This window comes from Gordionus sp. m RMFG-2023, chromosome 3 (genome assembly GCF_954871325.1).
Source record: "Gordionus sp. m RMFG-2023 chromosome 3, tfGorSpeb1-WG-v2, whole genome shotgun sequence".
In the NCBI taxonomy this organism is placed as follows: domain Eukaryota; kingdom Metazoa; phylum Nematomorpha; class Gordioida; order Chordodea; family Parachordodidae; genus Gordionus; species Gordionus sp. m RMFG-2023.
In genome coordinates, this window is record NC_088777.1 from 43,347,791 (window position 1) to 43,469,686 (window position 121,896).

The 121,896-nt window shown below is 27.3% G+C and overlaps 13 protein-coding genes across 13 annotated transcripts; 7 read left to right on the plus strand and 6 right to left on the minus strand.

Moving 5' to 3' along the window:
• Positions 1–15,090: 15,090 nt before the first annotated feature.
• LOC135926579 (histone H4) lies at positions 15,091–15,419 on the minus strand. The gene has a single exon (XM_065462507.1). The coding sequence runs from the start codon at positions 15,417–15,419 to the stop codon at positions 15,108–15,110; it is 312 nt and encodes a 103-aa protein (XP_065318579.1). The 3' UTR covers positions 15,091–15,107.
• Positions 15,420–15,806: 387 nt separating this feature from the next.
• LOC135927306 (histone H2B, gonadal-like) lies at positions 15,807–16,253 on the plus strand. Its single transcript, XM_065463273.1, has one exon. The coding sequence runs from the start codon at positions 15,807–15,809 to the stop codon at positions 16,170–16,172; it is 366 nt and encodes a 121-aa protein (XP_065319345.1). The 3' UTR covers positions 16,173–16,253.
• Positions 16,254–17,985: 1,732 nt separating this feature from the next.
• Positions 17,986–18,810, plus strand: LOC135927305 (histone H2A-like). The gene has a single exon (XM_065463272.1). It carries the CDS (start codon positions 17,995–17,997, stop codon positions 18,367–18,369), a length of 375 nt encoding a protein of 124 aa, XP_065319344.1. The 5' UTR covers positions 17,986–17,994; the 3' UTR covers positions 18,370–18,810.
• A 5,957-nt stretch (positions 18,811–24,767) lies between these two features.
• LOC135927304 (NFU1 iron-sulfur cluster scaffold homolog, mitochondrial-like) lies at positions 24,768–27,486 on the minus strand. Its single transcript, XM_065463271.1, has 7 exons — positions 27,384–27,486; positions 27,202–27,337; positions 27,095–27,161; positions 26,942–27,050; positions 26,791–26,897; positions 25,061–25,195; positions 24,768–25,005 (listed from the first exon to the last, which is right to left on the minus strand). The coding sequence occupies exons 1-7, from the start codon at positions 27,436–27,438 to the stop codon at positions 24,946–24,948; spliced, it is 669 nt and encodes a 222-aa protein (XP_065319343.1). The 5' UTR covers positions 27,439–27,486; the 3' UTR covers positions 24,768–24,945.
• Positions 27,487–28,889: 1,403 nt separating this feature from the next.
• LOC135926564 (cytochrome c oxidase subunit 4 isoform 1, mitochondrial-like) lies at positions 28,890–30,487 on the plus strand. The gene is made up of 4 exons (XM_065462485.1): positions 28,890–29,055; positions 29,095–29,214; positions 30,031–30,162; positions 30,218–30,487. The coding sequence occupies exons 1-4, from the start codon at positions 28,914–28,916 to the stop codon at positions 30,352–30,354; spliced, it is 531 nt and encodes a 176-aa protein (XP_065318557.1). The 5' UTR covers positions 28,890–28,913; the 3' UTR covers positions 30,355–30,487.
• A 13,379-nt stretch (positions 30,488–43,866) lies between these two features.
• Positions 43,867–45,384, plus strand: LOC135927003 (uncharacterized). Its single transcript, XM_065462937.1, has 2 exons — positions 43,867–43,944; positions 44,359–45,384. The coding sequence occupies exons 1-2, from the start codon at positions 43,867–43,869 to the stop codon at positions 45,382–45,384; spliced, it is 1,104 nt and encodes a 367-aa protein (XP_065319009.1).
• A 7,347-nt stretch (positions 45,385–52,731) lies between these two features.
• On the minus strand, positions 52,732–75,842 carry LOC135927459 (voltage-dependent calcium channel subunit alpha-2/delta-3-like). The gene is made up of 26 exons (XM_065463450.1): positions 75,733–75,842; positions 75,610–75,691; positions 75,454–75,564; positions 75,351–75,410; positions 75,148–75,307; positions 74,976–75,107; positions 68,936–68,996; positions 67,904–68,054; positions 66,390–66,464; positions 66,223–66,312; positions 65,408–65,518; positions 65,264–65,342; positions 64,955–65,004; positions 64,795–64,878; positions 64,670–64,729; positions 64,221–64,277; positions 64,051–64,131; positions 63,040–63,114; positions 62,693–62,863; positions 58,924–59,245; positions 58,337–58,501; positions 57,782–58,041; positions 57,222–57,431; positions 56,941–57,089; positions 53,936–54,422; positions 52,732–53,634 (listed from the first exon to the last, which is right to left on the minus strand). The coding sequence occupies exons 1-26, from the start codon at positions 75,840–75,842 to the stop codon at positions 52,993–52,995; spliced, it is 4,035 nt and encodes a 1,344-aa protein (XP_065319522.1). The 3' UTR covers positions 52,732–52,992.
• Positions 75,843–83,267: 7,425 nt separating this feature from the next.
• On the plus strand, positions 83,268–97,540 carry LOC135926150 (ethanolamine-phosphate phospho-lyase-like). The gene is made up of 11 exons (XM_065461879.1): positions 83,268–83,364; positions 83,452–83,570; positions 85,627–85,786; positions 85,846–85,920; positions 85,977–86,070; positions 87,183–87,424; positions 88,372–88,469; positions 88,884–89,005; positions 90,505–90,662; positions 91,567–91,656; positions 97,266–97,540. The coding sequence occupies exons 1-11, from the start codon at positions 83,300–83,302 to the stop codon at positions 97,405–97,407; spliced, it is 1,365 nt and encodes a 454-aa protein (XP_065317951.1). The 5' UTR covers positions 83,268–83,299; the 3' UTR covers positions 97,408–97,540.
• A 2,803-nt stretch (positions 97,541–100,343) lies between these two features.
• On the minus strand, positions 100,344–100,921 carry LOC135926153 (histone H4). The gene has a single exon (XM_065461882.1). The coding sequence runs from the start codon at positions 100,839–100,841 to the stop codon at positions 100,530–100,532; it is 312 nt and encodes a 103-aa protein (XP_065317954.1). The 5' UTR covers positions 100,842–100,921; the 3' UTR covers positions 100,344–100,529.
• A 332-nt stretch (positions 100,922–101,253) lies between these two features.
• On the plus strand, positions 101,254–101,680 carry LOC135926152 (histone H2B, gonadal-like). Its single transcript, XM_065461881.1, has one exon. The coding sequence runs from the start codon at positions 101,315–101,317 to the stop codon at positions 101,678–101,680; it is 366 nt and encodes a 121-aa protein (XP_065317953.1). The 5' UTR covers positions 101,254–101,314.
• Positions 101,681–103,499: 1,819 nt separating this feature from the next.
• Positions 103,500–103,897, minus strand: LOC135926151 (histone H2A-like). The gene has a single exon (XM_065461880.1). It carries the CDS (start codon positions 103,878–103,880, stop codon positions 103,500–103,502), a length of 381 nt encoding a protein of 126 aa, XP_065317952.1. The 5' UTR covers positions 103,881–103,897.
• A 7,875-nt stretch (positions 103,898–111,772) lies between these two features.
• On the minus strand, positions 111,773–112,287 carry LOC135927272 (histone H2B, gonadal-like). The gene has a single exon (XM_065463227.1). It carries the CDS (start codon positions 112,224–112,226, stop codon positions 111,861–111,863), a length of 366 nt encoding a protein of 121 aa, XP_065319299.1. The 5' UTR covers positions 112,227–112,287; the 3' UTR covers positions 111,773–111,860.
• A 408-nt stretch (positions 112,288–112,695) lies between these two features.
• Positions 112,696–113,058, plus strand: LOC135926394 (histone H4). Its single transcript, XM_065462260.1, has one exon. The coding sequence runs from the start codon at positions 112,700–112,702 to the stop codon at positions 113,009–113,011; it is 312 nt and encodes a 103-aa protein (XP_065318332.1). The 5' UTR covers positions 112,696–112,699; the 3' UTR covers positions 113,012–113,058.
• The last annotated feature ends 8,838 nt before the right edge of the window (positions 113,059–121,896 follow it).

Below are 121,896 nucleotides of genomic sequence, written 5' to 3' on the forward strand. Positions count from 1 at the left end.
AAGAGAAAAACCTATAACACTTGATATAGTAGATAAGATATCCCAAAAAGATGAAGAATTAATAAGAATTAAAGCTTGTTTAAAAGGAGATATAGAATGGAAAAATGAAGATAAAGCGTTTAAAAAAGTTAAGAGGGAATTAAATATAGAAGACAATTGTTTATTGAGAGGATATAGATTAGTGATACCTAATGAATTAAGAAATGAAACCTTAAATGTAATACATTCAGGTCATCAAGGCATAGAAAGAATGAAAAATAAAGCAAGAGAATATATGTGGTGGCCTAAGATGAATAAGGAAATAGAAGAGTTAACAAGGAGCTGTGAAACCTGTAACATGTGGGCTAATGTTCCAGCAAAGAATAAGGAAGATAAATGGCCAAAGACAGATATTCCATGCGAAAGAATACACGTAGATTTTTTAGAATATGAGAAGAAAAGATTTTTTATCATGGTAGATGCAGGTTCAAAATGGATAGATTGTCAGCAAGTTTCAGGTTTATCAACAAGAGTAGCTTTAGACAAGATAAAGGATTTTGTAGGCAAATATGGTTTGATGAAAACGATAGTATCAGATGGAGGTCCAGCGTTTAAAGGTAGAGCATTTGATAAATTTTGTGATAGGTGGAATATTAGACATTTATTATCACCACCTTATTACCCAAGAAGCAATGGACAAGCTGAACGAATGGTAGCTTTAGTAAAGAGTTGGTTGAAAAAGGCAAAATATGGAGAAGGGCAATGGTGGTTATCATTGTTAGCATACAACAGTACGGAAACAGCAAAGGGAAAGTCACCAGCTGAAATATTTTTAGGAAGAAAGACGAGATCAGAATTAGATTTTTTAAAGGAAAAAGTGATAAGGAGAGAACAACCAGAGAGTGAAAGATTTCCAGTAGGAAGTTTGGTGTGGGTATTGTTGTTTGATGGGCCTATTAAATGGGGGAAGGGGGTAATAAGCAAAAATATAGGAAAGAAAAAAGTAGAAGTAAAGATTGAAGGACAAGAAGGAACCTTTACAAGGCACCTGAAGCAAGTAAGGTGTAGAAGCTTAAGGCCTTAGAGAGAAATGAGAATTATACGAAGAATTAGAAAGGAATAAATTGATGATAGACATAGTAGGAGAATCATAATTTAGAAAGGAATAAATTGATGATAGACATAGTAGAAGAATCATAATTGGGAAAGGAATAACGTGATGATAGATATAGTAGGAGAATCATACGTTGTAGAAAATAAAAGAGATGTTAGACTTAATTAGGAGAGTTATATTTTATAAAGAGTTAGAGAAGAAAGTCGAAGAATATATATAAATATGTGTATAAAGTATTTGATTTAGATGGCCTCCTATGTTAGAGTGGGTAACAAAATAATGAAAATAGAGATCCGAGAGGTTGACGGTTCAGAAGAGTCCAACAGATGGGTAGAAGCTGCTAGGAACGAAGCAAAACAAAGATATGGAGATTGGCTACAAGAGACGCCAACGAGAGGGGTTCACAGGATAGCACCGTACAACACAAGAAGGAGAGTGGAATGTTGGGCTTGTGGGGGAGGACACAAGTTACGATATTGTCCCAGTATAGAGTTGACAATGAATAGTAATGCGAATGCACCAGGGAGGAACAGGGTAACCGCGGCAAACTCGATGGAGTTAAGGGAGAATTAAAGGGGGGAGATGTAGTATTATGTAAATTTAAGATGGTACGAAATTTAACATTTTTATAATTTTGTTATTATGTATATTTAACATTGTACGAAATTTAAGATTTTTATATTTGAATAATAATAGTTTAATATTTATATGTTTATATTTCGAAAATTGGTAATAATTGTACTAGATTTAAGATTTACATATTTGAATAATGAGATTTTAATTTTATATATTTGATTCTTCGAAAATTGTTTAATTTTTTATATATATATATATACATTGTTAATTCAAAAAAAAAACAGTTTTTGGATATATTTAATTCTTCGAAAATTATTTTATTTTTTATTAATCGACGATATTTTGATTATTAATTTGGATTTGATAGAAGTTTAATAAAGAGTAAAAGTAGTGAATTAGTATTAGAAATTATTAATAATTATATATTTATTTATTTATTATTAGTTCCATAGTTATTCAGTCTCTCCCACTAGCCTCAGCAACAAATATCAATCCCATACTTGGTACAGTGACAACAGAAATTGTGAATTGATAATTATCCTATACAATTCAAATAAAATTATATTGCATTATATGTATTAAAAAATTAAATATTATTTATAGCTATGCCATAAAGATTTTTAAACTATATTCCTATTATATTCGTATTTGTTTATATTTGTTATATAGAATGTTTTATTGATTATAAGCTTATTTTCGCTAATTGCTGCTTTATTCGTTGAAAATTATATCATACATTTTTTATAATTTTTTCCTTCTTTATTCTTCCATCAATATTTTAGTTATAATATTCGAATAAAAATATAACTCTCTTATTCTACAATCTATTTATATTATCGAGTAACAGTTTTCCAATAAAAAGATATAAAGCTTGAGGATTATATTTTCGACCTCTAAGTGGAGTTGGACTTGCATTTTTATTAATAACTTCTTTAGTTGTTTTGATAATTTCTAGAGAAGAGTTTGAATACAATTATTCATATCTATCTATAGAAACATAATCAATTTGATTTCTTAAGATTCTAAAGAGGTATGAGAAAATTTGAATTATTGATATGCTATAATGAATCAGGTTAACTATCAGAATTTCTGCATAATTATATTGATAATAATGAGATCTAAATGTATAAGTTTCAATCGTTAGTGCTTTCATAATTTTCCAGCCAAAATTTGACCTCTAAAAATTTGTTTAGCGTGTTACAATTTTTTCATATGACGGTTAACAAAATAAATTGCGGAATTTAAATATACTAATTAAGCACTAAATAATGGCGAAAACCGGATGTTTAGTACTCCTATAGTTTTTGTTTTGGCACGTCGCCATTATTTCTTTTTTTCGCAAATAACTTTTGATTTTTAAATTCGGCTCCAAAACTGATTAAAGCACTAACCTCTACTATCGAAGCACTAAAGAATGATATAAGTTTCATCGTTAGTGCTTTCATAATTTTCCAGCCGAAATTTGACCTCTAAAAATTTCTTTAGCATTTTACAATTTTTCCATATGACAGTTAATTAAATTAATAACGGAATTTAAATACACTAATTAAGCACTAAATAATGGCGAAAACCGAATGTTTAGTACTCCTATAGTTTTTGTTTTGGCACGTCGCCATATTTTTGTTTTTTCGTGAATAACTTTTTATTCTTAAATTCGGCTACAAAACTGATTAAAGCACTAACCTCTACTAACGAAGCACTAAATAATGATATAAGTTTTATCGTTAGTGCTTTCATAATTTTCCAGCCGAAATTTGACCTCTAAAAATTTGTTTAGCGTGTTACAATTTTTTCATATGACGGTTAACAAAATAAATTACGGAATTTAAATATACTAATTAAGCACTAAATAATGGCGAAAACCGGATGTTTAGTACTCCTATAGTTTTTGTTTTGGCACGTCGCCATTATTTGTTTATTTTTGTTTTTTTCGTGAATAACTTTTTATTCTTAAATTCGGCTACGGAACTGATAGAAGCACTAACCTCTACTAACGAAGCACTAAAGAATGATATAAGTTTCATCGTTAGTGCTTCCAAAAGTTCGGCCAACTTCACACCTAAATCGTGACGTCATAGTTTTTATTTTGATAATAACTTTTTATTCTTAAATTCGGCTACGGAACTGATTGAAGCACTAACCTCTACTAACGAAGCACTAAAGAATGATATAAGTTTCATCGTTAGTGCTTTCATAATTTTCCAGCCGAAATTTGACCTCTAAAAATTTCTTTAGCGTGTTACAATTTTTTCATATGACGGTTAACAAAATAAATTACGGAATTTAAATATACTAATTAAGCACTAAATAATGGCGAAAACCAGATGTTTAGTACTCCTATAGTTTTTGTTTTGGCACGTAGCCATTATTTGTTTATTTTTGTTTTTTTCGTGAATAACTTTTTATTCTTAAATTCGGCTACGGAACTGATTGAAGCACTAACCTTTACTAACGAACTAAAGAATAATATAAGTTTCATCGTTAGTGCTTCCAAAAGTTCGGCCAACTTCACGCTTAAATCGCGACGTCATAATTTTTATTTACCTTATAACTTTTTTTTTATATGGCGGTTAAGTAAATTAATAATGGAATATAAATATATTAATTAAGCACTAAATAATGGCGAAAACCGGATGTTAAGTACTACTCTAGTTTTAGTTTTGGCACGTCGCCAATATTTGTTTATTTTTGTTTTTTTCGTGAATAACTTTTTATTCATAAATTCGGCTACAAAATGGATTGAAGCACTAACCTCTACTAACGAAGCACTAAAGAATGATATAAGTTTCATCGTTAGTGCTTCCAATCGACTTTTAAGCGTGAAGTTGGCACAAATTTTTATTTTTGCCTATAAATTTTTTCCCTTAAATTCGGCTACTATACGGATTGAAGCACTAACAAGCACTAACGAAGCACTAAAAAATGACATATGTTTCATCGTTAGTGCTTTTATAATTTTCTAGCCGAAATTTGACCTCTAAAAATTTCTTTTGCGTGTTACAATATTTTCATATGACGGTTAACAAAATAAATTACAGAATTTAAAAATACTAATTAAGCACTAAATAATGGCGAAAACCGGATGTTTAGTACTATTATAGTTTTTGTTTTGGCACGTAGCCATTATTTCTTTTTTTCGCAAATAACTTTTTATTCTTGAATTCGGCTACAAAACTGATTGAAGCACTAACCTCTACTAACGAAGCACTAAAGAATGATATAAGTTTCATCGTTAGTGCTTTCATAATTTTCCAGTCGAAATTTGACCTCTAAAAATTTCCTTAGCGTGTTACAATTTTTTCATATGACGGTTAAAAAAATAAATTACGGAATTTAAATACACTAATTAAGCACTAAATAATGGCGAAAACCGGATGTTTTGTACTATTATAGTTTTTGTTTTGGCAAGTCGCCAATATTTGTTTATTTTTATTTTTTTCGCGAATAACTTTTTTCCTATAAATTCGGCTACTATCCGGATTGAAGCACTAACCTCTACTTATGAAGCAATCGACTTTTAAGCGTGAAGTTGGCACAAATTTTTATTTTTGCTTATAACTTTTTTGCCTTAAATTCGGCTACTAAACGGATTGAAGCACTAACAAGCACTAACGAAGCACTAAAAAATGATATATAATTCATCGTTAGTGCTTCCAATTGTTCGGCCAACTTCACGGACCTCAATTATTTTTGTTATTTTTTAATGTTATTTTTTGTTATTTTTTTATGCGATTTTTTTTTTATGAAAGCTATTGTTTTTATGTTATTTTTTTATGATTGGTTCATTTTCTTATTGGTTAATTTTTTATTTAAGATATTTTTAAATTAATATATCTTTTTTTATTTAAGATATTTTAAAATAATTTTTTCTAAAATTTAAAATTCGTACAATTATTTAAAGGAAGTGAATGGGGGCAAAGGGGGAAGGCTAGGGGTAAGGGGTAAAATTATTAGATTATGTACAATGCGGGTAGGTTTGGGGTTAAATTTTTGATAGATGAAACTTCGCTATTTAAAATTTATTTGGTTGATTCTTTCTATACATTCCCTCTATACAAACTTAATATGATTCCTTCTATATAAACTTAATATGATTCCTTCTATACAAACTTAATATGATTCCTTCTATACAAACTTAATATGAATAATTTTTTCTAAAATTTGTATAAAGAATTTAATTTTTTTTAGTGATAACACTATAATTAAAGGAAGATTCCAAAAATAAATAAAATTTAAGCATAACAATCGAAATAATTTATTCATTAAATTGAAATATACTATTAAAATTTATACAATCATTAATAAAATGAATAAAAACATCAAAACGATTTAATAATCTACAATCATTAATAAAATGAATAAAAACATCAAAACGATTTAATAATCTATATTTTCGAAAATATCTATAAAAAAATTATTTTAAAATATCTTAAATAAAAAAGATATATTAATTTAAAAATATCTTAAATAAAAAATTAACCAATAAGAAAATGAACCAATCATAAAAAAATAACATAAAAACAATCGCATAAAAAAATAACAAAAAATAACATTAAAAAATAACAAAAATAATTGCCCCTGAATACCCTAACCAAATTTTTTGATAAAGTAAAAAATAAAATGAAGGATAAATAAAAAATTTAAAGAATAAAAATTTTTGCTAAGTATTATTTTAAATTTTCCAACCCTCCTCCCCCCACCCCACCCTAATTTCTCTTGTTTTCTTGTTCTTTAATATTATTATTTTTTTAAATTTACTAACCCCCCTAATTTCGATTGTTCATAATTATACTCCTCTTTTTTTTTAAATTTTAAACTTTTTTCCCCTTGTTATAATTTTATCTAACTTTTTATGAGCCATATTAAGCGAAAATAATGGGGGGAGAAATTTATTTATAAAAGAAAATATTTCTTTACATAATTACTAAAAATAAATACTTCCGATTTTTTATAAAATTATTATATAAATATTTCTAAATATAATATTTATGTAATGTGTTATTTGAATAAATATAAATATAATTATTTAAATGAAATTCGTTAAATCGATCACGATTTGGCCGACCCCTTTTCAACAGGGTTTTGAACCATTAAGTATAGAGGTTCGGTTCGTTACGGTTTTTAGTTTAAAATTTTATAAAGGTTTTGTTCCATTTCGTTTTTTTGAAAAAATTTAAATCGGTTCGGTTTATAATTTATAACGGTTCTTTTCGGTTTGTTCCGGTTCTTATAAATTTGATTTAAAAAAAATTTAATAATAAACCATATATATTAATATTAGAGAAAAATATTTTTATAATTTCTTATTTAATTTAACCATGATAATCTAATAGATATTTTTATTAAACTTAGTAAATATAAATTAGACAAATCAATTTTTTTTATTTTATATATAAATAAGATAAACACAAACATGCGCAAATACAATGAGGAATAAAATAACACATAAATATAATGAAATGTATACTATTTATGTTTAGAAAGAGAATTAGAACGGATAACTAAAATTTTTCTAATATTTCTAATCTAGTTCTCTGCCCAGAGAGTATAAACTTAAGGCTAGAAAATGCTCTTTCTACAGATACCTGCGTAGCTGGAACTGTTAGCACAGTTATAGCTAACTTATAAAGTTCTGGCATACTATTCTTTACATTTTCCCAATAATTCAAAAAATTTGTATCTTTTTCTAATCTCTCTATATTATCAAATGACCGAATTATATATTCTCTTTCTATACATTTATTATAATTTTCTCTGCCCTGCTGAGAACCGAAGCTAACTAGCTTTTGCAGGAGCAGGACTATATAATAATTAAAAAATCCTCGGGTCTGAACCCCGAGCACAAACCCCGGGTCTGTGCTCGGGGTTCGTGCTCAGAGCTGGTTTAGTCGATATTTTAGACTCAAACCCTGGGTCTGAGCACTACACAACCAACCAATTAACAACACTAACCAGGAAGTACTTGTTGTCACTTAAATCTGTCATATAATTACAAAAAATAAGTCAATCATCTTCATATTGTCATTAGTGGTCCTAGAAAAACTAGTGACTACTGTTTTTATAAATTTAGTTGGATTTCTTTTTTATTCAAAATAATCCTTGCTTAAAAATGGCTAATACGTACCCCGCCAAAACCTGCCCCAGGTCTTCACAATTAATTAGAATTTAATTTTAAGATATTAAATTACCATAAATTGTGTCAATATTTTTATATATGATAAAATATATATTCCTTTATCATATAGAATTAATATTAAGTTAAACAACGTTTATAAAAAAGTTTTTAGTGAAAATGTAAAATTTTAAAAATTTAAAAATTTAAATTTGCATTTAAAATTTTTCATGAGCAATTTTGTCCGAAATATTTTTGGACCTACTTAAGCACCTTATTAAAATATATATTTGGCTTAAATTTCAAAACTTAAACTTTATTAGTTTTTAAATTATTCGAGAAGGAAATACCTATCCCGGGAACACACTATCCCCGGTCTCTCCTACACAGAATCCGAATTCTTTTAATAATTTATACCATTTAAATGTATATTCATTAATCTATACCATATACATGTAAATTCAAACACTATATGTAACTAATAACTTATTGTCTTAATTTCAGTGGTAATTTCATATTTTATTTTATCCTTTTGTCGAGATTCTTTGGTATTTTTAGTGCTTTTATTATATTTATTTTGGTTAGTTAACTTGTAAAGCATTCGTTAATAATTTCTATTGCAATGTTTTGGAAAAGTTAACGCCTCCGAAGTTCATGTTTTAAATGACCTACTCCATCACCGATCTCTTTATATACATGGATTTAGCTTGTATATTTTCGTTATCGTATTCCTATTTCCATGATAACTATATCCTGGAAATTTTGATGTTTAAAAAATAATTTCACCAGATGTTAATTCCCAATCTTTAAAAGAACAAATATCTGACTAACAATGTAATCTTGTCAGTTTTAAAAATTTTATTAATTTTATGGGGGGAGTATCCGAAACAATGTTTGTGTTATAATATATAGTTTATTTCGGTATCTATAAAATTTCTAACTTAAAGAAGGTGCTGTAATTTTATATTTTATATTTCATATATTAATTTTATTTTAATATCTTCACAAATCATAAATATTCTACATTAATTTTTAGTGTTAATATATGTGGTATTGAGTAAAAAAGTGAAATTGATGCCATTTTTAACGATAATTGTAATTATAGTACTATAATTTATTAGATGCAAAATGAATATATCAAAAATACCGATCTTAAATTTCCCTCGTTTAAATACGATTATAATTTTATCGTTAAAATGAGTTATTTCCACTATTGTTAAAAATATCTGATGTTTTTAAATAAAATTTTGTTTTGAAATAAAAACCTAAAAAAAAATTTAGATATATTTTAATTATCAAACTGTAAAATTTATTGTATACAAATATATTTTTAATTAATTATTTTTTAAATAAAATAATATATATCGATATGTACATCATTAGATTGTAAATTTTAAGGAGATAAATTTCTATATTTTTCTTAAAATCTTTATAAATATTGTTATAATTATTCAAAAATTTAAACTAAATCAAGCATATGAAAAACAACAAAGCTAGGGGTCCAGATGTTATTCCAATAGAAAGCCTTAAAGCACTAGGAGGTGATGGAATACATCTCCTCACAAATCTGAGCAATAAAATACTGGGAAATAAAGAGATCCCTCTAAAATGGAGGCAGAGCTATCTAGTTCTTATCTTCAAAAATAAAGGGGATCCACACAATTGTCAAAATTACAGGAGCATAAAACTAATGTCACACTTCTTAAACTCTACGAAAAAATAATAGGAAAAAAGTTAAGAGACATAATCGATAGTAGAGACTCAGTTTGGCTTTATACCTGGAAGATCAACAACTGATGCTATCCACGCAATTAGGCAAATGAGCGAAAAATACAGGGAAAGAACAAAAAGCTATACATGATCTTTCTAGATCTAGAAAAGGCCTTCGATAGAATCCCAAGAAAACTTATCTGAAGGGCGCTACGCCACAAAAAGGTTCCCGAAAAATATATAAGAATAATACTGGATATGTATACCATACAACAATGGTCCGTAGCACAACTGGTACTTCAACAGGCTTCACAATAGCTGAGGGAGTTCATCAAGGTTCGGCTTTTACACTTCTCTTCATAACAGTAATAGATGTATTAGCACAGTCTATACCACAGACAGTCCCGTGGAATATGACATTTGCCTATGATATTGTGATACTTGCCGAATCTAAGGATGAAATGAAAGAAAGATTAGTGAGCTGGATAAATATCCTAGAAAAGCACGGACTAAAAGTAATTAGAGAAAAGACGGAGTATATGGTGATAGGAGGAGATGAAACAGAGAACATTGATATAAATGAATGGCAGATATCGGTAATTGAAAGCTGCAAATATTTGGGCTCCACTATACAAACAAACGGCACAATAGAGAAAGAGATAAAGAGTAAAATTAATCAAGGGTGGTTAAAGTGAAGATCTTTATCTGGGGTGCTCTTGACAAAAGAATCCCACACAAATTGAAGGGAAAAATTTACAGTTCCATAGTACAACCAACTATTCTATATAGTTCGGAAACATGGCCAACCAAAGAATCAGACAAGAGAAGTCTACAAACTATGGAGATGAGCATGCTGAGGATGATTGCTGGGGTAACAAGAAAGGATAAGGTGCGAAGTACAAGAATACTAGGAAGTTTAACGGTAGTGCCCATTAAGACTAAGATAATGGTAAACAGACTTAGGTGGTATGGGCATACAATGAGAAGGCACTATGAACTACATAGAAAATAAGGGTGAGAGTTTGGAAGTGATGGGTAAACGTAAAAGAGGAAAGCCAAAACTTCAATGGGGCCATAAAGTTAGAGCCAATATGAAGAAGTATAAATTAGATAAACGAGATAGTATGAATAACATAAAGTGGAGAGAGATATTGAAGGAGCTTACCACCAGAAAAGGTGAAAGCTAAAAGAGAGAAAAATATATATATCGATATACATATATGTTAGCGTCAGTGTTTTTATGGCAATGTGTTATTTTATCAACTTTAAAACATTTTTTTGAGCGTGTTCTTTAATATTTAAAATCTGATTTTACCGAAAATGTTGTTTTGAATAATTATCTTATGTATTGGAGACAATTTTGCCATTAACCTTTTGAGTAGTTTATAAATTATATAAAATATTTATGAAAAAACTAATATAAATTCATTTTAAAAGTTAATAGAAAAATGTCTAAAATTAACACGAAAATTGGTTACGACATTTTATTTTCTAAATAGGTCAATATACAAAATTTTGTCGAGATCAGAAATTTGACTATCTCTGTGGAAATGTTTTATCATGATTCGACCGACACTCTGTTTGAATTTAAACTCGGATCGGCTCTGTGCAAGGTTAAGTGCGAAGCAAAATACAATTAAAAAATATCAGAAAATTTTTAAAAAAATTGAAGCGTTCCAGAATTATTTGCTCTCTTAAATTTATTAAAATTTGGCTCATATACCGTATATTTTTGCAGTTGCAGGTCTTTGTTTTAAAATGAAAGAAACAAGATATTATTTAATATATTTTTTAGGATTGATTTATTAAAAAAAATTTTAAGTGGGTTTGGTGTTTAATAAAACTTGTATTTCTCCTCATCTCATATAAACAAGAACCCTTATTTTTGTTACATATTTCTATTTTAACCGCTAACGAGGTCCACGAGCGCTATCATAGCTTAACCTGAACCACGTAGTTCTGTAAAAACCATCAGATACTTATTGAAAGCTTTGGTAGATCTTACCGAATATAGAGGGATTTTTATCTAATAAAATTATATATTTCTGATAATCTACATTTATGCACAGATTTACATTAGCTACATCAGGCCTTTTATTAACCGCGTAGTAATACATTAAGGCAACATCTAAACAATGGTTACGCATTAACATTAGTTAAATGTTATAATTATTATTTTTTTAAATTCAATTTTTTATTAAAATTCATATACAAATATGATAAAATATTATTTCAAAAATTAACATTATAATATAAAGAATATAATAAAAAATGTCATATATAAGTTTTAAGTTATAAAAAAAGATTGATACAAATGTATATTTTTATAAAATGAAAAAACATTTTAAAAAAAAATATCAAGGTGGCAAGGGCGGACCATGATGTTTTAGATATTTGATAATTAGAGCTAATTATAGATACGGCGATATTCTGCTTAAGTTTATAAAATGGAGAAAGGTATGATTTTTTTATTGATTTGGATATTATTTTGAAGAGATCTAATGCCGCTTGTCCAAAAGAGCAGGTTGATGTAGCTGCTATGGGAACAAAGTGGTTGTCACACATTAGGTGTGACTGTGAGTATTTTATATTTTTTAGAGATTCGGCACTGTTAAGGGGATCATGCGAATTATTAGATGTGGCCATGGGATCAATGCAGAATCTTACATTAAAGGTTTTCCCATTAAAAAAATGTATGATTGTTTTGCCCTCAGGGCGTTTTTTATCTAAAAAAGATGTCGGTTCTAAAATACATGGAAAATTGGCTTTATTTAAAAAGAAGCTATTAATGTATTTATTTTATCATGTCGGCTGATTTTTGATATAAATTTATAGTGGAGAGCGTGTCTCCCATATGCGTCTGCTGCCGATTGATTGCATTTAATGCAAATATAATGGTTTAGGAAAGGGACGCCCAAGCTTAAATTGATTGCATAACGAAAAGCGTCGTTATTTAGCTGGTTATTTAAAATGCTGGGATATGTATCTAACCATTCATGGCCAGAGTTGTTGAAATTAAGTGATCTTAGGGGGGATTTATATTGATGAACATCGCTCAAGTTGAGGTAAGCTAAGGAACGAGATACCAATCCTTGATCCCAATCTTTTTGTTTCGTTGAATCTGGTGGGGCTGTGTTTGGTAAGACATCAATGTTCTAAAACGTAAGGCTTCATCTAATAAATTATCTTTATCGATGATAATAATTTCCGAGGTAATATTTTTTACTGATAAGGTTGATGAGATGAAGGAAACAAGGGCTATACTTAATACCGATCTTAGGGCCTAGTCCTTCTGATTTACAAGGGAGAGTTGCTTGAAGCCATGAGTTAGAATAGAGTGTGATGTTTATAACTCTGTCATCATTTGTAGTATCTTTTGTTCGTATTCTATTAAAAGAATTAAAAAGAAGGCACCAGAAGTTTTTAAATAATACTGGATTTGTGGTATTAAAAGGGCGTTTTTGAGAATGTAATATGCTTGATGGATGGGTAATGTTTTTAAGATCGATAGTTTGGGGAATAGTGATTGAAGGTGATTTTTAAAAAATTAAAAACTCTCTCTGCACCCCCCAAATGGGGCTCCTAATATACTGAAATCTTGTAAGGGTGTCCGTCTCAAGTTATCTAATATGGTGTCTGTTGGAGGCGGAGAAGGATAAATTTCGCATTTATTTATATTTAAAGATAAATTAAGTTCATCAAAGTGTTTGTTGATTATATCTAGACAATTATGGATTGAAGAAATGGTAAGCGTGTAGATTGAGTTTGCATGAGAGAGCAATATCACTTATTAAATGTTTAAGGGTATAGCAAAAAAGTAATGGTCCTAATGGGTCACCCTGTTGGAGGCCTTCTGCAGAATTAATAATATAATCATTAAACTTGAGTAAGAAAGGAATGCCATAGCTAAGATGGATGTAATTGTGGTAGTCAGGGAATGTTTCCAAGAAAGTATAGATCACTTTATTCCCATTAATTGAATTAAAGGCATTATGTCTAGTTTTGCTATATAATCTTCAGGTTTAAGGTTGGATAAAACTAGTCGACTGCATTGGATTGCGGCTTCACAGCCCCCTTTTACTCCAAATCCCACTTGGTAAGGAGCCAAGCTTAAGGTTATTGTAGATTTGAGTATATTACAAATAATTTTTGAAATGGTTCGTCGGTAGAAAATTCCAATAGCTATTGGGCGCACTTGATTTTCAGCTTTTTCAAGAGCAATTAGTCGAGCACCAAAGATTATTGGTGCTAGTTTATGTTGTAATTTTCCGTTGATAATAAGATTAAAAATTTTCGTTAAAGAGTTAAGTAGAAATTCGGAACTGTCTAAACCCAAGAGGTCGATAATAAATGAGTGTCGAAGGTAATCCAGTCCTGGAGCAGAATCGTTTGGGAAAGATTTAATAGCGGTTAAGGCTTCTCCGGGTGTGATATTTATCTTTGAATTTATTATAGGCAGTATTTGAGGAGTTTATTTGGAGCTCGGATGTTTTTCATGTATAAATATTATTTTATTTAGATTTATAGGACATTTTTAGAGTTCAGAGTGATCTCAGCATGGAAAATACACGGTCGCAAGGTGTGCTCGTAGCTGGAATACCTAAGACATTTTAGTTAATATTAAAAGTTTGGGAAGATCCAATGCTCTTATTATTCATAAATCGAAGACATCTTTTGTCTCTAAATTATAAGGCGAAAATAATGTCGTATTGTTCCAGATTTTCGTGATGAATTGTTAAATGTATGGTCGATAATATCTAAGAAATGGAATTCTGAGGCAACTTCTGTGGTTACACATTCTTTTAATTTCGTTCGTGTAAGGAAACAAATTAGCCATCATCTTTATCAAGTGTTATTTGCAAGCATATGAAAAGTAGTTTATCAGCCGCAACATTAGTTCTCTTATTATTTGTGTCAGTTTTTAATATTAAAAATCTAAAATGTTTTCATGCAAAAGAAAATTTTTACTTGCAAGAACATATACTGTGTAATTTGTTAAGGATTTTCATTATGTTTTAGTCCTGCTATGATAATAATATAAAAATTTCCTTTTATAATAAAAAAAATTTTATATGAGTTGTGTAGTATTACTCCTTATATAAAAGTTTTGAAAGATAAAATCATTGAAACTCCAAATCATACAGACTTCATAATATTTACGAATGTGTAGTAATTCAAGAGTTAAAAAAATTCTTTATAATCGTTAAAATACTCAAAACATTGGTTTAGAATTAACTATACATATGGTATTTAGAGGTCAAGTCCCCCTTCTACAGATGTGCTAAAAAATTTAAACATTGGGCTGAAAACCATAATAATGTCCAAAATCTATTTTAAAAAACTCTAATTAAAGGATAGTGTTTATTTTTTAAATTCTCGAGAATAAGACCTGTCGTAAACTAAAAATACCTTATGGAGAGACATGGCCAAATATATGTTAACTATCTCCACTTTTAGATAAATGGTGGCTAGACGAGCGAACCATATAATAATCAAGCAAAACCGTTGTAATCTATTAATTTACAAAATTTATACATAAGCAACTTTTAACTTCCTTTAAAATTGGTAGCCCTAAAAAGGGCTGTTGGGTATTATTTGCTTTGTAGCAAGATTCTTTTATCCGCCAAAACCATAAAGAGTTCGTCCTTGTCTTTTCAAGGCATAAACAACGTCCATGGCAGTAACAGTCTTCCTCTTTGCGTGTTCAGTATAAGTAACAGCGTCTCTAATAACATTTTCTAGGAAAACTTTCAATACACCGCGAGTTTCTTCGTAAATGAGCCCAGAAATTCGCTTGACACCACCACGTCTAGCCAATCTTCGGATAGCTGGTTTAGTTATTCCCTGGATATTATCTCTAAGAACTTTTCTATGACGTTTAGCTCCTCCTTTCCCCAAACCTTTTCCACCTTTGCCTCTACCAGTCATTATATTATATTTTTATTTTGAAAAATTTCGAAAAAGCAAAGAATGATAAATAAATAAAAAAATTCAAACTATTTATATTATAATTTATTAATTTGACAAATACTATTGGACATAAATGAATATATATAAAAAAAAGCGCAAAAAGGAAATTTTTACAAAATATTATTGGATGTTTTTATAATACACTATATTTATTTTATTACATTTTAAAATAAACAAAGCAAAAAAAGGAGGGAAATAGTTTTCTTATTTTAATATTGAAAGATTCTTCTTATTGGCTGTTTAATATATACGCATATATTTTTTAAATTTATATAAATAGAAAAATATATCAATTTTATCACTTATATTTTATTCCTTTTTATAATAAATTAAATATACATAATAATGCCACCAAAACCAGCAGGAAAAGCCGTTAAAAAAACACACAAGCCCAAGGTAGCTAAAGGTGATAAGAAAAGGAAGAGATCGAGAAAAGAATCATATGGTATCTACATTTACAAGGTGTTGAAGCAAGTGCACCCCGACACTGGGATATCTAGCAAAGCCATGTCGATAATGAATTCTTTCGTGAACGATTTATTTGAAAGGATTGCAGCAGAATCTTCTCGTTTGACGCATTACAACAAACGTTCAACTATTTCAAGTCGAGAAATCCAGACCGCTGTGAGACTATTATTACCTGGTGAGCTGGCCAAACATGCCGTAAGCGAAGGAACTAAAGCTGTGACGAAATATACTAGTTCAAAATAGATCTATTTTGTGACTACTAATACCCAACAGCCCTTTTTAGGGCTACATATTTTATTGAAGCAAATAGTTTTATGATTCAAATTTTCATATAATGGTTATGATTAATTTTTTAAACGAAAAAAATATTTTTTTATACGAATTAAGATGAGCTTTTCTTCTACGAATCACAATTCCACATAATCTTGTGTGTTTTATCTCCCCTCTGAAATATACTGCCTTCTTGATTTATACTTTCCAGCGTGGATCCATATAAGAAAAAGAACTATTTTAGTTAAGGTTAAATCAATGAACTGTTGAATCGATGTCGTCTTCTAACTAGAAGCGAAATAATTTTTAAATGCGGACATGAGTAGTAAAAGCAAATTCACTTTAAATGGTCTAATCATACTTGATATTTTACACGACAAACAAAAATAATTTTAAAAACGCAAATTGGTTTGCCCTTTTTTTTTTATTTTGTGCCAAAATAAATACTAAATTAGAAGTAAATTTGTTTCATATATTGATATTTAATATAATTTTGGGATATGGGAGGACAAAGTTAGAAATCACACCTCATTTTAAACAAGAACTTATTGCAAACGCTTAAAATTATATAAATATTTTTGAAAATTTATCGCTCACAGCTTAGGCTACAAAATACCCCAATGTTCAAAAAAAATTCAATAATTAGAAAATTGGTAAAAAATATTTGATAGTTATCATTTTCAATATTTGAAGTGATAATTTAAATATAGTTTCATAATGGCATAATTCTGAAAATCATAAAAAATAATTTTTTAGCTTTTTTTTCTTCCTGATTTCAATGAGTAAGTTATAAGATTCGTTTCAACAAAAATTTGACCTGTTCAAAGAAAGCATTTTGCTAAAGAAACTAATAATTTTAAAAAATTACTCATTTTTAACATTTAAAATACATTTTTGGATTGTCGTTTAAAAAAATTGAGAAACGTTAGTTATATTATAAAAAAGTAAGCCCGTGATTTATATCACATCAGACAATTAGAAGTTCAAATGGTTAGAAAAACTCACAATAAAAATGATAATTCAATGAAGGGGATATATTTTTTTTATCCTGAATTGATCAAACTCCCCTACTACGACATAAATATGATATAATATATTTGTCAATTTTATTTAAAATTCATTTTTTTTAAATAAAAATTGTATTTTTTATAAATAATTCATTCTTAAAAAAAATATCTGTACAGCCGATATTTCACTCCGGACCGATTTTATGCAGTATATAAAATATAAACAAGAAACCAAGGTCAATACAAAATAGTTGCTAATTATTTTACTTAAATGGAGGTTCTGCATGACTAAAATATTTATCCGATCCTTCAATATTGGTGTTTGGTGTGGTTTTTATTTTAATTCCAGTCTTCGGTCCGGGTAGAGAGAAAGAAAATAAAAAAATTGCATTTTTGCGATTCAAAATCAAACATAAAATTTGTAATTATAGACATCATACATTTTTCCACCTTTAAAAATTAAAACAAAAACACAAATTTTAAAATATACACATATTATTTAATTTTTGTGCTTTTTTAAAAAATAATCATTTTTGCGCCTTTTAAAATTAAAAACAAACACAGAAACACAAAATGTAAAAATATACACATATATTTTTATTTTTGCGCTTTTTTTAAAAATAATATTTTTTTTTTATAAAGTGAGTTAATAAACTTTAAGTGCGTTTTTATTTAAAATTTCTGATTGGCTATTAAAAAGACACATATTATTTTTATAAATACAAGGAAATTGTTATTTTTTATTATTAAAAATTTTTTTGTAACTTTTAAAATTAAAATAATATAAAATGACTGGCCGAGGAAAAGGTGGAAAAATAAAGAGCAAAGCAAAGACTAGATCAAGCCGAGCTGGACTTCAATTTCCCGTTGGAAGAATTCACAGGTTACTGAGAAAAGGACACTATGCTAAAAGAGTAGGTGCTGGAGCTCCCGTATATCTCGCTGCTGTGATGGAATATTTAGCTGCCGAAGTTTTGGAACTGGCAGGAAATGCAGCAAGAGACAACAAAAAGACGAGGATCATACCTAGACACTTGCAATTAGCTATTAGAAATGACGAAGAATTAAACAAATTGCTATGCGGGGTAACGATAGCTCAAGGAGGAGTATTGCCCAATATTCAAAGTATCTTATTGCCGAAAAAGTCTGAAACTTCCGCTTAAATCTTAAATGATTAAATACCCAACGGCCCTTTTTAGGGCCACCAAAAATTTATGGATGCTAAACTGCTTTAGTGTAATAATTAATATAACGAATAATGTCAAATAAAATTTAATAAAGATTTTTTGAGTATTCTTGATTGACCGGGTTGCAAAATATCATTGATAAATCTGGGAAAAATATTAGTTTAAAAATGTAGCCCTCGCCACTAAATGTATGAAACTTGTGACATGCTGCCAGGCGTAATGGAGATTTTTAGTAACGAAATGGAAATATTTTCATGTTAAAAACTAGCACATTACAGACATTTACATGTAAATGCATTTTTAAGCAAATAATATTAAAAATACTATACATTCTGGCGAGTAATCAATCCCACTCATCCTGAATTTTTCTGTTCTTGTAAATATCATTTTAATCTAATAAAAAAATTCCTTCCTATCCAAAAATATATCAAGAAAAATTAGTAAAAGCTATAATTAGTTCTGAAGAGCGGCGTTACCTTTTTTGAAGGGAAGGAACGCCTCAGAAGTAACGCGTTTCTGTATTTTTTAGTAACGTTACTATAAATTTTTCTTAAAAAATATGAAAAAACATGGCTATATTATTTTATTGATTATGAAACCTTTTGGCTCTTTCGATTTTAGAGAAGGAAGAAAAAAATGCATTTGGGAAATTTCACTCCCACAATAACTATTTATAATCAGGGTTTATAACCAAACCGGAATGAACCGTTATAAAGAAAATATAAAAAGAGCGAACTTTTATAAATATTTTGAACCGGTTTAAAACGGTTTTAAAAAATTAATTATTAACCTAAATTTGAAATTTTAATTTTCCTTGGTGACATTTTTTAAATTGGTGATTTCTTTTCAAATTAAATATTTTCAACATTATTTATCAATTAATACCAAGTTTATTGGTTTTTTTTAAGTACTTAATTTATTAGGCAAATTATTTTATTTATATTATATTTATAGAGAAAAAAGATTTTTTGTATATAATATTTAATTTTTTAAGTAACGAGTAAGCCGTTACTTTTTTGAATAGCCACACGCGTTCCCTTTTTCACAAGGAATCAAGTGACGGTAGAGCGTTCCCTTTTTCAGACGCAACTAGTAATGCGTTTCTTTTTTGATAACGTTTACAACAATAATTAATTTAAAACTTATAAAAAAATAAGTGAAAATCCAAAATTTCAAATAAAATTTGCGAAAAAACATCTAATATTGACACACGTATAGGAAATTCTTACATTATATAAATTTTTAAAAATTTGGGCCTAGCAAATAAAAATATTAAATTTTTTATGTCAAACATGATTTTGATAAATTTTTATTTTAACATCATAATTATTTTGACATCATTTTAGAATTCAATCAATAAAAAATCAAAAATTCCAAAAGTTAACATCCAATGTTAGAAAAGGAGTTTTATTAGGTGAATATTAATACCATTTATGCTTAGGTTATGGCTTGCATAATCTTGTTAGATTGGATAGTAATAAATACCTTTTGTTGAAAAACTTACCAAAAGAATATGAGAAATTATTACTGCTCTTAAATATAAAACTGCAGAGATTAAATTTGAGTTCGGGGCACAGCCTAAGTAAAATTGAATTTACATTAATATGCTAGATATTGATAGCATTGATCTACACCCTGGTACCAGTTTAAAATTGGCATTTCCAATGATGATGATAACGATCATTGCACACATATGAAAATATTAAAATTAAATGTCCCAACCAGATGGCGTAGTAAATTAATTATGGTTGAAAGCATAAAAAAAAATTTGGATAATTTGCTTAAAAAATGGTAATTTTGAAATTAATTTTAAATAAAATATTTTTGAGCCCCCTGAGATTGTAGAGGCTAGTAATGACCCTGGTCTAAGTATGCATAATATTAAATAGTTGTTAGTCTTATAGTATAATTATTTTTGGTGATAAATATTATTATTTTTAAAAAATACGTTTATATATTTGGCGGGAAACATTTTTTTGAAATAACTATAAATATAATTATATGCAATATTTAGAGTTTAGTCGATGTTTATTAATCTGTCTATTTTAATCTAATTCATCCAAAAATGTAATTTCTTTGATAGAGGTCCAGTCCAATTATTTCAAAAAAATAAAGAGATATGAGCCGTTAATAAGGTTTTTGATTGCCATGTTTATTCAATAAATAAAGTGTCAAATTCTGAAACCGCTTTCGATTCAAAAGAATTGTTGCTAATGCTATTATATTTAAATAAAGCACATATAATGGTTGATATTAGCCTATTTTTGACTTTAAACAAGGGACATAACGGAACGTTTCAAGAATGGAACTTTGAATAAATTTATGGAAAGGGAACGCAACGCAACGTATATTCCGGAACCTTACCGAACGGTCCTGAAATTATATATAAATTTCTTATTTATTTTTATAATTAAAAAGATAAATTTTTTTTAATCCATCAAAAATGTCTATATATTACTTTTTATTTTTTAAATCCTTATAAATGGTACACCATGAAATCTTTTTCTTCGATGAAGATTGGAAAACTGTAAAAAAAATGGTGACCTCATTAAAGTCGTTAAAGGAAACAATCTTAATGTCCCAAAAAGAGAGCATTTTTCCAAATGACTTTATAGATCAATGTACCAAATGTAAAATCAAAAAATTAATTTCCTGTTATCACAAGACTTGATCTCTGCTCTCAACAAAAAGGAATAAATGCTAATGAAATAATTACTTTGTTCTGCCTTATATCTAAATCCTAGGTTTAGATCTATTTTGAACGAAGAGGAAAATAATATATTATAAATCAGGAGACATAGGAACATATTAATACTAAGGTTGAAGATTTAAATATACTAAGTGATTTTCAGATAAATCTTCTGAAAAAGGACAAGAATATGATGAATTAGAAATGTTTCTAATGAGCAAAACTTGCAAAAAGGATGCTATTCTATCAACTATAAAAATTTTCGAGCAAATAAAAAATTTGCTAGAATACTGGGAATCCAATAAAATAAAAAATTCTATCCTATATGAATTGGCCCAAAGTGTATTAGCAACTCCAAGTAGCCAGATAAGTATTGAACGTTGTTTTTCGACACTTAAATTTATATTAATACCACAAAACCAATATAAATGATAATCTTTTAGAAAATATATTATTGTTCATTTAATGATTAAATAAAGAATAATTAGAATGTGTAAATTTAAAAAATATATTTAGATATTTTTCTATGGAACGGAACAATTTTTTTTTGACCGCTGGAACGGAACGCAAGAATGCCCTTATCCCGGGTCCCTGCCTTAAACATACACACAAAATTCTTTCTCGCATGCCCACCATCTCGTTTGCCCAAATTTTGATCCTATTGCCTTTATTCATATTTGCCTTGGTCCATACCTCAATCATTTTATTAAATTTATTTTTAAAATTCACCTAGCTTTTCACCGAGGAGATTATCAACCTCGAGATTATTACATGTGTAAAATTCGCATATATTGAGAATAATAACTGATCACTTGCTTAATCTGAGCTTGCAAGCCAACATACTTCGCATATTTCCTGTTTCATCAAACGTTTCTCCATTATGAATTTTATTTGCAGTCATTTTAATTATCCAAAAAGATTATTTTATAAAAAATACTTGAAGGCCTCAAAGGTCCTAATATTTTTTGAAATCTTCCATCGGTCACTTTTTTCCTATTAGGCTCCTGTCCTGACCATTCCATTTCCCAAAAATGTTCCACCAATATTTTTTTAATTACCAATTTTTATTTAACGTCAATTTACATAACTAATTTACCACGAAATTATTGATAAATAATTATTTAAGCATGTTAATTATAAATTTATTAGTAGGATATATTCGATTTTCTTGGGAAAAAAATTACTATTCCAAGTGCTATATGGAGACACATCCTGGTAATTTTTATTCTCTAGCTCCTACAATAAACTGCTTCTCATATAAACCGACTAAATAGTTCTCGTCAAAAAATATTATCTCAGCCTGTTTTTTTAAGTATGACACAACTTTGAAGAAATCGTAAAAAAATTACTTCGCGCATAATTAAATAATTTTCTTCGGCACATGCTTCAAAGGCCATATTAGCCTTTTATGACAGTACAAATGTATACTGGTACTAGATTGGCAATTCATTTTTTAAATGCATTTATAAGTGCTTTTAAATAGAAATCAGTATACTACCATTTTATGGTTTACACGTTGATTAAATGATATTAATATGATATCATATCATATGGATATGCAAACCACATAATAGCTTTATAGTGGGATCTTATGTATGTATACTTTTAATTAATGAATCGCCAATCTAGTAAGTCAACTATAGTATGAGAGGTGAAGGGATTAATTCAAAACACTTGTCATTATTCATAAACAATAAGATAGTTATTTTAATTAGCTAAGTTTCAAAACTTAAGCCTACCTCTTTTGGAAATCTCTCGATTTTCTACTCTCATTTGAAGGTTTGTTAATCTTTTAATTTAATTTTTTTTAAATTTAAATTATACAATGTGCGGCTCTCCTTCTCTTCAACCTTAGCAATCATTTTCCTGTAACAACTTGTTTTATTCAATTTGATTTAAACTGTATTTTTTAGAAGGTATATAATAGAATTAATACGATTTATTTCCGGTTCATATGGTGGATACATAGGTGTAGCCAAGATTTCCAAAGGGAGAAACATAACTCTTGGATTCTCCCCTTCCTCCCTATAAATTTAATTGAAAGTTTTTAGATAAAGATCTGCAAATCATTGCCCAGCCCCGGGTTTCGGGCTGTGTGTATTTAATAATATCGATTAGGGCTGGATCGGGCCTAATATTTTTATGGACCCTGCCGGGTTTTAAATTTTAAATATATCATTACATTTTATCGAATAAATTTTTTAAAATTCTTGCATCAAGGCGCTAATATTTTTTATTTGTAGAATATTTTTTTACAATAAAAAAATGAAATTTTTTTTCTATATTTAAATAAATTCGAGCCAGGCGGACAAATAATTTTTATTATGGGTAGGGCTTTTCGGGACAAATAAAACAAAATTCAAAATTGGGCTGGACAAATTTTTTTATAAAAAATTTCAGGCGGGCTTGAAAAATTAGTCCAGATCACACTAATTTTGGTGCCGCTTTTAAAAGTATCTGCGTGAAAGCTTCTTTTTATAAAATTAAAATAATTTTCTTAATAAAATCTCGTTATTGTAAAGTATCTCCTAAGATAATATTCATAACATATCTTGTATTTTTTTTTGTTAACACTTCATCTTTTTTTAAGGTTAAATTGTATCGGAAAAAATATATTCGATACTAATATAAATAAAAATATATTTACATAACAATATAATACTTATTTCTAAGAGTATCTATGGTATATAAATATAACAACATAAAAATACATATAATATAGTAGAGCTCTGCAGGGCACGGGGTGGCGGTAGCACCCAATAAAATATAGGCAAGGCTCTTGACCAAAATATTATTAATATATATCCTTCCTTTTTTTGCCTGATTAAAAAATATTTACTATTCATTTTCATGTCATAATTTGTAAAAACTAGATAAATATCAATAAATTTTTTTTGCGAAATAATTAAATTTAATGCATAATGTTAAAATAGAGATAAATAAATATTTTGAGTTATAGATTTTACCCTTATTATCTTCTTCTTTTTTTAAATTAGGGCCATGGCTATGAGTTCAATCCTATTTATTTTAAATATCTAATTAAATCTATCGAAATTTAATTCTATAATAGATTATGAACACCTCTCAAGTTATTTTCTTTATGTCAACTTAAATTAATAAAATATGTTTTTTTATAATTGAAAATGTAATGACTTATGTAGACTTAAGTTCAACTAATTCCGCCTAAATATAATATACCAAATGGAAGCTTAAACCTTCCTCTGTTACTCGCGTGAGTTATATATCATAATCATCTATTCAAATCATTTTATATCCTTCATCAGGACTGAGGACTAGGATTATAGGATGGAGTTCATTAAAATATTTTTAAAATATTATACACTATATTATCATAATTTTTTAATCATAAAATTTTAGATTTTTAGTGTTCCCCATAATCTTTATTATTGTTAAAATATTTTCTTTTCTTATATTATTCTATATATGATTCTATGTACCCCGATTTATTTTGACTTAAAAAACTCAAGTTAGCTATCGTTTAAAATCGCTGGAAATATTTTTTGTGCGGTCCTTAAAGTCGCTGAAAATATTTTTTGATACGGTCCTCTTAACCCCAGTTTCTCCTACATAAAATTAATTTTTAGGATTTAGAAATATATTAGGAAAAGAAATTACAATTTCTTGAACAACAACCCTTTTGATTTTACATAACATTTTTTTTAATTTATAATTTTTGCGCACCAAAATTTGTATAAATATAAGAAAAAAATAAGAAAAATTTTCCCTTTTTTTGCTCGGGAAAGTTTCAAGGTTTCGTCAAGATTTCTTTTTGAACTAAATTATTTTCGTATCTATCTTCAGCCTAATAATAAATACGGAAAAGATTTTTTAAAAAAATTAAATTATTTTTTCTCGAATTTTTCGAATTCTTTTTGACTGATGGTTTCTGTTTCATCTTCAATCTATTTAGAAAATATGATGGACATTCTTTAAAAATTGAATAAAAAAAATATGTACTTGTTCCACTGATTTAATATCGGGTACGTAAAATTTTAGCATATTTTCTATACCGTGTTTCAAAGTTACGACAGAGCTAGGACAACCAGTACACGCACCTTGCATTTTTAATTTCACAACACCGTCACTGTAACCCTAATTAATAATAAGGTTTAAACTTAATAATATTACAATCGCTAAGGTCAGTTAGGAGGGTTCCTGGAAGAATTTGGTTTGTAAATATTTAATATTATACTTAAGTATTTAACATGTTCCTGGTGGAACTTTTGATTTTTTAAAAAGTTTCTTTCACTATATAAAGTACAAGTAATTTTATTGGGTTCTTTTTTTAGACTGATATTTTTTTAAAAAAAGTAACCAGCTAGATATTACGGTTTTTAAATGAGCGTTGCGAAATTCGGTTCAATAGTTAGTTGGGGAAGGGGGGAGGTTAATTTGTTTCGGCTTTCATGTTTAAGCCATTTCGGCGAAAACCGCGAGACATAGTGGATAGTTTTTGGGTTAAAAACTCTATATTCACTTTGAGAGTGGAAACAGAAATGACGCTTATTATATTATTCTATCATCAAGATATTGATTATTGTTTGTTAAACGGCTCAATTTGTGCCAATTTTTAAAAATGGCCAACTCAACATTATAGCCAAAAAATTATTGACATTAAGGTATAATTATATTTAAGTCATAAAAAAATTTTTACAAAATGTTTTGAAATTTAAAATTTGGGTTAAAATGTTTAATTTTTAATCTAGAAGTCAGGCTTTGACCTCTGTAGGTCTCTACTCTCAATACAGCCGAAATGTTATTAGAAGCTCTCATGGTGTTTAAATAATGTTTTTTTAAAATAAATTAGTTCCCATTTGCACCCCTCTTCAATCTTTTAAAGACAAAGCTCTAAATGTAATGTTTTCTATAATTATGCTCCTAAAATATATAAATATTTTTTTTTATCTAAATGATTTAAATGAAAGCTCTTTCACTTTAATTGACCCAAATCTGGCTTAAAATTTTAATTAGTTTTTTAAGATCAAAATTTTTATATGAAATATGTAAAAGAACATTTTTTATAAAGTTGAATAAAAATCCCTTAATGCTTTAATCTAATCCCAAAAAAATTTAATTTATCATTTTATTTTAAAGAGAAAATATGATCAGAGCAGGGATTTGGGCAGATTTAAGATCAGATATGTATTGAAACCACATTTTCAGCTGATCATAGATATAAAAATGGTAAAATCAGCCTGATATTATAATGGTGTTGTTAATTGGATCAATTTTTAAAAATGTCCCAATTAAGATTTTAGTGAAAATCTAAGCTTCAAGATTTGGCACATAGAGGATAAATCTTCACCTTTGATTAAAATATCCAGATTTACATAAATATTATTTTGGCTAAAATCTTATTCAGGACATTTTTAAACACCAACTTAAATCACAACACCATCATATATTTTATAAAATAATAATGTGGCTTTATTGATAGAGGGGATACATTTTATTAATCAATAAAATTAAAATAAATTGAAAAAAATAATAATTTTGTGATGCTTAGTTATCATTTTTGGATGACACTAGTATCAGTCAAAATGAAAAATATTGACAAATATTGATATTGTTTGTTAGCCATCTCATTAAAAAAGGTTGCATCTCTTTTTAAAGATAAATAATATCATCATCTTCAATGTGAAAAATGATAACCATGTAAAAAAAAAATTAAATATGCAAAAATTAACTATAAAAATGACATCTCCTCCATCCTCTTGCACTGTTGGTCTAATACGAGAATCAAGAATTTCTTTGATCATTTGAACTGTCTCTGAATCTTCCTCTACTATTTTTTCTTAAAAGAATACGATGAAAAAAAATCTATAGAATGTTAAATACGAGGTTCATTATCTTTAATGTTTTCAATGACTGATAAACCAGAAGAAAAAAAATCCATAATTATTGAATAAATCTCTGGTTTTAAAAGCTGCCACTCATTTTCATCACTCTAAATTAAATTTAAAAAATTGTAAATCTTGCAATAATAATTACCTTATTCACTGTTATAAAATCTGTGGCCAAGAATATACTTTTGACACCTTCCACTTTTAATAAGCTTCTAATAAATTCGTAAATAATTATGTAAATATTAGATATACTTTGCTAAAGGTGATATTTTTGCAGAATCCAATGATTTAAATTCATAAGTACCAGATGCCAAAACTTGGCAACCAGGCAAAAATTTTAAGCTGTTGGGGTTAGGCGTTTCTTGAGTTTGGATAAATAAAGTATTTTCTGTAAAATATAATTTATTTTTAATAATGGATTTAAATATATTGACTTAATATGGTACAACGATTTAGTTTTCGCAAAATTTTATAACTTGCATTCAGCATATTGAATTTATTCGCCTACCAGAATTTTAGTGACATACAGGACAGGTGTTTAAGACATTTATAAAAATTGCATCCCCTATTCATAAGGAAGCAATGCTGTTAAACAAAAATTTAAAAGCAGTTCGCTATCGTCTTGCAAAAATGATAACATCTTGATATCGCTATTTTCTTAAAAAAGTGGTGTGCAATTGGATACTTTACGAAAATAGATAAAGCTACTTTCTACATAAAATAATTAACCATAAAACCTTTGATAACTCTTATCACAAAAAATATTATAGGAGCAAAAAAAATTTATTTTTTTATAATCATATTTTGTACACAGTAAATTTATTTCAAATCAAATATTAAACACTTTTAATAAACTTAAATTTTCAAGCCTGGCCTGCTATTTAAAAATTAATTTTCTTAATTAGCCACTAAATATTTTAAATAAATCAACAAGGATAAAAGAAAATAAATTGAATATCTTAATATATTATATTATATGAAATTTAATCAGAGATAAATAAAATTATATAATTATAAAATTGGATTTATATGTATAAGGTCTATATAAATGTATAAATAATTTATTGAAATATAATATTTATATTGATTATTATTTGAATATCGAATCCTAGTATTTAAAAATTCCTAATATTTACTTAGGAAATTCATATGTTTAAATATACTAGACAAATCTTTAAAATATATGTTTTTTATTTGTTTTGAAACTTATTCAAATTTAAATGTATAGTTGTTATATTAGTTAAAATTTGTATTTATTCCTAATTTTACCTGTTTATATGCTTAAAAAATATATAAATGACAAATATTATATATAAAAAACATATATTGATTTTTAGTAAATAAATTATTTTTTTAATAGTATAATTTCAAAAAATCGGATAATTGCGAAATTCTTAAATATTTTTGTCCCAATCTCCGCAATTAAACAGTCGTACGTAACTGTATCAAAATTATTACCAATATCAATCTCTACGACATTTTAAATTATTTTAAAACAGATTTTTATGATTCAGATATTTAAATAAAAATTTCAAAATTAAGTTGAATAAAATAATTATGATTTTGGATTTAAATATAAAATTATAATATATATTTTAATAATTTTATGTGTATTAATTATAAAATTGAAAGTAGAAAAATAGGGTGCTAAAGTTATTGCTATTTAAAAAAGTAGCGGGGTTCTTTAAAAGCATTGTAAGAAAGTCATTTTGAAACATAATGAAAAGCTTATTATTTCTTAGGATTACTAATACTCTAGATTACTTGAATTTTAATATTACCACTATGGGTATTTTTATATTTTAGTCCACACAACTAAAATCCTAAGTTTCACTGCAATGAAAGTTAGCCTAAACTGCCTAGCTTAGTGAAACAAACAACAAATTAATTACTAACCTTCATTTTGCTTAATATTTTTACAATCATATGTCCAGATTGCATTTATCCTTTCTTTTTCGCCAGCCATGTTACAAAATAGAAATTTGATATTCAAAATATTAAATACAAAATTTTTTTTTGTACCCAAAGCTAGCATGTATGGCAATGCCTTAATTAAGAATCGAGATGTTGTAGGATATGGAAATAATGGAGAACCAGTGTATTTTGGTACTGCTCATTTATTTTTTAAATCTATATTTCCATTAGATATACCCATAACACCTTGCCCTGCTATTAGATTTAAAGAAAATACGCCAGAAGTTCTGAAGCTTAGAGAAAAGGAGATGAAAGATTGGAAAAATTTGAGTATTGAAGAAAAAAAAGAATGTAAGCCTTCTATTAAGACAATTATATTTAAAATATTATTTCAACTGAGTATTAAACCAATCTATTAGAGGCCAAAAATTATATCAAACCTTTATTTTCCTCTTGATATTTAAGGATTTTTTTATATCCATATTTGTGTAATTTATGTTCAATTTTGGTTCTATTAAAAATGAATAATTTTTCTAAAATAAGCTCTAATATAATATAGTGTTTGATTTATTTCAATCTAAAATATGTATCTGCAATAAATTTTTTTGGATTAGATAAAATATGGACTATCAACCTGGTATTATAAAATTTTCTTATCAGATTTGATTTTCTTAATTTACATTTTTTTAAAATTATTAATATTTAAGAAAGTATATTTATGTATGAGTTAAGATTATCACTATATAATTGAAATGGAAATTTATTTGCATAAAAATATTTGTAAAGATTAATAAATAATTTAAAAAAATTTCTAGCAATTTATATTGATCATGAATAGATTAGATAGGATTTTACTTTTTACATGATAGAAAGATGCTATTATATATAAATAATAATTACTACTACTTTATGTTCCTTTATCTAAAGGTTTTTAAATCTGAACCAATCCTAAACCTTTATATATTTTTTTCAAGAAACTTGAACTAAACCTATATCAAAAGGTTTTCACTCTATGTTCATAAAAAAAATTGAAAGGTTTTCACTCTATGTTCATAAAAAAAATTAGGATGGGTCGGACAATTTCTACATAAATAATCAGGTGGTGTCTTAAGTTTTATATTAATATTACTGAATTACATTTATTTATATAATATTTTTGAAAAAAAGTATACAGAAATAGCTTTCGACAAACTTACAGTGAAATGAATGCATATATACCATACTGGAAAAATTATTCTGCTACCACTATATTTATTCTTACTATTTCTATTTGGATGTTTATTTACACTAGTAGATATGGTAATCTTATTTAAATCACAAGAATTATATAATATTGATATTTTGTTAATTATAGTATTTGATAATGTGCCTTCAACATATACAAGAGAATATCAGGAGGGAATGCTGAAACAAATAATTGAGTCAGGCCAGCACCCTATAACTGGCCCTTCCTCTAGATGGGATTTTGAAAATCGCAAATGGAAAAATTAATCTAATTTTTAAAAAAATGCAATCATATATTATATGTTAGCTAATATTGTTTTTAATTTGTAATATTTATGGAAATGCTATTAGTATTACATATTTAATATATACATTTGATTTTACCTCATCGATTATAATATTGTGGTGATTTAAATAAATATTAATTTTAAATATTGATGATCATCATAAACCAAATCAAAAAAATTATTGGTTTTATATTCAGAATCACCAAGACAAAAGTCGTTAAAAATTGGAAAATTACTTTTTATAAGGTATAGTCTATATAATAATAATTATTAGTTATCTCAATCAGGCCTAATTTTTTCCTCCAGGCCCAAAAATTATCAAATCAATCCTGAACATTTTTTTTATTTGTCCCAAAAAGACTGAACCAAAATAATAATTATTGTCCACCTGGTCAAGCTAAAGTGTATTTAAATATAGAAATTAATTTTTTCTCAATATAGTTTTACTCAGAACATAATCAAGTTTTTGATGATTCTACAAACATATAATTGGAGCCATGTTTAGTACTAAAATATTAAAATTTATCAATTTTATTTACTTTTGCAGATCTCTAATATTAACTATGGATAGGCATAATTACTTTAAAAAATGTGATCAATTACAATTACTTACAAAATTTAAAAAAATTGGGGTAGATGTGGAGATTGGTGGGCATGACTAAAATACGTGCCCCCGAAAACTACGCACCCCCTATGAAAGAAGCTTAAATTAAATTATATTAATATAGAATCGTATTTAGCTTCAAAAGATAAGTCAGAAAATTTTTGATTTTAAAAAAAATGGTAACATAGTAAAATTTTTGATTAACTTTAATTTTTTTTTTCTCGTTTTCATTTATTTTTGAATTCTTTGAACCTATTTTTAAATATTTTACAAAATAAAATTTGGCGATTTTTTTTTTAACTTTAGTTTATTTTGTATTTTTTTTACCCATATTTATTGGTAGTATTATATCGATTAACAATAATGAATTTTATTTGTAATTCTTTTGTATATACATTTATATAATTATTTAATTTAACTTCTAATAATATGCAATTTGATTAACCTCGATTATATAATATTACATGTCGGAAAGCTATAATAATATAATATACAAATAACGTCCTTTTAAAATATATAACGTAACCTTTGAAATATATACGATATTAAAATATAACATTTCTTTCCCACAATGTTATGATACCAATCTTTTTATTTACAAAGTTCAAGTTCATCTATTAATTTTTTTCTGTTTTCATCTAACTTTATAATCTTCCCTTACTCAGGATTGTGGGATTCTAGTTCATCGACATCTTTATCTAATTGTTCTAACCATCACTGTTTTATTTTCGCTTGTTATTTTTTATTAACGCCATTCTTGTACATTATATTATAATCATATGCCGATAATTTATAAGCCCAACGTAATAATCTTTGGTTTGTTAATGAGCTTGTTTTATATTCTCTATAAGTTCGGTTTAATTCTTCAAACATTGGTAGAATTATTCTCCACATAATCGTAGTTCACCTAAAGTTTTACGTACCACTACCATTGGAGTACTCCAGGTAACTCTTGTTATTGATGGAAATATTTTCTTTATTATATTCACGTTACCGTTACTCTTGTTGTTGATGGATCTATTATCTTTATTATATTCACTTTACCATTATCATTATATTTATATCTATTGTTAATCATATTGATTTTTAAGTTGTTGGTAACGATAAGTCAATCTATGATCCACGGAAATCCAAATAGGCTCTATCAATCATGATAAGTCAAATTCTATAATCCACGGAAATCCAAATAGGCTGTATCAATCATTTTGATAGTGCCCTTTATCATTATCATAAATTCTATAATCCACGGAAATCTAAATAGGCTGCATCAATCATTTTAATAGTGCCCTTTATCATTATCATAAATTCTATAATCCATGGAAATCTAAATAGGCTGCATCAATCATTTTGATAGTGCCCTTTATCATTATCATAAATTCTATAATCCACGGAAATCTAATTTGGCTGCATCAATCATTTTGATAGTGCCCTTATAAATTCTATAATCCACGGAAATCTAAATTGGCTGCAAAAATCATTTTGATAGTGCCCTTTATCAATATTATTAATTCTATAATCCATAGAAATCTAAATAGCTTGTATCAATCATTTTGATAGTGCCCTTTATCATTATCATAAATTCTATAATCCACGGTTATCATAAATTCTATAACTTTGTTTAAGTTTAACGGTTGGCCTTCGTCTTTAGCATCTGGGTATCGTAAACATAGTTCTCCGGCGATTAATTTATCTTTATAGTTTTTAAATAACTCAAAACGGATTCTGTAGGCCCGCGACTTAATCTAACGAAATCAATTCTAGATGCCAGAACAGTTGTTTTATCTTTATAAATTGTTTTGCAATTTTGTATATATCTGCCCATATTTTCTTTGGGAAGAGTAATTCTTTTTTATATCAGTTAATGTTTATTCCTCCATAAGCTATAAATAATTTTTTCAAAGTGACGTCAGTTTGAAGAATATTTTTTTTTGTGTCTATAGTGGTCAATAGAAAATTTGGAGGATATTTTATGTGTCTATAGTCGTCAATAGCACATTTATCTCATTCATCTTTTATCCATAATTTCTAAACAAATCTATTATTATTTTCTAATTTTTTTTATAAACAGAAATTTTTTTTTATAATTCTATATAACATTTAACTTGACCGAAGACTGAAAACCGCGCGACTTTTTTTTACCTCGTCGCCAAATATTATATCGATTAATGTTTAAAAACAATAATGAATTTTATTTGTAATTCTTGTATATATACATTTATATAATTAACCAATTTAACTTCTAATAATATGCAATTTGATTAACCTAGATAATATAATATTACATGTCGGAAAGTTATAATACTATAATATACAAATAACGTCCTTTTAAAATATATAACGTAACCTTTGAAATATATAATATATTAAAATATAACAGATTGGGTGTTTTATAATTTTTTCGATTTTTTTTTAAAATTTTTTTCTGTAGGTTACATAGAGCGCTTAGGCTTACAAACATATTTCTAGTTCCATTTTTGTGTCCAAAAGCGATTGGATTTAAACCTAATTTCCTAATTCTCCAGGATCAGAGCATATACAGTATCGAGTAGATTGGGTTTAAGTGTCCCTTTATTGCAATTTTATGACCTGATTACTATTTTTGAAGAATTGAATAAACTTTTCTTTCTGAAAAATTTGAGTTATACTAATTATTTTGAAAATTTATTATCGTATATAATTATTGTTTCAAAAAATAACATTGTCTATAGAAGAGGGCTGGGGCTTTATTTGCTATAAAGAATATTTACAAAACCTGCAAATTTCCCATGGAAAAAAGGGATGTAATTTCCTTCCGGTTACTCTAATGTTTACGGAGATTCCTAAGGGTATAATTTCCCCCTCCCCTCCTGCCTAAGACTATGTTACTAAGGCATATAAAATAATTTACTACCTTGTCTATCCTCAATTACCCAGACAATTAAAATACACCGTAATAATTAATTAGTTAAAAAAATATTATCAATTCAAACAAGTCAAATTTATGAATAATTTAAATTTAAAAAAGAAAAGCAAACAATCAATGAATCGAAATGGAAAATTTAAAAAGTACGTAAGTATAAGTGTTATAGCAGAAATAATCATACGAAGTATTCGTATAGGTTGAAATATTTAACTTTACCTATTATATTTTTGGTAGATACTGGAGTTATCATATCATTACTAAATAAGAAAACTTTTGATGTACCCATATATAAATTTGCAAAGAAATAAATCATATACAAATAATAATAATATTGTATTAGGAAAAATAATTTTAGATAAAAAATATGAATTAAATTGTTTTTTTATTGTAAAAGAATATAATTGGTAAATATAATTTAAGACATAATTCAAATAATTTAGAACAAGTAATCCTTAATGTAAATATAATTAATGAAATTGAAGGTATGATTTATTATAAAGTGCAATTCGCTCCGTTATTTACGTCAAAATTAGGAATATTGATAAATTTTAAAGAAAAATAACTTTAAGGAAAATGCAAGAGAATGGTTCTTCAAAGCACGTCCTCTATCGTTCTTGGAAAAATAAAATTGATGAAATTTTAAATAAATTAGTAAAATTAAAAATAATTGAAAAAATAACTATTTCTCATATAGCAGCATTATAGTATCTTTAAAAGGTGACTATTAGAATTTTGGGGATTTCTAAAAAATTGTAAACAACGAATCTTTAACTGAACAATGTCCTTTACCAAAAATTGACAAAATATTAGTAACCATTGGAGATGGAGCACATTTTACAACTAGATTTATCCAGTGCCTACTATCAAATCGAATTGGACGAAGACTTAAAAAGATACGTGGTGATCAGCACCTTAATCGGTATAATCCACTACCTGCTACAAGGACTACCAGGAACAACCGTTTTTGGATGACATAATAGTAAAACATTTTGCATAAGGCATTAACAGTCTAAGAGACAACGAAATGATATTAAATTTTGACAAAAGTAATTTTTTCGTGGAAGGGGCAGAATTTTTAGAGCATAATTAATAAAGAAAGTATAGCGTTGACTACAAAACATTTTGATGCAATAACGAAAGCACCGACTCAAAGTTTCTTTAGTGTTAATTAATTACTATTACAATACATGCAAAAATTTTTCAACAATAGCCTTACCACTACATAAATTATTATATAATGATAAAAACTGGAAATGGAAATTAGAGCAAGATGAACTGAAAAGGTTGCCTAAAAGATACAAACATACAGACCGATATTGGTGATCCAATGATGCCCATCACGTTAGCAACGGACGCTTCAAATTAATCGATGGAATATTATCTCATTCTATCATCGAATAATGATAAAATTATTTGCTTAAACTTCGCGAAAGTTACAGGCGGCTGAAGAAAAAACTATAGTCAGATGGAAAAAGAAGCGTCAATAATTTTTGGACTTTAAAAAAATTTAGATCATTAATATTTAATAAATTTTCAATTATGACTGATCGCACACGAGTTACATAGGTTAATGATGCTTATTACCAAGTGAATGTATGGAAATATTCTAAATACCAATTTAATTTGCTAAATACCCACCAGAATTTATTAAAATGTAATAAGACCCTTATTATTTAATATATTATAATGGAATCACGTGGTTGAGTCCGGCCAACCACCAAGTTAGATTAAGAAAAAAAGATGATCATTCCCGGAATTCGAACCCGCAACAATGTGATCAGTAAGCGAAGCTCTTGCCTACTAGGCCATAGAGGCTTTCCAAAAACCAAGATTTTTCAAATATATATTATAAATATATTTGGTAGTGCCTATCCAAATGAAAAATAAACAAAATTCAAATTTGATAGTGTTATAACCTTGTGTATTTTTTTATATTTTTTTATTGGGATAATTGATTTAATTTTAAAATATTGTTGAAAATATGAAATAATATTTTATTTTTTTTTGTGTTGTAGAAAAATAATAATTAATATTCGGTGTATTATTTTTATAAAGAAAATTATTATTATTCGATTTTATTATTTTATAATAAAGAAAATTATCATTACGATTTTATTATTTTATAAAGAAAATTATCAATATTCGATTTTATTATTTTATAAAGAAAATTATCAATATTCGATTTTATTATTTTATAAAGAAAATTATTAATATTCATTTTGTTTGAAAAATATATAATAAAGAATTATTTTATCTGAATTTAGCATTCGCAACAATTTATATTCGTTAGCAGTCGCAACAATTTCGCAGTTTCTCAGTCAGTTTTTCAGTCGCAACAGATAGGAAGTACCTTAGGTAGTAAGCATCATTAACCAGTTACATACCCAGATTAATCTGATGGTCATTATTTAGCAAGAAACACTTTGATGTTATGAAAAATATTATATACAATAGATAAAACACCTATAAAAACGGGACTGTTTGCGGATAAAGACTTTTTCTTACTTTAATGTTATCTGAGTTTTTGTATATTATATGTAAAAGATATTATTCGTTCTTTATTACCTTTGTAGGAATATTAAAATGAATATTTAAATTATTTGTTTTATTTTAGTTGAATTTTTAAAATTTCGCATTTATTAAGTATACTTATCATATCTATTTAAAATATTAAAAAATCAAACTATTTTGTTTTATTAAAGGTTAATAAAAAAATAGATTTAATATTATTATCCGTAAGAGGGCGTAATACATTGGAAAGATAATTATTTTTTAGAACTTAATTGTTTTTAAATAAAATATTTATATTATTTTTTACCTATCCATAAGTTGAAAAAAAATTAGTTCAAAATTCTAACAAAAAAAATCTAACTAAACTGATTAGTTTTTATTTTAAGAATAATTTTCAAAATAATGATACAATTGAAGAAACCTCCGCGTTTCTTTATCTATTCAATGTTAGCTTTCGGCTGGATTCTCCTATCCATCAAGATTTAACAGCTGATTGATTTTTAAGATCTCTTAATGAGATCAATTTTTGTTTATTAAAATCAACAATGCTTAGATTATTATCATAATATAATCAATATTAATAAAGAAAGATTGATCTCTTAAAAATCCATCAGCTGTTTAATAATGACGGATCGGATTTTACCATGAATCTAATATCAATGTGCTATCTCCGATAGATAATAAAACATTTTTTTCCCACATTTTTTGTGAAAAAATTTAAAGTGTAGAGTAACCTTTTGAAACAAATACCGAATGGCATTCCTTTTCCTCAGAAAGATAACACCGTTACATTATACCACACTATAATATCATTTATTGAATGAACATTTTTTCAAAAATGAAATCCAATTTTATTTGAAAAGTTTTGCAACATGTATAGAATATACATCGTGAATCACAAATACAATTTTTAGCTTATCTAATCTCAATTTCTATTCATTTCTATATATAAACTTTTCATATTTAAAATAAATACGCAAAAATTCATGAGGTAATTGTCGGGATAAGTTATTATATAATGCTGGAATATACTTCCTGTATAATGAATATATAGTTTTTTTTCAATTTACCAAACTCTGAATTTGCTAAATTCCATTATCGATATTATACAAAGTACTTTTTATTTCCATAAAACTCGTGAAACACATATTTAATATTACAAAATTCTCGAAAATTTTTATAAATGATAATATGTAAATTCTGAAAAATTTATTACACACGGTGTTACCTTACCTTTAACCAACATGGCTTCCATTGCCCGCCTCCTAATATTTGAAACAAATTCTAATTTAAATTTATATGTAAAATTATTATGATTCTATTAAAACGAAAAACAGGATAAGAATATAACGTTTAGAAGGGAAGCATATTTACAAATCCGGAATAATTTAGTATAGAATTTCCCCTAATTTCCGTAAATATTTATAAGTATCGTATAATCAGTGTTCCAATGGTTGTAGAATACCTAATATACATTATTTTTGAATTTTGAAACCATTTTTTATTTATATATTAGTTTTCCATTTATTCTTATCCGAAAGATTTTAAGTATGTTTTTTTTAAGCTGATTGGATTAACATATAGAATGAGGAATAAAATAAATTAAACTACATTGTAATCTGAAAAAAATTTAGAAATTATTGGTTTTTTAGATAATGAAAAGTTTGTGTCGTTATTAAACAGTATAAGTCAATTAGATAACAAGAAATTTAACTGATAAGTTCCCAATGAGCTCTATTGAAAGATATCTTAAAATAATTTTTAAAAATAAATGTTCATTTAGAAATTGTGCAAATTATTTAGTGTTAAAATAATTAGAATGTTATTATTTGTGTTTTCATTTAATTGAATAGTTGTTTATATAAATTTGAATGTTACGGAAAATAGTTTTTTTATATATAAAGTTAAATATTTAGAGTTCATGTAAAATTTGAATATGTATATGACGAGATTATATAAATTTTATTAGATAAATATAGAAGAAAAAAATGTAATATCAAGAAGAAGATATTTTTATAAATTTTAGTTGACTTTAATTTTTATTTTGCTTTTTTAATTTTTACTTTTTACTATTTCTTTTTATGTTAATTTATAATTTATTAAATAACAATTAATATTATTTAATAAAATAATTAGTGTTTAATTTTATTTGTTTTCTCTAAATTCTCATATCTAACATTTAGTATACCAAATAATTATAATATTGATACTTTTATTTTCAACTCAAGAAATATACAAAAGTTTATTCAAATAAAATTTAACACGACCCTGATTAAAAATAATAATCATTATATATTACTAATATATTAATCTTAAATAAATTAATATAATAAATCGATTTCATCTTCCCACAATACAATGAGAAGGAAGAAAATTATGTGGAGAATATGAAAAATGTTTGAAAGACCATCCCAACTATGTTAACAGATCGGTTCGATGTCATATCTCGTAAAAGGAGAAAAAGTATTTTGGTGAAAACATTTAGATTAAAGATCTGCAAATCATGGCCCGGCCCGTTATTTTTAAAAAATAATTTCAGCTCTGGGTGGGGCCTAAATTTTTAAATATGATATTATATTTTGTCAAATAAATTGATATATTTACAATAAAAAAAGTATCAAATATTTTTCTATATTTAAATAAATTCAGGTCGGGCCGGTTGAACAGATATTTTGTATTTCATGTCGGGCTTTTCGGGACAAATAAAATTAAATTTCGTTTTAGATAGGGAGCTTAAAAATTTTTTTTAAATATTTCGGGCTGGGTTTGGGAAATTAAGCACTATGCAGATCAGAACTATTGACCGATATAACACCTATGGTGGAAACAGAACCTCTGGAAAAGAGATATCCTTCTTGAATAAGTAAACTCCCAGAAAGATATCAAAGATAAAGAAAGATGTTGCGTTTAAAAATATCAATTATGCATTACTTTTTAAATATAAATTGACTTTATATAAATTTAGTTTCAGCCTTGTATAAAATTAATTGTTTATATTATTATTCTATTTATTATCTTTCAGATTAAAATTAATTGCTAATTGCTTATTTAAAAAATATATATGCTGAGTAGTGAATGAATAAAAGTTAATTGTTGTACAAGTACTTATATTTTAAATATCCCTAATATTCCAGCCGGCCCAAAATTTCAAGAAAATTTGTTTGCCCCTCCCCGATCCCGAACAAATTTTATTTTTAATTATCCCCAAAAGCCCGACTTGAAATAAAAAATTAAGTTTTAAATTCCGCTCGGCTCGAATTTAAACAAATTAATTTATATAATGTAGTTTTACATTTTTACGCTAATCATAATTGAGTTTTTGTTTTTTTACAAACAAATAAAAAATATTGGCCCCTTTTTATTTGCAAAGATTTTGAAATATATCATTGCAAACCCAGTCTGGCCTATATTTTAAAATTTTTTTTAACCCGAACCAGTTCTCCTTTTTAAATATGTCTTAATTCGGGCAGATCTGTATGGGTTTACGTTAAGTTTTATTAGTGTAGAATTTATAAAAAGTATAATATTAAGATAGGCAAAGTTTTAATTAGTTAATATGTCTAAGCATTGTAACATGCAAAAAAATAAATTGATAGGTTAAAAATATGAATAGCATTTAATTTTATATTTTACTCTTATTTCTTCATCCGTGGTCTTCCATTTTTCTCTAATTATCTATTTATATCTCTTTATTAGCTATTAATTTATTTATTTTTCTGTCTTTCTCACCCGTCTATTTTTCGATAAAGATATTTATTGGATTTATCTCAACTCTGTTAAATTCATTCCATCAGTTTTAAATGGTCCTGTAGCTAAGTTCTTCTAGTTTTTCTATCACACAACGTAAATAATTATAACTTGACATTAAAGTTGCATTCTTAAATTTAGTATTGTCCAATGACGTAGAGTGAAGTTTACTATTAGGGAAGCAAATGACTCTTTAATTTTATTTAGCAAACCATACAAAATATTAAAATTTATAAAAGCAGAATTCGTATACTAAAATTGTTTTAAACTTTTTAATATATTTTTTTCAATTGAGATGGATAGGATAATCGATAAATTTTTATTCTTTTTAAATATTTAAATTCCTCGCTTTGAAAATGCGTTTTTGAGGGAAGCCTTGCTTCCCTTGTAATTTTTCTTATAAAATATTTAAATAATATTAATATAATTTCTAGACTATATTTTTTAAAAAAATACAATTCTACTACGTTAAAAAAAACTTAATATAATATTTACTACGTTAAAAAAAATCATGCGGGAGCTTAGAATAAAATCTTTCCATAACGATATATTTTTGGTGAATTTTTTTTATTATGTTATAAAAAAAATAAACATTCCAAATATAAAATTGCTTATTTTTTAAATAAAAAAGAGAAAATCAGTAATATTTTTTTTAAAAAATAAACGTTGGGAAAGCAGATAAAATAAATGCATATTTTTTTTAATAAATAAAAGAGAAAGTATGGATTCGGCAATTGTATGGTCTCTCCATTTAACAAAATATGCAAATCTTTATTCGAAATCGGACATGAACGGTTGTTAGAAACTACTAAATGACAGCTGTAGTCATAAATTAGAATACATTAAAGATTAAAGAGAATATATGGAGATACAAGACTAAGTCGAAATCGAAGGAAAGTTGTTCATTTGCAGAAGTATGGATCCAACGTAAGTGACATTGGCGTACGCAGTGGGGGGGGGGGGTCCCCCCCTCCAAAGCCAAAAAATGCAGATGCCGGATATATTTTTCAAAAATATTATTTATATTTGTAAATATCTATTCGTATCTCATATTAAATATATATTTAATTACATTATAAGTAATTTTATCAATTAATTTCGATTTCAAGTTTTCCGGCGTAATATTTAGTTATTATTTTCAAATTTTTAGTGGCGTTATATTTATCTACCATTTTCAAATTTCTAGTCAAATAATAATTATTTCTGAAACTTCTGGTTTAACAGGGAAAAAGAAATTGCAATCTTGTCCAACGAGATAGAGTCTCTGCCATCAAGCAGTAACAGCTTTTAAGGAGTTAGAAGAGCCAGTTATTTGCTATTACTGAAATATCACAATGGCCTTAAAGAATCAGAAGCAAGAAAATTATTGGATTTAATGCTTATTCCAAATTTTATTTCTCATTGGAATGTATTATTTAATTATACAACTATTTTAAGTATTACTTTTCAAAAACGTGACGTTGAATTGATTAAGAAGATGAGAATAGCGGAGAACATTTTATCAGAACTCAAGGAAATAAGGACTAATGTTGATGAAGAATTTCATATTTTATATTTTATTGTTGAGTCAAAAGCAGAGCTATACGTGTTTAATATTTGTCTCCCTCGACTTTTAGCAAGGCAGGCTCATCGTTAAAACATTAATATAGGATCAGTAGAAAAGTATATCTTAGATACAGATACATTTATAACCCAAATAAATGAATTTTTAATTCATCATGCAGCAATTAATCTGCAAATATTATTTCCCAAAAGCCTTTCCAATCTTTTTCAGATGGTGATAGAAAAAAAATTATTTGTTAGATTTTTATTATGAAGATGTTAAAGTATCTTATGATGCCTTACTAAATGAATAACTATGTTTATAAGATTAACTATAGTTGATATAGTCCCAAAAAATGCTATGAATGCTCTGCATTATTTCAAACACATTTTAGATTAAATTCCCAATGTATTAAAAGGGGTTTATAAATTCTTCCCATTAGTAAACTAATGAAAGAACATTCTCTTTTTTAAGAAGAATAACAGAGACCTGCAGAAGCACCATTTGCAGAGCACGGTCCGGATTTTTTTTTAAAGATTTTTTACTGCACGGCCTGGTTTTTTTCAGCCTGGCTTTTTTAAAAAAAGTATTTAGGCCCGGCTCGGCTTTTTTTTTTAAATTTTCAGACCCAGCCCGGAATTTTTTAAAATAAATTATATTTATTTTTGATTTTTATAGCTAATAAAAACTATTTCAAATGTAGGCTGTTTTAAAAAATACAGCCCGACCTGGGTGTTTTTTTAAAATAATTCAGGCTCGGCTTGGGTGTTTTTTTTTAAATTCAGGCCCGGCCCGGGTGTTTTTTTAAAAAAAATTTAGGCCCGGCCCGGGTATATTTAAAAAAATTAATATACTGTCTGGCCCAGGGGCCGGGCTTGCAGGTCTCTGAAAAACATACCAAGAAGTACAACATCTGAAAGTAGATTGAAAGGTTTGGATCTTTTGAATATTCATAGGCATTTGACGACAAGCAAAGATGAGATAATTAAAAAATTAGCTCAATTCCAACTACATTGTAAATAAATAACATACAAAATACAATTATTCCTAAGAAACTTTTTATATAAAGGCTCAAAAAATTCAAATTTCTATTTTGGGTAATTTAAGTGATTCTTTACATATAATTTTTTTAAATTCACATTAATTTAAAATTGTGTATTAGGAATAGTTATTAGTCCTAATAAATTTATGCTTGATATTTTTAAAAAACAATAATATTTCTTAAAAATTTTTATTATCCCCCCCCCCCCAGACCAAATTCCTGCGTACGCATGGTAAGTGGATATGCGTATGTTATGTTCTTCCCAAATAAATGATAAAAACTGTATTTTATAATTTATTATAATTTAATTAGTAATGTTAATTTTAAAGTATCTTGTATTTAAGATACTCAAATTAGGCAAAAGATACAAGTATCTTTTATCTTTTATCTATCTGATCTTTTGAAAAAGTTATTAGTATCTGTATCTAAGATTAATTTTTTCATAAAAATCTGTATCTGTATTTTTCGGGAGGGTCTACCCAACTCTGAGTGAAGTATTAAATTAAAAGTAAATATAATACCTTTCATGTGTCAGCTTTGATAGGTTACGTGACTTTGACATAATATCAATCGTTTCATTTTTTAACAAAACTTTAGTATACTTTTTTTTTAATTTGAAAAGCATGAATTTTTAAAATAAATTTATGCTCTGGAGACTATATTATATTCTTGTATTTGTCAGAATATGTAGTCCTTTATTCATGTCGGGATATATTCATCCCGATGAGCTCATTCAATCATTTGAACCATTTTCATGTAATTAAAATTCATATATTTTTTTATCTTTTAAAAGCTTTAACACATAAGGGATATGTGGAAAACCCTTGGGAGTATGAAATTGATTACGCGCTAAGATCTTGGATAGGACCTCTGATTTTAGTTGGAGTTCCAATTAGTTTTTACAATATTATTCATAGCATATTTGAAAATTTTCAATTTGCAAACATTACTACATCTAAATATGTGGTAACTAGATTGTGGATGACTATTATATCACTCATAATTGATTTTTATCTCTATAAAATTTTATTGAATATTTATAAACATATGTTACCTTGTAATACTAAAGTTTTAAAAACATTTAAAGATGTTAATAGATTAATTCCTATTATATTAATACTTTATGCATCATCTCCTTCTATAATGATATATGGTACAAGAACATTTAGCAATAATTTTGAATGGGTATTATTCACCTACATTATATATATTTTAGTTAATGTTATATTAAATTTACCTAACCATAATCAAACTTTATATTCTTTCCTTAAATTATGTATTTTAGTTGTGATTTGTATATTTATTAGACCAACCTTTATTATATTTTTATTTTTGCCTTTTTCTTTCATATTTTATTTAAAAATTTCTGCTCTTGTAAGGGAATATAAGTATTTAGAATTTATGATCATTATGTCATCACTTATATTTGTCACAAACATTCTTATTTTTTTAGATTCCTTACTATACCACAAAAATATGATGAAATCGTTGTTTTATAATTTTATATACTTTTATGAAATATTTCATATTACTAAACCAAATGCACTTATAGCAAATATTTTTTATTATGGTTCATTAGCCAAGAAAATTATAATAATAACTCCTATTAATTTTATATTTTACAATTCATCCGAGAAAAATTTATCAAATCATGGCTTGCATCCCTTATATACTCATCTTTTGGTTCATGCTCCATTTTTATGGTCATTACCTCTTGTGATATTGAATTTAAAATTTATGGTTCAATTTCTGTTCAATTTTCACTTAATCAAAACTTCTAACTGTGATACAAAGTTGAACAATGCAATAAGGCTATTAATGCTTTCATTTCTTTTTCCCTTAATAATTTTCTCCATGATACCCCATCAAGAAGCCAGATTTTTATTACCACTTTCTACACCTTTCTATTGCTTATTGTTTTTCAAATTTTCCCATATGTTAGTTTGTAACGTTAATACATGCACATCCGTCAAAATATATTCTATAATTATTTTAATAATAATTTTTTGGCATTTTCCCCTTTTCGTTGTTATGTGTTTATATCACCAAGGTGGTTTAGTTAGTTCATTGATCACCTTTCCTCCTCATGCAGTTATTCAGGATTTGAGGAGATTTGAAGTTATTTTAGATGATGCAGAAAATAACTCACATTTTCTAGGCTTAACTTCCCAGGAAAACTATTATAATTTAACCCTTATCTATTACAAAACTTACCCACCTGCAAAATCTTTAATTAACCTTCAAAAGTTACACGATTCTGTCAAAGTTAATATTTTGGACTCTTCCACCCAACATTTGGTAAACATGTATGAACTTCATTCGTTTATCAACTGGACCCTGCAATCATATAAGCCTACATTGTCTCAAAAATTCTCTATTCCTTGTTTGATATATATCTATGCACCAGCCACCATTCACTTAGAGGATGCAAGCTTTGAATATTCTTCTGGCCTCAAAAAATCTAGCAACATAAGTTTTGTTTTGGTTAAAAATTACTCTCATCATCTTAGCATGGAGGACCCTCCCCTATTATCCTATTTAATAAAACCTTTCTATAACATTACAATATTTCGTGATTTGTTCTCGCGCATTACAGCCTTTTACCGAATCTTAAACTCTGAACTTTGTTTAAATATGTATCGATTAGAGATAGCACATTAAATAATCTATATTTATTTGATTCCTTGAAGCCTCGAAAACACCTTAATTAGCTTTATTTGTTGCAGAATCATCTAAATTTATTATATAATCTCTATCAAATGCCGCTGTTAAGAAGTGGGAGGGGGGGGGGGTCGTTTTAGAGAATTATAGATTCTTTCAAGTTCTTTTCTAGAAAAATTTGAAAAGTTTTTTTTTTTATAAAAAATTCAAATGGTTTTGAAAATTTTATTTGCTTAAACAACTTTTTTTTGTGGATCGTATTCACCATAAACCTTTAATATTTATTTATTTATGCACACTTAAAATCTTTATAATAACCCTTAATAAAGTCATGCAATTATTTTTAAATTTTACGAAAATATAGGCATTGTGAAAAAAAAATTTTAATTAATTTTTATTATACAAATTTTTCTTTAATGTTCCAATTATAACAGTTAAATATATTTTTTTAGTCCCCATCCTAGCCCATGTGCCTAACAAATATTACTCCCCGAGATTAATGATGGGGAAAGGCCTATTCCTCCCTTTGCGTTTTGTAAAATCTTGATTTTATTATTAAAATATTTAATTTATCAAGATTCAAATGTGTGTTCTTTCATCTAAAATCCAGTCCAGCCTATAGTTGAAAAATTTTGCTTATTGCTTGCTGAGGTAAGCCTATAATTTTTCTGTCTACTTCACACCTTTAGGTTCCACTTACTAATTTTAAGACTTCTTGTTTATTTTTTTAAATTTTTATTATAGTGATATTCAAATGGAGAGGGATGAGAGTAATAGGAAATATGAAATGGTTATTTTTTCTTACTTTATTTATTATGTTACGACCAAGCTCTGGTCTCGGGATTATGGTCCAACTCAAGGAAATTATTTTTAATCACATGATCTGTCAGATTTAATAAGTTATTGATTAAATTTATTTATAAAAATGAGTAATTTTTATCAGAACCCAGTTTTAATTTATCAATTCCTCCAACCCATATCTCTCAAACCTTTAACTAACAACTCTAACCTTTTAACTTTAAAAATATATTTCACCCAATTAAAAAATTTCCATGAGTTTGGTTATTATCGGGTCGTGGGCCCCCTTCATTACTAATTTTAATTTTTCCTCCTTAATATAATGGATTGAAGAACAAGGGATTCTCTTAAAGAAAAATAGTAAATACAATATTTATGAATTAATGTGAAATAATCATTGGCGTAGCCAGGATTTTCTAGGGAGGAAGGGGAATTTCTTTGAAGGTCTTTAAGTTCATTTATTGCAGACCTTTGGATATGTTACTTTTTTTAAAAATTATTTATGATTTCCTTTTTTTTAAATATAAAAATACTTTTTTTTCTAAATATTTTGAATTATACCCTTTATTTTAAAAAAATTTATTAATTTTCTTTCAAATTATTGTTTGTTGATATATTATATAAATTTTTGGGGGAGAAAATGGAGGTCCTGAGGATTCTTTTTTAAAATAATATTTACTAGAACAGGAAAATTGTCTCAACCCCCCATCCACCTTTTCGTTACATCTGTGCAAAAAATAATTAGTCCTATGTCTTAAATAATAACTATTTTAAGATAAATAGTTAATTTTTCGCATTAAAGTAATCTATTACCGAATTGTATTTATAAAAAGTAAATTATATTTACTCAAATCCTAGACAGAGTAGGCGATTTTTAAAAAATAATCATTAAAATAACTTATTTTTAGTATTATCTCAAGTGGGTTAGTGTTAAACTGCTATTTAAGCTGATTTAAAAAAATGGCAAATATAATATTTTGACCAGAAATATATTCAGGTTTTTGTAATATTTTTTGGATAAAACATTGAGTTGGTCTTTTTTTAAAATAGGATTCAAATTGAGCCGTTTAACTACATTAGTGTGAGGAGGGACAGAAGGTCAAATTCTGCCCCCCCTCTTATAAATATACCACACGATTTGGCGCTCTATGCACAGTTCATATACTAGAGGAGAACCGATTCTGAATATAAAGTCAATCGATAAATAAATCTTCTTGTCCTTTTAAAATTATAAATATAATTATATTAAAGATTTAAAATATTATAAATTTTCTTTAAACGGCTACTAGTATCCCAGGTCAAAATTGTAATAATTTCTGAAGATTTTTTTTATATTTCTGTGTTCGCTATACGGATTACGATGGATGTTAAATAATATATCGTCATACCTTGTTTTTTCTTTCTTTCCACTGTGCCAAAACTTTGTTTCATTTTATATACGTTATAATTGTAATAGCTAAGGCAATTTGCATAATTGATTTTTAGAGATGTTATATCTTGTAAATTTAGACTGATTGGGCCATCTTTTCCCTCCTTTCCACTTCTAGTTACTTTAAATGTTTATTTCTCCTGTTATAAAAATTATTTTATGCAACGAATTTACTAAATCCCTATGGCTCTAACAATTGGTACGGCTCCAGTTTAAATAATAAGAATCTCAGATTTGTTTGAGTTTCGCAGAATTTTAAATTGAAAATGAATTATTGGATATATCACTGGACTAAATATTAGACAAGAAAATAATTTCGAGCATTCAGTATTTTTTATCCCCCTAGTGTTAAATTTATTCTGAGCGTTTAAAGAATTTTTCTTAGCATTTCAGTTTCAATTTTGAGCGAATAGGAGCCAAAACAATCAAAGTAATGTCTACATACCCATGATCCATTTTGATCAAAATTCAAAACAACAATCCTTAAAACAATTATCATGGATTTAAATTCTAGAGTTCTTGGAATCATATTCTTATAATATAGAAAATCATGAGGGAGGAATATTTTTTGCGTTAATCTTGATTAATATTTTTACACATATATTTTTAAAAGAGTAGAAATTTTTTATTCATTTTATAAAACTAGATTCTTTTTATAGTAGAAAGAGTATTCAGATTTTTTTGAACGATTCAAGTGCTCCCTCATGTTCTCCACTTGGAGTGCCTGATTTTTTATATTTAGGTTTGATCCAGAGTATTTACATTTTTTAATAAACTCCCAAGAAAAAACAATTTTTTTATGCCAAAATAGCGGAGATATTATAAATGGCGATCAGAGACCTGCAGAGGTACCATTTGCACAGCGCGGCCCGGATTTTATTTTTAAAAAATATTTTCGGCCCGGGTTTTATATTTTACTGTTTTTGATTATTCTTGCAATTGCTCGACGCATCTTCCTTAATTTTCCTCTACTCAACAGACTCACGGAGGAACCTATGACTAGAGAACTGCACGGGCTGTCCGTAGCCCGACCCGGCCCGAGCCTCGGGCTCGGGTCGGGTTCGGACATCAAAAAAAAAATTTCTCGGGTTCGGGCTCGGGTCGGGTTGTAAAAGCTGTCCGACCCGAAAACCCGACCCGACCCGAAAATATATATAATAATATTAATATCTTAAATAGTTAGTATAATTTATAATATTAATTATAAAATCATATTATTTAATATTTATCACATTTTAGGATTAAAATGTCAATCATATTAACATGTCATGTCATTATTAATTATATTTTATAAACCTAACAACCGGATACCAAACTATTTTATTACTAAATTGTGTTTCTCGTAAATTACAAGATAAGACATATTTTATGTAAGTTTTATTTATTATTTAACTAGCCTATACATTGTCTTTTTTAACATTTGTTTTAACCCTTCACTACAAAGGTAGAAAAAACTCCCTTAACTACAAAGGTGGGGTCTATTTTACCCCAAATTTTGATTAGATATATCTCAAAACATATTAAAAATTGAGATCTAAAATTTTGAGTATATATTTAAAAAATATTGGAGATAATAAATACAAAATCTTAGATTAATATTTACTTCCAAAAAAAAAGTTAGGCAAATTTTCCTAAAATTACTGAAATAAAATTTTCTTTTTCAGTACTTCCTTTAATTATTTTATTATCACTAAATAAAATTCAAAAAATTCAAATTTTATTAAATCAATGTTGAATAATGATAATTACATAAATTTTATAAAAAAATATCATATATCAAAAAAAATATTAATCATCAAATATGTAAAATTATTAAAAAATAATAATGTAAATATATATCTTAATATTATTATTGAATATTTTTTTCTTAAGAAACTACAGAGTAGAGAACTGCAAAGTAATTTTTTCGCAACCCGAGCCCGACCCGAGCCCGAATTAAAAAAATTTTTTTGTCCGAGCCCGACCCGAGCCCGAGCACACATTTTTTAATCCAACCCGACCCGACCCGAGCCCGACCCGAATAAAATTTTGCAATTTAAGTTTTAATATTATAATAACCAAAATAAAATTTATGTGTATTTATTCAGTTCAGCCACCTTAAATAAAAGTTTATTTGACGGCCATAATCAATTCAAGATATATATTAAGTTGCATTTTTAAAATTTGTAAAAAATATTATAAAACGATTAATATACAAGCGAATTTAAAAATTATAACGATTATATAATAAGCATCATTTATGCGAATATAGATATGATGTAAAAGTTAATAAATATATAAAAAATATAATGAACATATTATATTATATATTGACCTCATCAATATCATTATCAAAATTATCACAAGAATAATTATGATATATAAATAAAGAGGCGTCCAGTTTATCTGGCTTTAAACGAGTCCTTCTCTCCTCAAAGGCCCTACCAGCAGCTGAAAACGCCCTTTCACTGCTAGCCGACGAAGCAGGGATAGCCAGGAATTTAAGAGCTAAAATACTTAAATTTGGAAACTCATAATGGTTTGTTTTCCACCATTTTAAAATATTATCGTCATCAACACATAATTTCGGATCTAGATATTTTTTTAGCTCGTCAACTTCGGCGCTAGCATCAGAATACGCATTGTCAGCCTCCCATAGAGAGAAGTCCAAAAACGTATCTACCACCTCTGTAGTTTCTTAAGAAAATAATATTCAATAATAATATTAAGATATATATTTACATTATTATTTTTTAATAATTTTACATATTTGATGATTAATATTTTTTTTGATATATGATATTTTTTTATAAAATTTATGTAATTATCATTATTCAACATTGATTTAATAAAATTTGAATTTTTTGAATTTTATTTAGTGATAATAAAATAATTAAAGGAAGTACTGAAAAAGAAAATTTTATTTCAGTAATTTTAGGAAAATTTGTCTAACTTTTTTTTGGAAGTAAATATTAATCTAAGATTTTGTATTTATTATCTCCAATATTTTTTAAATATATACTCAAAATTTTAGATCTCAATTTTTAATATGTTTTGAGATATATCTAATCAAAATTTGGGGTAAAATAGACCCCACCTTTGTAGTTAAGGGAGTTTTTTCTACCTTTGTAGTGAAGGGTTAAAACAAATGTTAAAAAAGACAATGTATAGGCTAGTTAAATAATAAATAAAACTAACATAAAATATGTCTTATCTTGTAATTTACGAGAAACACAATTTAGTAATAAAATAGTTTGGTATCCGGTTGTTAGGTTTATAAAATAATAATTAATAATGACATGACATGTTAATATGATTGACATTTTAATCCTAAAATGTGATAAATATTAAATAATATGATTTTATAATTAATATTATAAATTATACTAACTATTTAAGATATTAATATTATTATATATATTTTCGGGTCGGGTCTTCGGGTCGGACAGCTTTTACAACCCGACCCGAGCCCGAACCCGAGAAAATTTTTTTTTGATGTCCGAACCCGACCCGAGCCTCGGGCTCGGGTCGGGCTACGGACAGCCCGTGCAGTTCTCTACTACAGAGGTGGTAGATACGTTTTTGGACTTCTCTCTATGGGAGGCTGACAATGCGTATTCTGATGCTAGCGCCGAAGTTGACGAGCTAAAAAAATATCTAGATCCGAAATTATGTGTTGATGACGATAATATTTTAAAATGGTGGAAAACAAACCATTATGAGTTTCCAAATTTAAGTATTTTAGCTCTTAAATTCCTGGCTATCCCTGCTTCGTCGGCTAGCAGTGAAAGGGCGTTTTCAGCTGCTGGTAGGGCCTTTGAGGAGAGAAGGACTCGTTTAAAGCCAGATAAACTGGACGCCTCTTTATTTATATATCATAATTATTCACTTTGTGATAATTTTGATAATGATATTGATGAGGTCAATATATAATATAATATGTTCATTATATTATTTATATATTTATTAACTTTTACATCATATCTATATTCGCATTAATGATGCTTATTATATAATCGTTATAATTTTTAAATTCGCTTGTATATTAATCGTTTTATAATATTTTTTACAAATTTTAAAAATGCAACTTAATATATATCTTGAATAGATTATGGCCGTCAAATAAACTTTTATTTAAGGTGGCTGAACTGAATAAATACACATAAATTTTTTTTTGGTTATTATAATATTAAAACTTAAATTGCCGGGTCGGGCTCGGGTCGGGTTGGATTAAAAAATGTGTGCTCGGGCTCGGGTCGGGCTCGGACAAAAAAAAATTTTAAATTCGGGCTCGGGTCGGGCTCGGGTTGCGAAAAAATTACTTTGCAGTTCTCTACCTATGACATATTTTACAAGGGTACATCAAAGCCTAACATCGATATTTTATGTTTTCAGGGATTATTGTTATTGCTTAAAACAAAGTCGTTTCAGTTAGGGCTTTAATTGTTATACCAATTTCGATCTTTTCAGTCCCTATTTGATCTGCCACAAGATTACTAGTTTCAACCTGGGCTCTTTCTAGGGTCAGTGCAAGGTTTATCTTATTATTAAATTTATGCATTCTCAAAATTATCATCCGCATAATGAGAAAGCAGCTATATAAATCTTATAGCCTAGTGTCTATGATAGCTTCCTCTTTAGACACCTAGCCAAACTCCGTTGGCCAAACTAGAGAACACATACCGCCTGCTTTCAATCGGATAAAATTTTCAAATAAAAAAATAGATTTTTTTTCAATAAGCTAACGTAGCTTACTTTTATTTTTTTTAAATTTCGAAAGTTTGTGAATTTAATTTTTTGATATTTTGGACACAGCTAATAAAAAATGAAATTTAGAATAAACTATTGACTAACCTATAGATATGAGGGATTTGATTTTATATTTTTATAAAGTTGACAGATCATTAGTGACCGAAACCATAGCAGGTCTCTAACAATAAATTGATTTAAAATGATAAAATCGGAAGGATGCAAAAAAAGAGTTTTCGTAAACTTTATTATATAAAATAGTTGCGAAATTTATTTAAAAATAAAAAAAAATATATAATTAATATTATTTGTATAAGCAAAATAAATAAATTATCTATTCTGATGAAATAAAATATTATTTGCACATGATTAGTATTAAAAATTTGACATATAAAAAATCTCAAAAATAAATTTTTTAAAAAAAGAAATTGCACTTTTTATACTTATTATGCGATGGAGTCCTAGAAGATTATATTTAAATTTCTTAACTAAAAATGATCTAAAATTTTTTTGGTATTCTTATTTGACGCAGAACTTTATAATTCTAAAACAATAAATATCAGGGTTAATGTCAAAAGATATAAAAAAAAATTAATTATGTCAAGTTTATGTTCAAAGATTTAAGTAATATCAGGACTTAGCCTAAAAGGATATTATAATAATATAATCCAAATAATAAGAATTGTGAGATATTTTAGTCGATGCGTGTAATAAAAATTAGAGACGGCGGAACCGCAAGCGTCGTCTTTTTCTAAAATATTATGGGAATAACAAGTCGTAGGGCGGCGTCGGTAAGCGTGCATTTTGATTCCGTGGCATTTGTTCCTCCTTCGCTTCTTGTGAGGTATATCTTTTTTACCATCGGAATGACTAGACGAGGTATCAGAATTTTCCGATTCCTTAATAATATCGTCGCTCTCCTCGTCGTAGCTCCCATCAAAATTATCGTCCAAAACTTCCTGGTGCATGAGGGATATCGACTTAGGTTGGAAGTTAAAGGTTAAATCGTCGCAAAGGGTACATATGTCTTGGACACCTTGATATGGTTCTTTGGCATTGCCGGACAAGGAGGATTGCGTGCTGGTCCCTTTCCTGCCTTTAGGCTTGATTCCATCGTGGCCTCCAGCTTCAAAAAATCCAGATTTTGCCTTCCTAACTACCACCAAGAGGAGATTGGTAAAAGGAACAAGGCTAACCGTGTAGGGTTTTCCGCAAAACCTTAATCGATCGTATTTCGTTGGAATGGACGAATAAGCAGCGCTCCCGCCACAGTTTGATATCGAAGAGACGGGGCCCTGGATTAGTTTAGAGATGTATAAAATTTTAATTTGTAAAATATCGAGAAAAACAAAATCTTTAAATAATTAAATAAAAGCATTTCTGATAAAATTCCTTCTTTTCTTTTCTTTTTCTCAAATTGAAATGAGAATGAAAAAACTATTCAAAAATTAAATGTTTAATCAATTCTACTCAATATAAATTTTAAATTTGGTATTTTTATATCATTCATAACTATATATATATTATTTTATTTTTTTTAAAATTATTATTGATTGAATATTTAAAAGATTATAAAAGTATTTATTTTATTATAACCTCGGTGGCCAACAACTGCGTGTTCAAGATGAACAGATTGAACCTCTTCACGCATTGATGAGGAGGTCTAAACTCTTTTATATCGTGTTCGTACTCTGGTTCGTCTTCTTCCATGTCATTAATATTGGGGTTTTTTGGTAGGAATGGAATATTCGAGTTATTGGAATAGGTGCTAATAATACTGGCAGATTTTACAAGATCAATGGAAGATACGTAAAAATTGATGTAAAAAATGTACAAAATGGATGCGGTTATGTGTTTTAAATTCGCTATTATGTTGCTTATCAACGTCACAGTAACCTTCGCGTAGGGTTTTAATGGGGAAGAATACATTTGCATCAAGTTGAGTAAATATTTGAAGCATAATAGCAAAACTTTAAAAATATGCGCGCATATTTGAAGATAATTCATGTTAAAATTTTTGAAAGATGAACTGAATACCGAAACTTTTGTTTCACACATAGCTTGAAAGTCGAATAAGTTGACTCTAAATATATTTAAAAAATTAATTTTTTTATTTTTATTTGTGAATAATTTTACTTAAAAAACGATTTCGTTTTAAAAATAAAATACAACATAAACGATATCAAAATGAAATATATTTTTTTTAAAAAAATAATATATATAAAAATAAAAAAAATATATATGGTGAATTCCATATCAAATCACAACCAAAAAAAGTCGATTCTCAACCCGACCCTCTTCAATTTTTCTTAAATTTTGCATAATGGTAGTATAAACTATAACTAAGAAAAAAATGAAATTTTACCTCCCAACAAGGTTTACTCGCTAAGATATGGGCGTTTAAAGCGCGGAAAAATAGTACATTTTTGACAAAATGTGCCTCATTTATTTTCAAATATCTCGAGAAATAATTAAGTTAGAAAAATAATTTAAATTTTATTATGTAGCTTAATAATAGTTCTTTAATATGACATAAAAATAAATATGATATAAATTTGATGAATGTCCAAAACCGGATGTATAAAACCGGAAATGGCCATAGAAAAAAAAAGGTATTTTTTTTTTTCGAAATTTTTTTTCCGTAGATAGATATAACACTGCTTTATATTTGTGCCAAATCCTAGCCTGGGATGAAAAAGGGTCTAGGAGTTATGACTCTTTATATGGCTTAAATTGATCAAAAATATCTTCATTTAATGAATACTTATGATATAATGTTTTTTTTTAAATTATGTCTAAATGATAGGCCCTAACTTTTTTTTATTTTTAATTGTTAACATGTTGTGACTGAAAATTACTTGACAAAATAATTCTAAACCAATTTATAACTTTATTTTTCTGAAATGCATAATTACATATAATATAATAATTCATAATTATGTTTACAATATATCATATATTAAATTATCTAAAGAATTGGTATAAATTTTGACTTTAATTTTATTTTCATCAAGGGGAATATAAGCATGGTATTTTTGTGTTCCCGGAATTCTTTTTGCTCTCAAAAATCTGCTTTCTAGATGATTTTCCATATTATTGTATTCATTATTGCTTACAAAAATGTAATTTACTCCATGTATATTATTTGTTGCAAAGTCGAATAAATCCATTGGTGTCAAAATATGGTTTTGATATGGCAGTTGCAAACTAGCTCGAGCTGCTAGCCGTTTTGTAATACCTCCTAAACTGTCGCACGGACTTATTCCATGAGCTGTAGCAAAAAAATGCCACTCGGCCTTTATACCAAAATCACATTCATGATTATAGAGATTTATGAAATTTTTTTTATTTTTATATTGGATTACGGCCCCAATCAGAAAAATAATAAATTTTGGTCAATATATCAAATCTTTCTTTTAAAAATAAGATCATTTTAGTTTGAAATAAATAAAAGGCACAGGCATTGTGCTTTAAGCAATCTGATATCACCACTAAACTTATATGTTTTATAGTGTTTTTGTATATATACAAATTTTATATTAAAAACATTAAAAAGAACTTAAAAAATGATACATCACCCTAAAGAGGTGTGAATGGTTAGGAAATAGAAACGGTTTCGAGAGAAGTGTGCTGACGAAGGTTTTATTTAATTATAAATAATTTTACGTGCCATTTGGAACTTAAAATTTTTTTTTAAATAAAAAAAGGTATGAAATCTAGAGCGGTTATATAAAAACCGGTAGAGGGATTTTTAACTTAAATGAAATTTTAATTTTAAACACAATTTTTAATTTTTTGGGTCATGTAGTTCAATTTTTTGGGGTTCACTTTAAATAAATGATGTATATATTTATAAGAGATCAACGCGACCCGTCAACCGCGAGTCAGGATAATTTAATAAAAATTAAAACGGGTCGGCCAATTTGTGCTTTAAAAGTCTTCTGGCCGAGCGAGACAATTTATACATAAAGTATCAAAAAATATCAAGGAGTGCCTCGTAAATATCTGATTTTTCTTAAAATATTTATAGGTTAGCTAGGGCATTAAAATTTTGATATATTTTTTTCTGAATTTCAGGTGAATACTTTGATTTTGGATAAATACCATTTGAAAAAGAATATGTCAATTTATTTGTATTTTTAGAGTTGTCTAACTAAACTACTATAAAATAAATAATATAGTAAAGTCACAAAAGATTTAACAATTTATTTATGAAATGCACAATATTGATACAAACGTAATTGATTTATAAAACGGTTATTGAAATATATAGCCATAGAGAAAAGATATAAGAACCTTAATTGACATAGGGAAAAAATTAGATAGATGTGGTTGGCCGGAAATTTACAAAAAAGAGCCGTCACGGAGTTTTTGTAAGATTTTATAGAGCGAGTCTGACTTCGTAAAATTTTTACGGGCAGAACAGAGCAAATTTAGTAAAAAATGATAAAGGGCTATTTAAACTATACGGGGGGGGGCATGGCAAAAATTTTTATTCATGAGCGGAAAGCGGCAAACCTCTAATTTATATCATACAATGTTTTCTTGCTTTTTAGCCAATCTAATATTTTAATCATATCATTCAATATAATTAAATTAACTTTTTATAGACATGGTTCGACAATGATAACATTATCTTTCCATCAACTTGTCCAAAAAACTTTCCTATATGCCGTGGGTTATTTGCTGATGACAGTATCACGTAGGCATGGTCATCTAACAGGTAACAAATTGTCCCCTCCACAAAACACTATTTTACAATAATATAAAATTAATTAATAAGTTTTTAACAGGTTTTAATATTTTTTTATCAATACATCTAACTTTTTAGAAAAAAATAAATCCGTAAATAAAATTCATAATAATGTTTATTTAGGTATACATCTATAGTAGAGGTGTTGTAGAAAACTCTAGCTAAATTATCCAATTTCATCCTCAAACCTACAACAGCGGCCGTAGCGCTCTGACTTTCGTCTTTATTTTTTATTACAACTGGACTACTAGCCATAATCGATATACCCGGATAATATGAACCCTTTTTGGTGCGCTTGTGAAGAGAATTATTGGAAGCAAAGGATGAAATCAAGTTTCCCTGTATTAATTGATGTTAAAACAAATACATATTTTACCTGATGATTCCCCCCTTAAAAAAATAGGCCTCCAAACAAGGTCCTAATCAAAATTAGCAAGAAAAAAGAAAATCTAAAGGATGGAGATAAAATTTCCCAGTTGAAACCTATCCCAAAGGGTGAAGAAAAACAAATTTACCATCCTGAAGATTTTACTAACCATTTTAACCGGACCGATTTGGCTGACAAAATATCTAGATTTCAATCAGCCGACCACTTTTTTGAAAATATTTTAGTGTTTTGGAGTGATCAGAACCGGTCCGGTTGAATTTCACTACCGTATTCGCAATAATTAAGGGCTAAACGATGTTACAATATCTAAATCAGGGAGAGTGGAATGATTGGCATTCGAATAGGTTTCGTCGTAATCTTCCTCCAAAATTTGAAGTGCAAAGCTATAATCGGGGAAATTGTTATGATCGACGGAAAAGACAAATTTGTTGGGCCCTATAGCATCAGCGCGTTTGTAATACAAATCTTCCAGAGTTTTCACATGTTTATCGATAAAATTGAGATTGTTTTTAGAGGTGGTTGAGGAAGACGTAGTAAATTTTTCGGTTTCTTGTGATTGGTCTTTTATTGTTATCAGCGTATTAAATTCGAAAAATAAATAAATCTTACAAGTTTTAAAAATAATTTCTTATGTAATTGTTTATTAAGATAATTATACTAAAAAATTATCCCTTTTCAAGAAAATTTAAGGAAGTAACATTGGGAATCAAATGACATGACATTTATATTGTCAAAGAATATTTGGTATGTTAAACTATTTTTTGATGTAACATAACAACACTAATAGTTGGCCAATGGTAATCGTAAATACAAAGAATATTATTTTATTCAATTGAAAGAGAAAGTAATCACTAACCTTTTGAACCAATTTCATAAAACCGAGTTAAACCAGACCGCGTTCCGATCAACACAATCTCGATGCCATGTGAATTAGAATAAGCGTTAGTGGTGTACCAATCGTTTAAGATAGATGTGGTTACTTTTGCATCAAATGCCAGACTGAGTATCAATTCTTTATCACCTGATGAATAAACAATAATTTTAAATGTAAATAGAGATATAGTGAGCAGTTCAAATCTCAAGGCCTCTTTAGGTGGAATTTGGATTAATAAAAAGATTTAAAACAAATCATATATGAGATTTTTGACTAAGGAGGTTATAACCGTGGCGTAATTATGATTTTATTTTAGAGGAAAGAAAGAAAAAAGGAATGGGTTAAAATTTTCTAAAAAAATTAAGAGTTAAATTCTCCCCTTCGGTTTATTGACCCTCACCCCACGCCCTACCGCTTTAAATAAGGCAATGTAACTGACAGTACGTTTCGCACTTTGAATTGTGCCTGTCCTCAACCCGAGCTTTAGGAAGAATTAATGTCGAGAAGAAAAATATATGTCCCCTTCCCCCTTATAGCTTTTAGCGCAGATATATAGTATATGAAATTACAATTTCCGGTGTAGGCTCGATAGTCGTCCTGGAACTTTTCCTGACTTTGAGACGACTGACTAGCTTGGGCCATCTTGAGAAAATGTATGATACGATCCCTATCGTTCAGCTTATTTTCCTCGTGCGGTAACCGGCAGTAGACCCAGTCGGGTACAACTTTCCATAGAGACCCACCGAAATCTCTCTCGATATCTATTTCGGGGATCTCCAACATTCCTTTGACAGTATGAAGACCATAATCGGGCAAGGCTATGCCTAAACTAAAGGGAGTTCTCAGCAGGGTAGTAAAGAAATAATGATTCGTTCTGAGTTCGATTCTCCTCTGAGGTCATGATTAATTTCGCGTATTTCGTTATAAAATAAATAAATAAAATTAATTGAGATATAAATTTATTAAAGTTTATAAACGTTAGCGTTACCATAAGCCTTATATTGTAAACTGAAATTTGTCATATTAGCACTTATTTAATAATATGTACACTTGTCAAAAAAATTAAAGGAATTATTATGATTGATGAAACTGAATCCTAGTAAACTCCGAATGGATTCATAATTATACAAAACCATAGACTTAATAAGTAATAAAATAACCCGTCTAATTTAAAAACATTGTTTTATTTTCTATTTTTTTAAATTTTACAAATAAACATTTCTAAAAAAAACGTTCATTGACAAAAATTGAACGCGCTCACGTTCAAGTTCACTTTCAAAAAAGAGGGACGCGTTCACGTTCATGAACCCTTCAAAATTATGATAAATTTTTTTTAAAATTTTTTAATATAAATAAATGTCTTATATTTATTAACACAATATTAGCCATGTTAAAAAATAATATAGTTTTATTTTAATATAATTATAAATTCAAAATAATATATCAAATAAAAAGATATTTTTATTTATAAAAAATTTTTCTTATTAATTTTAATAACAATATTTTTCAAAATTATCATCTGATAGACAAGAACGCTTGGCAGTTAATACGGCATATGCTATACTAAAAACGCGCTCAAGGGTAGAGGTGATTGCGGTATTATACTTAATAAATAACTCTTTTAACGTGGGGAATTTACTAAAAACATTTATTGTTTTGTTATTTGCTTCAAAAAATTGAGATAAGTTATCCTCCTCCAATCCATTCTCCACTTCCTCGACAAAAAAAAGGATATCTCGAAATTAACAGTTCTTGCATTATCATTTCTAGTATTTTCTAAGCATTTTTTTTAATAACGCTATAAGTTTATTTTTAATAGGTGAGTTCTGTGGAAGTTTTATCCATGCCCATTGAAACTTGAATAGTGGATATATAATCGAAGAAAGAACATATTGATCTTCATATATATGTTCAAATCTTTAAAAAAAATAAAATATATGTAATTAATTGGGAGTGATAGGTTTAATACCTTTTATTAATCCCATTTAATACGGCGTCTATCAATGGTTGACCATATTTGAGGCCACTAAATTTTTTTAATTTTAAAATAACTATCGTTATTGTTGGGATCAAATATCCCAAATGCATTTTTTCTTCAAATTTAATGATTTTACTTAGTTATATTATATTATATAAAATAATTAATATTAAAAATGTCGTTTTAAATTGGAACCTGAAGATTTTGACAATATAGTACTTTTTGGGCACATTTTACACTTAGGCATTGAATTAGTTCCTTCAATATAGGATGTTACTGTAAAACATTTATCATATTTGGCCATGGCAATGTTAATTCATCTGATTTTTAATTTTCAGAATCAGATGATTATGATAAAATAATAATATTCATGCTTATGCTAATCTATTAAATTAAAATATAAACAATAATATTCAAATTAATAAACTATGTGTTAAAAAAATTGAAATGTGAAAATACGCAGCCGATTAAAAAATATAAATAATACTTTTTTAAAAAAAATTCGGAAATATTAAACTTTTCAAATAAATAAAAATAAAAAGTATTTTTTAAATTGAACGAACGTTAAATTCGAACGCGTTCGTCATAAAAAAGGAACGTGTTCACACTCAAAGTTCGTCAAAAATAAAAGGAACGCTGTTCATCATTTTATTCAAAAAAACGAACTTCGTTCATGTGAATGCGTTTACAACACTGCTCTGATGGATGAGATGGGGGGGGGGGGTTTCATGCCCTAAACATAAGTGAATTAAACATTCTTAAATTAAATATTTTTACGCAAAAATGTCATTAATCTGTCCAAATAACATGTTGGCCATAAAATAAATGATGTAAATATCCTAATAGATTGGCGATGCATTCATTAAATGCATATTAAAGTGTCCATCACATAAGAGGTGGCTGTAGCGCCACTTACATGTCGCTTTAAATGACATTTATGTGCATTAATATAAAAATTAATAAGGACGATTTGTCGAAGTGTAAACCATTCTATGTGTGGACATTTTTAATTAATGAAATGCCAATCTAATAGTATATATATATATATGTACATAGTTGCATAAAATATAAATTCGTTATTTTTAAACTCAGGGTTTCGGTGTTTTATGCCTGTCAAGGCCTAAAACGAATTATTTGTTATTCGAAATCCAATTCGATTCGAAATTTCGAATAGAATATGAATGATGAGGAAAACAATTCATCGAATAGTAAACCTTTTATTATTCGAAATTATTCGTATTATTTCAAATTATTGAAGATTATTTATAAATATTAGTAATTTTTCGTTAAAATTTATTTTGTCGTTAACATTCGTAAATCGTAAGTAAATAATAAAAAAGATTCTGTATTCTATTTTGATGTTTATAAAATGGGATCATTGTACATTTTTTGAAAATTTTAATAAAATTTGAATATTAGATTGAGGAAATAATTTAGATATTTTTATAAGCAATTCTAATTCTAAAAATCGGGTGTTTTGACCAATTTGTTTGGATAACGTTATATGAAATCATTGGGTTTTATTTCGTTTATTTTCTGTAAATTTTGATATACCAATGACAATTAGTTTAGAGAATCCTTAAAAGCGTCATTTTAAAACATCCACATCTGTTTACAATTTTATTTACTTTTTATAAGCTTTAGAAAAATTTTCGAATTGAATCGAATAATAAATTATTAGAATCGTACTGATACGAATAACGCAATTATTCGATTCGATTCGTTTTTTTGTAGGCCTAATGTCAAATAATTACGATTATATATATTTCTTTAAATAAAATAGAAAACTAAATGAATATTATTGTTTTAAAAAAAATTTCTATAAAATGCTAGTCGTTCAGAAATAATTAACAAAAATTAGTTCCCGATACAAATGTGTTCTGTTTAAATTATAATTAGTTCAAAGGGGTGGGGATAAAGAAATTTCCAAATATACGGTCGATCTTTTCAATTTGATACCAGTGGCCGATATCCCCCAAAACGATAATTAACCCTCATCATTTAAAAAAAAAAATCCACAAGCTATGAATTTATATATTTTTTTTAAAAAAATCTCTTTAAAGATTTTTAAATCGATAAGAAAGTAAGAAACAAATAAAGGCGCTTTTAGTTTTTTTTTCTTTTTTCTATTTCTTTTAAATTTTTAAAAATTTCATAAATTTACAAAATAAATGATATTATTGATGAATTATATATTCTCTTTTTATTAACCCCTACAACTACTATCTCTAATAATATTTTTCTTAATATCAGATATCGGCCGGTAGCGTATTTGGCATCTCTATGTCGCTGGTAATTTCTTAATTTTTTTTGTAAATTTTATTTAATTTCTCTTTTTTTTAAAAAATAACATACAATACCATAAGGTCAAAAGGCATTTTAACGTCCATCGTAAAATTTGCGGTTTTTTGGTCTAACATTTCTTTCCTAAGCTTCATGTTGTAACTGCGCCCATGAGGATTTTCTTGTTCGGAAAATTCGACCTCGGATAAATCCACGCTATTATAGTTAGGTTTGATATTTTTTCCATACTTTTTTTTTAAATTAAAAAAATTCATTGTTTAATTAAATCAACAAAAAATATGCTTTAAAAAACGTTATAAGAGAACCAACAATAAAACAAATACTGTCAACAAAAAAACAAATGCAGTTTTTTTAAAACCGAAAGAAAAAACGGGTGGGAAAAAAGATTTTAAGTGATTTTTACCATGGGTCTTAAATCAGGATGAAACAGAATATAGCCATTGTTCGTAATCGCGAAAGGAAACCCATTTGGTCCTAACTATATTAAGAATATTATAATATACTCTATGCGTCGTATGGGATTTCAAAATCCAAATGGGGATCAGGTATTTATCAATTTTTAATCATTTATCGATGGGAGCTATACCCCCCCCCCCGGCTGCTTGGTTGTAATCATTAGGGATATTATAACAATCGGATGCCTTTTCTGATATCAATCCTTTTACGTGATTACAACCCGGTCGAGGAGACGGTGATTATATTTTAAACCCAGACCATAAGGAACGTTTTAAACCTCAATTAGGAGCGAGAAGTCGTTGTCACTCCCCCACCGCATTGAGATTGAAGGTAGGATTTTGGAATTTTTAAATTTGAAAAGTCTGATATTTTTACTAGAACATTTACTCAAGTATGTGAATAGAAATAGAGTAAACCTACCCTATAAATTTTTGGATATTTTCGAGCATGAAACATTAATATAAATTCAATTTTAAAAGAGTACTTCAAAATTTTACCTTCAAATTTGTTAGAAATTCCTAAGGGGTAAAAGGTATAACTTAATCTATAGTTTTTTACATGAAATAAATTTTCAATAAAATCAGAATTTTGAAATTTCAAAAAAAAAACGGTAAATAAATTCCGAATGTCTATGGATTCCGTGAACCCCCACAACCCCTCATTCATATTAGCGTGAATTCGCGGCGAATTATAAAAAATACGGATTTTGTATTCTCGGTCACGAATTCGCGCTAACTGTGAATGCGGGGTAATACATATTATTATATTTATTAACGTAATATCAGTAAAGTCGTAAAAATTTATAAAATTTTTATTTTAAAGTGGGGAAAAGGATTAAAAACATGATCGGTAAAATTGAAAAATGTTAATCATGACTTTTATAAATAAGAGGAGCTCTTGAGGCCACTGCATATTTAATATAATTAAATAATTTTATATGAGCACATCGTAAATAAACCTTGTATTGCGGAGTCAATTTTATGAGTTCCTCGATGGGAACGTCGGTTCCCATCACACCTAAAAGATTGCCTTCTCCGTACTATAAAATAGTTTTTTAATAGTTAATGCCACATTTACAAAAGAAAAATAAATTATGATTGATATTTTAATATTCAATACATATAATACCGAGGCGTTTTTTCTATCAAAAACGGGTTGGGCTACTGACGTCATTAATCTAATCGTCTTAGTTAAATAATAAAAAAATATTTAAAATACACAGTTTTGTAATATTAGGGATTAAATTTAAATTATAGTTTGGATAAATTGCTCTATTTTTATTTCCCCTCCCCCCCCCCTTTTTAGCCAACTAAAAAAATGGCTAAAACTAGATCTTTTTTAGGGAAAATAGTTCAACTGTGAAGAAAGCGGAAGTATATTAACTCGCGTTCCAGTGTTTAGCAGATTATTTCGGCATGCGTCTAAAGATCTAACCGAATTAGCCATTTTTTAGAAATTACCCAACTATGCTTAGGACGAATAGGATTATAGGCAAATTTATTATAGATTTTTATGCACATATTTATAACTCAAAAAAAAATAATTAAAAAAATGAATTAAAATCAAGGAAAATTTACATCCATATCACTGTCCATTTCTTCCTCCAAAAGGTTCAACCAATTTTTAGTTTTTGGATCCTTAAATGTATAAATTAGTAAAATTAAAACAATACATATTTAATTTATTTTAATAATTAATGTACCGCTTTCGTGTGATAAATTCCTGTCCAAATTGTGACGTGTTCTTGCTCTATAACCATTGGACGACTAATAACTTTAATATATTCCTTTTATTTAAAAAATAATAATATTATTTTTGAAGTAATCCATTGGTATTTACAAAAAAAAATGTCTATATTATACTTGAACATTTTCTTGAACATCTGCCAGGGTAGCGATGTGAGAAAAACGGCCTAGAATATATGATATTTAAAAAGTGTTCATAAAACACTATAAAATATTTGTAATTTTAAGGTAAAATTTGATCAAAAACCCTGTGTGAACATTTCCAAATAAATATTTATTTAAAAAATCTTAAAAGATCATGTTTAGAAGATCATTTCAAACACTGTTTAAAGTTAATAAAATGTCTCATAAAATGTTTTTTTAAAAAAATCATAAAATTGCTTTTCCAATCGCTGTTTGATATTTGAAAGAAGAAAAAAAAATAACCTTTATTATTGCAAGACATCCATCGCAATTGGCCATTATCGGTAGCTTCCCTCCCAATCAGATACGTAAAAATGCGTACCTATTTTATGTTTAATTATTACAAAAATTTATATTAAGAAAGATAATATTTTTAAAAAATTAAACGCGTTTATTAGGGTTATACTCCACGAATAAATTTTCGTACGTTTCCGGTGCGCCATCTGTGATGATCATGATGGCTTGGTTACAATTTGTTCCTCTATTCTGTTCTCTGGTCTAATAATAAAAAAAAATGGTTGAAATAAATGAATATAAATATATTCAAAAATTGTTTTTTTTCAAATGATTCAAACTGTACCTAAAATCATTTATATATAAAAATCAATTTTATAAAAAAAAGATATTGTGTCATCTGGACCAAGAAGATTCATATGGAGGGATTCTTTTAAATGTAAAATGGGGATTCCTAAAATGACAAGATTTTAATTCTTGTATCAAAATAAACCAAAAACTAAGTTTAGAAACCAGAACCGAGTAATTACCTAGAAAAAAAATTGAAAATCTATTTTTAAAAAAAATGCGGTTCTATATTCTTGAGGGCCTTCGGTTTAGTAATTATTTCCTTAAATTCATTTATAAATTTACGGGCTTTAAAAATGGTAATAATTTATTTGATAATTTATTTTAAATCAAAAAAAATTTAAAAATATCCTTTTCAACCAGAGTTAAAAAAAAATTTTGAGACTTGAAAAATTTTTATTTAAAAAAATAATTTTGCTATTTTTAGGTAAAATTTGATCAAAAATCTCGTGCAAACAAACTTTTTGATAATTTTTTATATAGTATTTATGTTTTGTTCTGTGATCAGAACCTTAAAAAAATTCAATAACATAGCCTAAAATCTAAATGGTTTCTAATCTCTGGATTAGAGAACCTTATTAATACTATAGTTAATTGAAGAAATGGAGAATTTTTTTTACAGAATTTAAGAGTTCAAACGCTTTGATTAAAGCTACATCGAATCGCGCTATCTCTTTGGTGTATACGTTTTCCAATTGCTCTTTAATTCTCTATAATATATATGTATAAAGAAAAATTATTAGTTAAGTATTATATAAAACAAAGCCATATTATAACATATATTTACATTTTTGTTATCCTCGTTTCCCTGAACTAAGGTATTATTGAAGCAGCCTTCAACGAAAATAGATTCTCCGGTAAACTGCAGGAAAGGATGAAAAAAGAATGAATTTTTATAGTATAGTATAAAACATAAAACTGAGACAAGCACACTAGTAAAAAAAATCCGGTTGGGGGTTGCAGGAAAAATCATTATATGATAAAACATTTAAGCATTCATTCGTTTAAATATTTTCAGATATTTAGCTAGCGATTTATTGATCATGTATTCACATCTTATATTTCTTATTTTCTTAAAAAACGCGTATTTCTCAAAAGTTAAATTTTTTTTCCGTTCTATTGTTTCTTTATTCGAATAAATATAACTAATATATTATATTATAAAAAGGGAAAGACATAGCGAATTACTTTTTTTAGTGATATTGTTAAAAATAACGATTTGGGTTGTAAAAACGGCCCTATTAAGATTTTATCCAAAATTATATTATGTGAGCCTGGAGGTTTTAATCATATATAGGAGAAGTTTGAACCTAAATTTGCCTAATCTCAAGGCTTACATGATATTAATTTGGCTAAATTCCTTATCGACCACTTTTAAAAATATCCAACTCGGGCTTTTTATCAACATTACTTTAGACTTAAATCCAAAATATCAAAAAATACGCGCAAACTTTTGAAACTTTATATTTTTTTAAATATAAAAATAAACATATCCAAAATATAATTCTAAAATTTAACATAACGATTTCATTTAAATTTTAAAACTTTAGAATTTTTTAAAAAAGATTCTGGACTTAAAAAAAAGAAGTCATTTTATATTTTGGTTACAAATGAATATTCTTTTATTTTTTTTTGTGGTAAATAAAAAAAATTATATCAAAATAATTTTTAAAGTAGTATTAAAAATTAATATTAATTTATTGTTTTCTTCTATTATATATAAATATATATTATTAAAATGGTTTAATAAAAATCTTATGCCTCAATAGCGAAAGTAATTTTGTGGATATATATATCGCCATCAAATTGTGTGCTACAAAATCATTACCCTATTTTCGATTTTCCCTTTAAAACTATTTACAAAATAAAATGGCCAAAATTATTTAAAAGAGCCAACGTGTAGTAGAAAAAATATATAAATAAATCCGGGAAGATTCTTTGCTAATCTATGAATTTTTCATTACAGTATTTATTTTAAGACAAAATGATACATATAAAAAGTGGAAATTAAAGTGTTAAGGAAAATAGAGTTATTTATGATAAATACAAGTGGGGAAATTTGTATTTCTTTCGGTCTACAACATGCTAAGATAATAGCCATTTTTCATTTTTTAAAAAAACAACAACTCCTAGTGCAGCACCAGCAGAGAGAATAATTATTAATTTCCTTCTAAAAATTAAAAATACGAGGGTAAGTTATAGTGAAAATAGTTTAGAAAAGTATTAAATTATAAGCTAATTATACGAATATTTAGCATTTGTACAATAATAAATAAATAAAATATATGTCCGACCGTATACCTGTAAGACATTGAAAAAATCATCGTCACTCAGTGTGTTCATTATAGTTTCGATAGTAAGTTTCGCGATTTCGATTCTTAAACCGGTCATGCTTCCCGATCCGTCTAACAAGATGACTAGATCTTTTGGCGATGTAGCTGCTTGTATATACCTTCAGTTTTTTTTAAAATAAAAACACATGAAACAAAACTTTTGATATTAAATTTATATTATTATTATAATCAACCCTTAGTTATTAATTTAAATTTTTTTTATAAATTGATAAAAATATACAAATAAATAGAATTTGTAGGACATTAATTTCTGGAACGCTATTATTTATATAAAAATTTATCTTTTTCCTTCCTATCTTTCGGAAGGTTTTCTTTAATAAGTAAAATGCTCGATTACCCTTAATATAACTTTAGGATAATTTTCTCTTCTTATTAACCTATAATAAAGTCAGACACCATACTGTCCTGTCCTAATTTATCTTATCATTATTAATTCAAAAATATAAGAAGAAAAAAAAATACTTTGCAGATCATCTACTCATGATTTTTTAATTAACGACCAAGATCCTTTTTTTTATTTATCATATAATTTCAACCAATAACTTTAAAATTCTTCCTAACATCTTAATAGCAGCACAATTCCTATGATTTTCTATTCATAATCTTTTCCCTTTCCTTACTAGTACATAAAATACAAGGTAGCATTAACTTTTCTACATTTATAATGATTAGATGACTTTCTATCTTCAATACTCAACAAAGATCTAAACATTTTGAAAAGTCAATAAACACCGTTTAATTTAACAGTAACACACGTGATAGGAGCAAATAAAAAGCGCGCGTCACCTGTTGAGTTTTTCCATTCTTCACTTCCGCATAAAATAACCACCCTATTTTTACTGAACCTCACCCAATATCAAACAATTCTCATAAACCACTATGGTACTTTTTAAATCTTTTAAATATTTATCTATATTTATATTTATTAAAAAACGCAAGATTTATATTTAAAATAAAGGAAAGTATATTGTTATTATACCAATCTTTAACGCGGCAATCGTATAAATCAATATTCGATTTATCAAGTTCCCATTTTATACCTAAAAAATGAAAAATTAAATATCATTAAATTATTACTATATTTTTAGCCGGCTAAAAAAAATCGGATAAACAAAGTTTTTAGATAAAATTCTTTGGGTTCTTCTTAAAAAGATAGCAGTTCAAATTTGGGAAAAACTAATATAATTATAACGCCTTAATTTTATCTTCGACAAGTGCCTGAATATTGAGCCGAATTAACCGATATTTAGCCATTACTCAACTATAGTACTTGGACCGAAAAACAATATTTTTTTTGGCCCCTTTCGAAAAACAGTAAAAAATAATAATTTATTATGAGTAAAATAAAACTCTGGTTATATGTTGTGTCTGATATAAACCAAGCCAATTCCAATATTGTCACTATCGGTATAGGCTGATACTTTCCATTTTGACCGATTTTTATTTTAAAAATTTAATCTATATCAAACCAGAATAAAAAAATTTCTAAATTGATAAGAAAGAAAAAGGGGGCTTCCCAGGATCATAATTATATTTAATGTCAAATTATAATTATACCAATACGAGATTTCGAAAAGATATTAAAACTTTTGGATTCTCAATTATTTAAATTTCTATTCGTCTATTTACAATTACATGACCTATCATATTTAACAGGTTATTAATAAAACTGATTAAATATTATTTATTTTTAAAAAAAAAACCATTTATAATATATCCCACCCCTTAACCCATATCTCTCAAACCCTTAATTAATCCTATCCCATACATTCTAAACCTTTAAATCCTACTCCTTACTTCAGATACTTGTTCAAATTTAAATATATCACATCCAATTAAAAAAAATTCCTTGTGTTTGAGCCTAGTTTTGTTAAACGGCTCGATTTTTAAAAACGGCATACCCAATATTTAAGCCAACAAATAAATTAAGCAAGCTTTTTTTGTTAATAGATGATCAAGCCATTCTACTATCTAAAAGCAAAAATCTCCAGGCTTGCATTATATTTTTGACTAAAATATCGGGTTAGCCTTTTTTTTTAAAATAGAAGCCGTTTCCCAACACTAGTTGAGTCATTATCAAACTATTGCTAAATCGATTTAACAAATTAAGACATTTTTTTAAAAAAATTAAAAAAGAAAAAAAAAATTATTTTATTTTTGAAAAGGCGAGGATTTTTTCCGATAATTTAAATCCTTTAAAATAAAATCAAAATATTTTTTTTTATTATATATTTTTAGAAAATATAAATATGATCGATTTTAATTTTTGAAAAAAAAAATTGGTTAAATTAAAAGATTTTTTTTAACACTTGGTCACGTGACACTTGATCTCGCATCATAATAGGAGAGCGGGTTGGGTAAAGAAGAAAAATTTTTAGCCAAAAAATGTACCGCTAAAAAAGGGATGGTTTTAATTTGACCTAACCCTACCCCTTATATTTCTTAGTAACTCCACTCCTGGTCATTGAGTAAATCTATTATAAAAACTAATTTTGATTTTATAATTTTTTTGTTAAGACTTTATGAATACGGAAAATTTATTAAACGGCTATATTTAAATAGAGGTGTTCTAGCAAAAAAAATTGAACAATATTTTAAATTTAATATTAAATGCATTTATTTAATATTGTTTCCGACTCAATAATAATACGTTTACCTGGCAATTCTTTCGCTAGGACATATCTTAATAAAATAAAATATCAGACTTTGGAGCTAAAACCTAAAAACGCAAAACTAAGAATAAGATAGGGAATCTCCCATTTAAAATTTTCAGGAAGTAGAGACCTTCATATGCGCCGACCCGCAGGAATGTCATATTTACTAAAGGGCTTGAGTTTTTTTTAATGGACTTGGGCCTAGAATTATTAAATTTAAATTTTACTTATTTAAGACAGTTGCTACTTTAAAGAAACATATTTTTTTTCTTCTAATAATAATAAAATGATTGCCTAAATGCACTTCATTATTGTTTATTTTTATTAAAAACAAGAAATTCATTTTTTTGAATATGGGTTTGGACCAGGCTTGGAATTTTTTTTTAATATTAGATATGGGCCGGCCTGGAGCTAAAAAAAATTTTATTGCAGGCCTGAACCGGGCTTGGGCAAAACTTAAGGCCCATTAAGGTTTCTAGCTAGATTCCTTAAAAATAACTATACAACTATTTTTATTAAAGATTGGCGCCACCCAGGCGGGGAAAAAAATTTATGGCTGAGCCGGACAAATTGTTCAAAATATTTTTACGGGCGGGCAAGTTTTAAAGATGTTTCCTTAAAACTGATAATAGGGTAAATTTAAGCCGTTTGCCTTTATAAAAAATTATTCAGGCCATGGCCGGAAACTTCTAGGAAATATTATTAAAAGCGGGGGGCAGAAAAACCTGGCATAAAATTTTTACATGTCAGTTGGGGCCGATCCCTACTACTCAGATGCGTAGTCAGGAATTTTCTACACGGGGAATAATTTTTTTATATTGAAATGACTTTTTCTGGAGCATTAAAAATTTATTAGAACTAAACTTATATAAAACTTATTAGAATTAATCATATTATAAAAAAAAATGATTTCGAAAACAAATAATAAAATATTGGAAAATACAACATATTTAAGAACGTATATAATATTGTTAAAAGATATTATAGCTATTAAAGTGTAAATCACAGTAAAATATAGAGTAATATATTATATGATGATTTAAAAAGTTAATCAAAATATTGTTCATAAATGAAAATTTATCTTCTTTGAGATTGCCCCAATTTTTCCATCATTTTTTCTATGTTGGGGATTGGATCTCGATGTATATTAAGTAAAGCTAGTCCATTCAATCAATTTTAAGATGTACCTTTGAGATAAATATCAATCCTTGTAATGTAGAAAAGGTCCTTTCATTTGTGCTTGTTCTAATTGGTATTGTTTCCAAAATATACAATACAACACTAAACTAAGGGTTATAATATTTTAAGGTCAATAATTTTTATTATTTTTAATTGTGCAAGTATATATCCATCCAATCCAATAGGTAAGTAATTAAAGGGGAAAAGATAATTTTTTGCCTCAATAAAGCTCAGCAAACACCTCCGAACTTCGATTCAAATTGGGTCTGGCTTGACCAGAGCTTAAAAATTTAACAAATAGGTCAAGATTAGAGCTTATTTTTTTAAAGGAATAAAATCGGGCGCGGGCCATTAAAAGAAATAACATATATTCTTTTAAAAAATATAAAATGATCTTTCGTTAAGATAAAATGATAATCAGAATTTCTCTAGAATTAATTAAAAGCACACCAAAAAAAATCATATTAATATTTATTCTGTGATTAGAAAAAAATTATATCGCAAAAATTCAAAATTCTTGCCATATGGCACCGGTTTCCCCTAATCAAGAAAATATTCGTGTTCGAATAAACTATCGTGCCTATAGTGATAACGCACTGACAAATCGCTAAAACGTCCTGGATAAAAGGTATTTAAGCCTCAATTTTGGAAGAAATAAAAAAAAATTATTATATTTTTTTAAAGGAATTTTAAGCAATTTTTACAAATGCTATGTCGACTGATAAAACGGATATCAGATATCTGCAAGGCTCAGCCCGCCTATAGCCAAGTCAGCGGATCTGGCTAAAAAATTGAGCCAAGCAACTTGGGTAAAATATCTTTTGGGCCGAGCCATTTGATCAACACCACCTTGTAAAATGCCCTAACTCTTGTATTCTATCATATATTACACTAAATTTACAATGTGAGATACTCCTCTTGATATTTGGGACCCAATAAATACGCCGCATTGTGTAATGTGTATTTATATCTTTTTTTCAAGCATATTTTTAATTTTTTTCTTCTTAATATTTTTTAGAGTATTTGACCGAATCAGGTAAAATACTCCTTTGGTAAATTGACTGAATTTGACCGGCCAATACTATGCCTTAAATATTACCATAAATAATCGCTTTATTTCATTTTTGAATATATACTGTAATAACAGATTTATGTTCCGAAATATTTTATTCCGCAATTTTTCTTTTTTATAGATTTTTATTGCCAAATCTTTCACCCGGTAATTGATTTTCCCTACAATTTTTTTTCCCCGTGTTCCCGCGATTCGATAAAGTGGCAAGTGATATAATACATGATTAGATAGGAAATTTATAAATTTTTTTTTTAAAAAAAGTGAAAAATAAAGGTATACGTATTTTATATAATATTTCATTTTTTTTAAAAACTAAAACTTTTATTAGTTATACACTTTTCGAATAGGATATTAGTGTCTCCTTTTAATATAAAAAAGTCAATAAATGCCTTTTCGTTAAAATAATATATTTCTAAACCTCAATAAGATGAAAACTAATTAAGTTTTAACCAACATAGAAGGGATTATCTTCTTTGAATACGAAAGCTAATTTATGGCTAATTATAAAATTACATTAAAATAGAGTTGTTTTTTTTATATTTAAATTTAAAGATATTTACATTTATTTAATCTTGATAAAAATAAGTATAAAAGAGAAAGCCTATTAAAAAAATAAAATGAATAATTTCCAAAAAAAGCAACATATTTCTAGGGCTTAGAGCAGGGACTTCTAAACCCACCTAAGCCAATGATGATTTTACACCCTCCATCCTTCTTTTTAAAATCCTACCCAAATCCAAACTACCTCCCTGTCTCCATCTAATTTTATTCAAATGACGATAGCGTTGTCATAACTGATCTGATCTCACACACTTTCCCTTTTTTGGAATAAGGAAAACAAGATTGTATACAGGGGTTCAAACCAAACCTGAACCTGGTAAAGAAAATCCGGGCTTTTGGGAAAAAATTTGAAGCTGAACCGAACCTGAACCCCGTTTATAAAATTTTCAAAACCCTGAACCGAACCCAGGAATTTTATTTGAACCCGAGTTCAACCGGGTTCAGTGTATTGTTTAAATTAATATAAGATATTTGTATAATTGTAAATATAAATATTAATAATTTACTTGACATTTTATAATATTTTCAAAATTTCCAATTAAGTGAAATGTTAATAAATTTTAAACAACTAAATTCATTTACTCCATTTTTAAATTTTTTTAAATTTATTCTCAAAGATTCCTATAATCTTTAACTTATTCTCAAAGATTATTAATTAGTGGCAAATGAAAGTGAACAAATCAAAGTAAAAATTATTATATTGGATATTGTTAATTTGAAGAAATACGTAAAAATAAAATTTTTTAAATCTATACATGACTATGCTTTGTATTTTTAACTATATTTTGCTTATAAATAAAATAAAAAATTTATTTTTTATACCAAATTTATGTCTAATTTTCTAATTATGATTTAAATATAGAATATTTTTTTATCAATTCAAAAATTCCTAAACCTTAACTGAACCCGGAACTAAACCCAAGTTCAAAAATCTTTCCCTGAACCAACCCTGAACCAAACACATTTATTTTTTTAACCTTAGAACCCGAACCGAACCAGGGCAAAAATTTTGCTGGGTTCGCATCCCTGATAGTATATGTATCTCAACTGATTTAAATCTTGATTATTTTTTTAAAACCAATTAAATCAATAAAATATATATTTAGTAAAACCCATAAAATTAGGGATGAAATTTCTTCATTGTTAAATCTGTGTAGTGACTTAAATTTTCATAAAAAAATAGCAATTTATTATATCATAGTAATAGTAATAGAAAATAAATATTATGCCAGAACATGGTTGAGATATCAATCGATGATTTAAAATTTTAATAAATATTTTTAAATCTAAAAATTAGGATTGTATCTTTAATTTTATGATAAATAAATTTTGACAAAAATTTTATTATAAGTATTTATGAGTGGCACTATATTTATTATAGATTAGGGGGAATAACATTAATGGGAAATAAATACTTATATATTTTTCATCAATAAGATAAGCATTGGGTGGGCAAGGGTGTTGTAGAACTAAAGTAATAAATATTTTAAAATACATTCATATTTGATAGATTATTTTAAAAAATTTTTAGAGTTCTGTTTTAATATTTTTACCTGGAAACATTCTAAAAAAGCCTGTTTCACTGCCAAAATATTGCCATATCAATGTTCTGTCTCTATTATAGTTATCAAAAAAAACTTTGTTCAGTTTATCTGACCATGCAATATTATTGAGCACCTCAATATCTTTTTTAAAATAATAAATAATATAAGGAAATAATCAAACCTTCATTATATACATTTGTTGGTACATGTATAGTGCTATATGTTAAGTTAATTGGAATATTATCAAATTGTTCATGTGGTTTAAATATCATGGTCATTTTTCCTTCAACATTTTGAACCGAGTTTGCATCCAAAACTTCTTTTGCATTATAATATGAAATCTAAAATGATATTATACAATAAATAATAAATATAAATCAATACATTAATATTTGAATCATTAATGTGTTCCTTATAAGCTTCTTCTGCTGTATCTACTAATCGCTATATAAAAATATAATGCTCATAATCAACATATAATGTTCACTTTAACAGTTTCAACTTTTGATTGTAACATAACTTCAATACGATTTGCCATAGTTTGAACAACATCTAATCCATCCAGTTTAATAACAGTTGCACCATTGTCCATAAAATTCTGCACATATACACATATATATTAAAGATAAAATAACATTTGAACTTTGGTTATTTTTTCTAAAGCAGTAGCTTTTGCAGAGATATCATATATATTTTCACCAAATTTTTCAGCCCATTCTTGAACTCTTAAATATTTTAATTAGCTATTAAGCAAACTTTAACTTACAATATAGGCTTAATCGTTTGAGTTATGATATATAATTTATTGCTATAAAGTATAAATATAATTAGGCATTTTATAATATTAGAATGGCAAAATTTCTTGATAAATAGCATTAGAAACCATATGGTATAAAAGAATACCTTCTACAAATACATCTATAGAGTGCTAAATCCTGACCACTACAAGAGAGTATGATTTCCATTCCACGATCAATATTTAATTTTGTCAAAAAATTAATTTTAATTATAGTAAAATCTGGTGGTATAGGTAAGGATTATCAATTAATGAATCAGGACTTAACATGCATTCCATTTTAAAAATATTTTAATATTTCATTTATCATTGTTTATTACATTGTTGTTTAAACTTATTAAATCATTCCTTTTAAATTAGAAAGCAGGATCAGATTTAACTGCGTTTGGCCAGCAGAAACAACTGGTGCGAAAAAAAATGGAGCCCAGTATAAAGTGTTTGTTAGAAAAATAAAAAACTGTGTCCTATGTCGGCTTAATATTTAATAGCCGGTTTTAACCAGCTTTTATATATCGGCGAATAGCTAAAAATGTAAGAAGAAATTAAGATTTTAAGCATAACACTCATTTAATTTAAATAACATTGTACAGTTTTAATAAAATTAATATGGGAACTCGTAAGGTCAGTTTTTCTTGATTACTTATTGAATATTTTATAGATATATTTTGCATAAATAATGCAATCATATAAAATATAAATTACTAATATATTTTATTTATTTGATATCTTTCTTGTGAATCAGCATAGAGCATAGTTTAGCATTAATAATTCATGAAAATTATTTCCTCTACTTTAAGCAGTGACGAAATTCTTAAATAAACTTAATATAATCTTTAGAATATGTTATAAACAATGATATAAGAGACAAATCTGACTTCGTTTAAAAAATATATATAATTTTTGTCACGTTAAAAATAATTAAAGAAGAATTACTATTATTTTTACTAAGTTATAAATTCTATTATTTTTACGATTAAAAAAATTACTATTATTTTTATTACATTAAAAATTTACTAATATATTTACTACGTTAAAAAAAATATAATGAGGTAAGCAAATTTAATATTGCTTATTTTTCTTAATAAATAAAGCGAAAATCATGCGAATGTATTGTGTAATTTTACGTTTAAAAAGTAAGCATTGGGAAAGTAAATAATAAAATGCTTATGAGTATATGATAGAGATATGGTGATTGATGTTGGAGAGTGTTGTGTATTTTTTAAAATGAATAATGTTATTTTTATTATTATTATGTTTGAAGGAAAAAGGAAAAAAAAGAGTGATTTGAATTAAAAAATATTGGATTTAATTGTAAATTAAATAAAAGAATTATATTTTTATACGAAAGTTTTGAATTTATTTTAAATTGAATAAAAAATTATTGTTTTTGTATGAAGAATTATTCTATTGGAATTCCGCCCGAGGAACCATAAATTCCACATTTTATTTCATTCTAACTAAAATATATAATGATATATAAAAGAGAAAAATATTCTATATTATATTTTTTAATTTTTTTTTTTATTTTTTAAATATTTTTTTTTTAAAGCAATAATTATTGTTTAATAATTCTAATTATATTATTGAAAATTTATTTAAGTTGTATAAAAATATCATATAAAGCTTTTTTATCTAAAAAATAATTCAAATGCAAATCTCATATATTATGAGCATATAATTTAGATAAATATATATTATAATGTAAAGGAATTTATAAATCTTTGCTTAGCCATTACGGCCATCAATTATAGACAATACCATTGTTGCACAAAATTATTTTAAGCAAGTAAATTTATTTAAAATTTTGTAAAATTAATGAATAAATTATAAGCTTAATGTAAAATTTTTTTTTTTAATTTTAAATCTATTTTTGATTTCAATTGAAAAAAACTTATTAAAAAATTTAAAATCTAGTAAAAACTTTTATAATTCCATATTTGATCAAGTCATTCTAAGTTTTTATATTGTTTAATGATTTAAGTTATGAAAATGGAAAGTGAATTAGAATTTATAATATTAATATATATATGAGGTATTGTTATGAATGAAACTTAAAGCCAAAGAAAGAGATTAATAGATACCTATCTATCAAATATTATTAGTTTCACATACGTCTCAAAATAAAGTAAGTAAAATTTTCCCATCTTACTGTTATAAAATTTTTTATAATCAATTTAATTAATAGATACTCAAAGATTTAATAGGAAAGAAGCTATTTATGAAGTTTATGTATATCAGGAATGGTTGAATTATCATGTTTTAATTACACTATAAATTCTCTCGTTTAAAAATTATATGGGTCATTTTGACAGCCATTTTAGCTTATTTGTTTTTTAAATCTTTTTTAATAGTAGCCTAGCTAACCTAAATCTTTTTTCTTCCTCTTACACCATTTCGAACCTATTGAATTTTACAACAATGCTGAGAACGAGAAATTCGCTAAATTAATCAACAGTCAAGAATATATTTACAAAATTGATGATTGCTAATCATGGTTGCTATCATTTGATAAGATGGTTTTATAATATTGCATAGAATTTAATAAAATTAAAGAAGCTATAAGGGTTGTATAAAAACATCAATCATAGGTATATCAATTTGCCTTTTAAAAATATTTTAGTAATATAAACTAAACGAATTGCATCAGCAGAAATAATCCCCCCCCTCCCCCATTCCACATGATATCTCTAAACCCACTCACCAGCTGGTATTAGAAAAATTAGAATTTTTTGTATATTTTATTAATTATCCACAAAACGTACTTTTATTTATTATCTTCTGGCAAACTATAAATAGCATTACCTTTCGTCATGTATATACCTGGTTTTTTAATAAAAATTAACATCCACAGTGAATTATATTCAGTAGTGATGAGAAAATTTTCCCCTTTCCTATCCATTAAATATATTTTTCTGATCTAACTTAATTTCTTAAACCTTACTTTATCTCAATTATAAAATATTTTTCTTCTTCTTATTTTCTACCAAATTTTGCATCTTAAAAAATGTTACACAATTTTTAATTTTCAAACTTATTTTTATTTTTCAATTTAAATAAAAAAAAAGGGATAAGAATGTTTAACAACAAAAAAAATATAATGATCTATTCATTGGGAAAAAAATATATATATTCATATAAAAAAAATAATTCCGTATTTTATTTTAATATTAATTTATTTTACACCAATCAATAACAAACAATATTGAATGCAATATTGTTGATTGGCGTTATCTCTATAATATCTTTTTATTATGCAAGGGTATGTCAATTTTTACAAAAGTTGTGATATTTGTATGAAGTTTTATCACAAGAGTATTTTTTGTCCCAACTTTTGCCCGGATTTTTTTTTAGGAGATTTCTGATTGATTACAACTTTGAACCTTAATAATGTCAAATGTGTATTCATCTTAGTTTATTTTATGAATTATTTCTATCAAATTTCCGATATATTATAAATAAATTCACAGAATCAAATATCATTTTTTATGACTTATATGTTTATACAATTGTCAAAATAATGTTTCTATTTGATATATCTTGTCCAAATTTTTAATTAAAATAGTAAAATTATTCAATAAATAACAATCAGAAATGAAATGCCATTTTTATTTATTAGTTAGTAAATCTGTTTTAGGAATCCCTATAAAGTAATTTATCTAATCTCGTTGGGGCTTGTTGATTAAGTCATGCAATTGGCCCCGAATTTAAATAACTCTACGGCTCTGTCAAAATACGCTTGTAGAATATAAGAAGATTCTAAAAAATAACATAAATAATATTTCTCCTTTTTATCAAAATAAAATGATAATTTGAGTTTTCTTTTGTAGGACATAATTATTAGTGAACTCTATCTTTAGTAGTTTTTACCTATTGGCAAAACCTAGTTTTTAACCAATATTTTTTACCTTAGCCTCAGTATTGAAAAAAATATCAGAAACTATAAAACAATTAATTGCATGCTTAATGTTTATCGGATTTAATTTGACGCACGTCTATAGATCTATAATATACTTTAAAAAATTATTAATTAATAATAAACAATTTTGGTGTTGATAAATCAAATAGTTTTTATAAATAATATTCCAGAGAAGCTTATCTTTAATAAAAACTAGCACATCTTTTAGAAACCAACTAATAAAGTTATATAAATTTTAATCCAAAATTTTACGAAAAATAATAATATATTGTAATTTGCATCTCTTTCATCAATTTAATTATTTTCCTTATTTTTTTAATTAAAATATATAAATTGGACATTTTGTATAATATAAAAATTATGTTAACATATTGAGTTATAAGGTTGTATTGTTATTCAATCCATTTAGCCACACTTATAATTTTCTTAAAAGTTATATATAAAAAACTTATTAGATATAATAAAGAACCTTAAAGTAAAAAAAATTTAAAAATTAATAATTTAGCAACAAATATTATAAAAAACATTTTATTCATTTATAAATTAAAAAATATATACCATTGAATAAAAATAAATATCAATAAAAATAATTAATTATAAACTAAATGTATTATTATATAAAAATTAATAAAAATATGAAGAAATACAAAAAAATACAGATTAGAAATCAATAATTTTAAATGTTTAATCTATATTTCAAATATTTTTTTTTATTGGGTTCACCAAACGGCCGACTTCATGAGTTATTTCAAGTAGGTCATTTGGTAGGGTTTGATCACAGTTAGTTTTTACACAGGAAAAACCGATTAAATCGATTTCAACTCGGGGTGGGGGTAAAAGACCATTTAACAATTCTATGTTAGATTATCTGTTTTTTTGCAAATTTTCTTAATTTTCCTAAAGTGAGATGATCTTAATTCCCATGGAAGAGATTGTTTTTCTATTTTTTTAATATTATAGATTTACAAAATTATATAAAATATATCATTTTTATAGTTGAAATTAGTGATCTACATCGGGCCTAATTTTTCAAGCCCGGCCAGGGCCTTAATTTTTTTAAAAAAGTTTTGCCGGCCTGGCTCGAACCCGAAATTTTTTTTAAAAAAATTTACCGACCCGGCCCGGTCCGGCCCCAATTTATTTAAATATAGAAATTAATTTTTATAATTACTCAAAATAAAAGACATATGTTATATGTCGTTTAGTTTCAATAAATAAAATCAAATATTTTTATTTTACAAAAAAAATATAATATAAAATTGATAAATTAAGATATATTTAAAAAAATTTCCAAGGCCCGACACGTCCCGTCCAGAATTTTTTTAAAATATTAGGCCCAGCCTGGCCCGAATTGTTTAAATATAATTAGCGGGCCCGGTACGGGCCGGACCTAACTTTGCAGATCTCTAGTTGTAATACTTTGCAAACGAAATAGGCTGTCCCAACATCTAAACTATTGAATATAATAGCAGAATTCATTTCATACTTCTTCAAAGCATATTGTTCATCTCGGCTCATTAATAGTTATAATGACTACCGTCGCAAATGAATAATGCCAAGGAACAGAGATATGACCATATTTTGATATGGTGGTACCAGCGTCTACAAGACAGTATATTCACTGGATGCAAACCCCCCTCAAAAATATATATCTACCCCCCTAAAAATACCAAAATGTTATCCATAGATAATTTAAAAATGTAATGGAAAATTTTATAGATTATTATAGCCTACCCCCCATAATGCCTACCCCCTACCTCTTTATAGATATTAGCAGAGTTGTTAAAGTATCTAGATATAAAAATGTAGTATCTGTATCTAGATAGATTTTTTAGAAAGGTATCTGTATCTAGATATTTTTTAGAGGTATCTGTATCTGTTTTAGATACTTTTTAAGATAAATTTTATATACCCCTTTTTTTATTATAAATAAAAATATTTGACTGTAAAATTTATTTTATTTCATCTGTTCACCACTCTTAGATACCTTACTTAAAGGGATTGAGGATAGGTAAATTAATATAATAAATTAAAAATATTTAATAATTCTAGGTTTATTGTGACCTTATTTGAAGATGATAATATTATAGCAACCATGCTCCACCCTTTTTTTAAACTTGATTGGACATGGTTGCAAATGGAAGAAAATCTTAATAAAAAAACAATTGATACAAAGATAAGCTGGTGAATTATCAAAGTTATCAACTGACTGCAAGCAAATAACCTGCTAAAAAAACAAATAATTTAATTTCAGATTTTTTTCAGTACCCTACAGCAGATATAATTTCTAATAATGATTTAAATTTTGATAATCAACAAATTTTAAATAATTTTTTCAAAAATGATTGTAGAGATTTTAGCATTTTTAAAGAATACCCTGATATAAAATTGTTATTTATTAAATATAATACTACAATTCCTTCAATCGCCCCTGTGGAAAGACTATTTAGTGTTTCTAAAAATGTCTTTACAGATAAACGAGGATGCCTAAATGATCAAAATTTTGAAAATATTTTATTACTGAAATCTAATGATTATTTATAATTATTTAACCATATATTTTCATATATTATATTAAAATCATTATTTTAGTTATATTCTGATAAATATTATATCGCGGCAATAAATTTTTTAGCTCATTTCATGAATTTTCACAATATAATATTAATTTAGCTTTATGCAAACCTATAAGAGCATAATAAAAAATGTATCTGTATACAGATTCATTTAAAAATTGTATCTGTATCTTGATAACTTTTTAGACGCTGTATCTGTATCTAGATAACTTTTGAGACTATGTATTTGTATCTGTATCTAGATCCATTTAAAAAGTATCTTTTAACAACTCTGGATATTAGGATGCAAACTGTTCCTACCCCCCCCCCCGCTCATGTAGACACTGGGTGGTACTATTGATGATGTGAGAGGGACCCTTATAATTTTTACTGGAGATTTTTTGGTCCACTTATTGTAGGCTTTTGGCCTTGTAATATTTTAAAAATTTTGGGTTTTCAATTTTTTATTACAAAAATGATTTTTCTATAAAGCTTTTTAATTCATAGTCTTTATTTTATGAGTAACTTATATTTGTTTTTTTTGCTCAATTGTTTATAGTAAAATATTGTTTCAATTTTAGGGGGAGAGATAAATGGGGGAATATTGGGGTACTATATTAGCAAAAAATATATCTACAAGAAATTTCCTTTAGGTGGATTTTTTTCCTCTCTTCCCTGACTGCGCCAAGGAATAATAAATATAAACTATTCAATAGATAATAAATTTATTAATCAATAAAAAAAATAGTACATAATTTTCAAATAATAATTAAATTGATAATATATATTATCATATTACAAGAAATATAAAATATTTTATACTTTTTAAATCAGTAAAGGCTTGCAATATATCTACACCGTTAATTATTCTTCGTTGTCATTATGTTGCAAAGATATTTAATAATGAGATGGTTGGCATTTTTTTTAATGGTATAAACCCATACAACATGTTATTTCCTATTTTTGTATATGCATAATATCACCATAAAGGGTAATGTTTAGTTTATTAATCCATTATAAATAATTAATTTTAATTCATTCATTCATTAATTTAAAATAAATAAATATGCAAAACGGGGAAAACCAGATGTTGAAAGAAAAATTGATAGAAATGCGAAAAAAATATATAGGGTAATATATAAATATATTAAACTTTATGATAATATCTTTATTTAATTTTAAATTTAATACCAATAACCAAATAAAATTAATTATTAGGGATTCATGTGCACTTTTTTATCCTCATGATCCTTTGTACATAGTAAAAGGAAAAGGCACTTATCTCTTTGATGAAAATTATAATAGCTATCTAGATTGCATAAATAACGTTGCAACAGGTTACATATATAAAATATAATATTTAAGAAAATATTACTTGTTTTTTATTTTATCCAATTATTCTTGGTTTGTATCAATTTAAATTTATACAATCAAAATTTGAAGAATCAAATATATTTAGGAAAGCATATTTTAACTATTTGAAGGCACACAGAAAAAGTGCATAATTTTTATTTATGGTAAATTATTTTTATCAATAATTTAAATTTTTTTAAAATAAGTGGCATATGGATACTCCCCCCCCCCTTCCCCAGAGCCATATCAGAAGACATGACAATTTCAAAAAATAATTGAATAAAGGGAAATATTTGATTGACCTCCATTTTTTTAAAGTTTAAATTTTCACATTGGTAATTTTAAAAATAATAAGTGTCATATTATGATTAATTCATTTTTCATATATAAATTTAAAACTTATATAGTAAATTTCTGGATTGCACCAAAACATATAATTTGATAATAAATGTTTTATTTTTTTGTGTTTTTTAGCTAAAACAAATAATGATTCTAAAAAAATGAAACTATTTGTGTTTTTCAGCCAAAAATAGCAATTTAAAAAATATTGTCACCTGAGGATTAGAATATTCTATTTCCACTTTTTATAACTTTATAGAAGAGCATTTTAAAAAATAAGTCCCTATTGTTTTCAATAGGATGGCTAACCTTGTATCAGATTTATTCTGAGTTATTTTATAAATATTCAGATTTTAAAATGTAAATAAATGGTATATATATATATAAAATGATTTATATAATAAAGTAATTTTTGATAGAAAGTACATATAGAATAACTAAATTCTCAGGCGATGATATATCAAATGTAAAAAAAAATTTAGTCAAAAAATATCACAATATAAATCGTAAAAGACCTCCAATATTTGAGCAAAAATTAAAATTACATAATTGAGCATTTATAATTAATAAATATATATTTATACATATATTCAGAATCACCATTACATTTCCAGCTTAATGATGTATAAATTAATATATAATTTTCTTTCAGAAAATAATTCAATTCAAATCAAGAAAATTATGCTAAAAAATATAAATCATATTATATTTATTTGCATTACAAAATAATATAATATATTATTGTTTCTCTTAAATAATTTGTTTAATAAATTTTTATTAGATTATAACAATTAAATATTGTGAAAAGTGATGTCTAAAAAAGGTGTGCTAGTTTTCTCAAAAAATAAGCTTCCCCCTAAGCAAACATACTACAGGAGTGCCTGGTCTAAGTGAGGCATATAATTTAATAAACAGTCATTTTTAGATAATATATACATATTTAACATATGAAAAATAACTAGTTATTTTGCCATTACATTTAAAAAAATATAACTTGTTTAAGTTAATAATTACATATTTTCAAAAGTAACTCAACACAAATTAGAAATACTAATAAGAAAAATATATTAACTTTCTAATAATTTTTTTATCTATTATTCAATCGAATTATTCAAAATTATTCATATTCGATTAAGTATTTAACATGTTCCTTGCGAAACTATTTACTTTTTCCACATCTATAAATCACTTTTTAAAATTTTCCCATTCTTTCATATAAAAATTTTTTTTTTCAAAGAATTTATCTACAAATCGATTCGAATTTTTCTTATTCGTAAAAATAAGAAATTATACGAATTTAGAATCGAATATGAATAATGCAAATATTCGATTCGTATTTTTGTACACTTTAATATTAGCTGAACCATTATTAATTTCCACATTCTTCTTTTTTGGACAATACAGCGTTAATGCTAAGGTAAGAGACTTATGATTCTACTACTCTGGTCATTGTCACCAATCTATAACGATAGATCAATATTACGTAAATATAAGCCCCCCCCCCCAAATAAAACAAATAAAATGTAAATAGAATGTTACACGTTTTCCTAATATAAGTTGTTGAATGTTCATCTATTTAAAATTTTTTTTTTATTATATCAGTCCAATATTTATGTTTCGAACAAGGAACTAATTTTTATTATATATATATTTAATAGCTCTATTTTACACGCTTTAACGATGAAAAAAAATAAAAATAAGTTGGCCACTGTCACCCTGACGTAGTTAAAGCTTCTAATGAACAAAAATTGTTGTTGGAAACCAATTCTAGATACCTTCACCCTAAAATCGTAGAATTAGCTTACAAACTGTCTTCATTGTTGCCATCGCCTCTGCATAAATTCTATTTTTTGAACTCTGGGTTAGTTTTCGCATTATATATTTAAGATTTATCTATTTAATTTTTTGAATAAATTGTAGCTCGGAAACCACTGATCTAGCACTACTCCTTTCATTTTACCACACCAAAGCTACGGAAGTCATTGTTATTGACCAGTAAATAAATAATTTTATATATCATAGACTTAATTTAAAAAAAATAATATATTTAGTGCATATCACGGTCATTTAATGTCATCTATGGCTCTAAGCCCGTATAAATTTAATCGACCTGGTGGGGCGGGAAAGAAGGATTGGATCCATATAGTACTATTTACAAAATATAGAATTTTAAACATGTAGGGCATTTTATAATATATATTTTTAAAAATGATAAACTTTAGTCGAATTAAAATTATAAATATTATAATTACTAGAATATATAATTTTTAGCTGATAGATGGGCAGATAGGTCCATTAACATTAATAGTAATCTAGACAAATTGGACATTTACTGTCTTCATTAAAAGGCATTTAGACGAAGCGTCTATCCATCTAGAGTTGTTAAATCGCCTAATTTTTGTCAGCTCCAAAGTGGCTTAGTCAAGTTTTAATCCTACAAAATTTATCTCAATCTTTAAGTTAAAGCTCAACTTAGAGGCGTAAGTCAGTTTTTTTAGGCTAAAACCTTATGAGCGCCATATTGGAGTTGGTCGTTAAGAGTGATTTTCAACTCCATTTCAGTCTACTACAGCTAATACAATCATTGATTGCATCTGATTTCCATGTATGTCAGTTAATAATATTGTTATTTGATGTGCCTATCTTAATTTATATATATTTTTATAAGGGACTTTTAGTTTATAATTTATTGTTATAAATGTAAATATTCTATTTTCATAATGAGACAAGATTCTATTTTTTTTTAAAAAATGTGGTAATTTTCAAAAAATATTGTATATATTTCTTGAATTTATATTTTTTAACTTACATAGTTTTAATAAATAGATTGGCTGACACAATTTTTTTTTAAAAAACTAAAAATTAACATTTTTAATTAGTTGAGTATTCTAAGATAAATATATATATATATATATCTATATACACTATATTTCATTGAAAGGTTATTTAATTTAGCGAAAGAATAGACAACAAATGTTCTTTTTGCTGAAAACCTTGAATGGAAATGATTATAATTAATTTTTTGTTTTTATAAAATATGTATACATATTTTTAATTTTTAATAAATATTTTATACCATTTATAAAATAAAAATATATTGCTTAAATCCCAATATATAATGATAAAATATCACGTCTTCAGTATTTTGTTTATTTGCTCTTAGTAGTAAGTAAAAAAAAATTTTTAGATTTTTTGAAAATGTAATTCTAGCATGCTATTTTATTTAAAAAAAAGCATTGTATTATTATTTACGAAAGGCCCCATGTCCTGATACCTATCGTGGTTTATACAACAAGGATACCATAGTAAAAGATCGAAACGAAAACCATGCCTCTGAAACAGAATTTGATTACGGAGCGGCTTACGCATCTGAGGTGATCAGAATCATCGATGACATTCATAGATCGGGCAAGAAATTGGCCGCTTTTATATGCGAATCGATGATAAGTTGTGGGGGCCAAATTATTTTACCCCCTCGTTATCTCAAACTCATTTACGAGTAAAAATATTTTTTATACATATCATCTTTTGAATTTTGAACTTTTTGATATTATAACTTAAAAATATTTAAAAATGCTAAATTTTCTCCATCAAATTTAAGTAAAGAAAAAAGGGAAAATTGAAATGTCAAAAAAATAATAATAATAACTGATATGATAAAAGCGCAACTTCTATAATTAATAAGAATACTTGTATGGTTAAAATGAATATTTAATACTAATATGTAAATATTTTATAAAATTCTTAAGCAATATTATTAACCAGCCCAAAGTTATTAAAAAAATCTTTTATCTCTATAAATTTCAAAGAGAAAATATTCCCTGCTGTGTACTTATGAAAAAAATGAATAATATTTATAAACTTTAAAACGAATAATCTTTTATAAATTCATAATTAAAAATTTGTTTTTTTTGCATTCTATATTATTGTAAATATTCAAATAATTGAAATTTTTGTCTTGAAAAAGTATATATTGAAAGTTTAATTATATAATAGTTTAAATCAACTAGGAAGCTACTTTCAAAAATAGCATTTAACAAACGCCGATAGTTCCTAACCTATCAATTTCAGATACTATTTTCAATGAAATCTAATCATTTTTTCTAATTTAAAGCCTATTACTTTTTTTGTTGTTTATTAATTTAAAGTTACAACATAGAATTATCTGAAATTCATAGGGTAGAATTATTATATGGGAATATGATTTCAGCCAGGTCTTTCAAAATTAAAAAGCATGTTGCTATAAGTTTCATAAAATTAGTTTTATTTAAAAAAAAATTGGGTCAGTGAAACCACTTAAGTGTTATGAAATGATATTTATATAATATGAATGAACGAGGAAAATTTAGAACCATTTAAAAATAAAAAAATAATGTTATTCTTTTGATAACGAATAAGGGTAAAATTTATTCTTTATAACACATATGGTATCTTAAAATTTAATAGGGCTGTTAGGAAAGCTGGAGGCGTTTGCATAGCGGATGAAATTCAAGCTGGATACGGAAGGTGTGGGGAACATTTTTGGGCCTTTGAGTTGCAAGATGGTATGATATACCACATTTTATTTTTTTAGTTCCTTATTTATTTAGTTTAGTAAGGCTGGATTTTAGGGTGATCTGATCCGACTCGATTTAATAGCTGTTTATCTTTAAAAGATTTTAAAAATCGCTCACTGTTTGATCATATTGGATCTAATCCTACTATGAATATAGACTAGGTTACGCTCTAGCAAACAGTTGTTTGTTTTTGTTGTTAAATAAAAAAATTATCTTCGCACGTTTATTGTATGCCGCATGCTATACTTTATTTTGCATGGTTTTTTAAAATACTTTTGCGAATAAAATCTTTCAAAAAAAGGTTAGTACTCCTGGCATACCATCAAGTTTGATTAAGAAATGATGGCTCTAAAACGATATTATATCCTTAATTAATTTAATTTATCTTATTTTTTTCAAAAGTTGTACCAGACATTGTTACTATAGGAAAGCCTATGGGAAATGGTCATCCTGTGGCAGCTCTAATCACCACCGAAGCTATATCCAAACATTATGCCCAGAGTCATATCGAATATTTTAATACCGTACATAACAAGATCTTCATGTTTTAAATATTTTTAAAATTTTAATACATACCTTCCTCTTGAATAAAGGATAAACAAGTATAGGTAATTATTGTCAAATGCCACCCCCCCCCCCATTCCCCTTTAGATAAATACAAAGTGAATTATTGAAAAATTGTTAGTATTGATCAAGATCGGCTCTCTTATAGCCGATTCTGCATAAATGGAGATAATAAAAATAACTCAAATTATCTCCTTAGCGACGCCAGTCAGTCAAGGCCTGTCGCTTACATTTTATCTTTATAAACCAATTACAATATACCTCAAAAATAATAACATTTACGCTATAAAAACTTCCACGCTAAAACATGTGATTCTGAGAATCGCAACAGGTATATTAATATGCTCCTCTTTAATTCGCATTTATTAATTCAATGTAGAGTAAAACAATTATTTTAAAGAAAGTATTTTGGTTATCTTAAAGCATTTTAGTATTAGAACCCTAAAGGGGTGTGCTATGGCTGCCTGGGACAAAAACGAATTCGGAGGCACTTTAAAAATTTTAAATAAAAAAAAGTGAAATAATGAAATTTGATAGCAAAAAATCTTATCAAATTTATGCACAAGAACCGAAAGTCGTTGTAGTTTTGTAGTATTTAAATTTAGTTGATAATTTAACTATATTTTTTTCCACAAGTAATTTGTAATTGAGTTTAGTTTTCTAAACAACGTGATATACTACTTTTAATTTTTGTAAAAATATATCATTATTTTATTTTATTTTGATTATTATACAATTTTGACCAATATCTTATTTTATTTTAAATAATTCTATATGGGATTTTGTTTTTTAATACGCCTGATATCATTAGAAGTAGAATACATGTGGGATATGCCTAGATGACAAGATTTTTTTACACTATAATTTTGAGGATGTTTTTTTTTCAATGTGTCTTCTCTTGTGTTTCGTTTCCCAGCCAGGATTACTCCTATGTATTTCAGCATAAACAATTTCATTTCCGTTTTTTTAGCTAGCATAAACTTTAGTATGAAAGTAAGTCATAAATTTTGTTTTAATGATGAGTTCAAATGTCCTTCCTTCAAACTTAACCTTTTTCTATATTAAACACTAAAATACTAGAGCTAATATGATATATTGTTATTGTGATATTTAGTGTAAGTTTATTATATAATTAACAGTGAATATATTCATGATCATACAAAACGAAAACCTTTGGACACCATATTTTTATTTGTTAATTTTAATAGATGGAATCCTATCTTTTTTGCTAATTTTTAGATGATATTTCATTTTTTTTGATAATTTTAGATAAGGATTTTCACTTTATTTGATAAACTTTAGATAGAATTTTATTCTTTTTCCGATAACTTAGTTAGAATTTCATTTTTTTGGATAATTTTGATTAAAAAAAAAGATAGATTTTTTTAAAATATTTTATGTCTTAAAAATTTTATTATTTCGATATAAATTTTATTATTAAAAAATATATAATGAATAGTATGGCGGAAATCCTGTTTCTTGTGCAGTAGCGTTATCTGTTTTGGAAGTGATGGAGAAAGAGAACCTCATGGCGAATTCTAAAAAAGTGGGAAATTATCTGATGAACAAGCTGTTTTTATTACAAAAACGCTTCCCAAATATTATTGGTGATGTGAGGTAATATTCTTAAATAAGCACTTTCATTTACCATAAAATTAATAAAAATGTGTTTAAGAAAAAAAAATTATATAGCGTCGGCTGTTCAGAAGAATATTTTTTACAAAAAAATATTTCCTGTATTTTAGATAGGAGATCACACCATAATAATGCAAATAATTAATTATTCCAAATATATTTTAATATTTTTATTGATGATACGGAAGAATATAGAACTGAAGGGATTCATCGAAAAAGATGAATTTTTCAAAAAAGTGGATATGGAAAATAGTACTCAGCCGACGATATTATTTATTTTAAAAAATTCTTCAGACCACCTATACCTTTTCCGAGGCGACATCAATATTTAAAGCGTTAATAAAAAATCTTAAAACATAAGAAAGTGATTAAAATGGTTTGGATATTAATATCACTTTCGCCCTCATCTTTTCTTTTTTTTTGGGGGGGGGAAGGGGGAGGAGGGACATTTATCTTTATTTTTAATATATAAACAAAGGGCACATGATTTTTGGTTCTCTAACATTTAATACCAGTTGAGGTGTTGTTAAACAGCTTAAGCCCCTTTAAAATGTCTAACTCAATATCTTAGTCAGAAAAACATTGCCTAATCCTGGAGATTTCGTTAATAGATATCCAAACCTTTGTGCATCTATAGGAAAAATCTTCAAGCTTGGGTAATATTTTTCTGAATAAAATATTGAGTTAGCCGTTTTTAAATATCGCCTCAGAATGAGTCGTTTAACAACACTAGTTGAGGCGTTATTATAATAATATTATGTTTGATTATTTTACCCTGAAAAAATTTTAAAATTTCACTGTTGTAACGAAATTTCGTGTTCAATATATTACATTTATTATACCTTTATCTTAATACATTTTTTATTATTTACTATATCCTTTATAGAGGTTCAGGCTTGTTTATAGGAGTTGAATTGATTGAAGATATCGTGACCAAAATACCATCTCCAAGTTTAGCCGAAAAGATTATATACAAGTTTGTAAAAAATTCAGATGTCACTTTTTAGCATTGATCCGAACCTTTATACCGGTATATTATCCGCTAACAGAATTTAACCGAACCTGAACCCTTTATTATTTGTCAAACTGTATCTTTAAAAACGGTCATGAACCTGTTTGACTTTTTTCAATATTACTTCTTCTTCTCCGTTTTATGGCGATTTCCAGGTTTACCCGGGTAGACCAGTTTTCCCTCTGATTTTTCTTTTCCATTTTTGACGGTCCTGAGCATCAATACATGTAAGATTCAAGCTTCTCATATCCGCCGCTATCACATTTGTCCACGTCATCTTGGGTCTTCCTCTAGGTCTTGATCCTCCTACTTCCATCATTGTGCATCTCTTTACCCAGGTTCCACATGCCCAAACCATCTTAGTCTATTTCGTCGCATTACCATACCAATCATTTCTATACCTAATCTTGCTCGCAATTCCTTGCTAGTTTTTCTCTCTCTCAGAGATACCCCACACATTTATCTAACCATCCTCATCTCTGTTCTTTCTAATTTGGCTTCGTGAATTGCTTTCATTGCCCATGTTTCACCGCCATAAACTAAACTCCTCACACAGCTTACGTAAACTTTCCCCTTTAACTTCAGAGAAACTTTTTTATTTGTAAGAATAGACTACATCTCTCTGAACTTCTTCCAAGCTTGTCTGATCCTTGCAACAACAGCAGAATCTACACCACCATCTGCGTTTAGCATATCACCCAAATAACAAAACTTATCCACTTTTTCTAGGGTTAACCCATTGCCAATATCCAGACCACCATTTTTTAGGTTATCATTATTATGTATCCCTTTCATGCATGTTTTACAAATAAAGGTCATTCTTTCTAACATCAAACTGCCTTTTTTCCCGCTACATCTTTTATGTACCCATTTCTGGCATCTGGTGTATTGGATAGAATTTCTAGCAACTCCTTTCCCACATACACCACTAGGCCACATACCTGATTCTTCTATCTTTAGATTTTCCCCACCAATCATCCCCTTTGTTTTTGATGCATTCATTTTCAGGCCCTTTGCTTCCATAGTCATCTTCCATTTACTAACTTTATCCCTCAATTCTCCCTCACTGTTTGCCATTAATACAAGGTCATCTGCATATAATATCTCCCAGGGAAGTCCTTCACGCATTTCTCTAGCCACCACATCCATTACTAAGATAATTAATAATGGACTCAGCACGGATCCTTGATGAAGTCCTACCTTCACCTCAAAGCTGTCACTATCACCATAATCCGTCCGTACTGCTGTTTGTGCTCCAACATACATTGCCATCACTGCGGTAACTAACCATTCCTCCACACCGGATTTTCTCAAGGCCCATCTTGTAATCTCACGCGGCACCCTATCAAATGCTTTCTCCAAATCAACAAACGCATAATAGAGTTTCTTTTCCTTCGCAAGATACTTCTCCTGAATTTGTCTCACCACAAAAATTGCATCTGTCATGCCTTTTCCTGATGTAAAACCAAACTGCATTTCATCAATTTTAATTTGTTCCCTTATCCGCTTCTCCAACACTCTCTCAAATACTTTCATTGCATGTTCCAAGAGTTTAATAGCTCTGTAAGACCCGCAATCTAAAGGATCACCTTTCCCCTTGTATACTGGGATAATTATACTTCTTCGCCAGTCCTCGGGAATAATACCTTCTGTGACAATCTGATTTGCTAAATTCATTAACCATTCAATCCCTAAATCATCAGAACCTTTAAACATCTCTGATACCACCATCGTTAAACCCGATGCCTTCCCTTTCTTCATCTTTTTCACTGCTCTCTTTATCTCGTCCTTGCCAAATTTACACCCTGGACCTTCTACCTTTGCACAACTAATATTATTATTCCATTCATTTTCTTCATTCAAAAGTCCTTTCATGTAAATCTTCCAGGTATTCTTAATACCACTACTATCAATCGTCATTTTTCCTTCCATATTTTTCAAACACTTTACACCTATCACATCCTGCCACTTTTTTGACATCTGTTTTGCCATTCTAACCATATTTCCAATTCCATCAGCGCATTCCATTTCTTTAGCAAACTCGTGTCTTTTTTCTTCTTGAGCCTTCGCTATTAATTTCTTAGCATTTCTTTTAGCCATCTTGTAAATATCATTATCACTATTTTCTTTGCTATTATACCATACTTTGAAACACCTCCGTTTCTCATCCACGGCTTTCGCTACCTCCGGGCTCCACCACCAAGTCTCCTTATGTCTAGGCGGCCCTTTTGTCCATCCACATACCTCCTCAGTTGTCATTACCCAAGCTTTCTTCATGGCTTCCCACTTGTCATTCACCCCAGATGCTTGTGCCACCTCCGCCTCCCTAATCGCCAATGCCATATTGAATTGACGTCTAGCATTCTCCTTTAATTTCCAAACCTTCAGCCTTGGGACAAACTTTCTTTTAGTGATGGCACCTTTAAGAGTGAGATCTCCTACAACTAGTCGATGCTGATTTATACATTCCTCTCCCGGTATCACTTTCACATTTTTTATTATACATCGATCACATCTCCTTAATAACAAGTAATCCACAACACTTTTGGTACTACCCGACTTATAAGTCACCAGCTTCTCTGATTCTTTCTTAAACATTGTATTACAAACAATCATATCCATAGCATCACTAAATTCTAAAATCCTCTCTCCTTCCAAATTTCTCATGCCGTAACTGAACCCTCCATGTACTCCTTCATAACCCTCACTACTCGCTCCCACATGTCCATTCAGATCACCAGCCAGGATAATTACCTCTTCATTTGCCAGTCTTGATGTCACCCCCAATAGACTGTCCCAAAATACATCTTTCTCTTCTTCACTTCTTCCAACCTGAGGAACATATGCCGAGATAATATTATATACCTTTCTACCAAAAATCATCTTGATAACCATTATCTGGTTGTCTAGCCTTCTCACTTCGACTACTTTGTCTACCAATTTCTCCGCAACCAATACCCCAACTCCAGCCTTACCATCATTACCTCCTTGCCAAAAGAATTTATACTTTTCGCTAGTCTTGCCAATCATTCTGGTCCCATTTCCTTTCCATCTAGTCTCCTGTATGCAGCACACATCTATATGTCTTCTGTGCAATACATCGACGACTTCTCCCGCTCTTCCCGTCATACTCCCAACATTCCATGTCGCGACCCTAACTCGATCACCCGTAAACTGGTTTCTCCACTTTTTATCAGGTCGTTTATGGCCGTCATAGGTTTCATTTTCCTGAATAGTGGTTCCACCAGGTTTCCCATCCTACTTTTTGTCGTAGGGGGATGAGGTGGCCCACGCGGTACTTTGGGCTGTACCCCGCCCATGCTTTGTTGTAACCATAGGGAAATTTTTGTAGCAAAGTTTTTACAATCGGATGCCCTTCCTGACATTAACCTCTTTAAGTGGTTTTTACACCCCGTCGAGGAGACGGTGATCCTATTCTAGACCCAGATCACAGGGAACCTTTTAGACCTCCATTTGCCGCCAAAAGACGTTGCCACTCCCCCGCCACGATGAGGCTGAAGGTAGGATTTTGAAGATTATTTAATAAGAATTAATTATGATACACAAGTAATTAATAATTTTTTAGTATTTAACGGTTCCAGCTACCCAAATTAGCATATACATTTTTTTAAGGAATAGTAAATTAAGTTTTTTTAAAAAACAATATGCTTCTTTTTACATAAATTTAATTTGTTTGTAAGCTATAAAATCAGACAGAACACGGTTTTTAGCCAAATCTGAATCATAACCATTTTTTTATATCTAAATCTGATTAACACCTTTTTATGACTTAAAATGAATAATAATAATAATAGATTGTACAGTGGAACATTCATAAAATGGACCACTATCACGTGTTGATCAACGTGCAAGTTTACAACTTTGATAAAATCATTTTTCGGAATTTGGCTAATATCCAATTTTTTTTTAAAAAAAAAGAAGAAGATTGGTCATATAAGAGTGTTCATTTTTTGAAGTTTTACTTTGGGATATAAACAAGGGGATTAGAGCTCTGCAATTTAGCTCGAAGCTGGACTCAGGCCTAAAATGTTAAAAATTGAGCCGGGGGCCCAGGTCGGAAGGAAATTTAATATGCAGGGTCAATGGGGACTCGAAATCTCCTAATTTGAAAAAATAATTGTAGCATGTAATTATTCTTATCCAATGATATATATATATATGCTACTAAATTGGCGATTCATTCATTAAATTCATTTAAAAGTTTATACATATCAGCACTAGCATATCCAGGATTTTGCTAAGGAGGGGGCGAAGGAACCACTATTAGGTGAATTTTTCCCATAGATTTTCATGAAGATCTTTAAGTCCACTTATTGTAGGCCTTTGGCTATAATTAGAAAAAGTAATTTTGGGTTTTCACTTTTTATTTTGTTAAAATTCTTTTTTTTCTAAAAAATTTGAATTATAGTCGTAATTTTAAAAGGTTATTAATTTTGCTTTCAGAAAGAAAGATAATGATATATTGTATACATTTTGCGTGCAGATAGGGGTGAGGGGTATGATGGGGTGAAATTTTTATTATCTTAAAATGATATTTACGAAAACAGGCAAATTTGCGATGGGGCATCCCCCCCCCTCGGTTATAAGAGTGAGGTGTAACACCATTTTGTGGTTTGCACTTTTAAATGATATTAATGTGCATTCATATGGTGATAAATTAAGACAATTAGTCGAATTGTAAACCACACAATGGCGCTAGTTTATATATACACTTTTAATTATGAATCGTCAATCTAATAGTATATACACATCATTTGTCTTATCTTAACTCTGTCAATTTCAGACAATTTTTTAACGTTATAAACCTTTGTGTATTTTTTTAAAAATTTATAATATAATAAAATGTCTATAAGATTAATATATTTAAAGGCTCATATTTCTATACATGATTTTCCATAATTTTTTTCAAATTTGAAAATGGCTATCAGTGTACGAATATAAAATTGAGATATTTGATATTACCAAAATGACACCATTTACTATATACTATGAGTTAGTGATCTGCATCGGGCCTAATTTTTCAAGCCCGGCCCGAAATTTTTTAAAAAAGTTTTGCCGGCCCGTCCCGAACCCGAAATTTTTAATAAAATTTACCGACCAAGCCCGGCCCGAATTTATTTAAATATAGAAATTAATTTTTATAATTACTCAAAGTAAAAGACATATGTTATATGTCGTTTAGTTTCAATAAATAAAATCAAATATTTTTATTTTACATAAAAAATTCAATATAAAATTGATAAATTTAAGATATATTTAAAAAAATTTCCAAAATCCGACCCGACCGGGCCCAATTTTTTTTTAAATATTAGGCTCGACCCGAACCCGATTATTTAAAATAAAAATAGGCCCTAAGCTCGTTCGGGCCGGGCCGGACCTAACTTTGCAGATCTCTAATGAGCTTCTTTATGCCCCCCCCCCCTAAGCTTTACTTTTATAATAGTTTTTATATTTGTCTTATTCTAAATTTGTTTACATGTTATTTTAATATTGTTTTATATATTATATTTTTTAATGTAATGTATTTTTTAAAATTTAATATAAATTACAAGGATGAAGGAAAGAAAAGTTATTATTAGTAGGGAGGGTCCAGATGGAAATATTTTGAAAATCAAGCCTCCTTTATGCTTCTCATGTCAGGATGCCGATATGCTGTGCAGAAATTTGACAGAAATATTGGAAAATAATATTTAATAATTTTAATTTCGTGTTAATGTGAAAATGAATGCTATTTTATCTTATAAAGCTGACAAATCAGTGCATCAATTTATTCTTTATATTTAATTAATGTTAGTCAAAAACCCGGAAATTTTAAATATTTATTATATTTTCATATATATATATATATAAGTCAATTTTGTGATATTTATAAAAATATATTTTATAACGTTTTAAATATAAATTTATCAGATGCACTTTCTAATTTATTAAACCATTCTTTTGCAATCCAGGATCTAAATTATTTTATGTCGTTTTATTCCAAATCTCTTGATTTTTACTAAATTCGGTATATAAACTTAGGTTTGCAATTGATTTTTTAACCCAAACTTCAGCATGCCCATTGTTTAAAAAGTTTTAACTCGCCTGCCCATTTGGCTCTTCATATATATTTTATTATGTAATAATTCATAATGTATACATATTCCAATAGTAAAATACAATATAAATAAAAAGGCGATCATTCTATGTATCGAGGTTAAACTAAAAGTTCCCCAAAAACATGAATAATTATATTTATAAATAGTAATATGAATATGTTGTTTGAAAAAATTTCTTAGGTTCTGATGTAAGGGCTCTCATTTTGCCTCTTATATTTTTAAAAAATGTTAAAGTTCCGCTTGACGTATGTCCAAGGGAAAAGATAGCGATTGGTAGAAAAACAAAATTTGTTAATTTTGAATATTTAATTTTATTTTCTCAGCTATATCAACCGGAACTTATTTCGCCCGAAACACCCATTATCTTAGATATTATAATCGCTAACGAGCTAAAATTTCGTTTTTGATTTAACTACAAATACAACATATATAGTGTATCTACAAAATTTCATTTTGGGAATCCTTTGACCAGCATAATATTTTTTAAAAACAGCCTCATAAAAAATGAGTAGCTTCAATTTTTATAAAATCAAACACATATTATTTATATATTCTAAATAAATATCGTCGGTTGAGAATTGTAATGTTTTATAATATCAACAAGAGTGCATTTTAAAAAAATCATCATATTTTAAAATAGGAGATTAGAGATCACACTATAATAATGCAGATATAGAATTAATTTTAAACATTTTTATTGTTATTTCCCTAATTTTTTAATAAAAAAACGTAACGCATCTCTTGTTTAAATAGAGGTTTCCTTTTTATTAATATCGTCAATTCAAAATTTTAACAAAGTTTTAAAAAAAGGATTTATCTTTGAAAATTATAGTATCATCATTTTTATTTCTTTCATTTCGAAATATTCCATACATTTTATAAAATATTGGAAAAAAAGTAAACCTAATAGCGTTTTTTGAAATGGTTGCTAACGACAAACGATTTTTATTGATTTGCACGTTGCCATTTGAAATGCTCAATTTGTGCGCACTATAATGGAAAAATATAATAACGAAAAATTGATTTAACGGGGAAAAAATTGTATACTGCAAAAATGTGGATATACTTATAAAACTCAGTCGACTATATATATAAAAAAATTAAAGATGCGAAATCGTAGATAAAACTGACAATAAAACATAAATTTCTGTAGCACAAGAAGTCTCAATAATAATTTTATTCTCTCTTGATGAAGTTATGCCTTATCATAGTTTTAATAGGGATTTAATTAAATAGATTTTCTGGTAAAATTTTCTTACATTCGGCAATTTCTAAGGTTTAAAAAATGTAAGAAAATATACTTTAAAACAAGAAATATTTAAATCAATTATAATTTTTTGTAAATTTAAAATAGAGTCTAAGCGAAGCATGAAGACCATTTTTTGGTATAATTTTCTATTTTGATTAAGGTAGTGATATTTTTAAAGGTGTATTAATTTCTATTTTTAAAAATCACTTTTCCAAGGGAGACCTTCATGAGCCAGCTCATTGCTATTACTAATATTATCTAGCAGCCCTGGGCCAGGGTTTTTTTAAGGTCATAGGCCTTAAATCTAGCTAATTTTAAGGATACTTAAAAAGATATCTTATAATTTCACTAATATTAATTTTCCATAACTATTCTATTGTTAGAAATTCAACCTCTTTCCAACTTATCTTTTTTGCCCAAAACAGTTAACTTAAAAATTTTTTACAGAAATACACTGATTCTTTATTTTCATTGAATTGGAAAAATAAATTGAGATTATATATATTTTTTAAAGCTGTCAAAATTGGATTATTAAATGCATACCAGTCTTACAAATATTATTTTTTTACTGTGAACTTGGCCAGGTCAAAAAATTAGGCCCATGAAGGTCTCAACTTGATATTTTGTTCCTAAAAAGAAAATAGACAAGCAGGAGTAGAGGCTTGCAATGGTTGTCTAAAACCCAACATTATCAGACATTGAAGGCCTTTTTTTCTATGGGGTATAATGTCTGATTCAACAAACATTTAAAAGAGGACTTGATTGAAGTCATCATTATTTTTATCTTTTTAATATAATATGTTCATTATTATATTTCTTCTCAATATAAACAATAGGGGTTAAATATGCTTTTACTTAAAATTTCAATATTTGAATAGATATACATAATTTTTAATTGTTTCTTAAACATCATAATATATAATTGTTTCTTAGACATCATATTTAAACTCAAATTATAAAAAACCTATTTAAAATAGTCAGTTTTTAAATAAAAATATTTATTTCAAAAAACAAAACATAAGCCTGTTTAAATTTAAACAATCAAACTTGTTTAACATTATTTTATAACCAAAATTCGTTTTGGAGGTCTGGAATGAGATGGTAAGCTTGCCCATAGATTTTTAAAAAAATTATCTAATATTGACATTTATTTTACAATTAAGGAGCTACTAATTTTAAAATTGCATAATTTATTAAAATTACTTAAAGAATTCAAAGGTAAACTACATAAAAAATTATTTTGGTAAAATTAAATATAATTCTTAAAAAGTTAACATACGGTTTCTTTAGAACGAGCAAGTTTTGAACCTATTTCGTCTTCACATCATAAAATGATGACATTTTGATAAATTATAAGGGTATATTTTATTTTAAGGAATTTGTTTATATAAGCAACTTTTAACTTCTTTTAAAATATGGTAGCCCTAAAAAGGGCTGTTGGGTATTATTTGCTTTGAAGCAAGATTTTTTTATCCGCCAAAACCATACAGAGTTCGTCCTTGTCTTTTCAAGGCATACACAACGTCCATGGCGGTAACAGTCTTCCTCTTGGCGTGTTCAGTATAAGTAACAGCGTCTCTAATCACATTTTCTAGAAAAACTTTCAATACACCACGAGTTTCTTCATATATGAGCCCGGAAATGCGTTTGACACCACCTCTTCTGGCCAATCTGCGGATAGCTGGTTTGGTTATTCCTTGGATATTATCTCTAAGAACCTTTCTATGACGTTTAGCTCCTCCTTTTCCTAAACCTTTTCCACCTTTGCCTCTACCAGTCATTTTATAATTATTTTAATTTTTTCGAAAAAGCAAAAAATGATAAATATTTTTTTTTTATCAAGCTATTTATACAAATATAATATAATTTATCATTGGTTTAAAAATTGCATAAATTTATGTAGGGAAATATCACATATTTATTGTATATTATTTAAAGATTCTTATTGGATAGTATTTTATTAATAATAATAAAAAAGCGCAAAATTATTAGAGGGAAATTATATAAATATTAAAAAAAGCGCAAAAATACTGGAAGGATATATTATTGGATGTTATAAAATACACATATTATTTTATTTTTTAAATAACAAAACAAAAATGGAGGGATATTGTTATTTTTATATATATTTTATAGATTTTTATTGGATACTATTTATATACACACATATTTTTTTTAATTTTATATAAATATTAAAATATATTATTATTTTTATTTCAAATATTTTTCTTCATAGATAAACTATAAAATTAAAATGCCACCTAAACCAGCAGGAAAAGCCGTTAAAAAGACTCACAAGCCTAAAGTCGCAAAAGGTGATAAGAAAAGGAAGAGATCGAGAAAAGAATCATATGGTATCTACATTTACAAAGTGCTGAAGCAAGTTCATCCCGACACTGGTATATCCAGCAAAGCCATGTCCATAATGAATTCCTTCGTTAACGACTTGTTTGAAAGGATTGCAGCAGAATCATCTCGTTTGACTCATTACAACAAACGTTCAACTATCTCAAGTCGGGAGATTCAAACTGCGGTTAGACTGTTATTGCCTGGAGAGTTGGCTAAACATGCTGTGAGCGAGGGAACCAAAGCTGTTACAAAATATACTAGTTCAAAGTAGTCTCTTTGTGACTATCAATACCCAACAGCCCTTTTTAGGGCTACATAGTTTATTGAAGCAAATAGCTTATATATCAAATTTTATTATGTATTAGATGTAATTATTTTGATTTAGACATTTCTCATGACCAAACGGATTAATATAATTATTAAATGTATTGATTATTTTAATCATAATATAGGCCAAAATTCACCCAACTTTAACAATATATTTCTTTAAAGTAAATTTTAAAAAAAATTAACAGAATATTTCATAGGCAAGACTCGGTCTAATGGAAAAATGAGAGGTTTGGCTTTGGGATCGTAATTCTCCCACCACATTAATCTATTTGGGTCGATAGTGAATATTGTTTAATTTATTAAACTTGAAGTTTCACATATTAAAAATCATACGTCAATATTTTAAATCTGCTCAGAAGCCGTAAGTTTTTCTTATCGATTTATATAATTTTGGTACATTCTAAAAACTAAAAAAAAGCTTATGAACTGGTTCAGTTAGGCTGCATTCAAAGTGGAGACGGATCCGTTCCGTCAAAGGTCAATTTCATTAAAATTGATATATATGTTCAAAGTGCGTCCGTTCCGATACCTTCCGTCTTAAAAACGGATCCTGCAAATTTTGCAGTCAAAACATTTTGACTTTTTTATCCGGCAAATTTTATAGCGTTATAACATTACTTATAATTTTTTAAATATTAAAATCAATATATATATCATTTTTAAACTCACTTTTGACGGAATGGATCCGTCTCCACTTTTACTGAATGTATTTTTACTCCCTTAGCAATAAGATGTCTAAAAATATATGTCCAATATCTATTTTTAATTTGTAGGTTAAATTTCTTACATAAATAATTTTTTTTTAAAATAATGTATTTGTACGTTGGATCTGTAAAATATTTAATTTGGGGCCGATTTTTTTTAAAAAACCATTCTTGGTTTTTGAAATGTACCTATTTGGCCTTTTACTGCTCGTTTTTTAGCGAATATAAAATTCATGTATTTATATTATCTTACCTATACATTTGTATTCGACTGTTGGTTAATTCTCTTATTTCCTGTTCCTTTTGTAATTTAAGTCTTTTATAGAATTTTAACTATTCATACCTGAATTTTGGAAGTTTCCCCTTAAAAAGTGTATATTTTAAATATTAAGTGTATTTTAGTTGATTAAATATCACCTGAAATGGATAGTTGAATAATATTTTCTAAGGATCGAAAAAATGGAATAACACAATTTTTAAAGATAAAAAAAATAATTATAAGCCAACATTACCTATTGATAATATATTACTACAAATGAAGAAACCAATTACCAGTTAAAAAAATATTAATAATCATTTTAAATATTCGGACCAGGCCGAATATTTTTTAATAGAAATATGGGCTGGGTCTGCGGATCTCTAGAAGAAAAATAGTGTTATGAAAATTATTTCTTCAACACGTGTCATAAATAGTGATATGAAAATTATTTCTTCAATACACGTATCATATCTTCACTATAATTTTATTTGGGTATTAGCTTACTTTTAATAACTCAAAAACGGTGATGGCAACCATCAAAAACTATAGAATAGAAGAGAGAATTTTTGATAGCTGGGTAGGAGATTCATTCCAATTTATCGAAATTCAAGAGTATTTTAAATCATTTTAATGTTCCTATACAAATTTAAGTAATATATCATTTTTCAATTTAAAAATTATAGTCTATAGGTCTTAAAACAGAATTAATTTCAGCATTTTTATTATAAAAGCAGTTTAGCATTCTACATATTTTTAGTGGCCCTAAAAAGGGCCGTTGGGTATTTTTATTTAATCATTTAAGATTTAGCTGATGTTTCGGATTTTTTGGGCAAAAGAATGCTTTGAATATTGGGTAACACTCCACCTTGAGCAATAGTAACACCGCATAAAAGCTTGTTTAATTCCTCATCGTTTCTGATAGCCAACTGCAAATGTCTAGGTATAATTCTCGTTTTTTTGTTGTCTCGTGCCGCATTTCCTGCTAATTCCAATACTTCGGCAGCTAAATATTCCATAACAGCAGCCAAATATACAGGAGCTCCAGCACCTACTCTTTTAGCATAATTTCCTTTCCTCAGTAATCTGTGAATCCTTCCAACAGGGAATTGAAGTCCAGCACGGGTTGATCTACTCTTTGCCTTGCTTTTTATTTTTCCGCCTTTACCTCGTCCAGTCATTTTTAGAATATATTATTTAAAATTTAAAATGATAGATAAAAATGAGACTAATAAAAAAAATGTATATTTCCTTGTATTTATAAAAGAAATATGTGTATTATATAGGAGCTAATCATAAAAGAGTATAATAAAATAAAAATATATCTGTAATTTTTAACAGCCAATCATAAAAAATAATAATACAATAAACACATTTTTTACAATAAAAAAAATATTTATAGAAAATATTAAAATACATGTGTATATTTGGAAATGTTGTGTTTATGTGTTTGTTATCTCCAAAATGCACGTTTTCTTGTTACCATTTATTTCTATAAGCTTGATGTCGCTTCAGGAGATTTATGAATTATTATATATTTTTCAAGTTATATAATTTCTATATAAGGAATTTCGATGCGTAAAAAATTATGGGATATCAGACTCCCATCATAGCGTCTAATCCCGAGCATAAATGCCCTCCCCCCTCAAAAAAAAAATTTATCCCCGTTTTTAAATTTTTCTCAGGATATAAGATAGAAGGGAATGATTTTATTATTTGCAAGTTTAGGGAATTTTCGAAGATTTTATAGATGTTAAAAAAAGGGGAATCACTGACATGAATGTCCTAGACAAAAAAACTTCGTTTCGCCTTTTTATGTATATAAAAATTTTTTCAAAAATTTAGGAGGAGAAAGGTCAATTTATTTATTAATATATTATGGTGAATTTTTTAAAATAATTCCAAGGATTTTTTTATGTCAAATCCTAGTCCCAAATTTTCTAATGTAATTAATCGCCATAAGATTTTAGCCAAAATAATATCATGAAACCTCAAGATTTGGCACAACAGTTAAAGAAAAATCCCCAAGAGTTAAAATCGTAATCGGGTATAATATCAATTTTCGGTTAGGGTACCTTTTCAGGGGCAATTATTTTTGTTATTTTTTGTTATTTTTTTATGCGATTTTTTGTTATTTTTTTATGCGATTTTTTGTTATTTTTTTATGCGATTTTTTTTATGTAATTTTTTTATGAAAACTATTGTTTTTATGTTATTTTTTTATGATTGGTTCATTTTCTTATTGGTTAATTTTTTATTTAAGATATTTTAAAATTAATATATCTTTTTTTATTTAAGATATTTTAAAATAATTTTTTCTAAAATTTAAAATTCGTACAATTATTTAAAGGAAGTGATGGGGGTAATGTTATTTTTTGTTATTTTTTTATGCGATTTTTTGTTATTTTTTATGCGATTTTTTTTATGTAATTTTTTTATGAAAACTATTGTTTTTATGTTATTTTTTTATGATTGGTTCATTTTCTTATTGGTTAATTTTTTATTTAAGATATTTTAAAATTAATATATCTTATTTTATTTAAGATATTTTAAAATAATTTTTTCTAAAATTTAAAATTCGTACAATTATTTAAAGGAAGTGATGGGGGCAAATAAGGGGGAAGGCTAGGGGTAAGGGGTAAAATTATTAGATTATGTACAATGCGGGTAGGTTTGGGATTAAATTTTTGATAGATGAAACTTCGCTATTTAAAATTTATTTGGTTGATTCTTTCTATACAAACTTAATATGATTTCTTCTAAACAAACTTAATACGATTCCTTCTATACAAACTTAATATGATTCCCTCTATACAAACTTAATATGATTCCTTCTATACAAACTTAATATGATTCCTTCTATATAAACTTAATATGATTCCTTCTATACAAACTTAATATGATTCCTTCTATACAAAATTAATATGAATAATTTTTTCTAAAATTTGTATAAAGAATTTAATTTTTTTTAGATAACACTATAATTAAAGGGAGATTGCAAAAATAAATAAAATTTAAGCATAACAATCGAAATAATTTATTCATTAAATTGAAATATACTATTAAAATTTATACAATCATTAATAAAATGAATAAAAACATCAAAACGATTTAATAATCTATATTTTCGAAAATATCTATATTCAAGAAGATATTCATGAATATTATCCCGATCCCCATGTCTTTTATAATTTGCCTTTAGATCCCGCCACAGCCTCTCGACTTTTTGAGTGTGGATCGATCTGTCATTTGGATCAACAAAATTTTGCGAATGGTTGATCCGATAGTGGAAATAGTTTGAACTTTCTAGCCGATTATATCTAAGATAAATATATTTACATTTATCACCACTTTTGCTTTATTGAAAAAATAAATTCACATACCCTAACCACGAGTCAGTCATTATCGTGGAATCTTGCATAACATTATCTTTAACCACACGATAGGTGGTATCTTGATCTCTTGTTGTGGTGACACTTAAAAATATCTCATTTGTTTCCCGACATATACCACCAATAATCCATATAGCCTCGGAAATCAAATGCCGACCACGGTTATATTTACGCTTCCATACACGAGTTTCATCAATTTCAATAACGTGGCCAGGCCCCCCTTCCCCCGATCTTTGAATGATTCGAGGCTATATGGAATCCACATACCTTTCGAAATTTTTTAAACCTATATAAGTGAAGTAAAAAACCATATTATACTTTAGATTACCATCTTGAAATTGCCTTCTTATCATAATCTAACTCTTTCGAAGCAGTTAAAATTTTATAACGGCCTAAAAATAATTTTGTTTAATATTTTTTAAAGAATTGGTACTTATGTACAAGTACACTAGTCTTAAAAATTTCCCAACATCATGAATTCCTTCAAAAATCGAATCTAAAAATTCGTCATTTATGATATATATATATTAATATTACCTTTCCATATTGAATACGATCTACGACACCTACTGCATCGATATCGTAAACTCTTATTGTTTTTTTCAACCCGCATTACGGAATTGCAACAGTATGTTGTATTCCAGGCGGTATAAATTGATTATTTAGACAAAAATCATAAGCTTTCTCATCATTTTGAGTATAAACACCAACTTCAAAAATATTCATTTTTAAAAAAATAGAAGGAATTATATAATATATATTGGAACTAAAAAAAAGGGAACCAAAAAAAGATTTATACCAAAAAAAAAATTAAAAATGGAAAGTTTCGTCTACCAAAATTCTTACCCCAAACCTACCCGCATTGTACATAATCTAATAATTTTACCCCTTACCCCTAGCCTTCCCCCTTATTTGCCCCCATCACTTCCTTTAAATAATTGTACGAATTTTAAATTTTAGAAAAAATTATTTTAAAATAGCTTAAATAAAAAAAGATATATTAATTTTAAAATATCTTAAATAAAAAATTAACCAATAAGAAAATGAACCAATCATAAAAAAATAACATAAAAACAATAGTTTTCATAAAAAAATTGCATAAAAAAAATCGCATAAAAAAATAACAAAAAATCGCATAAAAAAATAACAAAAAATAACATTAAAAAATAACAAAAAATAACATTAAAAAATAACAAAAATAATTGCCCCTGAAAAGGTACCCTAACCCAATTTTCTATAAATATACTATTTGATCAAATAAATTGTCTTGAAAATTTTTTTATGTTTAAATTAATTTCCTAAATTATAAATTTTTTGTAGAGGTGCAATGCTGAAATATTTTTATTAGATGCTTAAAAAATTGAAAGAATTAATTAAATTCTATAAGCGAAATTTTTTTATAAATAATGGGCTGGCGGGTAAAAAATTTTAGACAAATGGGCAGGTATATATATTTTTAAAACTATGGCTGGGCGGGCGGGCTAAATTTTTTTTAAAACATTGGATGGGCGGTTCAAGTCATAAAATTTATATATTGGTAAAGAGAATTATTAAAATCAAGATTGTTACTCTAAAAAAATTTTAGTAAAAAAAAAACTGCTTCATTTAATAGGTCATCGATTGTAAAGCTAAACAATTGAAGATAACATTTTTAAAAATAGAGCTATCAATTTTTAGCTGTAAAGATTAACATGCTTTTATGAATCTGTATTAAATTAACGAAGATTATTCTGATTGTCATTGCGTATTAACATGTAGATTTCTTAAATATGAAACCATGATTAAATATGATTCCGCTAATTTATTTTTGCAAAATATTTGGACAACTTTTATAATTTCCATTTAAAAAATATATTTTTAGAAGTTCAGATTTTAAAATTCTATCATGGTGAGTATTAGTATAGCAATGTACTAACCCAACCAGGGTTGCCAGGTCAAAATTTTCAAATTGTGGGAGAAATTCGATATTTTGTGGGAGTAATATAAAAATTGTGGGAGAAATATGAAAATTGCTAAAAAAAATTTTTGGCCCGGCCTGCGGCCGGGATTTAGAATTGACTTAGTTATCCGTTTATTATTTTTATATATATAAAATCGAATCTATTTCCCAAAATAAAATAGGTAATTATTTTTCAAAATAAAATAGCCAACTATTTTTCAAAATAAAATAGCCAACTATTTTTCAAAATAAAATAGCCAACTATTTTTCAAAATAAAATATCCAACTCTTTTTCAAAATAAAATAGGTAACTATTTTCCAAAATAAAATACGCAACTATTTTTCAAAATAGGTAATTATAGTACGACACAAAATTTCTTAAATACTATCTTTATTATTAAAATAACATATTGATTTATTATAATATATTAATTTTGTTTAAAAATAATAACCAACGATCTTTTATACAAAAGAATGTAAACAAGATAAAATTTTATAAAAAAATTGTAAATTTACAATGTAAAAAAATATATTTTATGCTAATGTATAAATAAGATTTTATAAAAAAACAAACAATTTTAAATTTACAATGTAAAAAATAATTATAATCAGTGTGGGGAAGTTGTTCTACAGTATTTAGTTAATACAATGGGGAAAGGGAATATGATATTTTGAGGCATCAAAAATCTTCAAAGCATAAATCAGTACAGGGCAGTCTATCAACATCTATTGCAAAACAAACATATTCTTCAAAAATAAGAAATAATACAGATGCAACTACAGTTGCGGAAATGGTAAATACCTATCATGCAGTACAACATTCAGAGAGCTACTTAACATCACAATGTTGGTAGAATCTTTCCCCATAATATTTAACGACTAATATAAATGAAAAGTATACTTTGTAGAACACAACTGAGCAAGGCTATCATCAATGTTTTAGGATATAAATCCAGAAGGTCAATCTTGACGATTTGAAAGATGTGCAAACATATGCAATTCTAACAGATGCATCAAATAAGGAGATATTAAAACATTTCCCTTGATCCTCCCCTATTTCAACAAAATTAATGTCATTTCAATAAAACTATTAAAAAAATTTCTCCAGATTAGCTAACCATATATAATGGTAAATATGGCAGATTTGGCATTACCAATGAATTGCATGGCAGCTTTCTCATCTGATAATTCCTAGGTGAATTTGGCAAAAACCAGAGTGTATTTATAGAATTGAGTCAGCATATGTTGGTTGACAGGTTCCTCATAATACGCGCCATCGTAGAATTTTAAAATTTACAAACCTTTAAAAAATAAATAGATTATAAAAGCTGTCCTAATATTTTGAAAAAAATTTTCAAAAATAAATGGCAGAAGTATATTTAGGAATTTTACATATAGGAAATCTACTATATGCTGCTAATATGCAGTTGCAATCAGAAGAATATAATTTAATAAAGGTTCACTAAATTATGCTGCAGAAATACCAAAGTAAGAATATTATTACTATTATCGGATAATTATTAATAAGATTTAATATGATGTCATGTTTGAGGAGATTGTAATGCTTCTTTATTTTTATGATTTGCCAAAATATTCAAAATATTAATTTTACAATGTAAAAATAAATTTATTTGATTTTATGCAAATGTATAAATAAGATTTTATAAAATATAGAAAGTCAAATAGTTATAGTTAATTATATTTTATTTGAGATTTAAATGATTAAACTAAACGTTTACCGTCGTTATTAAGATATTTATAAAATTCCTGGCATGACATTTTATAATTTTGTTTAACCATTAACTCGGCCTCTAATGTTGTTAAAGCAATTCGATTTCTCTCAGGCTAAAAATGCGCTCCGATGAGGCATTAGAATGAGGTAAGGAGAAAACATACTAGCAAATTTTTTCCAAGCATGGGGATTTATCGTTATTACGAAAAAATTCCACCCATTTCTCCTCTGCTTTTAGACCATCTACCTTTAAGTATTCTGGCGAATCATAAAAATGGAAAAAATTACAATCTCTCCAAACAAGGCTTCAATGTCTATCGGTAATTTTAATATATTTATTAAAGTACAAAAACCATCAAATGATGGTTTCTGTTCCAAGGTCATAATATTTATACACTTGTAAATAGAGTTATTAAAATCAAATCTTGATTGTAAATATTCCAAAATTGTCTTAATAAAAATATTTGCTTCATTTAAAAATACGTTAATTATAGTAATATTTGAACATTTTAATATGATATTTTTAGCAATAGCGCCATAAAATTTATTATCTATTTTTAACTGTAGAGATGAACAGAGCTGTAGCATGATTTTGTGAATCTTTATCAATAAAGAATCTTCTGATTGCAACTGAATATTAACTACATGAAGTAGATTTCCTACATGTGAAACTAATCCCAAATATGCTTCTGACATTTCATCCTCGAAAAAATTTTTCAAGATTTTAGGACAGCTTTTAAAATCTTTATTTAAGAAGTATTTCTTTAAGGGTTCGTAAAATTTTAAAATTCTCTCGATGGCAAGTATTAATGATAACCACCTGATAGGTACATATCGCAACAACTCACACCATTCTAAATCAGACCACTCCACCAGTTCTTTTAATTCAGTGACTCTTTTAGTTGAACTAAATTCGTTAAAACATTTCATCACAATTACTTTGACATCTACAGATAGTACATTCATTGCCTTCTTGCAAGAATTATGCAGTATATGGCATATACCGCCAATTGGTATTAATTCATTATTGTGCTGCCTCAATTCGGTAAATACACTTTGATTTTTGCCAAAATTAACAGAGGCATTATCAGCGCAGAAAGCTGACATGCAACTCATTGATAACCCTGAATCAGCTATATTTACCATTATGTATGGGATATAATATCCACTTCTAAAAGTTCTTTCTAACACAAAAATTTTGAAAATGTCGAGTGGAGCACTGCAATTCTAGATAACGATATAAAATATATTAAGTAATTTAAAATATATTTATAATAATTATACATACTGTTCTAACTTCTATTCTTTCTAATACAAAAATTTTGAAAATGTCGAGTGGAGAATTTTTAAAAAATATATTTTAGAGCGGAAAAATAAAATAAAAGAACTAGACATATTTTTCGAATAAATATTTAAATTATTTTAAATATAAAAATAATCAAATACTGTCTCTCAAAATTATTATTTATATATTAAAAACCTTAAAATGCTAAAAAAAAAAACTGTGGGAGAAATTAAAAAATTGTGGGAGCTTTTTGTGGGAGATTTCTAATTGTGGGAGTGAGATGTATGTGGGTAAACTAAAAAATTGTGGGAGACTCCCACTGATGGGGGGAGACATGGCAACCCTGAACCCAACACACATAATTCCATATCATACTATTCAACTGAAACTTTTAATTAAATCACTCGTTTAGTATATGAACTAAATCAGGCGCTTAAGCAGCAGGGGGAGGGGGTGCGCGTCCCTAGCTAAAAAAATTCAAAAACTATAAATATAATATTAAAGAAAACCTTCATTCTATTTGTCCCTTTTAGTTGATTTATAAAATTTAAAGCTGTTTTAGTTTAGCAATGACTAAGGCACTAAAGAGTAACAAATCTTCCTTACTAAAATAATGTAAATTCTTTATAAAGCAAAGCAATAGATTTAAATTTTTATTAAAAGGCTTGACCAATCTATATAATATATTTGATAAAATCAATAAGATTTATTGAAATAAAGGACAATATATTAAAATTTGATTCATAAACTATTTGCTTCAATAAAATATGTAGCCCTAAAAAGGGCTGTTGGGTATTGATAGTCGCAAAGAGACTACTTTGAACTTGTGTATTTTGTAACAGCTTTGGTTCCCTCGCTCACAGCATGTTTAGCCAACTCTCCAGGCAATAACAGTCTAACCGCAGTTTGAATCTCCCGACTTGAGATAGTTGAACGTTTGTTGTAATGAGTCAAACGAGATGATTCTGCTGCAATCCTTTCAAACAAGTCGTTAACGAAGGAATTCATTATGGACATGGCTTTGCTGGATATACCAGTGTCGGGATGAACTTGCTTCAGCACTTTGTAAATGTAGATACCATATGATTCTTTTCTCGATCTCTTCCTTTTCTTATCACCTTTTGCGACTTTAGGCTTGTGAGTCTTTTTAACGGCTTTTCCTGCTGGTTTAGGTGGCATTTTAATTTTATAGTTTATCTATGAAGAAAAATATTTGAAATAAAAATAATAATATATTTTAATATTTATATAAAATTAAAAAAAATATGTGTGTATATAAATAGTATCCAATAAAAATCTATAAAATATATATAAAAATAACAATATCCCTCCATTTTTGTTTTGTTATTTAAAAAATAAAATAATATGTGTATTTTATAACATCCAATAATATATCCTCCAGTATTTTTGCGCTTTTTTTAATATTTATATAATTTCCCTCTAATAATTTTGCGCTTTTTTATTATTATTAAAATACTATCCAATAATAATCTTTAAATAATATACAATAAATATGTGATATTTCCCTACATAAATTTATGCAATTTTTAAACCAATGATAAATTATATTATATTTGTATAAATAGCTTGATAAAAAAAAATATTTATCATTTTTTGCTTTTTCGAAATTCTAAAATTAAAATAATTATAAAATGACTGGTAGAGGCAAAGGTGGAAAAGGTTTAGGAAAAGGAGGAGCTAAACGTCATAGAAAAGTTCTTAGAGATAATATTCAAGGAATAACCAAACCAGCTATCCGCAGATTGGCCAGAAGAGGTGGTGTCAAACGCATTTCCGGGCTCATATATGAAGAAACTCGTGGTGTATTGAAAGTTTTTCTAGAAAATGTGATAAGAGACGCTGTTACTTATACTGAACACGCCAAGAGGAAGACTGTTACCGCCATGGACGTTGTGTATGCCTTGAAAAGACAAGGACGAACTCTGTATGGTTTTGGTGGATAAAAAAATCTTGCTCCAAAGCAAATAATACCCAACAGCCCTTTTTAGGGCTACCACCATATTTTAAAGGAAGTTAAAAGTTGCTTTTATACCAACTTATTATAATTGATAAATATCTGATAAGAATAAATAAAATTAGTTGATCAAAAGTTGCTCGATTGTTATTGGGTTAAGCTTCTTATAATAATATTTATCCTGGCTATCAAAAATCTTCAAGGATTTGCCCATGTTTAGTTTTTGAAAAATTGTTAGATATTTTCTATTATGATTTTTTAAAATATGTAATAAACTTGTCTGGTTAATAAAAGAACAACTAAATTTTCACAACTTTCTATTGAAAATGAAAGCATATCAATTTTTTCTTGTTTTGCTAAAACTCGAATTGTAATATGTATACCTTCAAATTAAATTTTTTTTTAATTGCTGAAATGAAGAGTAGGGTTAAAGAGAGGGTAGCCCAACTATTAATTTAAATTTCTGAAACTGAAATATATTGATAATTTTTCAACAGTTATTGTTAAATTTTAGAAATCATTTCAATATTTAAAAAGAGCATTTAAAAATTAAAATGCTCATGACATTTTTACTCAGTAAAATTTGTTAAACAGTGAGTATGAAAGGATTAAAAATATAGTCACTGAAAGCTAAAATAAAAATTTTATTAATGATGGCAAAAGTGGTATGTATTATAAATTTTATTAAACCAAGTCCTATTTCCTACAATTGAAACAGACCATTATGCATATGGGAGAATTTATATACCTAGTGAATTTACTAAAGTAATTGAAAAATGGAAATACAAAATTAAAGCTTCATGATAAAGGGCAGAAATAAGACTGGCACTCGAATGCATTAGGTCTGCATCTCTAGCAAATAAAATATTTATAATTTAAAAATAGCAAAGTATTGTAAAATTCAACATTCTTTTACACATTTATTATTATAGATGCCTAGTCTGTTAAAAAATAAAAGTATTTCTGCAATACTCCATAGAGACCTGCAGAGGTACCACGCCCCAGATTTTGCTTTATTAATAGTATTTCTCCTGATATAGGAGATTCGCGGTTTTGGCACAGCCTGGGTTTTTTAGGCCCGACCCGGATTTTTTTAGATGTATTTATTTTTAATTTTTATAGATAATAATGACCATTTTTAAAATATATGGCCCGGGTATTAAAAAAACATTTTTTTTAGTCCCGGCATAGGTATATTTAAACATATTAAAATACTGCCCGGACCTGCAGGTCTTTGATTTTTATAGAGCTAAGAGACTTAATCTTCTTGATAATAAAGTTTTTTAAATGATCTTGTACATTTATAAATTTCTACACAAATAGAGGCATTGGAAGCGGACAAAATTAAATTTATCTGGTGTAAGCATTTATTTATATCAGGGAGATGATCTCTATGGAAGGAAATCATAGAGATCTAACAATATATATAAAAAATTGGAAATGTTTTTGTTGCCGGGACATACGTTATCATGCTGAAATATTTTACCCAAGATATCGTCGATTTAATTTTAAATACCGATTTTCTTGACACCTAGATTTCGATATTGCGAGACAAATGACAAATTGCTCGATTTTATAGATCTATAATAGTTTTTATTCTCAAACGAAGATAACAAATTAAATAATTGAAATTATATCATATTAATAATATATTAAAATATTTTATTTTTAATAAAACATCAAATCAATATTGACCTGTAAAATAATTTTTTAAGGAAATTTCCTGTATTTTCCAGTTATTTCCCGTTTTTCCCCAAATTTTTCGGGAAATCTCCCTCAATATTTTTCCGGGAAATTTACAACCAAAGACATTTGCATACTAATATATAAATTTGATGTTAAGAAATGCAATCAAATTCTTACAAAATGAGATTTATAATTTATAATTATAAATATAATTTATGAACATTTGAAGCTTCTTTTCTACGCTAATCAACAAATGTTATTGAATATATTTAAAAAAAATGTACAACTTTTTTATAAAGGTATAGATTTTTCAAACAGCTCGTTATTTAAACGTTTTCTGTAATACTAAATAATGTTTCTACAGGGGCTGGTAAAGATAACAATACAATCAAATCATTAGCCACTTGATGAATTTGAAAATATTATGGTGAAGTTTGTTGAATAATTACTTTGAATCAGTAAAAAAAATTGGATGTATTCTCTAAAAAAACAAAAATTTAAATACATGTGTTTTAGGAAATTAGCGGTGTTTTGCAGATTACACAAGCTGTGTTTGTGGTTTTATCATTTATGAGTTATTTTAATAAAATTTAGATTGACAATTTAGATTTATCTTATACTGAATTTAAGATTATACTTGAGAAATTATAGTCAGAGCCCAAGGTAAAAGTTAAAGATTCAAAATCTCATTATTTTTAAAATATGAATGAAACATTGCAATTATTTAATAATTTTTTTTAAATATGAATGATGATGACAATTAATGAGCGTTTTTTAAAAATTAATTAAATAAGAAAACGAATATAACTGCCAATATTATAATTTTAAGCTTTTGAGAACTAATTTTTCAAATAGAACATCATATCTTTTTTTAATATATTTAACAACGGCGATGGATAGTAAAATTTTAATGAAGAAAAAGTTTTTTGATTGTTTGTATAGTATAGCGACTAAATGATTAGGATATTGACTAGAAGCAAACCTCTCAAAAATCTATATCTGACCCCCCCCCCTCCTATTTTTTTTGGCCACCTTCGGCTGCTATATTCCCGCATTATTAATTACTTTTTAATCATAATGGTCTCCCTTTATATTTTAAAAAGAATAACTTATAGAATTTAAAGCTATTCTGCAATATCGTAGTTCTGGTGTTTGAAGCGTTGAAAATTTTTTCTTCTTCTCACAAATAATAGAAGAAGAAACTGCGAATAGCATGCCCGACAAAGCACTCAACATCAATCTGTTACAGCCTTTTTGTATCTAAAAGAGCCTATAAATATCAGAATGGTCTGAAATCAATTTTACTGAATTTGATACATTGTTAGATTCAATATGACAGCTGATTTTTTCTAGTGTTGTTAAACGGCTCGATTTGAGCCGATTTTTAAAAACGGCTAACTCAATATTTTCGCCAGAATAATATTGTTTAAGTCTCGAGATTTCACTAATAGATGTCCAAACCTTTGTGCCTTAATAAGCAAAATCTTGAGGCTTGCATAATATTTTTCTTAATAAAATATTGAGTTAGCCTTTTTTAAAAATCGGCTCAAAATGAGCTGTTTAACAACACTAATTTTTTCATATCATGTACCTAAGAGGTTGGCACTAACTTAATTTTTTATTCACGACCCGTCCGTTAACGGTGGTAAAAATTATTCCCACCTTTTCACGATTGCTGCGTGAAAGTTTTAACCCGACCCGCCCGCTCATGAAAGATAATATATTGATCATTCCCGTCACGCCCATAAATTAACGGTTTTTGATTCCTTTCTAAATTTCTCAAACTTTATTGTTACTTTTACGCTTTTTTAAATTTATTCTATCATAGTTTTTTCTTTAATTTTATATTAATAATTAACAAATTTAAAAAAAGACGAATGTCCATATTTTTTGATTTTAATTGTATTCGTCTTTCCTTAAATGATTGGATATAAAAAAAAATCATTCACTAGAAACCGAGCTGGTCTGTGTTAATAAAATTTTATTAGCAAATTTTCTCAAAAAATGAAATGAATTTTCTTGCTTCCAAAACTAAAAATATTTTAATTGTTACTTGTTTTTATTGTTCTATTTCTTAGGGCTTTGATTATTATTGTGTCACCTTCCGAAGGTTGTCAAAATTTCATTAATTTTTGTTTCCATAAATAAATTCATTTATAGTGGTATAAGAATATGTGTTAAGATTTCCTGAGAATTCTCCGAATAGTGATAAAAAAAATTGACTGGTGTTTGAAATTTATATCAATGGTCGCTGATCTATTTAATTCTTGTTTATTAAGCAGGTAGATTTTTTTAAATCATATGATTTTAAGAAACTTTGTATCATGATATATACAGAAATCCATCTCGTTACTATATCTTGCTTAATGGAATGTTTTAGCTTGCTTTATGCTGCAGATTGCTTAAAATATTATACTATCTTTTTTACACCATTTATATTTAGAGGTATTTCAGAGAAATTATCAAAAATATAATGAATTCTGATGTTATTTAACATTTTTGAAGAAAAGTAAAACTATTATTTTTTTATCTATTTTATTTCTTTTTTTATAACATATATATATCTTTTTACAAAAATAATATTTTAATAAATATAAAAAGGTTAACTTATAGTAGAACTAAAATGAAAATATAATCTTAAAGTAAAACTAAAATATTGCTATAATATGAATAGTTACGACTAAAATAAAGACATAATATGAATAACACAGTTACGATTTATAAAACTAAAATAAAGATAGAATATGAATAATATATTATAATTTATATTATTCAACATTCTCCTTCTTCTAAAAAGCCTTCCCATAAGTTCATCTAAGCTGTCATAGTTAGTTTGTTGTCCAAGTGGTTTATCGTTTTGACCATCAAGTTGTTTCATAAGTCATAGTAATCGTTGGCTTGTCCCAATCGTTGGTTTGTTTTAATCGATTTTGCACGTTGGTGAGTTTAAATCGTAAGCTTGATATCCTTATCATAAGTTACCTTTATAAATCGTGAATCTGTCATGTAACTTGCTTGTAATGCTCAGTCACTATTATCAATTTTCAAAATTGTTATTATCATCAGTAAGTTACGAATAATGAGAAATAATAGTTCATCAAGTTGGATATAAGAAGAAATGAGGAATGATAAATCAATAAGATTGTTATGTAATATTTTCAGCGTTTTCATTTTTTGCGTTTTAGTGTAAGCGTTTTAATATTTAATTTACTTTATGCGTTTTAATATTTAATTTATTTTAATATTTTAAGTTATGTAGTCTTTTAAATAAGCAGGTTTTTGTTTAATTTGCACTGGTCTAGAAATCGGTGTTATATCATTTTTATCAGTAATTTTTATATTTTTGTCCACACTTCCCTCCTTAAAAGAATCCTTAGAGTCATAATTAATAAGTGTGTTAAAACAGTTTCTAATTCTTAATTGATCTAAATGTCTCCTCAAAATACCTTTATCTCTCTTAATTTGGAACATAATGTCACTTTCTTTGTGTGTAATCATGCCTTTACACCATTTGTCATCACCTTGTATTGTACCAAACAAAATCTCCTACGTTAAAGGTTCTATTTCGTGGTAAAGTAACGTTTATTTTGTTCTCCTTCTCCTCCAATGGTTTTAATAAGTCCCATTTAACTCTAATATCTCGATTGAAAATTCTCTGAGACGATGTAAATCCCGTAGTATCATTACGCGTATTTCTGTAATTAAATAAAAATTTGTCAAGTGCGATGTCTAAGTCAATTTTGATATTCCTTTTCATATGTGTTTTGAACGTTCTCACCATGCGTTCTACCTAATTATTGAATTGCTGGTAATAAGCAGATGTGAGCACATGTTTGATACCATAATCATTGCAAATTTCAAAATCGTTACTTGTGTAGTTAGTGCCGTTATCAGTAACTATAGTTTCAGGTATTCCATATAGCGAAATAGTGAAAAATTTCTTTTAAAGTAACATCGGTCGTAATATTTTTAACAGGAACAATAATTGGAAATTTGCTGTAGACATCGACTATTATCAACCAATTTCTTGTGAAGAACGGACCCGCATAATCTATGTGTATCCTTTCAAACCGTTTGGTTGCCGAAACCCATGGTTTTTGTATCTTTTTAGGATTGTCATGATATACGTTACAATCGTCACAACTTTTCACTTCCATTTCTATGTCATTATTTATACCAGACCACCACATGTAATCTTTGGCTAAGGATTTGATTTTTCCTGCTCCTAAGTGACTTTCATGTAATGACTGTAGTACATTTTTTCTCATAGAAGACGGAATTATGATTCTGTTGCTTTTATAAAGACAACCCTTAATTATACTTAATTTCGATTCAATTTTTTATAGATATTGTTCATTATAGGCCTGTCGTTCTTAATATCATTTATGACTTGTTCTAATTCAATCTCTTTCAAAGTTTCATCACGAATTTGATTAAAATTGATAGGTAAATCTCCATAGTCATTTATTATAGTGATATTTCCAACAGCTTCATCATGACATTCTTGTGGCAATCTAGAGAGACAATCAGGAACAACATTATATTTACTGGCTTTATACTTTATATTAAAATCATATCCTCCTAATGTTAAATTCCACTTCTGGAGTCTTAAGGACATGGTACTATTATCCTTAAGACCCTTGGTAAAAATGTGAACAAGAGGTTTATGGTCAGTAATAATTGTAAATTTTGGGCCGATTAAGTATTCCTGGAACCTCTTTATAGCGAACATAATAGCGAGAGCCTCACGCTCAATATCGGTATAATTCATTTCGGATTTTAATAAAGTTCTCGACGCGAAAGCTATAGGTCTTTCTTTACCGTGTTTTTTCAGTATGAAATAATACAGCTCCTAAACCACATTTAGATGCGTCAGTCGCTATCCCTATAGGTAATTCTGGGTTAAAATATGTCAAAGCAGGTGGAATCAACTTCTTAAGATCATTAAAACTTTTAGAGTGTTCTAAGTTCCAAGCCCATTTTTCTTTGTTGACGATTTTATATAGAGGATCGGTTATTTCTGCAAAATTGTTCAAAAATTTTCTATAGTAGCCAGCCATTCCCAGAAACGTTAATAATTCAGCAGCTGATTTTGGTTCTGGCATATTAATTATTGCTTAAATTTTGTCGTGATTAGCATGAATCCCCTTGGCGTCAATATCATGACCCAGGAACCTCACTTTGTTTTTAAAGAACACACTTTTGTTGAAGTTAGGTACTAGCCAAAACGATGATATTCTATCAAATACTTTTTTTATGTTATTTAGATGGGCTTCATCGTTTTTTGCAATTATAAGTAAATCATCATTATAAAATATGACGTCATACATGTCACCGAAGATTTGATCCATGATCTGTTGGAAGATTGCAGATGAGGTCTTAAGCCCAAAAGGAAGTCTAGTAAATTGGTAATATCCCTTGTGCATAGATATAGTTAAAATATTTCTGCAACTTTTATCAATCGGGACCTGTAAGAAAGCATTTTTAAAGTCAATCTTCGTAAATTTCTTTCTTTTAGAAAGTTTAGCTATTAGATCATTGATTCGTGGTAGAGGGTATCTGAAATCTTCTAGAGCTGGGTTTACAGTGTCCTTAAAATCAGCACAGAACCTAATGCTCCCATCATCTTTGTAGACAGCGGTAATAGGACTTGCCCATCGGACATCATTCACCGGCTCAATAATTTTATCATGTATCCATTTTTTAAGTTCATTGCTTACAAGATCAATTTTTGAATAAGGAATACGTCTAGGCGGTATAATTTTAGAATGGGCATCTCTTTTTAAATGTAACTTGACACTTGCTTTGTTGATTGGCCCGTTAGTCAATTTGGATTCGCACTCTTTAATCAATTTTTTTATTTCATCTTCGTAATTAGTATCAATATTTGTTATAAATTTATTTAAAATATTTTTAAAAGCGTTGATCCATGTACGTCCCAACAAGGCATTTTTTTTTGATTCAACGACTACCGCTTGTAAATATTTTGAGATACCTTCATAAGCCACTTTAACTTGTGTAATGCCGATGATCTTAATTAAATTTCCGTCATAAGCGGTAAGTTGTAACTCGGATTTCTTAACATCTCTAATACCTGTGATGTAATCAATTTTTATTATAAATTTAACAACTTTTTACCTTTTGTACCGCAGTGTATATATATTTTACAAAACAAACAATTAATCGTCGTACACAATTAATAATATATATATTTAAAATTCATCATATATTTAATTGCCTTTGAGGCTAATTGTTTCTATTACATCTATTCTCTCCTTTTTTGGGCTCTCGATATGAAACGGTATAAATTGTTTTCTTATCCGTTTTGGGTAACGGCTGCTTGTACTTTCGTTCTCTACCACCGTTTGCTCATTACTGTCGATTTTCATCTTATCATTTATGATGGTCTCTTTGTTTATTGAGTCTTGTATTGGGTCAATGTCTTTGGTCACCAATTCGTGTATAGGATCAATGTCTTTAGTCATTGAGTTTTGTATGGGCTCATTTTCATTCATTTGTGGTGTAGTTTGCATCGTTTCTTCTTCTCTTCCCTCCTCTCTATTTTTTAATTCTGAGTTGTCGAACCTATGTTTTAACTGATTAATATGTCTTCTCCATACCCCTAATTTATTTCAACTAATAACGTCATTGGTCCTGTTCTTTTAACGATGATACCTGGTATCCAATTATCTTTTTTAAAATCCTTTGCATATATTTTTTCATTTATATTAAAAAAACCTGGTAACTGAGGTATATATGGATGAGGATAAACTGGTTATATTAATTGTAAAGGTCCTATGGGTTGAAATTTAAGCATAATTGAACTTGGTGATTGTTTTGTGGTTATTTGTGGCGTATTTCGATAATTAAACAAAAAATCTTGTATTTTATTATAATCATTATGTTTTTTTTAAAAATTTTTAAAAGTTTGTACTAATCGCTCCGCTTCTCCGTTGGTTCTAGGGTGGTATGGGGCACTATATACATTTTTAATTGATAATTGTTTGCAAAATAAACTAAATTCTCTACTTTGAAATGGGGGGCCATTATCCGTAACAATCGTATTGGGGTAACCGAAAATAGCAAAAAGTCTTAACAACAATTTTCTTACTTCAGTAAAATTATTCGTCGTCATTTTTTGTATTTCAAGCCATTTACTAAAACTATCTATTATTACTAGGTATATAT

Excerpts from the sequence above, each read along its gene's own strand:
- LOC135926579 (XM_065462507.1), bottom strand. The coding sequence starts at position 15,419 with ATGACTGGTAGAGGCAAAGGTGGAAAAGGTTTGGGGAAAGGAGGAGCT.
- LOC135927306 (XM_065463273.1), top strand. The coding sequence starts at position 15,807 with ATGCCACCAAAACCAGCAGGAAAAGCCGTTAAAAAAACACACAAGCCC.
- LOC135927305 (XM_065463272.1), top strand. The coding sequence starts at position 17,995 with ATGACTGGCCGAGGAAAAGGTGGAAAAATAAAGAGCAAAGCAAAGACT.
- LOC135927304 (XM_065463271.1), bottom strand. The coding sequence starts at position 27,438 with ATGCTGAATGCAAGTTATAAAATTTTGCGAAAACTAAATCGTTGTACC. Across the intron at positions 26,898-26,941 it reads CATTAAAGATAATGAACCTC|AAAAAATAGTAGAGGAAGAT; the intron begins GTATTTAACATT and ends TATTCTTTTAAG. Across the intron at positions 25,006-25,060 it reads ATATTAAATCAGTGGAACAA|ATTGAAGATGAAACAGAAAC; the intron begins GTACATATTTTT and ends TTTTCTAAATAG.
- LOC135926564 (XM_065462485.1), top strand. The coding sequence starts at position 28,914 with ATGTTACAAAATAGAAATTTGATATTCAAAATATTAAATACAAAATTT. Across the intron at positions 29,056-29,094 it reads TGGAGAACCAGTGTATTTTG|ATATACCCATAACACCTTGC; the intron begins GTACTGCTCATT and ends TATTTCCATTAG. Across the intron at positions 29,215-30,030 it reads TATTGAAGAAAAAAAAGAAT|TATACAGAAATAGCTTTCGA; the intron begins GTAAGCCTTCTA and ends TTTGAAAAAAAG.
- LOC135927003 (XM_065462937.1), top strand. The coding sequence starts at position 43,867 with ATGATATATGGTACAAGAACATTTAGCAATAATTTTGAATGGGTATTA. Across the intron at positions 43,945-44,358 it reads TTATATATATTTTAGTTAAT|AAAAATTTATCAAATCATGG; the intron begins GTTATATTAAAT and ends AATTCATCCGAG.
- LOC135927459 (XM_065463450.1), bottom strand. The coding sequence starts at position 75,842 with ATGCTATTTATCAAGAAATTTTGCCATTCTAATATTATAAAATGCCTA. Across the intron at positions 65,343-65,407 it reads AGTATAACCCTAATAAACGC|GTACGCATTTTTACGTATCT; the intron begins GTTTAATTTTTT and ends AACATAAAATAG. Across the intron at positions 57,432-57,781 it reads CTCTCCCTGATTTAGATATT|GGAAACTTGATTTCATCCTT; the intron begins GTAACATCGTTT and ends CAATTAATACAG.
- LOC135926150 (XM_065461879.1), top strand. The coding sequence starts at position 83,300 with ATGCAAAACGGGGAAAACCAGATGTTGAAAGAAAAATTGATAGAAATG. Across the intron at positions 89,006-90,504 it reads ATATCGAATATTTTAATACC|TATGGCGGAAATCCTGTTTC; the intron begins GTACATAACAAG and ends TATAATGAATAG. Across the intron at positions 90,663-91,566 it reads AATATTATTGGTGATGTGAG|AGGTTCAGGCTTGTTTATAG; the intron begins GTAATATTCTTA and ends TATCCTTTATAG.
- LOC135926153 (XM_065461882.1), bottom strand. The coding sequence starts at position 100,841 with ATGACTGGTAGAGGCAAAGGTGGAAAAGGTTTAGGAAAAGGAGGAGCT.
- LOC135926152 (XM_065461881.1), top strand. The coding sequence starts at position 101,315 with ATGCCACCTAAACCAGCAGGAAAAGCCGTTAAAAAGACTCACAAGCCT.
- LOC135926151 (XM_065461880.1), bottom strand. The coding sequence starts at position 103,880 with ATGACTGGACGAGGTAAAGGCGGAAAAATAAAAAGCAAGGCAAAGAGT.
- LOC135927272 (XM_065463227.1), bottom strand. The coding sequence starts at position 112,226 with ATGCCACCTAAACCAGCAGGAAAAGCCGTTAAAAAGACTCACAAGCCT.
- LOC135926394 (XM_065462260.1), top strand. The coding sequence starts at position 112,700 with ATGACTGGTAGAGGCAAAGGTGGAAAAGGTTTAGGAAAAGGAGGAGCT.